General features: G+C 38.0%; 4 protein-coding genes and 1 pseudogene across 6 annotated transcripts in view; 3 read left to right on the forward strand and 2 right to left on the reverse strand.

Annotated features, from left to right (window-relative positions):
• The first annotated feature begins 581 nt into the window (after positions 1-581).
• Positions 582-20,694, forward strand: LOC139451066 (CD109 antigen-like; annotated as a pseudogene).
• Positions 20,695-27,620: 6,926 nt separating this feature from the next.
• LOC139450670 (CD109 antigen-like) lies at positions 27,621-62,336 on the forward strand. Of its 2 annotated transcripts, XM_071232468.1 has the most exons (37): positions 27,621-27,672; positions 28,066-28,143; positions 29,158-29,351; positions 29,976-30,001; positions 31,551-31,710; positions 33,193-33,263; positions 34,402-34,530; positions 34,972-35,011; positions 35,223-35,307; positions 35,623-35,734; positions 36,049-36,273; positions 37,096-37,329; positions 38,585-38,683; positions 38,834-38,896; positions 39,250-39,441; positions 40,781-40,930; positions 41,072-41,155; positions 41,529-41,604; positions 41,833-42,118; positions 42,490-42,607; positions 42,780-42,893; positions 43,150-43,254; positions 43,415-43,543; positions 43,776-43,914; positions 44,917-45,093; positions 45,976-46,057; positions 46,217-46,373; positions 46,485-46,559; positions 46,735-46,912; positions 47,252-47,457; positions 47,578-47,727; positions 47,859-47,921; positions 48,459-48,568; positions 48,847-48,994; positions 61,513-61,615; positions 61,790-61,881; positions 62,130-62,336. In XM_071232468.1, the coding sequence occupies exons 2-37, from the start codon at positions 28,094-28,096 to the stop codon at positions 62,136-62,138; spliced, it is 4,431 nt and encodes a 1,476-aa protein (XP_071088569.1). In that variant the 5' UTR covers positions 27,621-27,672; positions 28,066-28,093; the 3' UTR covers positions 62,139-62,336. The 2 variants fall into 2 exon arrangements, with proteins under 2 accessions (XP_071088569.1, XP_071088568.1); XM_071232467.1 differs by lacking the exons at positions 27,621-27,672; positions 28,066-28,143; positions 29,158-29,351; ... (3 more) ...; positions 61,790-61,881; positions 62,130-62,336 and adding exons at positions 49,339-49,441; positions 49,610-49,692; positions 50,029-50,119 and having other exon boundaries at positions 33,198-33,263.
• Positions 62,337-79,085: 16,749 nt separating this feature from the next.
• On the forward strand, positions 79,086-110,319 carry LOC139450669 (CD109 antigen-like). Of its 2 annotated transcripts, none has more exons than XM_071232465.1 (37): positions 79,086-79,127; positions 79,526-79,603; positions 80,586-80,779; positions 81,408-81,433; positions 83,829-83,988; positions 84,776-84,846; positions 85,722-85,850; positions 91,534-91,573; positions 91,794-91,878; positions 92,181-92,292; positions 92,608-92,832; positions 93,657-93,890; positions 95,217-95,315; positions 95,466-95,528; positions 95,916-96,107; positions 100,352-100,501; positions 100,643-100,726; positions 101,137-101,212; positions 101,441-101,741; positions 102,113-102,230; positions 102,403-102,516; positions 102,800-102,904; positions 103,065-103,193; positions 103,426-103,564; positions 104,563-104,739; positions 105,840-105,921; positions 106,081-106,237; positions 106,349-106,423; positions 106,599-106,776; positions 107,456-107,661; positions 107,782-107,931; positions 108,062-108,124; positions 108,662-108,771; positions 109,050-109,197; positions 109,540-109,642; positions 109,811-109,893; positions 110,229-110,319. In XM_071232465.1, exons 2-37 carry the CDS (start codon positions 79,554-79,556, stop codon positions 110,235-110,237), a joined length of 4,437 nt encoding a protein of 1,478 aa, XP_071088566.1. In that variant the 5' UTR covers positions 79,086-79,127; positions 79,526-79,553; the 3' UTR covers positions 110,238-110,319. The 2 variants fall into 2 exon arrangements, with proteins under 2 accessions (XP_071088566.1, XP_071088567.1); XM_071232466.1 differs by lacking the exon at positions 79,086-79,127 and adding an exon at positions 79,168-79,185.
• A 13,005-nt stretch (positions 110,320-123,324) lies between these two features.
• Positions 123,325-130,956, reverse strand: LOC139451067 (acid-sensing ion channel 1-like). The gene is made up of 5 exons (XM_071232865.1): positions 130,447-130,956; positions 129,858-129,959; positions 127,538-127,721; positions 127,113-127,175; positions 123,325-123,458 (listed from the first exon to the last, which is right to left on the reverse strand). Exons 1-5 carry the CDS (start codon positions 130,954-130,956, stop codon positions 123,325-123,327), a joined length of 993 nt encoding a protein of 330 aa, XP_071088966.1.
• An 8,987-nt stretch (positions 130,957-139,943) lies between these two features.
• Positions 139,944-144,179, reverse strand: part of LOC139451068 (acid-sensing ion channel 1-like) — a 7,486-nt gene continuing 3,250 nt past the window's right edge. The window contains exon 4 of the mRNA XM_071232867.1: positions 139,944-140,077. Within this exon, the coding sequence (XP_071088968.1) occupies positions 139,944-140,077 (134 nt within the window). The remainder of the gene's footprint in view (positions 140,078-144,179) is intronic.

The following is a 144,179-nucleotide window of genomic DNA, read 5'->3' on the forward strand; positions in this document are numbered from 1 at the left end:
GCATGACGATACACGTGAGCAGAAAGGGAATTCCCTCGACTTATATTGGGATTCCCACATATTGGGATTCCCCGACATTCCGCAGTAATAAAAGTAGTGCACCGCGGTGGGCGTGGCTTAATTTTTTACATTCATTGGGAGGTGAATGCAATAACACGTGACCAATTCAGCTAATCAGAATGCAGGAATTTCCATGAACACAACGAAAATTTAATTATAAATGATTGAAGCATATTTTATTGATAAAGAGGCAAAGACTATCAGCACCATGCAAACAGTGCCTGAATCTTTGACACATTAACTTGGATAATGCCTTGTGTCATTTTACACGTTAATGTAAGTTTGCAGTTTGTGAAGTCGGACACAACACATGTAAACTATATCCAATTTGCGCACTCCGTTACTATTTGAAACTTATGTGGAATAATTGTGTTAATTGCCATGGTCAGCTACTCTTTGTGGAATCCATCGTTTGGTTTTAACTTGTTTCTGTTATACTATTATACTATGTTGCATTAAGTGAACAATGACCGCAATGTTTCACTTGTTACAGAGAAGGGTCCGCTAACTGGAACTCAACCATGTGGAAACTACTGCTACTCACACTAATCAGTGTTGTGAACGCTAAAAAGTAAGTTCTTTGGTACAATTTACTGTATAGCAATGAGTTGTCTCGTAGCAGATTTTGCACAGCACAATTGGGGAAATTCTTCTAGGGTAACCATATAATACTAGTATCTAAGATACTTATATTGACAATTCTGACAATAAAATACCAAACAAAACGGATAATCAAATGCTTAACGTTTACCAGCTCGAGACGAATAATAATAGCTTGGTCATGAAGTGCAAATACTAGAACTAAGGCAATGTAAACTCTCTTGTTAAATCTGTCTTATGTACTGTAGAAATGATGTATTTATTTCATTATGGAAAGTGTTTCATAACCTTTGCTTAACCAGAATATACAACAGCGTTTTTTGTCGGGGTTAAGTTTCATATTGCTGAATCTGTTAGCCCAGAATCACCATGACTATTTCTTTTAAAACATCGTCAAAATATTACTTAAGCTGTAATACGTAGAGTACGGAATATGTAAAGTAGTACTTCATTTAATTGAAATGTGTTTTTCATTTTGTTATCAATCTCTTTTGCAGCACCTTTCTTATCCTTGCCCCTAAGACCATCAGCCCCTCTACAACCCTGCGTCTGGGGGTCAACTCCCTAAACGCCAGTCAGGACCTGACTGTAACAGCACGTGTACAGACACAGGAGTGGAGCAACTACCCCTATGAGCACTATGAACGTATCTACGTCGACCATGCCAACACCTCGGACACCATTATTGGAGGTAGGCCATGGGCAATATAGCATCAAAGCAGCTGACAGATATTTTATTTATCTGAACTGCCTTAAAGATTAGTTTTTTGTACGTATGTGGTGGGTCTTTAAAACTGTTAAATGTGATTTATTTCGAGATAAGTAGTTCTAACACAAATGCAGTATACATTAGCTTAGAACATGGATTTAGTTTTGAGATCTTGGGAGCAGCCCTGTGGAGAAAGGCGATTGTCTATGAAACTTTAATTGACATGTGTAACATACCTGGTCTCAGTTGATTAATTGAAATGTAATAATACTTGCACATTTGTTCTTCAGGAGACGCAGGCGTCGTGGAATTGACGGTAAGTTGTGATAAAAACGAAAATTTATTTCCGTAAGCATAACAGATATTTCCTAAAAGAAGTGTTCATTGTATGATTCCGACAATATAGGTATGTGTTCATGAATCATCAGGGTTTAGAACATGCAATGCCTCAGTGAGGCTTTCAAAACGTTTTATGGTAGACGTATGGATGACATTTACTAATTTGACGCACCAGTGGCCAAGATGATGTCCGATGCGACTCGTTCTATATTTTCCCGTGTTTATCAGGTGATATAATTACTTGCCGTTGCATGTGTTTGTGACGAGTGCCACCGTTGGTGCAGGATATGCTTTCCTTTTCGCGAAACCCTGGTGTCATCACTTTTTGATATTGATTCATAAACACATGCTTGTGTAAGGATAACTGGAGCATTACCGTATTCGACGTAATAAGCGCCCAGGGCGCTCTCAGAATTAGAAATAGGAGGCTCTTATTAGAATATAAGTTTGGTGAGAAAAGAAAAGAGAGTTGAAAAGATCGTAAATTTCGTGGTTTATGCTGGCAGCCTGAAATTATACAGAAGAAAAGTGTGTGCGTATTATACACGACAGATATATTTTCCAGAATAGAATTGCCTATAATTAAGTGTGCACATAACACACGAGTGCGTATTATACACGAATAAATAAGTTTTGTGTACAATGATCAATTGGAAGGGATGTTAATTGGGATTGTTCACTAGCCAATATATTAGCAAATATCGCCGTGGGCGCTTATTAGGACGGGGCGCTTATTACGTCGAATAAGGTATATGAATGTTTTACACAGCTTGTCATACAGTTTTGTGGGTAGATGTTTATCATTCTAAATAAGAAACTGATGAGGCAGTGTCATTATCTCTGTTATTTCTAGTTCAGGTGAGTAGATCAGTGGAAAGGAATTGGTTATTTGATCATTATTGAATCCTACCCGATTATCGATATATATGAGCTGAAGTTAAACGTCTTGACCAATTTCCCACTTGTTGATGTTGTCAATGCGAGAAGCATTTCCGATTTGTATGTAGAAAGAAAGTGATCAGTGTGGAGTGGAACAAAACCCGACACCTTGAAAAGAAAAACAAGATTTAATATCTTCAAATTTTATGAAGAAATACATCATAAAACACTAATTTCTGGTATCCCGTGACACTAAATCTCTTCAAAATTCAAATACTACAGTCACCACAAAAAGTCTCTTTCCATTCCATCAGGAAAGCATTTCTAATATACTAACGTCCACGCGGCATAATGAAACATACACTACTTTTCCATTATATTTTATGCATTGTTAACAAATTTTCTACTCGATAGCCTACAATCAAGCACCAGTGTCGCCATGCATCCATGCCATGTCTGTATCCCACAGATCCCACAGGACCTGAAGTCAGACAACTACATCCTAAAGGTCCAGGTAGAGACGAGCTCTGGAGAGGAGCACATCAACATGTACAACCTGCAGTACTACAGCAAATACCTGTCAACATTCATCCAGACAGACAAGGCCATATACAAACCTGGATCTCTGGGTGAGTTTGAAATATGCCATGTGCATTCTCATTTCTAACCTTGAGAATGTTTAAATTTTTAAAGCATTAATTGACAATTGTTGAAGACTCTTTACTCGATAGAAAATGAATTCTTTAGATACTACCATTGATACAACAAATTAAACCTATTTGATCTGTCTTGCAGTCAACTTCCGTGCATTTGCGTGTACTCTGACCTTCTTACCTATACCGGAAACATGACAATCGAGATGTTTGTAAGTTTGTTTTACTCTGCCTCAAACAGACACATATATTTAGTCTATATTTTCGTAATCATATTTTTATATCTCCCCAGAAGAGACCTATGAAGCAGATTAGTCTTCTTGACACTCTCTCATTATAATGGAGAGTGTTACCTTGGATACAAGGTGATTGACAAACGAATGTAACTGTGGTATCGCTGATACTCTTGTATCGATGCATAGAAGTTATAAGAGGAACTATATTTGGTGACCAGAACACCATATATTACATATGCGTGCATGACTTCCCCACAGGACCCCAGCAACAACAAGTTGATGCTGAAGAAGGATGTTATAGACCCAACTGGTGTCATCTCCATGTCCTTCAAACTCAGTGCAATGCCCATTCTCGGACATTGGAAGATCAGGGTCACCATACCCAATGTAAGGAACATGCAAAAACTTTCACACAATATGATTTCTCTTTTCAAGTTAAATATGGCCATTGCCTCTTATGTCAATGGATCCCTTGATCAAATCTCATTCTATTCTATTTCTTGTTATTGGGATTAATTGAAACAACACATCTATGATATAATACCTGAACATATCAATTATATATAATACGTCAACACAAGAGAATGTTCCTGTATTTTACCATAGCTAACCATATCACAAAAGGAAAATGTTCTAAACGTACTTTACCCTCACAGGGACCAACAGAAGAAAGAACGTTTGAGGTGTCAAACTACAGTAAGTAGGCCCGATAATATTGAATCTACATATTTAATAATATATAGATTTTGTTACTTTGAGAATACATTAACTGCTTTTAATAACATTATACATTTTAGAAATGAATTTGTGGTAAATGCTATCGGTGATAAATGTAGTGCATAGTCTCCACTTTTATTCGTAACCAGAACTGCCAAGATTCGAGGTAACTGTCGATGTTCCCAGTTTTGCTCTGGTAACAGATCGAGACATCAAGGGCAAAGTCAGTGCCAAGTAAGTGAATCGTAAAGTGTTTATTTCTTTTTATAAATGACACAAAACTGACTTCAGATGCCACATCGAGATTTACATCTCCAGTAAAACTAAAATATTCATGGTTTATTAAAATTTATCTTTGATATGCAAAGCTATATTCGTCATATCAATAATTTACTCATTCTTTATTCAATACATTGTGTCCATTTTAGAGAATATAGTCATATGTTCTTTCAAGGTATACGTTCGGCGAGGGAGTGAAAGGTGTTGCAGAAATTCATGCTAAAATTGTTGGATCTTATTCTGGATCTTGTTCATCTGAGCAACCAACCATTCTCATGTCCTTCCCGGTACGTACATTCATGTCTTACACAACAACTACTTTAATATTACCTGTATGAACTTCATATTTTTTCTGACACATACATATTGTCTGAAGTACAATACAGTTTTTTTTATGGAGAGATATAAAGTTTCATTGAATGTATTATCCTTTTCTTAAATCTTCAAAACACCTGCTGATTTAAACTCTAAACTAAAATTTAATCTATTAACCCTCACATGCATCAATATCGCTATCTTTTGTGAGCATCGTCATGTCAAGAGACAGTGTATTTATTTAGTGTCAGTGTATTTATTGTATACAGCTACAAAAACTCACTGTTACCTTACCCGTTAAGTATAATAAAATCTTAATTTTATAGGAAATAGCCGAAATAGAACTTCCTATTTATCTCTTGGGTTTATATTCCGCACAGCTTGATGGAGAAAGTAAGTTCACGATCCCAATGGTGGAGGTTCAGCACCTCAACTCCTACCTCAATGGTAAGCAGCTGGAGATCCAGGCCTTCGTGACGGAGACTCAGACGGGCAAGAAACTAAACGGTTCATCCATCGCCACCTTCTACACCAATGCCATCAAGATGACCTACCTCGAATACAGTGCTCGCGATTTCAAGCCTGGCCTCATCTACAGCGGCACGGTAAGAGCGTCGTGTGAATCTGTACGAATATATTACAGTTTGTGTGTTGGTTTATGAACATCTCCAGGAACCTAAGAACAGATGGTGTAAAGTATATGCCTGGTGCTGAACTTGGATAAACATTTCGTTTTGTGCATGAATTAAACATCTTTGTGCTGAACAAGTGCAGTACATATTGTGTCCATTTTCATAACATCTGCCTCCAATAATATCCGAAATAAAGTGTACGTATTTTCCATTTGACATTTACTGTATTTTTAGGTATATACTCTTAGTGTTTTATTGAAGAACAAAAAGCTCACGTAAAGAATAGAAACCGCAGTGTCATTCACAAAATAATCCGCTGAACCTTTTGCTTAAATTTCAGATGAAAATCTCCCTGCAAGACGATTTGCCACTGCCTACCCCTGGGAAGAATGTGACCATCTACCCATGTGTAACGTACCGTATCAGAGTCCCAAACCAGGACAAGTATCATAGCTGTGACTCGAACTTCCAGGGAACCTATGGTATTACCGAACAGACATTCCCAGTTCCAGCCGATGGGCTTGAGGACGTCAAACTTATGATACCAGAGGATGAGGAATATCAAATGGTCGTTCCCGTACAGCTACCTGTTAGCGATGTTACTTACACACTCATGCAAAAGGCCAAATCATATATCAACATCAAGGATCTGTTGTCGTTCGTTCTTTGGGTGTATGGCACAGAATAAATATTTTAACTTTAATATCACAATGGATATTCCCGAAATATATGGAACGTTATATAATGCAATGTTAAACGACAGAGCTGATTAATTCCAGGTTACACATTATTACATGTAAAGAAAATAAGCATTTGGGTTTGATGCTAACACTTTCTCTATTTGTTTTGCAGTCCTTCTATGGAGAAACATCGATTTAATGGACGATAAAGAAAGCCTACTCTCCGTCACATTCATTCCTACAGCTTTACCTCCACGACACCAATGTCACAGTAAATAATATTTATTTCGTTATTATTTACTTTGGAACACATACGTACTTCTTCGCGTTATCCGAGGTTTGATAAAGTGCTGAATATAGAAGAAATATGCAGACACCAAGATCTTGCTCCGAGACAACCGAGCGTCCGACACATCAAAGTTCGACACAACGGTGTTTGACTGTATTTTTAATTATCTGTGTATATTTGAAATATAACAACACCTGATTAATGTCGATTGTATCGTATCAAATAAGAATTCATACTGTTTTGAATTCCTATCTGAGTTTACCTATGTCTGTTGTATTTGCAGGCCGGAGAAAATGCCAATATCTTTATCAATTCCACCCAGCCGCTCGATACAGTCTGGTATGAGGTAAATAGATCCGATCCCCTAAGTGACTCACAAATAGTGTATGTGAAGAGTAATACAAATTTCCATGGTTGATGCCAGGCTATGGTGTTACTCTCATTAGTATTATTTTAAAATATGCCATTATATGGTAATCGAGACTGACCCCTATGATGGATATATGAATTGACATTAGGATATGAGGTCAGTAATATCAACATCGAGTCTTACTTTCTTATTGATTGAATTACCACCTCTGATATGTATTATGCTATTGTCAATGTAGAACATTTGAAAGGGTTCTTTTGATTGACTGACAGTTAGTATTCAATGAGGTCATCCCCTTGTTATAAATGGTATCAATCTGCTTTGTAAAGGTTATCTCCCGTGGGTCGTTTGTTGCTGCCGGACATCTAGACGGTGGTATAAAGAAGAGCCTCAACTTCACTCTTCCTGTCACACCCAAGATGGCGCCTCATGCTCGCGTTCTTGTCTACTCGATACTTGATGATGGCGAGGTTATTGCGGACAGCACAAACTTTGAAGTGAAAGGTCTTTATACCAACAAGGTAATGATACCAACTCAACGCTGATGGCATTAGTCATACAAGAACAATTTACATAATAACTTACGAGCAACAGTGAAGTATGGACTATCTGTTTCGAGTAAGTTAGATCTGCAAGTTCAGAGCCTTGTGTGACAGATAACTCGTAATATGGAGCTGATAGTAGGGAATTCTTTATATTGACCAGAGTTTTGTTGTGTGAGAAGACGTAGAAAGATGCGACTTTCTGGAAACATCAGCTCAGTTACTCTATTGTAGGAACGTCATATGATATCGTTTGTAGCATGTACAATAGATGATTTTATGTTCAAATATTTGCGACAAACCATAAAAATGACGTTACGTTGCTTTTGGCCCCTTCGTGAATAGTGAAAAAATGAAACAATGACATTGGAACAATGGTTGTAATTCTCAGAAAAAAATAATGAAATTAAGTTTACGTCTTGTTCTATACACTACTGCCTAAAAGTTCATTCCCCTAACACGCGTTGAGAACGCGTGTAACACGCATGTGACACGGGTGCTCAACGGGTTGCACACGGGGTGAGCACCCGTTGCACACGGGTGTGCAACGGGTGTGTATCGCGTGTGCAACCCGTTGCACACGCGTGTGCCACGCGTGTAACACGGGACCGGGTTCCAGTTGAAGTTGACAAATTTATCAAATGAATAGTGAGATAAAACAAAACAGTGAGATGTGAAATTTGAGTTAATGAGCGGCCATTGAGCTGTGTTCACCAGACCGTAAATACAAGGTCGGCCCGTCTTAATTAGTGTTCGGTTGTTATACTTTTATGGCATGAACCATTCCACTAGGGTCCCGTCATTGTGGCTAGCCGACAGTAGAACAGAAGTGAATTTAGATTCGAGTTTATTGCTAGGGGAACCACCGTGTTGACACGATTGTCGCGGGTTGGTAAATGTTCGCCATTACTAAAATGATTGTTTGTGGATTACGAACATATTCATTTGCCCACACGAGTCATTCCATTTGATTGCAAATATAACGTAGACAGTACAATTATGATATAGCCGTCACCACTACTAATGTCTCATTATTTCACGTAGGAATATGTCCCATTTCCCCACACCCCACTTTCTGTTTTGTATTTTGAAAGAATAAATAAAAGAAGGTTTTGTGTGGGACACCTTTATACTAATTATAAGAGGATGTTGTAAATGAATATGAACAGCCATGCTGTCTGACTGTTGATAGAATTTGAGATCTTCACAATCACCGGGTGTGACCATGTAGACAGAATCTCGTTAGGGTTTGTGATTTTTACATTTGCCCAGTGTCAAAACTGACCTCCCTGAATATGTTTTTTAGGTTTGACAGCAACTATGCTTGTGGATTTCAGAGATAGACATGATTTGTTAGCTAGATGTTATTACAATAAGCGAAAATGTCTTAAAAGTCCACAGTTTGCTTAATAGTACAAAAAGTGTGTTATAGATCTATCAACGTTTTCTTTTATTGAACATAATATTTGCACTATATTGCTGTTAGCTGTAAATAATCTAGCCTCCCCATGTACGTAACTTACATATATTTATGTATGACCAGAACAACAAATAAAGTTCTGGTAGATAAGTACCTCGGAGATTTAACGTGCGCTTTCCGACTTAAGCCTATCTGGCACACGGGGAAGCACTTATACTATTAGGGGAAAAAAACACCCCCCCACCCACCCCCCCAAAAAAAATATAAGTTTGCAGCCTATTCCATTAAAGTTAAGGGGGTTGGGGTTTGGCTGGGTGGGAGTGGGTGATAAAAGAATATTCAATAATATGGTAAAGGTAAAGTTTGGGCGGGGGGGGGGGGGGGGGGGCAAGCGTGGGAAGGCACGGCGTCGGCTGGCGAGCATGTGTGGCTAGAAGTCTAACGGCGGTATCCTTCTAGTAGTCTTAGTAGTCTCTTGGTCAGCTTCTCATCCTGGGGGTTGGGATTCTGGTAGAGACTCTTGGCAAGGAGGGCGGCGGTATTGGCGACGAAGTGGTTTGAGGTCGGTACGCCACTACTCTGGAAGAAGTGGTTCAAGTCTGTGTAGTTTGTGATGTCGTACTCGATGTCCTGTCCCCCCTTCTTGTGCACCATGACGAGAGGGACTCCTTGTTTGACGTAGAGATGTTCCTTTGGGGTGTTGATCTGGTCAACCTTGAGATCCGGCCGGGCCTTGTAGTGGTTGATCGGAATGTCTGACTTTTCCACTAGTAATTAAAGTTCTTTGGCATGACCTCTTTTATCCCTGCTGACGTTATCCTAATGTTCAATTTCAGTCTGCCTCACCAAGCGTAAGCATTGTACATGTTCTGATAAACCACACTGATGCAATTAAGCAAATGAATATTTGCTGTGGGCAAATATCTATTTTCTATATATATATTTATGGATATGAAGCATTCTAGTTAATTGTGGATACACTGGGCAGACAGAATTGTGTTTATTTCCAGGCCATCCTGATCGTCGTTTACTACTATAAGGTGTATGTTTTGAGGCAAGATCAAAGGCGCCGCACAGCATTTGTTAGATAACAGACGGGGTCGTCCGTTTCGCTTTCAACAACCACCCCACCCTGTCTGTAGGAGTTATATAATCGGTGCGCAAATAACTGTGTCAAGTCCACTGCCGGGCTGATGCGGTGTCAGTGTCAGCGATGAACATGAATGCTCAAATTATAGACCTGTAGCACTCACAAGTTGCTCAGCCAAAATATTTGAAAAGTGTATATTCAATTCTCTGATAACAGCAAATATAACCTTAGAAATAGATTCAACATACCAACAATCAAATGTAGAACACAGACCTATGCTTAATAATAATTTCTTCTGGAAATGATCAAACTGCGGAACCCTCTATCCGATGAAGTAACTAATGCTCGCTCATTAAAAGAAATCAAATCATTAATTAATCGTTCTGATGCAATTACTAATAAAAATTTTGACTTCAAATATTTTCATAGATCATGCCAAATTGTCCACTGTCGCCTTAGGCTCGGATGCAGTGACTTAAACGCTGATAAGTTTAGACGACATGTATCAGACATACCAGACTGCACTCGTGGATATCACCTTGAAGATGCAATTCACTTTTTCTATAACTGTCAAAAAATACGATAATATCAGAAACACTGTGTATTTCTACACACATGGGTATGGTCTAAAAATGATATTACGTGGCAGTAGTTAATCAGTTCTACAAACATGACTCTTCTTAAATCAGTTCACGACATCATTGTCAAAAGCAAAAGGTTTGAGTAGCTTAATTTTATGCATATAGTAAAGGAAAACTGCATTACCTTATTTCACAGACACCACTTGCTTCAGTGTATTGGCTTCGTGTATTTCATTTGTGCATTTTGTATGTTTATGTTCATCACTCTCTTATATATATCCAGCTGTTGTTAAGTTGTTACCTGGAGAGGTATTACATAAGCAAGTTTTGCTTGTTTACCGATCCAGATTTCTTTTGAAATAAAAATACGTTTAAGGCAACCCTAAAACACATGATTGTAAACTATTCAAAAAGAGGCACTAATCTCTGGCTTCTTCTCGGGTGTCGGACTCAAACTCAAACTCATTTATTCTTAGAATAACATGAAATACAATTATCTACAATTTTTATTATGTACAATTTAACAAAAATAATATAAAAATAGGATACGTGGATACTAATACAATTTACCAATTGTATTGTACCCATGTTAAGGAATTTAGATAGGCCTTTTAGATTTCTTACACTGTTAGTGGTCATAATTTTCTTAAATGTTTGGAAACTTAAGATATTGCTTATTTAAGATGTTCATATCGCCATTGGTGAAAAGCTTCACATTGAAATAAATAATGCAATTCATCTCCCACAGCGATAGATTCACAGAGTAGACACTGGCTGTCTTCCCTGGGAATGTTCAGGCACCGACCTGTTTCAACTGGTAATCCTTGGTTAGAAAGTTATGACTTTAATTTTGAGAGCAGTAGATATTTCGCAAATGAAGGTTGATTCTTCAGGTAATACGACCTTTGGATTTCCGCTTGGGCTTTCTAGCTGCCGTGAGTCAATTTGCTCGTTAACGCAACCGAGCGTGACAAGAGACTGGGCTACCAGTCTGCAAGGACAGCTAAATAAGCTTAAGCATTTTTGAAAACTGATTGGTTACCCATGATCTATGAAGATTTCAACAAAGGGCGCATGGTAATTAACTTCTTCAGCCTAAACAAACAGACAAATAACGGCGAAAGCTCATCGGGTGTCGTTATTTTGAAATACCCCTGATGGTTACAGTTTAATAATAAAAAAGTATCCATGAGTGAAAGCATTTGCGGATTTCGGATTGCGTGGATGATACAATTACTACTCCCTTGTTGTCATCCACATTTTCTGGTATAACCCTACACTTGTGTATTTGTCGTAATTCACTTGCTGCTCAGTTAATGAATTTATAACATGTATACTTAGTTGTAGCACCACTCAGATTATAAAGGTTCAAATTTGGTCTTTCTTGTACCTGGGGTAATTATTCAATCTAAATCAAGGTTTGAAGTGAGGTGGAATGTGAGTTATGTGATATGCACGCGGCAGCCCAGCAAGAGATGTATGGTCAGTTGCTTTACTTTTTGTGTAAATCAACTGATCATTCCCAGACATCAAAGGATCAACAGGAAATACGTTGATTGAATAATTACTGTTATCTTGCAGAGTGGATATGTCAAAAGTAAGTGTTTACATGTGAAGGTAAGTTTACTAAACCTAGGCAATACACTCATATCATGGCGTGAAGTACAGATGTAAAAACAACATACTTTGTTCAAAGGGTAACCGATAATACACTGACTGGTTGTTCATTGTTATCTAACTCAATGTATGTTTTAAAGAACCGTGGACATTATAAAAATAGTTGTCACGTGGGCTTTCTCAGCTAACTTGGCACCTATGTGAAACAATTGAAACAAACTAGGTGATCAGTTAAGAAACAAACACGGGTTATAATATTCTATACATTTAAATAACGCTTAAAAACGATATATTTTAATATTTTAATATACTTCATATATATTCCAAATATTGTTTCCAAATAATTATTATTAAAGTATTTGATTCTCACATAGACATTTGACATCGAATAAATATTTTTGTACAGCTGCAGACGCAATGGATATTGTTCCTTTATGTTGATATTCCCGGATACATTATAACTTTGTTAGGTTGTAATAATGATATTTGCATTTTGTTTTCATTCATTCGCTGCAGCTTTGAACAGAATCATTCTTGTTTCTTTCCGTTTGGTTGGGAAGTTTTTCGATGCGCGATAGACGTTGTTTTCGCAAGTGTTTTCTTTTTATAAGCGTGTATATGTTACAGTCAATGTGTAAAATATGATTCACTCAGGCAATTTATTAAATATCTAAATATTTCAGTCATTTTACAAATTGACTGAATAGTCCATTCATTTATTTAACCGACTGACTAAAAATGATAAAGACGAGCAAAAAGAGCTTATACATATCACAATATATTAATTATGCTAAGAAAAGAAGCCAAACAATACAGAACTCTACTTGGTGATGATATTAAACATAAACAAATATTTGGAATTCGTTATCATATTAATAAAGATGGACATATTTTTCAGTTAATTTGTAAAATGAACTGAATATTTAGGCGTTTAATAAATTTCCTTAGTGAAATCTGTTAACATTTTGAATGTAAACATATACACACGGTAAAATAAGCAATGTTCAGATGAAATATTTACTTTGTGTTGCAAGTCAAAATAGTGTACACAAAGATCGCACAATTACCATGCAAGTGACTTACAAAAACTGCATCACCATTACCGATGCTCCCCACAAATATACCTACATTTCCAAAACTGTATTTCATTTTTGTTGATCAATGTGACCATACGTCCTTCTACTTTCAATAAAAATGCGCTTACGAATGGCGAGAACACACGTCGCGAACAAGTCTAGATTTCTGCTCTATCATCCGGGTGCTCACTGGGAAAATACAGTAATGCACAGGTAACAACTACTCCCGCGGAATTGCTTTAGAACAGTGCTCTTTTGTACGTTGAAATACTATATATTGGATCAAGGATCAAGTAGAAGATACATTGACCGCAGCGCTGGGAGTTTATTCAACAGACCCGTGAAAATAACACTGCTGTATCTTATTATTTATTTTAGATGACGCAGTCAAAGCTCACTTCTCCTGGCGGCCATTATCGAACGGCCAGCTAAAACACAACCCTGCGCTTACGTATACAGGTCTCTTCCTGTAGTACGGTAATTAGTATTCTCTCCCTCAAGTGTATCCTCAATTATATAACCCACCCTCATTAATTACCTGCTTCTCTTTTCCAGCCTCACGGCTATGGAGCTGAGATAAAGAGTCCAAGTTATCATAAAGTAATTAGGGTCCAATAAAAACAATGCGCCGCCAAACCTCATACATATTATCACTGAAAGTCGTACTACAGACGGTTAATGTCAAATCACAATAAAATCATTTCAATTGCAATAACATGTTCCAGGACCATGTATTCTCTTAACACAATCGGATTTAGAAGCAATGGTCGTATAAAACAAGACAGATCTATTTAAACACAACAGTATTCATGTTATTCCCACAAAATCACATAAAGAAAGGAGACATTAGCAAATTCATGTGTATTATCATTTTTCGTCAGGAGAACAAATTTTTCTCTCCTTGTTACCACCTCCAGGTTCAGCTTAAGACGGGTCCTCCTTTGGTCAAAAGTTTGTTCCCCCTCTAATGAGTGTGTCACGCGTTGCACACGAGTGGCGGACGGGGTGCACACCCGTGTGCAACGCGTTGCACACGGGTATCACACGCGTGACCAACCCGATGCACACTGGTTGCGTAACGCGTTGCCCATGCGTGTAAGGGGAATGAGCTTCTAGGCAGTAGTGTACATACATAACATGCACCATTACGAAGCTTAATCTTGCATTTTTGTTAATAATAGCAGTGGTTTTTGAATCATGCATACAACATAGATATCTCGCTGCTTTTATGAAATAGTATATTATATAAACCAGTTTCGTGTCCTTTGTGTTATGAAACATATATCACGGATTTCATTGCATTTCCAGGTGGCACTTGAATTCAGCAAGAACGAATCTCAGCCCCATGAAAACATTGATGTCAAGGTTTCAGCTGACCCACAATCATTGGTAAACTTGCTCGTTGTTGACCAATCTGTGACTCACCTGGCCAGTGGAAATGACATCACAAGTGATATGGTTTGTATAAAAATACTGAAACTCTCCAGCTGTCATTAACCAAACTTAACCATAACATCATATCTTGGTTACATTTAAGGGAACTTAGTATCCATTTCATTCTTTAATTGATTGTAAGATTTTATAAACGATCTTATAAAATAATGTTGTGTGTGTGTTTAGGTGGAGACTGAACTGAAGTACTATGACAACCGCGGAGTAAGCAACAACTATGAGGGGGAGACAGACGCCAGTCAGGTGTTCAAGGTAGGTTTTCATTGTTCCATACTTGGTCTCAGCAGGCACATCTAATATGTTCAAATATGTTTCCTCATTTAGGAAAATAGTTCTCAACAATACATGTATATCAGAATTGTATTAAACATGTATTATGTACAAGGATAAGTTTTAAAAGAAATAATTTGTTCAAGTAACTGCTCGAACTGCAGATGTAACATAAGTGGTTGTTGGAGTATATATATTTACTATGGTTACAGGATGCCAGTGTTGAAATCTACACTGATGCAACCGTCCCAAACAATCCTAGTGGCATTGACTATGGCCATGGGTCAGGTATGGATAATATCAAAACGAAAAGTTCACATTTACTTACAATACATTTACATTCCAACATCTAACAGGAAGCTGTAAATGCTACATGTGCAATAAAACACTTAGTAAAATAGAAATAGAATAGTCTTGAAATAGAAGTACCAAATTGGTAGTTGAGGCTGATGTTATTCATTCTGGGATGATCTACATATCGAGGAAACTCTTGGCATCGTTTGCGTACAGCTGTATTTCGTGCACAGCTTTGTAAAGCATGAATCATCATTCAATAACAAGGATTTGCCCCCTAACAATCAATCTACAGTTCACATACTGTATGCAATATATTGTTTTTAGATCCAGTGTCCACCCTCTAACACAGCAATGTGAAAACCATCAGGTGCTTCCACAACATTAATGCCACAATTCTCATAGTGGAATCTTTCTATGTTTAGTGTCCACTCCTGGCTACCATGCCCCAACCATGTCTGCTATTGGCTTCACACTTTTTCCTGGAGCAACACCTTACGCTGGACCAACACCTTATCCGATTGGCGGCATAGCTCATTTTGCGCCAACAGCTCAGCCAGCGGTCGCTTTTCCTAATAAAAACCCACTCGGAGTTCAGCCACTGAAGGAGGTTGGACGAGTCAGGAGCTTCTTTCCCGAGACATGGTTATGGACCAACACTACCATTGGGTGAGATAAATTTCGAAATATTAACGTCTTATTCTTCGCTACACGCAAAACATACACCATAACGAGGGAAATATTTTAAGTGTCTGTGAAGAACAAAATATGAATTAGAAGGCACTATAAATGTATTTCATTTGTCAATCCATTGTATACACTTCAATCCTTTGTATTTTATCGCCGCTGCTTCATTGAATTGATGTTAGTTGATCCTGAAAGTCAGGCCTTCAGTTCCAATGCCACAACAATGTAGTTCAAGAATTCCTTCCTTATTGACATTACAATATCTTTCCCTCAGTTCCAATGGTATTGCAAGCATATCTGCAACTGTTCCTGACACCATAACGTCATGGTTGGCAACAGCATTCGCAGTTAACCCAGTGTCCGGGCTAGGAGTTACAGGATCAGCTTCTAAGGTAGATAAAGCAACAGTTAAAAGCTCCAAACTAATTTTAACATATTGTACTTCCTTTGTTTCAATTACATTTCATAGTAACTAATGTTATAGTTGGGAAAACACTTTCTTAGTAAAGTACAGATTCTCGTATTTTTTGGGTTGAAGTCTCGGTGGGTGAGCGGGTTAGATCGCTGACTTTGTGTGCTGGCGATTACGTGCCTCACTGTAACAGTGTGGGTTCGAATCACGGACGGGACGCAACCGAGAAAATACGAGAATCTGTACTTTACTAAGAAAACGTTATCCCAAACACAACATTAGTTCCATTTGACCACTTTCTAAATGACATTGTGTATTCATACATTTCATAGATTTTATAGATTCGCACAAATACATAGATATTATTACCTGTTCCACTAACATTATTTTTCCTACTTCGTTTATTTAGAGACAATTAGGACTAATTTAATGTTTTCTTGAAGGGAGCAAAAGCTAAAGCATCTTTGAATGGAAGTATTAATTATTTTCACATATATTTCAGATGAAGGTTTTCCGTCCATTTTTTGTGAGCGTTGATGTCCCAATGTCTGTCATCCGGGGTGAACAAGTTGTGGTTCAGGCCAGCGTCTTCAACTATCTGCAGACTGATCTCGATGTAAGTCTAATAATTTGGAATGTATAGAAAAGTAAATTCTTGGTCACCACTGTTTCGAAAATAATTACAATTTTTACAAAGATAATTACAACACCCTTTCAATAATCCTAAATAGTCTCTGATGAAAGCTAAGTGCATTGTCCGACCATATCACAAGCATTTGTTTTTATTTCACTATCATATAGTGATGATACCAGGTGTTTGCAAAAGGGTGACCGTATTCTGCCCCATCGATGACACTCATCACAAACACATGCAAAGGCAATTTTCGCCTGAAATAACAAGGGAACATGTTACAAGACAAAATCTGTTACCACTACCATAGAAGGTTTTGATGATGATGATGATGATGATGATGATGATGATGATGATGATGATGATGATGATGGGGATTTAACGAGCGCTTCCGGTGTTGCCGATTTCGCACTCGGTTTTGATGTTTTAATAAGACCTTGAATGTTGTAATCTTGATCAAACTTTTGAGCAAGGGTCATATTACACATATTGTCCAAAAAAAAGAATTCTCGAGTACATCCAAAAAGATGTCAAATGTGGACACCAAAGGTTTGAACTGTTGGAATTATAGCTCAACATGAAAGGAAAGTTGACTGTTGGGAAGTTAAAGTCATATCTCTTGCTTGTCACTCTTCTTTCTGCATCGAAATTTATAGATGAGACTGAAACACTGGTCTCTTTTGTTTCTTATTCAGGTGGGTAAATCAGTGGAAGGGAATTGGCTTTCAGATGGCTTTTGAGATATCTGAAGCTTACGTTTAGACTACACACTATAATGATTTTCTATTTTGAGAATATCGGTGACTATTTCGTGAAAATAAACTGCAACACTCGCTGTACCTGAGTTATCCATGCTAGGTGATGGTGACAAGGAAGAAGTCCAATGAATACGACAACATCCTGTATGATCCATCAACTGCCAGTCTCAAGGCCTTCTCTGCAGACCAAGTTAAAACAGTTCGCGTAAGTAAATTCTTACGTACTGGCTTTCCATATTCCATTTTATTACACTCATCTGTTTAAATGACAGTGTAGGTCGTTATATCATATAGGATTTAGTTAATACATTTGCATTGCTTTTGAGGATAATTAATGTTGCCGGACGCTTCTACTGCCTTAGTAAGACCTGAAATCCTTCAGGTCGCCTCTGGTGATGCAATGACCGTTGACTTTCCCATTGTCCCGACCACCCTGGGTCAACTTGACATCCAGGTGTCTGCACGCTCCACTGCAGCTGCTGACGCAGTAAAGAGAAAGACCACAGTTGAGGTGAGTGTCGTATGTCAGATGGGATTACTTGATGTGATTCGTCCTCCTTCTCTTTTGCCTTCTCTCGCGTCATTCTTATCTCAATCTTCCTGTCTCCCTAAATACCTACATGTTATTTTGTTCTAATCATTATTCGAGTGTGTTTAACGCCACAGTCAACTCTATTCCAGTCAGTCATATAACTGCGTCTGTTATTCGTCGTGCCTCAGCAGTGGTGAATGGAATCATAAGCAACGATACACGCAATCGTGGTGCAGTGGCATGCAACCAATTAAGTCACCCAACCTCACGGCTCATCAGTCGGCTCTTACGATCAAGACGGGACACTGGGATTCGAGTCTTCTCTGGAGTCCTCACGGGGGTCTATTCTTTATTGCAATTATCAACTGGAAACATTGGGCAATGTAAACATAAATGCCACACCATCATTTCTTTTATTCAAATCCAATTTTAGCCAGAGGGTATCAGAAAGGAGACTAACATCCCTGTCACCATCGATCTTCTGTCTGGAAACACCTACAACAATACTGTGTCCATCCCACTTCCAAACTACATCGTAAAAGACTCACAGAAAGCAAGAGTCAGGGCTTTTGGTAAGTAAGAATGGGTTTTCCTCTTAAAAAAATGTTCCCTGTAATTTTCTTAATGTATTCATGTAATGGTGTGAAGTTTAAAGGTGTGTTTGTTTGGAATGTTTGAATCATTGGACATGTGGTAGAGAATGATAGTTATCCCCTATTCGTTGGAAACACCAATGGAGGGACATGGAGAGACAAGAGGCATTGTCCGTTATCCCTGTCAAGTGATACAAACATTTATCACACTACTTTATACTAATTACTTTATTACCACTTTATATTACAGGGCACGTGGTGAGCCCCAGTCTCGACGGCCTGGACAGTCTTCTGAAGATGCCCACCGGCTGTGGAGAACAGAACATGATGGGCCTTGCCCAAGATGTCTACATCTTCAAATACCTTGCCAGTGCTAAGAAATCTGACGGGAAAATTGAACAGAAAGTCGTTCCATTCATGGAGGAAGGTAAATCATTTAATAATTGTAATTTTATAGTTGTGCAAAATTACAAGTATTCTTTGAAAGTAACTTAATTCAACAGTTTTGAATAAAAGTCTACTTCCAAATAATAACCTCTCAATATCATCCTTGTCTATTCATTGTCGAATTCGTCATCCTCAGGTTTCCAGCATGAGTTAAGCTACCAACACAGTGATGGTTCCTTCTCAATCTGGGGGAACAGCGACTACCATGGAAGCACCTGGCAAGTATAGTTTTGAAGAATTTAGGTTTACGTTTGATCTTAAAGGGCAAATTTCTTACAGAATCTATATTAAATAATAGCTAATTTGACATTTTGTTTATTTCTTTCAGGCTGACAGCATTTGTTGTGAAAACATTTGTCCAGGCTCGTCAATATGTCTTCATTGATGATCGCATCATTGCCCGTGCTGCTAACTGGCTTATGGGAAGGCAAAACACCAATGGAGACTTCTATGAGAACGGATATGTGCACAGCTCTAGCATACAGGTACGTTTTCAAATGTGATTACCCACACAATGAAGAAACATGTAATGCGATACTAGATGTGGTCGTATTGATGGGATAACAGTGACCTCGCTAAGTCAAATATAAAAGGCTTACTGGAACTGTTGTTTATTCATAAAAATGTCAGGAGACTTTTTTCGAGATTCCAACTTTATCATGCTTCAATTTCACTGTGCATTCGATATTAGTTATGGCTTAACATGGATCAGCTACACATATTATTCAGTTGAGCAATATCCATTTGCTGTCAGTAGATACACGTTGGTCGAGATACCTTGGTTGCGGTGCACCCAATTTGATTTAATGTTTAAAATCCAGCGTTGGAAAAAGAAAGAAGTCAAACTATTCGGAACGATGTGTAGACTTACGTCAGTGTCCCCACCGATACATTTTAAGTGGCACTGTTTCCAAAGGTGGTTGTGAATGAAAACAATTGCAGATCAGTCGAACTGAACATTTTAGATCCTAATCATACCACAATTCCGTGACTTTTCTTGTCTTCTGAAAAGGGTGGTACCTGCTTCCTCTATAGAACAGACTGTCTACATTATAGTTAAGTGAGAATAAGATAACGATGCTTGATAAATGTTCCTCGTCGCCACAAATGAAATATAGGCATCCTGTCTTTGATAATATTGCATACACATTACATTAAACTGAAGCCTTTTGTTTCATGGTTTGGCAGCATGTAGCACTGATAAGGCGGTATATCTGGGTGATGGCTGTCAATACTTGGGGAGTCTGGTAACCAAATCAAGTTTTAACGCCAATGCCAGCCAATAACAGGTCTCGTTTATCTCCCGACATAGATTCCATAAGGCCCAAAAGGGAAAATACCGTTGAAAATTATATGAATGGAACTATACAAATTAGAAGTAATGACACCAGGTGATGATGTTCGCAAAAAGGGTACACATGTCCTGTCCCACCAGGTAGTAACCGCAGCTCTCACACTTTGCATAAAAAGTAGGTGTTTTCTGTAGCCAGACAAACATGACAAACCAGACAACCAAGTGATGGACCCACAATAGCGCACTTCCCATCTTTGTAAGGAAACCAAAAATGAATTACGTCCATTGTGTTTTGTTTTAAACATATTTTATTGACATATATGGTCAACGGGATTTGGCAAAAGTTATCCAACTTAGGTGGCCCTTTCCCTACTCCATATTTACAGACATTGATTATACATATATATACACATATACATACGTATACAAGTGCAGAGTAAAGATAAACATAAAATAAATATGTTGGTTTACAATCTGCGTCATTAAAGTGATGTCTGTCAATCTTTAGTGAACGTGAAAATTTCGGAGGTCTAACTAATTAAAAAAACTGACGTCCAAAAGAAACTTTACCAGAGTTTGAAATCACTCTTGCTCAAAAACAACAAAACATACATGCATGAAGTAAAGTGTATTGAGAAGATCAATATATCAACATAATCAACACTGAAAATGACAATCATACCGCGACCGAGAATGACGTCAGAGCCCCCCAAAGTTGGGTGTTGTACAAAACTCGAGCTTTCAGAATCATGGACAATAGGCAGAGTACATAAACAATCCCTCACGTTCAATAACAAGTCATTAGTAGCGTGTGTGACCACCAAATGCCTCAATACACGCAAAAATTCTTCAACGCACAGAAAAAGTCAGTCGTCTGATGAGGTCACGTTGGATTTGAAGCCATTCTTCTTGGAGGGCCAAGATCAGTTTTGCCGGTTGGCTGGAGAGTGTGGTCGTTGTCGAACACGACGATCCATCAAGTCCCAGAGGTGTTCATGTCGGGTGAGCGTGCAGGCCACGGCAGGTCGTTGACGTTGTTGGCTGCAAGGAAGTTAGTGACAATTCTGGCTGTATGGGCTCTAGCGTTGTCATGCTGATAAATGACACCACGTGGCTGCTCTTGGAGAAGTGGTAGGACAACTGGACGAAGAATGTTATCCAATTAACTCTGAGCTGTCAAGTTCCCGTCAACGATGACCAGCGGTGTCCTCTCCTGCCCACATATCCTTCCCCACACCTTGACACTCCCTCCACCATATGGTACGACCTCCTGCACGCAACACGCCGCCGTCCGTTCACCCCTTCGGCGGTAAACACGTTGTCTTCCACTAGCCCTAAACATACAGAATCGACTTTCGTCAGTGAAGACAACCCTCTGCCAGTCAAGTCGTTGCCAACGTCGTACAGTCCGGGCCCATCTCAATCGCAGACGACGATGTTGCGCTGTCAATAGCTGTCCTCTGTATGGTCTAAAAGCCCTGATTCCATGAGCCCTGAGTCTCCTGGCCACTGTCTGTCGACTAACCCTGTGACCTAAGGCATTTGTTGCCGATGACGTCACTGTCAGGAAGCGATTGCGGAGGTGCAAGGTACGCAAGTACCGGTCATCATTGGCCGTGGTCACCCTGGGTCTGCCTGTTCTTGGCCTTTTAAGCGGTCCGCCCTGTCTGTCTGTAACGTAGCATCAAGTTGGTAACGGCAACACGGGAGCAACCGAAGGTTCGTGCAATATGGGCGTGGGTGGCTCCCATCTGTACCATACCCAAGGCTCGTTCACGTTGTTCGAATGTGAGTCCTGGCATTTCTTTTGTGTGTTTTTTATCACTGTGGATGTCTGACTTGCCGTTGCAATCGTTTTATACCCTTACCCGCACGTGCATTTGCAGTTGCCCGTAGTGCACGTGTTTTTCTCTTTTTCGCGTGTTATCTCGCAAACATGTAACAGACGATTAACATTTTCTGTGTACACTATTGTTGTATTTAGGTTATGTGTTTTAGATAGACTTTATGGAAAAAACAAAAACTTTGTCTGAAATAGATATTTTCAGTTGGTAAAGTTTCTTTTCGACGTCAGTTTATTTCAATGCCACCTTTTCGCACAGAAAATATCAAAATCCTACGAGGTTTGTAATCAATGACATCACCGACCCTAGATATGAAAATGTGAGGGAAAAGACAGAAAAGACATCAACTATCTCATTGTTGAAACATATGATGTCAGTTTTGCAATCCTCACGAACCCACGTTTTAAGACTTGACTAGTCTTTAAAAAGGTAAAGTTGGTGCACAATATATTTGTAGATGGGATCTCCTAGATAGTATACCGGAACAACGCTCCAACCTCTCCCTTCGCCGTCAACACCTCGATGGTCGCTTTAACATCAGTATGGCCGCAGTAAAATCCTATTATTTCGAAGAATTGTCTTCATGAAATAAGACCAGCTTTTCTGGATCCTTGATTCTTTGTTGATGGAATGGCTAAACATTCTCCTGATATGATTGAGATAGAGATCACATGTGGGATGACCTCGGACGAGGTATGCGCTGACGTCAACCATCACCCAATGACGTTCCGTGCTTGACCTTAGTCTTGCGGGAGGAGTAGAGGAACATTCCAGCTGCTCACACAGCCCGTCTTTGTGACCCAGTGCCTCACCATTTACACTTCGTAAAAAATGATGGGTTATATCAGCTTCTGACCTCTTGGTCTTTGGGTGGTAATATCTCATCTTCTGACTGTAACTGTCATATCATGTGTACTCATTTTGTCACACAGCCATCAGCTTTTGTCATGCGAGTATTTCCTTCCTGCTAAAATCGTTTCCTTGTCATTCATTTAGAGTTAAGGTTGATTTTCATCGTGTATCAATATAACGTATTAAAAGGTAATTTAGCACAATGTCTTTATATTATATCTCTAAAAGCCATGCATCTAAATGCATGATTTAATTCAGTGTTGTAATCATTATCTTCCTATAGAAATAGGAAGATGGAAAGTACACCATATAGTTATCATCTCTGTTATCTGTGTGAAAAAAATACACGTGATTCGTTAAAGAAACATCCCCAACCCATTTAATCCCGCCATAAATATGAATACTCCTTTATACATCCTATGTTTTTATACACACACATTTAGAGAATTCTCTGTCATTTTATTTATGATTTTTCAAGCACCTTTTGTAGAGCGTTTGCTCGACACGCCGAACACCCGCGTTCGATTCCCAACATTTCCAGTGTCCCCCGCCATGATATTGCTGGCATATTCCTAAGAGCGACGTAAAACCATACTCACTCACTCACTCACTCACTCACTCACTCACTCACTCACTCACTCACTCACTCACTCACTCAAAGTTAACAAACAAGCAAGTACAATATTTTTCCTGTACTATAAGCCCAACTCATATACCATACAGATGAGTTGTTTACCATATAAGGTTGTCCTGTTACAGTTTATTGAGGTAATGTCAATCAGCACTACTGGTAATTACTTTATGACCTTGACCCGTGAAGATCCAGGGTATAATTGGTCTTCAGCAACTCATGCTGGAGGCGACTAACGGGATCCAGAAGTCAGACTCGCTGACTTGGTTGATGCATGTCATCGTATCCAAATTGCGTGGATTGATGCTCATGATATCAATCACTGGATTGTCTGGTCCAGGCTCGATTATTTACAGACCGCTGTCATGTAGCTGGAATATTGCCGAGCGCGTCGTTAAACAACAAACGAAACTTTATTACCTTACTATTTCTTGCCACACCCACATCTTTTACTTGCTACGCATGCGATATCTGTAGCAGAAAGTATTGATTGTAATACAGGTTATGTCAACAGAAATCGAAATACAAAATTCGAGGTGGCTGAATAAAATAATTGATATCCTTAGTGAAATACGCCTGGAAGTTTGATTTTCATTTTAGAGCACTAAACATGCTGCTTGAAATATGAAAATGTCATGTTAAACTAATATATTTTAATATCAGACGATAACTGTTTTTGTTATATATCGACCAACCCACTGTTAAGTGTTATTGGAAAATCGATAAAAACAATATGGGTTCAGTTTAGTTTTTAAAAATTTACGAATATCCAAGTAGATATTCTGACAAAATCAAGAAACCGAAATAATTAAAATGCCCTGACTGCCTGGTATCTGTTATCATGCTCATGTGTTGTGGGGGTGATATTTACACATGAGGCCTGCACCTAACCTTCTGAAATGAGTTGAGTATTGATTCCTTTCTTATGTATATTTGTATCAAATTATAAGACGGAGAAACAACATTGATGTAAAATAATAAAATGCAAACGTGTGTTTCTGCATCAAGTGAACGTTTCCAAACTAAATAGTACTAGATAAAGCGAAAGATGTTTTATTTCTGTATTCAGCATTACACAGCATTTCATTGGTGTAAACTATTTATATCGGACGTAATTTCAACAAAACCTACTATCGATTGAACACATGTTTGCACCAGACACTTCGGTAGCCTTGTGGTTAACGCGTTCGCTTGTCATACCGAAGACCCGGGTTCGAGGTGATATCAACGGTATAACTCTAAATTTGTTTATGTCATCATTAAGAGAGGTCTGATAAATCAATGGCGACTCACAGTTTTAAGGTAATATGTAGTAGTTGATTTGTTCTTGTAATTGCAGCAGAACACTTTATTACACTTCAACATATCTTTTGATGATTGAATTAGAAACAGATTAAAAAATGATCTTACAATTCAAATCTATAGAAATAATTATACTTGGTACAATTTCAGAACAACAAGCAAATTGTACAAACTGCTGACAGTACAGGTACAATGTCGACAAGAATCTCTTGTTGATAAAATCGAGACATGGTTTCTTTGATTTCTTAATCAAATTTCCTAAATTACATCGCCAATACCGATATCGGGTGAAAATGCCATCGGTAGTATCAGCCATGCTTCACCTTGTCTGTTTGACAAACGTTGCACCACAATTAGTCAGTAGCAATCAGTCGGCCTTTTGATCTTCGCAGACACGCACAGTCACCGTTAATACAGAACTAAAAAAACCAAAGCCTACTTACAGGAGCACCAACCATATTAGTCCTTTAAATGCATGTTGTCCCACACCCACTTATAAACATCAAATCATATAAACTTTTCAATGAGAATATTATTTCAAGGAGCAATGTTTCTCTCAACAATATCTCAATAAGACATATTTGGACTGATGTTTACTTAAATTTAGGACAATATGATCATAAAAATATCATGCATGTTTTTTGCAATCGCGCATCAAAAACGGAGGCATCAGCAAATATTCGCGAAATATCAATTACACTCCTTGCCACTAACACCTATATCTATATCAGCTGAACACAGTTTCACCTGTTTTCAAAAGTTTGTTCCCTCCGATTTGGGTACATGTCACGGCGAACGGGCGGACGGGCTGCACATGAGTTGCAAATACGGCTAAGAAGAAGAAACGTCTAGGTAGTAGTGTAAACCTCAAACCATATTTCACTTACCATATACCATATACTGATAGCATACATAAATCTCTTGTCGATTCTGTGGGCTCTCAGTGTTTAAGACCTCCCCACCAGCAAATGTTGCTGGAGTCCTGAAGGAGAAACAACACGCTTTGGCTTTTCTTGTGACCATGGCCGGCCTATGTTCGTGCTATGGTAAGGAATATTTGATCATGGCTTTCCGAATGAACGTGGTATCCCTTGGAAGTGGAACTTGTTTAAATGGTCAATTTACGAGACATGTATTCAAGGTCAAGGTAAAAAAAAGAATGTACATCTTCAGATCGGATGATAAAAAGTGGCATGCTATTATGTTCTGGCGAGGACGTGTTTAGTCGTGCATATGGCGTTCTGAATACGTTAGCTGGGTACACGTACTGTACTTGTCCGAAACGGAAGTGCATTATCGGACGATGTTTCCATTTCCAGGGTCATTCCATCTAGTTGATGTGATTTGATGATGAAATGATCTCCTTCACATTGGAGGGGTTTACGGTTGAATATGAGTTGTGTTTTACCAATAGAAAATGCTTCCGATATGATTATGACGCCAGTGGGGCAGGATATGCTTACATTTTTCCAAACACCTGGAATCATCACTAGTTGTGAAGTTTACGATATAATCGGAATCGTACAACGGACTTTGCTTTCAGCAGATTTCTCTTATTGATATGGAAGTGATTTTGTCGCTTGTATTTTATTGACATCGACATGCAGTGACCAGAAGTCAATAATTGATGGATTTGCTTCATTACCTGTGTGACGTGTTTGAGTGTCCGGCTTTAGTGTATGAAGTTTGCATGTAGTGTTCTGAATTACTTGAACTGGTCCTGGTTGTTGGCGAAACTGCTTTGAGAGCAATCCATATCTATATTCATACGTGTAATCCTCTTTATAGATTTTTTTTATAGATTACCCCTGAAAGATGGAAATTTTGTATTTTTCGTGTTTCTCAAATGCCTTATTGAAATAAATCAGTCTCAAATTATTTATTTTTTAATACAGAAGATACAAATCTATACATTTTTACAGTTTAGCGTGGTCCCAATGCATGAACATTTGTGTGTTTGATGCCTATCTCTTCACATGGCACAGACAGATAACTATCGTGTAGATTAAGAAGAAGCTGATATAGATTCATATTTTGACATTTACCTAGTTGTTAAAAATGACTACTTAGGACTGTAGACTTGCAACTGAACCATATTTTCCCTTTAAGCAAGGGATCTTGGCTTACTGAATAACAATGCACATTTGATAGTCAAATCTGTTTAATCTGTGTCCCTTATTTGTTAAATGAGCAATTCCTCTCACACAGTTTATCCACCAGGGATATTGTCCAGTCAGTAATGAATATAGTTCCATCTTTGTGACGTAAATATTCCACAGAACACACATGGTTATTCACCACACACTCCATTGTCTCTCTGCGATACAAAAACACAATATTCCACAAACAGGTGGCTGGCATGATCCTGATTATCAGTGCCACATAAGTTGTATGTGGGCGAGCATGGCGTGTGTTTGCCTTTTTAAAAAAACGTCTTCGGCGTGAGAGTGTCCGCCTGGAATCGTAGGCAGTGGAGTACTGGGTGCGGACTGATAAGATAGGAGGTGTTCTTTATAAGCCAAGCACCAATACTTGACGCCAGTTCCAGGCATAGAGCCAAGCCAGCTGCACAAGACACGATAACAGCAGGTAAGCAGATAGCAGCATGGACAAGTAGAGAAATAGGACCAAATCCTTCAACAACTAGGTATTGTTGGCACAGTGGTACAAGTTGAATAAACATGCTAGCATAAAGACCATTTCATATAGTTGCCTCTGCAAACATAGGATTTTTGTTGACGATATGTATGTATTTAAACTTGGTGGTGATTATATTACACTATTGAGAAAATATCATATTTCGCTTTGATAAATGGTTTCATTTTGTACATAATGTTTTATCTCACCTTACATGTATGTCATGGGGTCTGGGTTCACTCCTGAAACCTAAACAACCCCGTTCTCATTTGTTTAGTTAAACTTAAATTTGTATCATACAGTGAAACATGACACGTCACAGTGGATTTTCTATACATGTTACAGAGAACCGGTCAGTGCGTGGAACTCCGACATGTGGAAGCTACTTCTTCTCATATCAATCAGCATTGCTAATGCTAAAAAGTAGGTTCTTTCATGATAACTCAATTCAGATTTATTTCCTAATTCGTGTCAGTGTAATCGCAGACTTATTTGTTGACGTGGCAAGAAAGCTACCAAGAATCATAAGATGTAAGACAGTGACGTTCTACCAGGAAGAACCCTCCCATTAATTTATCACGAGTTTAATATATGAATGGAAGACATTTCTTCATTGTCAGAAATCATTACATACCTTCCTGCCGTTATATGTCCTTACAAGATACACGTTTTGTTAACCGAGCTTTCACCTGCATCTGTAACAATATTTGAACTCTGAAGTTTCTAATAGAACAGTGTTCTCTGAGAAATGTTAAACATTTTGTTATGTTTTTATGGGGTTTTTTTATACTTTACACTCCATGTTTATGTTTGATGTCTTATTAACAAAAGTGGAACACATTGAGTATATCCAAAATGGAAATATAAGAATCTTTCAAATGATGCTACAAACGGTTTTTATATAAAGTATCCTAAAAAAGCCATAAAAAAACATATACCTACATGTATAGACCCTTTATCCCGAAACTGATTTTTTTTCATTTCTCTGTTAATCCTAGAGAAAATGTAGAATCAAAAACATCAATAAACAGTACATATATGATAGAGCTACGTTATAGTTTTGATCAACGCACTATGCACACAGTATTATTTATTCTAATAAAAGCAAATGTGAACAGGACATAATCAATCTGTGAAGTAAGTATGTTTCAAGTAATTGAAGAAAATACTTCACAAAAGTGAAACATTTGTGGCTGATAATGTTGCTCTGTTTTTGCGATAGTGATTTATAAACATCTGGACTGTTGTATGTGGGTCGCAATCAATGCGATCTGGCTGACTGAAGCCATACATCAATGTTCGTAATATCAGCCACTGATTTGGCTTGACGGATCTAATCAAACAAACAACTCACATGCATTCGTATTAAACTAAATAACACTGCAACATAATGTCATGGTTAATGTGTTGTTTCATTTTCTTTTATGCATCTTGCAGCACCTTTCTTATCCTTGCCCCTAAGACCATCAGCCCCTCTACAACCCTGCGTCTGGGGGTTAACTCCCTGAACGCCAGTCAGGACCTGACTGTGACAGCACGTATACAGACAAAGGAGTGGAACAATTACCCCTACGAGCACTATGAACGTATCTACGTCGACCATGCCAACAACACAAACACAATTCTCGGAGGTAGGCCACATAATGAGTCAGAATAATGTTGAACTTTTATACATAATAACTGAAGTATTACACTAATCATACAAAACATTTCACCCAAATGAAATCTAACATTATCACTATAAATCATGCAATATGTTATTTGTCATATCTTAATGGAAAGTAGATTTTGATTTTCTCAACAATTTGATAACATTGATTCTTCTTCGTAACATTTAGCTATGCAAGGTGTATATCAATCGGTGGGATAATTTCCAAGCACAGGTGGTGTGTTCTCGAGTCTAATGGAGAACAGAAGCACCTCACACAAATTAATGTATAGCTTTAATTGCATGTAAAATGGTCTGAAGCAAGTTCTCGTCACAAAATTATATTGACAGGTGAAAAGAGATGGCACATATGCTATTAGAATAAAAGGGTTATACATTATACAAATTCTTCAAAACTGTAGCTTATCAGTCGCAAAGTGTTTACAGGAACTAGTATGAGGTATTTTCTCGCGGATATGCCCAATGGTTATGCAGTTATAAAAGTTATTTGAGATCTATATCACATCTATATCAGTGTATGTTAAAACAGAATTGAATCTGTGGTCACTGTAATTAAGCATTTACTTTTACTTTGTCACATTTTCAGGTGACGCAGGTATCGTGAAAGTCAAGGTAAGTTACATAAATGTAATAGACAATGACCTATACGAGTGTGTATGGACGACAACGTCTTCACTGCATCAAATATCAAGATAGACTATACGTTCACATTGAAATAGTGGAAACAATACACTTGTATGAAACCAATAGTTGGAACATTTTGTCCAAAGTATTTTTTTAACATATTAGGAAAATGCTAGAGGGAATTCTTTAATTGTAATATGAATCTCAAAGGATGAACTTAATTTTAAGCAATCCCAGAAAAAGACTAAGTTCAATTATGTCAAAACATTTTATTTTTCAAATTCGTATACCGCTCTCCCACACGACAAAAAAGGAAAAGCTTATTTCCCTGACCCATGGCACATTAATAACTAAACATGGTGATTATAGATATAGTTACAACTCTATCGTATAAAAAAGCAAATATCATCCATGGTTTACTGGGAAAACAATATGTGAAATGCTTGACTTCCAAATAAGAAGTAGGCATCCCCATGGATACTAATTGAGCTCTCCTTCCTGCTTATGTTTCTTTCTGCATATGATCAGAAAGTTTTGCTTGGATTGGCAAAGTAAAAACAAGGGAATTTGTCAAAGAAGTTTATTTCAAACTACCGGTATATCGATGAGCAGATATCGTTTAATAGTGATCAAATACTATTAACCTACTCCTTTCCACTGATTTACCAACCTTATCTTAAATAAAAGAGACCAGTGAAACCGCCCGTACTGTTTCATATTTAGATTGATGCATACAGATTCAGAATTGAAAACCAAATTATAACCAGACTGTATCACAAGATAATGACTTCAACATTCCCTTTATGTAAAGCAATATCCCATCTACTCCAATTCATCTACATTCGTGTTCGAGGTACAATTGAGCAAACCTTTTGCAAAGAGCGCCATACGAGTCTTGCTACAAAAGATGTTTGATCATTGACAGATTTACAACATGCAAGGCCTAATTATGATATGTTTTAATGGAAGACATATTTCCAAATTTGACGAATCAATGACAAACATTACCGTTTTCAAGTATTTGACTTGTCTTTTGCGACGGGTGCTATCAATGGGGCAGGATGCACTCACTTTGCCCGAACATTTGATTTCATCACTATTGATGGTGATTCATAAACATATGCTTATGATGTAGTGGGAATCGTACACTGGACTGAATTCTTATGGTTATGTAATAGCATGATTGCAGCTCTCATTCACTGAGTGTAAACAATACTTATTAAATTCACACTGAGTTTGCTTTTTAAATTTCTATTTATGATAAAGATTCCCAAATGAAATTAGGAAGTAACTTTGCCCTGTGCGAAATCTCTAAAGATTAAGCCCAATACATTTGTTACAAAGAACAACATGAATGTTTTATATGTCTCACTTTCTCTCATTAGGTATATATCCTATATTGTTATACCTATGTTAAGAATTTTATAATTAAATTGATTAATCCGTGCCACGTAACGAAACAATACATTTCAATATATACCCCCAAATCACATGGCTGACACTGATCTTGACACTAACCTGATGCCTTTTACCACAGATTCCCCAGGATCTGAAATATGCCAACTACATCCTAAAGGTCCAGGTAGAGACGAGCTCTGGAGAGGAACACACCAACATGTACAACCTGCAGTACTACAGCAAGTACCTGTCAACCTTCATCCAGACAGACAAGGCCATATACAAACCTGGCTCTGTGGGTAAGTAGGTTCCACTATATCAGCCTGTTTTTAATCTTTTGGACACAGCGAAAGCTGTTCGTTCATCAAGCCAGTGTATGCTGAGGAGTACATTTATGCTCAATGCTTAAACATATATATTGATAGTATAAAAATTAGGACTGTTTGATGACATGATTGGTTGATTTATTCATAACATCATTACTTGATGAAGGCACTTCAAGTCCAAGTGTTGTGAAAACATTGATTGCAAGAGAAAGAGAGAGAGAGAAAGAGAGAGAGAGAGAGAGAGAGAGAGAGAGAGAGAGAGAGAGAGAGAGAGAGAGAGAGAGAGAGAGAGAGAGAGAGAGAGAGTATTAAAATATCCATGTAAAAGTGCTGAAATCACAAGCTTCATTAACATATTCCAAAACAAAACTATTTGGGACTGTTGCCGTAGGCTGCCGGCGCAACGGTGCAGCGATACATGACACTTATTTTCAATTGATATTAGAATGTACTCTTGATTGCAGCGTCTTTCCACTGTATAATCTTTTGATGCAAATGTAAGGAAGTGTTGCTATTTCTGTTATTCCTACAAAAAAAATAACATTGCACACATTTGGCAGTGTGTGAAACAACCTTTGATCATGATATTGTGAGTAATTAAAAGAACAATTAAAGTTTGTAAATATCTTTTTATGATTATTATCCGGCTTCGGTCCCATAAACGACCTTTTGCCCTCAACCCTATCCCCACAAGGAATGCCTGTCAGGGATTAATCCCCTGAGAAGACAACTGAGGCAATGCTGTTACCAGTAAGGCAGTCAATGTTGTTACCAGTAAGGCAGTCAATGTTGTTACCAATAAGGCAGCCAATGTTGTTACTAATAAGGCAGTCAATGTTGTTACCAATAAGGCAGCCAATGTTGTTACTAATAAGGCAGTCAATGTTGTTACCAGTAAGGCAGTCAATGTTGTTACCAGTAAGGCAGTCAATGTTGTTACCAATAAGGCAGCCAATGTAGTTACTAAAAAGGCAGTCAATGTTGTTACCAATAAGGCACAAGTTGACATAAGTAATCAAACAGATGTGCAGTCTGAAAAAGCCCCGCAATGCGATTCATAAATCCGATGCGGAAGCAGGCAGACCTGGCGCCGGTCTGATCGTTGAAATTGATCAGCGCATCAAACACGTGAATATGTAAAGTTGCTGTGCTGACTGTTACCGCAAACAGAGGGCGAGCTTGTTGTGCAATCAAGTATGCAATTGTGGAGAACATCTACAACAGTATCCATATAGGAAGCCTATATTACACAGTCTGCGCGTCTGCTGCATTTTCGTTTTTCGTCTTTGATTATTTGAGAGCAAGACTTTAGTGAATATAACCCTTATCTTCGTGCCGCTTTTGATGATTTGAATAAGATATGTTTCATTGACGATATTACGATCTATCTAATTCTACAACGTTGTACCTACCCATGAGACTTGCACTTTAAGTATATCCATTTCTATTTTGCAGTCAACTTCCGTACATTTGCTGTGTACCCTGACCTTCTCACCTATACTGGAAATATGACAATCGAGATATTTGTGAGTGTTCATCAAGCCCCATCGTACAGTCGTAAATTTTCATTTGTATTAACCATCTTTTGATAATAATGATCTAAGAGTGTACGCGTGTGCGTGCATTTCCCCTGCAAAAGGTCCAGGTGAGGATAGTGTTCCTTTCTGGGGTATGACTTATAAGCCACATAATTTTTACTGATCATAAATCATATATCAATTCAGCTATTGTTTATATTCAAATTTAGATTTTGGACATATTATGTTATGCCACATTAATATCAACCTCTCCTGGTTGAAATGAAATGTTATGTATAATTAACTACTCATTACTAATTCACAACCCCGTAAAGGTCCGAGTTAGAATTAATCTACAGCACCCAACGCTTGTCACAAGAGGCGGCTAACGGGATCGGTTGGTCAGGCTCGGTGACTTGGTTGATATGCATGTCATCGTATTCCAAATGCGCTGATGGATGTTCATGATGTCAACCACTCGATTATCTGATCCAGATTCGAGTATTTACAGACGTCCGTCATGTTGCTGAAATATAGCTGAGTGCGGCGTTACACATCAAAGACACCAATTTACATGCCTGGAAGGTATGGAAACGAAAGTAGTGAGTGAGTATGCTTTTACGCCGCTTTTAGCAATATTCCAGCAATATCACGGCGGGGGACACCAGAAATGGGCTTCACACATTGTACCCATGTCGGGAATCGAACCCGGGTCTTCTGCGTGACGAGCGAACGCTTTAACCACTAGGCTACCCGACCGCCCCGGAAACGAAAGTAAGAAATCATATACGAAATACATGTTATAAAAAAAGTTGATTTTGCTATGGCCCGTTGTCATGTCACTTGCACATGAGCGTTAGGACAGCACCCAATTTATTAATTTGCATATTTATGTGGTTGACTGTTGGCTTTGATAGTTTTCTTATAGAGAATTTTGTACCCAAAGATTAACAGTCAACAGCAGTAAAATATGATTTTAATTGGTTTTTCTCATAGTTCATATGCTGATTAGCATCTGTACTTTGGTGGTGTTACTAATTTCTTGAATTATAATTCCAAACTCCAATTATATGGAAATATATTTGATCACAAGAATACTGTAATAATATGTATGACATGATAACACGTATACATGCTATCCCTGCAGGATCCCGTCAACAACAAGCTGATGCTGAAAACGAATGTCACGGATCCAACTGGCGTTATCACTATGTCCTTTAAACTCAGTGCCATGCCCATCCTCGGAGATTGGAAGATCAGGGTTACAGTACCCAACGTAATCATAGCAAGAGGCTTGAATGTTCTTTAAGTTCAGAAAATTTGTTTCGGCAGATATTTTAAATATATAACATCTGATAAATAAGTACACACGTAGTTTCGTGCAATTGTTGCTGTGTCGTCAAGTTAGTGGCGTTTCACATGTTCTTCTGGAAAATATTTGTATGAATATCATATGTCGTTTGTGATTATGCTGAGTGGAAACTTATCATATACTTGTGTGAATATGTACTTTTAAACTTACGGAAACTTAAATTGTCTCTGATATGCATATCCAACTAGCAAATGTAATCAATATTATGTTGATACTGCATTCGTGAATGTAATCTATGTATCTAAGGCAGTGACGGTTTATGATATCGCCTTGTCACCTAGTGCAATGTTTTGCCTGCCACCCAAAACGTGAAAACTCACTGTTAAACGAATCTCACCCTTACAGAGCCCAGTTGAAGAAAAGAAATTCGAGGTATCCAACTATTGTGAGTATACTTTGGATTAAAACCTAACATAAATTGTAAAAGTGAAGTACTTTTGTTTTGTATCTTAAAAGTTGGGTATTGGAACAGATGTTTTAGTGCAAGCAATGGCCAAGTTCCCATCAACATCGTTTTATATATAAAGTAAGATAGGAAGGTTTAATCGTTTTGTTCACAGATGAATTATATTAACATTACATTGTTTCTTCACTAGTCCTTCCACGCTTTGAGGTAACAGTGGATGTTCCAAGTTTTGCTCTGGTAACAGATCGAGACATTAAGGGCAAAGTTTCTGCAAAGTATGTGAATTTATAAATATTTTCTTCAAAAGTAAAGCGACACAAAACATTTCCATAATCATAAAAAGATATGTACTAAAAGCAGAGTGCATGGTATGATTCCGATTACACCATAAGCATGTGTATATGAATCACTACTAAATAGTGATGACACCAGGTGTTCGCGAAAAGGTGAACGTACCCTGTCCCACCGGTGTCACAAATACAAACAAATACATGCTTAACTGCTACCATATTTTTAATAAGCTGAAAATGACAAAATCAAATGATTTATCAACCTTAGAACATGCATGTCTTTTATTTTGCTTCCTGCAGGTATACCTTCGGCGAGGGAGTGTCAGGCGTCGCCGAAATTCACGCTAAGATAGCCGGAGGTTATTCTGGATCCTGTGCCTCTGAGCAACCGAAGATCCTCATGACTTTCCCAGTATGTAGATTGATGCCGGTCTTTTCCCAACAAATACAATTGATTTCTCTCAAGTAAAAAAAATCATTTGCATTCAAATGTTTTGAAAGGTAGACGGCTTTGTCAAAGGCATTACTGAAGACAAAGAAATTATAATATCTTTACACTTAATTTAGAATATGGAACCCACAGTTTAAGGAAGAATATGCATCTTGTTTGTAAAAATATGGAAAAAAACCTACAGCATCTAGTACAAACGTTCTGTCTGTGACATACTTTCGTAAATATATACAAAGCCATATTCAGTTATTGTTGGTGTGTGATTACTTACCCAGCTTGACGGAGAAAGTAAGTTCACGATCCCAATGGTGGAAGTTGAGCACCTCAACTCTTACCTCAATGGTCAGACACTGGAGATACAGGTCACTGTCACAGAGACGCTGACCAGCAAGAAACTAAGTGGTTCCTCGACTGTGACCTTCTATACCAATGCGGTGAAGCTAACCTACCTCGACTACAGTGATCACAACTTTAAGCCTGGTCTCGAATACACTGGCACGGTAAGGACACGTCAATTCTTCAGGAAACACCTCCTGTCTAACATCTCAAAATATAACCTGGGAGTATTGCTTTGCCTTACACAAATCACATGTTAACATAAAAAGCGACGAAAACATTTCCATAATCATAACAAATATCTACTTAAAAGCAGAACCCATTGCACGATTACGACTATGCGTTAAGCATGAGGTTTTTAATCACTCTCAAATAGTGATGATGCCAGGTTTTCGCGAAATAATTCGCGCATCCTGTCCCACTGATGACACTCGTCACAAACACATGCAAAGTCAAGTCGATTGTGCAAGTCAAAATTGTGCCATGAAACTTTTGAAGCTTCACTGAGGCCTTAAATGTTGTAACCCTGAACAAATAACTTTTGAGCAAGGTCTGATGACGCTCTTTGCAATCTTTGAAGAAAGATCATGTTCGTTTGTACTTCAAGAGTTTTGAAACGTAGATACCAAAGGCTAGGCTAGAGACGCTGGGACATCGGTTGACATTTAGGGAAAGTTGACCTTTGGAAATCTGTGTGAATAGATCTAAATAAGAAATGAATAGGTGGTTTCACTAGTCTCTTATTTCATGTTCAGGTGGATAAATCTGAGGAAGGGGATTGGCTATTCGACCATTATTGAGCTATATCAGTTCATATTTTAAGTTAAACGTCTCAGCCAAATTCGCCTTTGCATAACCTCAAATGAAACTTGTAACCTGTTTCAGTCAGAAAATCTGAAATACAGAATTTTTGTCTGGTGTAGAGGACAGAAATTGACACTCTTCGTTTGATTTATATAATTGTTTAGAGGACTGGTTTCTTTCAGGTGAAAGTGTCCCTACAAAACGATCTGCCACTCCCAACCCCACGGAAAAATGTGACCATCTTCCCGTGTGTAACCTACCGTGTTAAAGTACCGAACCAGAGCCGCTACCACAGTTGCGACTCCAACTTCCAGGGGACTTATGGTCTTGATGAACAGACATTTCCAGTTCCAGCAGATGGTCTTGTGGACGTCACACTTACAATTCCAGAGGATGCTGTGTCGGTGACGATAACGGTGAAGGACACAATACATAATACTGTACATTATTTGTAGTGGTTCCGAAACTCGAATTCGTATATTGATCTTTCTTTCAATTTCATTAAAAGTCACAGAATAAAACAGTAATTGCTTTTGTACACGTGCTATCAATCAAGCACGAGTTTGGTTCATTTGATATCGTCAAGCATATTATGCAAGATTGCTAAGGATATAAACGTTTGTCAGTCTGTTCAAATCATTTGACTTCAATGCATACTTTGACAAGTGGCATATGTGTTTTATTTCCAGTTAAGAGGTGAAAACCATACCTTTATATCATCGAACATATTTTTTCTTACATGGATTATGAATCCGCAGAACGAAATTATGCAAAACACTCTTTTTGTCTTATTTCTTCTTTATATTCATTTTTGATATCCCTTTAAAATGTTTATGAACTGGTATTGTATTCTTACTTTGACTACAGATTCTACCGTTTTGGAAAAAATATAAATAAACTGATTTATTATACAGGCATTGGATAATGTTTTTCTCTATTGTGCCATTTTCTTTTACGTTAGAGAAATTCAGGATGGTCAAATGGTTGGGTTCAACTATTGCGCTGGTATTAATATTCTTGTTTGAAATATTTTATAATGAAACTTGCAGATATATCTTTGTTTCTGAGACGTCTTTTGACATTATCATAAAAGTAAAAGTAACACATACTCATCGGATTGTGATACGGTTTGTTTCTGGAATTTTAGTCAGCAGTGTCAACACTTTTTAGAATATTCACATATTTCACATACTAATAAATAAAAGCAGCAAGACTCTTTCCATAACCATAAGACATTTCTGATGAAAGAAGCATCCAATGTACAATAAGTGGTACATAAGTTGTATATTTTCTTGTGGCTACGGAAATGGTTTTGTGGTTTTTTTTATTTATATGTGATCTTACTTTTACAAAGTCAATAGCAGGAGATGCCAAATAAGGCACATCCAGGTCAACCAGCGATATTGTTATACTATATTAATGCAACACTAACTTACATACGGCACCGTATTGATGAGAACAGCATAAACGATGTGAGTTGGATTTGTCAATTGCATAATAGATTAGCAGGGGTTCTGAATTCGGTCCGGTATTGAGAGAAATAAGAATACGTCGGAATCAAAGTTTGGCAGATTAAACTGTATTCTTTCCTTTTTTATGGAAATAAGTAGTACCCCATGAAATGCATTCCAGTAATTGTTGGTCAATCGTCTCTTTCCTGTTCATCCACAGGCTTTTTATGAGGAGACATCAACGTCATGGACAATAAAGAAAGCCTACTCCCCCTCTGATTCCTTCCTACAGCTCTACCTCCACAACACAAAACTCACGGTTAAATAAAGCTGTTTTGTTAAAATATTTTACTTAAAAACTGTTACTTGGTAAAAGAAACTTCAAAAATGATCAGTAAATAACGATAATAATAATGGCCATTCATCAAATTGTGAAGTCAAGAATGACTGTGATTTTTTTTGCCTTCAGTCCGGAGAAAATGCCAACATCCTCATCAAGTCCACACAACCGCTCGATACAGTCTGGTACGAGGTAAATAGATCTTAAACTTTAAAGTCAAATATAATTATACAATAAAAGGGATTAATGTCATTTGAAGCCATATGAAGCAAAAAGGTTTCTTGAAAGGTACCAATGCAGAGATTCGAACCCGGTCATTTCACATTATATCATGAAGTATAATCATCTATCATCTTTGCTTCTAAATACATTGAAAAAATTAACATCATACATATACATATACATACATCATATCTCAAGAAATGTTAACCCAAACCAAGATAATTTTTGGATAATGTTCCACATGAATTAAGTCATGTTGTGGAGGGTGAGATTGGTGGTGATAGTGTACACATTCACGTACTTATGCCCGACTTCTCATGAAGGTTATCTCCCGTGGATCCTTTGTTACTGCCGGGTATCTGGATGGTGGTATGGAGAAGAGCTTCAACTTCACTCTACCTGTCACACCCAAGATGGCGCCTCATGCTCGCGTTCTTGTCTACTCCATTCTTGATGATGGTGAGGTCATTGCAGACAGTACAAATTTCGATGTGCAGGGACTCTTCACCAACAAGGTATTGCTACTTTAACCGTACACCGATCGGAAATATTATTCATACGCCCCCAAAATCGGTCAATAAATATATGCAATTGGATAACCACACATTTATTAAGGATTGACTTTCACTTTGTGTGAGTTCATTAGAGTATGAACCTTCATAGAGTGAGGGCCAAACGGTATGAACGTCGGAGCTTGAAAGTCAATTCTTATATTGTTTTATCACAATTTCTTTCCTCAGGGATGCAGGCCTAGATCTATACACAGTTATACGTGTGTACGTGTGACTTCATGTATACACTTACAGCCATACAACAGCCAACTGTATCGCGGAATAAACTAGTACTAGTTCCTCAAAGAGAGAGTTGACATAAGCGTATGTATGCAGAACTTGCTCAACATCTCACACAACACATGTCTGCAAATAATATCACCATTAAATGAGAAAGGTCGGTTAAGAACTACCCTAGTAAGTCAGTCACAATGACAGCGCGTCGTAAGACATTTACATCAAGTACAAGACTTCAAAATGGCCGACACGATTAACGTGACAGGAGAGATTTCGGAAGTTGTAAATGAACCTGTGGCGGTGACATGTTTTAGTCATTATTGATCAGTTGGCGGACCATTGAAAGATAATGAAATGTGTGTAAAATAGACACGAAGGTAAATTCATAGATTGCTGTTGACTGTCACTGTCAGCCTAGACACGGATCGAGTCGATACTACGATAGCTTGGGTGTGTATTTCTTCGTTTTGTTCACTGGGATGGGTGGTAGCGAGAATATTCGTGAACGATTATGCAGTCAAACTCTCTCGCGTTTCTCAATGTATACTAAAACGCTGAGTTCAAGATTAAAGGGTCTTAAATGAATAGAAAGAATGCTTATATATCTATTCGTGCTAGCGAATTCCCAGGGGTTTCCCCGGGAATGTGGAAGTAGTCCGTCAGTGTTTACGTCATTTCAAGAACACGGTCTGAAAAACGTATGAACGTCAAATTGTGTTCTGTCACTACCTTTGTCTGTCTATTTGTTGAGCGTTACAATATCCAAGGCCAAAGTAAAGTGAATGGTAAACACGTGGGGGACAATATCCAATTTGACACACCATGTCCAATGCAGATACCTATTTTGACTTGTACCATATACTCCCCTAATTTCAGGCGAACAGTTGACTTGCCTTTGTCTGTGTTTGTGAGGACAGCAACCGGTGAGGCACGATGCAAACCTTTTCGCAAACATCTGAAATCATCACTGTTTTGATAGTTATTTATAATCACATGCTTGTGTCGGTTTAAAGTACAAAACAATATTTAATTTATCAACACAAAACATGGACTTATTTATTTGAAGGTGACACTCGGCTTTAGCAGGAACGAATCGCAGCCCCATGAGACTGTTGATGTCAAAGTCTCAGCTGATCCACAGTCATTGGTCAGTTTACTCGTTGTTGACCAATCAGTGACCCTCCTGGCCAGTGGAAATGACATCACAAGTGATATGGTTTGTTCCAGTTAGTTTTGTTGCTAATCAATAACTTCCAACATCTTCAAGGATAAAATGAATTATGTTGTCATTTATTTTCCCCATGATATATGTTGCTGGTAAACACTAGGATCTTACAAGATGAAACTTTGGATTTAGGTGGAGACTCAGTTAAAATACTATGACAACCGTGGCACGACCAATACTTATGCGGGAGAGACAGACGCCAGTCAGGTCTTCAAGGTAGGATCCCCAGGGAGATAAGACTATGGACCTATCTTTTGATTATCTGGTGTGTGTGTGTGTGTGTGTGTGGTTGCGTCGGTGCGTGTGCGGAGGGGGAGGGTTGGGTGGGGGGTGGGGTGGGTGGGTGTTTATGTGTTGGTGGTGGTTGTGTATGAGGGTATGTGTATGGCATGTATGAAGGGGGGTGGGGTGGTTTATTAAAAATAATTTTTCTAGAAAATTCTTGACAAACAACAGACAACCTCAGTTGTTCTTTAAACACTCACTAATGAAAAGGCAGAAAAAGAGAAACAACTCTATACGGATTTGCAAGTTAAATCAATAAAGCTTTATTGTGTTGCCCTATATATTCTTTATTTCTGAATTCCAGGATGTCAGTGTTTATATCTTCACTGATGCAAATGTGCCAAAAAATCCTGGCGGAATTGCTTATGGCCATATAGCAGGTATGCATCTTAGGTCATTTATTTTACAGACATCGTGTATGAATTTACTTTGTTGTACTTGGAACTAATTCAGGATGACACTTGATAATAGTGTATACCTTAAATGAATACTTAAAAGACTTCCAATCCTATGCATGTGTTCATGGGTAACAGGTAAATCACACATAGCATGGCAAATACATACAATATATAACATCGTTTTATTAAAATAATGCTCTTGATTACTAGGTCTCACGTATCCGCCCTCTCTTGGACCGACACCCCCGACGTACACTTACGCAGCAGCAACATCTTATCTTGGCCCAACAGCTTGGCCAATAGCTTACACTCCTTATCCAGGAGCAACACCTTACTTTGGCGTAACACCTTACCCGATAGGCTACACTCCTTATCCAGGAGCAACACCTTCCCCTGGAGCAACACCTTACACTGGAACAGGTCAGCCCTTGAAGCAGGTAGAGCGAGTGAGGAAATTCTTCCCAGAGACGTGGCTCTGGACAAACACTACTATTGGGTGAGAAATAGTTCAAATATTCGTTCAAACACGTGGACACTGTCATACTATTATTTTACTGTAATGGTTCCCTTGTGTTTGAGTGAGTGCAAGAGTGAGGTGCGTTTATCACTTTGAATAACCACAAATATGGGTGTGATGATGACAATCAAATACTAATAATTAGGGTGAAACTGAACTTGATCCAACGATTGTAAGGTTCTGGCTAATGTCAATCTCACTGAAAGCATGTAGGTAGGAATTCATCACTCTGAATGAATCTAGTAAGCAACAGTGTTGTGGTTTCATTCACCTGTTCAAATGCTGCATATTAGCTCTTGGCATTCACAACTCATTGCCTATTCCTTTTGACACTACAATACCATTTTCAGTTCGAATGGCATTGCAACCATATCTGCAACTGTTCCTGACACTATAACGTCATGGTTGGCAACAGCATTCGCAGTTAATCCTGTGTCCGGTTTAGGAGTTACAGCATCATCATCGAAGGTAGGTAATGTCAACTGACTTTCATATTCGTACCAACTGTATAAATATCAGTTTCCTGAACCTGCGTTAGCCATGTATTACCATTCAAGCAAAGAATACACCAGTGGACTTTCTTTACATATGTATTATTTCAAACTGAAGTATGCTGTTCAGTTAACTCATTTCATTTCAGATGAAGGTTTTCCGTCCATTTTTTGTGAGTGTTGATGTCCCAATGTCTGTCATCCGCGGTGAGCAAGTTGTGGTTCAGGCCAGCGTCTTCAACTATCTGCAGACCGATCTCGATGTGAGCGACAGATCTGTAGAATAGTAAACAAATAACTTCAACAGTGTATGTATGTGCGTTTGGAATCGGTATAGCCCGAATCGTACAATCGAGATTTCTTATGAATATGGAAAGGGTTGTATCGCTTTTATTTCGTGTTCTGTATCCTTCAACCTTTACACACTTATGGCATTTTTAATCTATGGTGAACTATCCCCAATTAATGAATGATATTGACTATGTTTAACAATTATACAATATCAATAACTGCTATCAGGTGATGGTGACAATGAAGAAATCCAATGACTATGACAACATCCTCTTTGACTCCACAAGTGCTAGTCTCAAGGCTTTCTCTGCAGATCAAGTTAAGACAGTTCGAGTGAGTACGAACAAACAATAATTATATATTACGTTTGAAATTTTCAAACAATATTCACATATTACATGCAAGTTTAACAGAATCGGTTAATACTTATTCTGATTATGAATTGTAATGGCTTTCTTCCTGGCGTTGTTATAGTATCAGAGAATTTCTCCAGGTGGCTTCTGGTGTATCGATGACAGTAGACTTTCCCATTGTCCCAACCACCCTCGGACAACTTGACATTCAAGTATCTGCCCGATCAACTGCAGCAGCCGATGCAGTACAGAGACAAATCAAAGTTGAGGTGAGTAAGGGCAATATGGATTGGTTGCTTTCTCCCATATGTCTCCTCCATCCCCACCCAGACGCCTTTCTTCATTCCTCGTTCTCTCAATAAATCACGTTCGTTTCTGGTTGTCGGCACCGTTGTCGTTGGTTTCACCTAAGTGATAAATGTTATGTCTACCTCGGTTCGTCATGGGTCGACTGCAATTTGTAAAGCGCCCGCAATGCCATTTCATTTTTGCCTGTTTTAGCCCGAGGGTATCAGAAAGGAGACTAACTTCCCCGTCACCATTGATCTTCTGTCTGGAAACACCTACAACAAAACTTTATCCATCCCTCTGCCAAACTACATTGTTAAAGACTCACAGAAAGCCAGGGTCAGGGCTTTTGGTAAGTAGATATTTTTTCTTGGAGAAAATTACGATTTTGTGAATAAATATTGTTTGTTGCGAACATCATAAAATGCATTGTCATCCGTTTGTTGAAGAAGCAGTTAATCAAATATTGATTCCGTAAACCACACATCGTGGAGAGACACATTTGATCTCATTTCATTTTTTTTAATCCGGTCACAATACCGATCATAGTTTTCAGAAACAATCTTACCGTGAAGATCCGGTGTAGAATAGGTCTTCAGCAACCCATGCTTACCGTGAAAGGCGACTGCTTGTCGTAGGAGGCGACTAACGGGATCGGGTGGCCATGCTCGCTGACTTGGTTGATACACGTAATCGTATCCCAATTGCGTGCATTGAGGCTCATGATGTCAATCATGGGATTGTCTAGTCCATACTCGATTATTTACAAACCGCCGTCACATAGTTGGAATATAGCTGAGTGCGGCGTTAAACAACAAACAAACAAACTACAAAAACAATCATCTACACCTAATAAGAGTTCCGAGAGGAATTAGTGAGTACAAATACAAAATACAACGATCTGCACTCTATTTACCTTTAAAATATACACAATAAATCGTACTTATTTCCTAATGGGAGCTAGATGAGGGCATGTCTTTAACGTGTTATGCCCAGGCCATAATGTTAGTGTCCATATGGTATTGGTATCATGCACAAATGTATGGAATTAATTAAGCGTCTGAGGCGGGGACTGCGATTCACACATTTCCCGATAGCATTCTTGAACTCAGCCCATTACCAATCACTTGGTCAGAAGAGCCAGGATCACATACATACCTTGTGACATTGATATTATGGAAATTTAAATGTCCGTTTATCATAAGTGAAACAAGTTATCAAATTCAGCTACTTATCGCTTCTAATTGTCCTGATTTAAAATATCACAACAGGATACCTTTATGAACTTTATTTTGTAGATATTTTGTAGATATGTTCTCCTAAAGACCAACATCCAGAATACCGTATGTTACAGGGGACGTGGTGAGCCCCAGTCTCGACGGCCTGGACAGTCTTCTGAAGATGCCCACTGGCTGTGGAGAACAGAACATGATGGGCCTTGCCCCAGATGTCTACATCTCAAACTACCTTGTCAGTGCTAAGAAATTTGACGGGAAAATTGAACAGAAAGTCGTTCCATTCATGGAGGAAGGTAAATCACGATAATATTTTCAATATGTTTAATTCGGTGCTCAAAACGTTAAACATCATTCTGTTATGAAACGGTTTACGTTCTGATAGTTACCTGAAGATAATCATACTACCGACAATAATAAGGGAAGTAATTATTTGAATTAAGCAGTCGTTGAGGTGTACATTTACAATACAATGGTGTTACATCTGAAAGCAACATCTAATCACAATGAAATTGCACATGATGCATGAACAGCACGTGATGCTGGTGACCACAGACGCCAAAGTGCGTGCGCCTATAGGGGAACTCACAAGCACTAATGCAAAGTGAGCTAAGCACATGCTTTCCGGGACAGTATCTCAATGAAAGGACAAAATGTCGAATTGTGGATACGATAGATAAATTGCACTAAGCTATAGATTCAAATCTGCTCCTGTTATCAACAGAGAATTCCGTACAATAACAGGGAGGCGAATTTCAACATATACCATTTAAAACCGGCTATATGCAGCCCGTCTGAATGCAAGACGTCCTATGAAGAGTGTGACTCTAGCAGGCCGAAAAGATTGGGGCCAGCCAGGCAATAGGCCATGTTTACTGACGAATCAAGCTTTTGACTCCAGTTCAGAGATGGCAGAAAACGTTGTTGGCGACGTAGCGACGAGCAACAATCCTTGACCATGATCGGTGTGGTGGCAGTAACATACTAGTATATTTGAAGCATGAAGTATTACATAGCAATGTTATTCAGTTACATCATTCCATTCATATAGGAAATAAATCCTGAAATATTTATAAGTTCTATATAATGTGTAAGTAGGGGGTGACCTATGTTGACAGCTTGAATCATCGGTGTCTATTCATTATCTTGTCTATCATTATCATTATTAACTTGCTCAGGGTTCCAGCGTGAGTTAAGCTATCAACACAGTGACGGCTCCTACTCCATCTGGGGGAACAGCGACTCTTACGGGAGCACCTGGCAAGTACAAACTTCCACTTTTGGGATCAACACACACTTTGATTAGTTCACGAGTGTGTCTCGCTTCATCATTGTTATTTTAGAATAATTCACATGGGAGGATGTATGAGTGAGGATAGGGTACATATAATGGTTATTTCCGTTCATTATTCATTTCAGGCTGACAGCATTTGTCGTGAAAACGTTCATCCAGGCTCGTCAGTACATCTACATCGATAACCGAATCATTGCCCGTGCTGCCACATGGCTGATAAGCAAGCAAAACACCAATGGGGACTTCAGTGAGAATGGTTATGTGCACAGCTCCAGCATACAGGTACCTAATTATGTTGTACTTTAAAGATACTATTCGTGCAAGTGGTATATTTTTATTTAAGATGAATGAAAGCTGATGCTTATCACGTTCCTGTTCCGTTGTGTTTTCAAGGGAGGATCTGGACATGGATACGCTCTGACAGCATTTGTTCTGGATGCTCTGCTTGAAGTCCGAGGGCTGGAAGGGGTAAGTGTAATCATACTTCCATCTCAATGGTCACAGGCTGCTTTCATAGTCGAAAATATGTGGTCAAATTCAATCTTCTTTCAGACTTGGCCTACACGTAATTAAAGCATAAGGAGATAATCATACATTGCAAGGATGATCACTTTTATTTTTGCATAATACATTTTGCATACAGGTGAACGCTTACAACCTGAACGACTCTTTGCTCCGCGCCGGTGCCTTCCTTGAGTTCAACATTATGAGATTCGATGATGCCTACACTGTTGCAATCGCTACCCATGCCCTAACCAAAGCAGGCAGCATCTTTGCTGAAGATGCTTTCAAGAAACTTGAACATGTTTCTAAAACAAAAGGTATTTGGGAACAGTAGTAACATGATCATATAAATATGAGTATATAAATATTGTTTTTAAACAACCAGAACTCCTTACATATCTATGTATAACAATACAAAAGGAATAATATATATATATATATATATATATATATATATATATATATATATATATATATATATATATATATATATATATATATATATATATATATATATATATATATTGTCTTGCTTCACAAAAAAAACTGTTTCTGTTTGTTAAATGTGAAACCATAAATGACTAGAATATACAATCCATTGTTGTATGCTATAATGATAAAAAGTGTGCTCACAATCAATTCGGGTCCATTGCCAGATGACATGATGTTCTGGGAAAGATACAGTCACACTCGCTCCAGCTACTGGAGGCCATATCACCAATATGCTGACGCCATCGACATTGAGACTACAGGCTACGCTCTGAAGACATATGCGCTCAGGAAGGACTTTGTCAAAGGCCTGTCTATCATGAAATGGCTCATTTCCACCAGGAATCCCAATGGTGGCTTCGTATCCACTCAGGTATATATGATTAGATAAAACTGAACAGCGGAACTTGATAAAATTGATGTTAAATTGAGCATCTGATATGAACACAAGATGAGATTGACTAGCTCGGATTTCTTATTTCTCATTTCTAAGGATACTGTTGTTGCTCTCGACGCTCTGTCTGCGTTTGCCACCGTCATCAACTCGGATTCCTTCAAAATCAGCGCCGACATCAGTTCTGGAAAATTCAGCAAACATTTTGACATCAATGCCAAGAACGCCCTTGACCTCCAAGCTACTGATGTAAGTTCTTTCAGTAGTATACCATCAATACCTTGCAATATATTGTAAACATTTTTGGTAACATTGGTAGGTCACACAATCTCTTTGAGATAAAGTAAATTTGTTCACAGGGTACTAAACTTTTATATCAGGCCAATGAGTTCACCGGTACCTTCAACGTGAAAGCCCAAGGCCATGGAGTCGGATACCTTGAGGTTAGTCCTAGTGGGTACAGTAACAACACTGTAAACCAATATAACAACGCTTGCAGCTGCACAGTAACTTTTCTGACATTAAATCTGTTATATACATTAACGGGAAAAAGTAATTTTCGCTTCATATAAAGTTCAATAAATATATATTTATTATAAAATTATATAGTGCAACGTAGGTTTTGAATGTGTACAGTAGATACTGATTGTTAAGGTGCTCAGAAAGCAGTTCAGTTTAACCGTAAATTCGCAATGCCACGGCTTGCTGAAATCAACGTAATAATCAGTGTAATGGTATGGGATGGCATCACATCTCATTGGAGAACACATCTCTTCATTGTTAATGGTATTATTTTCAAAGCTATAATATTTACACCACTTTATATGAGACACAGTAACTCTTCCCATTGACTTAGACTCAAGCCATCATACTTGAGAACAAATATGTTGTGGTGATTTGGCATGCTGTATTGCAGCTGTTTTAACTACAGTGCACTTGTTATGACAATGTGTAGAACTGTGAAGCTGTTTGTCACACAGATTGCTTCGTTCTTCAACGTTGAGAAACCAGTAGAGGAGCAGTACTTTGATATCAGTCAGGACATCGAGATCGAGACACTGAACATGTACACACTCAGGACCTGTGTCAGGTAAGAGTACTTGTGCCTGTAGGTTGTCCTATGACTAGGGTTGGGGGAGTCTGTTGCTGTCAATGTATTGGCTAGTTGTCAGAAACAGAAATGGTAAACAAAACTCTTCTCTATTCTCTCACGTCAAATGTTGTTATTGATTACCTGGCCATATCAAAGGTTTTGTCGCTTATGTCTTATAAATCCTGATTATCATATACATATTGATTTACTAGGTTTTACTCCAAAGTACTATGTGTGTGACGTCTATTAATATACTCTTCCATAATATCCAACAGCTACAGCAAAGAGAGAACCAGTAACATGGCTGTGGTCGAGATCACAATCCCATCAGGCTTTGAACCGGATATGGAGTCAATCTATATCAGCCGCAAACTACAGAGATCCGAACTGCTGGGCAAAACTCTTGTCTTCTATTTCAACCAGGTGAGCAACCAAAGCAACTCGCCATTATGTAGACATGTGGACTGTGGTAGGTGTCATGCACTCACACAAGCTTCAGAAGTTTTATGGCATTAAATTGGCAATTCAACCAGAGAGAGACATGCTTTACGCAAACACCATACTTTGAAACTAAAATTGTATTCATGTTGATATTGTTACCATGTCATCAAAGATTGAAAATAATATATGTTTTATAATTACCATATATAATTGTACAATCACAACATATATCACTAGTATGAATAGGCATCCATGTATGTCTCTGGGCGGACATGAAGTACTACCGATGAATATACATTCAAAAGAATTATGTTATATTTTGAAAGATGGATGCCAGTGAAACATGCATCAGATTCACTGGAAGAAGGAATGGCCAGGTTGCTAAGATACAGGCGTCCCCTATCCATGCCTTTGACTACTACGAGCCAAGTAAGTTAAACATATTTCTGCCAAATAAAATCCTAAACATCTTATTAGTAATGATACATGGAAATAGGAATGTAGTAATGATGTCATAAGTCATAAGACGATTTGTCTTTCTTGAAAACCAAAAGTATTGAAAGTGATGATTCTGTGACTGGCGTTTCTGTCTTCTAGCACACCAGGGTGTTGCGTTCTACCGCTCCAAGACCCTGCATGGCGCAACTGTTTGTGACATTTGCGCCAAATGCTGCACACAGGTAGTAGAGTTATGTAGTATAGTTTGTAGCTGTTAATGATTTGGTTATATGGGGAAGGATAAAATTAATCGGTTTTTTTTTATTTATTTTTGAAAATAGAAATATAAGTGAACACATATGTTTCTAAAAGCCCCGTTTATACGCGTTTCTTGATAACAAAATAATTCAAGTAACAAGTCCAATGACCCTATTCTGAAACCATATGTTACTATGTTCACAATAAACCATCAATCCTTGATCAATTGTCATCATAATGATCTGTCATTCATGTCGATATTTTAAGTCACTTATACAATATCGTCTCAATGCTGCAAAGCTATCTCCATTGTCTTCCAGTCACACTAAACAACGTCACAACATCTGGAAACACCGACGGTGAAACAATTCTTTCAAACAAAGCAATTGTTGACAACAAATAAATATTCAAATGCCTCTTATCTTTCTGCTTATCTATTGGTTACACTGTTGTTTCAAAAGAAAGATCGTGAAAATATCTACTTATTAATAAAAACGTTATTTGACAAAATATAAATATTTGAGTGTGCACGCGTGCGTCTGTGTGAGTGTGCTCTCCTCGTGTGTTTGTGCCATTGTCGCGGCGGGATACGTTCACGTTTTCGAGAACGCCTGGTATCATCACTATTTTATAGTGATTCATAAAGACTTGTTCATCATATAGTTGGCAACGTACAATCGACTCTGCTCTTGGTAGAGATTTATTGTTGGTGTGGAAAAGCTTTTGCTCATGTGGTTTTCAAGAGGTTCATTCAAGAGGTCTTATACACTGCTTTAAACGTGATACGGGAAAAGAAAATGCAAATGCCGGTGACAATCTCACTGTAGTCGTAAAGCCTAGTACCGTGTGTGTTCACCACTGGCCTGAATGACTGCACTACGCATCATGCCCGTGGAAACAAGATACCTGCTTATGACTTTATGGAATGGCTGCACATTCATCCTGAAGAGCTTGGCGTAATTGATGCAGATTCTGTAGCCCTGGTTGACGTGAAAGAATACGTCTGTCTAGCTCATCCCACAAATAAATTATTTCGAGATATGGCGACCTTGACGGCCACGTCAGTTCGTTTGTGTTTGTGAGTCCAAAAATCGAGAAATTGTGCTGTGCGCAAAGTTGAAATGTCTTGGCACACATTTTTGTCATTCACCAACTTCAAGTCAGCTGGGCGGTCTGGTAGCCTAGTGGTCAAAGCGTTCGCTCGTCACGCTGAAGATCCGGGTTCGATTCCCGACATGGGTACAATGTGTGAAGCCAATTTCTGGTGTCACCCGCCGTTATATTGCTGGAATATTGCTAAAAGCGGCGTAAAACCATATTCACTCACTCAAGTCAGCTACTGCCATTATTTTTCGCATTATTATTGAATCTAGGCATGGCGATTTTCGAACTTCACTTAGTTAACTGAATGATTTTAAAAAACGACACACACTTGACCAAGAAAACCCCATGACTTGCTTCTATTTATTACATATTCATCCTTACAGAGGATCACCACATCAGGGAAATGAATGTTGTTGGCCCTCACACCACGTGTTTCTGGCTTGTCGTGTACACAGGTACACGATTTATCAACCAGCAATACCATACACATGTAGCCCATATATTCTGAAGAGAAATACATACACATCAATGCCACATCTCTATTTTAAGAATGGTATTATATTCCATAAAACGAGGGATATTAAAACTTTTCATCCACTATGCAGTCGATTGCAGAAGTCCCGGGAGCAAAGTTCAGCTTTCTCGAAACGTGGGCACTCTGGAACAACTGAAAACAGCAAATGAACAATTGGCCTCTGCTCTGATGCAATCAATACAAACATTTTGAAAGAAACAGAAATGTCCTGATCAAGAGTGTAACGCTGTTGGATGGATATGTCACTGAAATGTTTTATCTGGGCTGGTTATTCTCTTGCGTTGACAATTTATATTTACTACGTCAAATTGGGACCTACAGACAACATATGGCTTACAGTTTGAAACTTATCATTAATACATTGTTTGTATATGATAATCAAACTTCAGTGGAAGAAGATCTATCTGGGTTACCAGGGTCTGTTTTGTTCCTCAACTCTAAAGTTGTTACGTCTGGCCCACAGCGACGTCAGACTGGCAAGCACACATGCAGACAACAGTTCCAGCAGTTCTATGATGGTGAGGATACTGGCCCCAAGAAACAGCCCCATCTGTCCACCAACACTGGCTGAACGGGTACACAATATCAAGTCAGATTGACATAAGTATGCGTAGTGAGTATGTCTTTTATGTGGAGAAATATCAAGGATATACGACTTTGAACATATCTTCATCCTTGAATTACTTAAGAGAGAATTATGTCAGGCACGTAGATGTGCACGCTTGGGTTTATTGTGACAGACAATATTTACGCCGTTTTGAACAACCGTTATATACAGCATGTCAGTATGATGTCAGAGCAAAGTTGAAAGTGATCACTTCGGTAAAAGTAGAGCATTGTTTTGGTTGTAACAAACCAAGGATCATAAACGGGTCGGGTCATGGATTCAAACCCATGATCATTTTTATGTAATACATTCATGGGTATGGGACATAGTTTCTACACAGCGTGTTGCGGTGCTTTAATTTAGCCAACGTGGCCAACCTTTCCCAAATTAATGGATTGAAATGAGCCACATAAATATAGTTTGATACAGACCAAATACACCATTCAGCTCCAATTCTGGCTTGTGCTCAGTCTTGTCAACTACCATGCTGGCTAATTCGATCTGTAGACTCAGGTAATTGTGTCTGGAAGATAGAAATCGAACATAAATAAAGAATTGTTTCACAGTACCTGCTAACGTTTTGAATTAAATGTGAAAAGCTATGCCAAAAACGTAGGGGATAGTGGTAAGTATTAAGACATATCTTGTGATCTACATGGTATTGGAAAATGAAAATCATATGATCATATTTGCTTGGGAGTAGGTGATCAGATCTAATGGGTTCTAATAGTCGGTGCGATGAGATACCGGCGAACTTGGTTGTTCAAGAGGTCGGGGGTCGAATTCAAAATTTGCATTGCTAGCAAACATCACTAATATCGGGTGGCAACACATGCACCTTCGGGACACGCTTCTGATAGTCGACCAATGTCAGCAACACCAAGTTCATGGAGAGTGACGGGTGGATTTTGACGTTGAATTACACGTCTGCCAATGACGTTCTAGACGTGTTCAATGGGAGAAAGGACAGGACAGAGTACTGGCCATGGCATGACATGGATGTTTTGCTGTTGGAAGAATAAGGTCACAATGACTTTGCTAAGTCTATGGTAAATCTGGCATACCACCCCTTGCACGTGCTGCCCGAGGTCACGTGCTTCATGACAGTCACAATGTTGTGTTTGACATATAGTAAATCATAGACGTTTAGGTCAGTATAAAGGCCACAGGCCCAAGTACAATATTGAAACATGTATTATATACAAAGTGGTGGTACAAGTTTGCAGTAAAGTTCTGAGGGAGTACTTATTTTTAAGTTATTGTTGGGAAAATATGTGTGTCTTAAAATATCATAAGTTGGGCATACATGTACAAACAAAAATATAACTTATCTTCTATAATATTTTCACGAAAAGGACAAAATCTAAGGATTCTAGGTACACCCACCCGTCTACCTATATTTTTCATTATGTGTAATTGTCCAATTCTTAATAATGTTAACAATCTCCTTTGGTCTCTTTGGTTTATATGAAGCAAATATGGTTCAATTGTGAAAGTTGACTTTATAGTGGAATAAAAATCTAAATTCGAATGCTCATTGTCGAAATTCTAAAAGAAATAAATCAATATTGCAGACACTCTCATTATTCCATACATAATTTAAACCATATGAATAAAGTAATTTCTTAACATTTTAGGCCCATGTAATTCTGCCTTGCTCGTCCAATCTTAGTATCCGGCATACATAAGAGTTTGCACCATTATTTAATGCATCTGCTTTACTCGCTTTATTAATAAGTGTTTGTACTGATTTTGACCATGACACTCTGAAAATATGATATCGAGGTAACTTATAGTAGGTTGACGTTTTCAGTGCATTATCATTGTACATCCATTTTTCAGTATTCTTAACTATACCATCGTTGCGGAACACGAGGAATTCAGTTTTCAAGCCCCTCTTTGAACAAAATTTCCATAATATATGTATTTTCTTTTGCAAATCAATAATACTGTCAGAAAACAGACACAAATCAGCTGCATATAGTAACAAAAGCAAATCTAAAAAAACTGCACCAACAAAAATACCTCTCCCGTCATGCTGCTGTAATTCATCTTCAAGTTGGTTTAAAAACATACTTAATAGAAGTGGACTTAGAACATAACCTTGACGAATACCGCTTAAACAATCATAATGTTCGGAAATGCTAACTTTTTATGTTTTAACAGCTGCTGTTGTCTCAGAATACATATCACGAATTATATTCAGCATTTTGCCTTTAATATCTTGTTGAGCAAACGCATATACCATAAAAGATATCTATTGATAGAATCAAAAGCTTTGTGACAGTCTACGAATAAACAATAAAATCTACCCCTGGATTTGGATAAATATTTCTGAATTAGTGATTGTAGTGTAAAAATAATATCAGTTGTAGAGTAGCCAGTGCGAAATCCAGCTTGACACTCAGGGTTTTGTTACACAAATCTAAAGTTTTAAGTCTGTTATTTAAAACACATCGTGACTATTTTACCGCAAATGTTCATTAAGAAATTCCTCTGTATGTAGTTATTCACATCATTTGTATTGCCTTTCTTATGAAGTGATAAAATTATACTTTTAGGCCAATGCAGTGGGAAATCACCAGATTCAAAAATCCTATTAAAAAGAACATCTAAGTATGGTAGTAACACATCACCTCCATGTTTCTACATTTCAGGAGGAATTCCATCTGGCCCAGCGGCTTTACCACACTTTAAATAAGACAGTGTTTTAAGTATTCCTTCTCTTGATATCTCTCTAATTAGAGTATTATTAGTGTCATCATCAATATGAACAGGGATATCTTGGGAAAGGTAATGTCGAGTAAAGGAGACAAAGTCATCATCCAGTATAGTATCCTAAATATTCAAAATATTTATAAAATAGTCAATCCACCGAGAACTGCTTATACACGAAGCTAGGGAATAAGACTTGCCTAGAAAGGATTTTACACCAGACACATATTGTTTTGAATTTCCCTCGTTAACTGTATCGAGTAGATTTATGGCTAAAGACTAATGGCAATATTCACATTTCTTGCGACAAAGTTCTCTGTATTTATTGCGAGTGAAACTGACTCAAGTATCTGGTATCGCTTAAGTAAATCACTTACTTTCACTGCCAGACATTGGTGTATTTTTCTGTAGTTTCAAATAAAACAATATCCCCTACTTTTGTGCATAGTATAATATGATTGTTTGATAGGCATTACTTAGAAGTTGAGGGATGACAAAGTAGAAATCCTCTCCAACAACCTCCATGACTTCACTAAAAAAACTAACAGAAGCAGTCCACATTCGCCGACACAAGCCATCAATCAACAGAGATCAAGGCTATATAATCCCATCCACCTACTATGAACTCATTAAGCAATAATCCCTACACCTATGCAAAACTTATCCTGTTTAATTGGCTTCGGGTCTCATTGCCTTCCACCTATCGGATGATGTGTTCTCTGTCCATCATGCTGTGACAGTATTTTCCTTCTGTTGTCATTACCTACTCATGTTATCCCACTCATGTATGCAATTGTTGTTACTGTTAATCCTCAACCTACTATGTATAATCTGTACCATGTTCCTCATTCATTCATGTTCCACACACTACCTAACACATCGAACCGCATTACAAACCACCCTCAATCTAAACAAGGCTCTCACTCTAGAAGCAATACTAAACCCACAAAATAAACTAGAAAACTATTCTTGCTGTACAAAGAGAAAACGACAAATACCTTGTTGAGGTTCCCACTCAGCGGTACAGTTACAGGCATTCATGGCAGCCTTATTGGAGCACTCATGAAGACACCCGTCAAAGCTGTAGTGCTTGAACCAATCAAGGGAGTTGACAAAGTCCGAGGCTTTAGTGTCCAGACAATCCGTTCCGCGGGAATTATAGGGGGTCGGAAGGTACTTCATCTATGGGCATATAGCAGTGCTACCCGGAATTCTCAAACACTGTTATCACACACAACTTGTAATTTGATGGTAAACCTTAACAGACAATGCTTGACATGTAATGTTTTAATGAGGGATGGATGGCCCAATCATCGAAGGCTCCGTAATTCTCGGTGCAGAGTTGTGTCATCTAGGCATGCCAGAAACATATAATTGTAGGTTCGAATCCTGGTTCGCCTTGATTGTGCTTCCAGATGTTTTAGCTCCGTTTTTTAGTTATATTTTATAACTCCATACCCGTGCTCATGGTCCATTGACTTCTCGTCATTGTTTGCTTCATGTTGATGGATTATTAGAATATGATGTAACAAACAACTTAACTTCGTTGTTGTTATATCGTGTACGTTCATACGCCGACCATATATATTGACTTAGGACCCAGCAGAAGCACCTGAGTATGTGGAATTTCGATGTTAAGTCAAGTCTGCTTAGAACCACTCGATCTGGGAATGCTGATTGTTGTGGCACAAATGGAAGGGGACCCTTTTTAGCTTTTGATTTTTGTGATTCGACCCACTGGAGCCAAACGTCATTTCCAAAAGGTAACATCAATTATTTCCTAACGAGTGTTTGCATCACTGCTCTATCCTTGCGTTTGAAGAATATAATTGTACACTTACATAATGGAACTGTTTACTATTTGGATGACTGATCAAATTCAATCATATATATATATATATATATTGTTCTTTACACAAACGTACCTCCTTCTTTGTCAGCTGTATGCGTGTCAACGTCCCGACTGATACACCAGTCATTGCATGATTACTGTAGCTCGGAGATGTATCTGGTTCATCGATATATACCTAATTCAACAAAGCGGAGATTACATGTGGCAAAGGATTCCAAGTTTATGAGTCAGTGCATTCTTGAATATTTTAAACAACTTTTGTATTAGATTATGAACAGCCATGATATATTGTCGTTTGCTTGGAACCTCTTGACATCTTTTGTGCTATTATATTTACCTTTAGCTTCGTTTTTAGCCCTAGATTCGAATGGCACGATGCTCAATATTGACGTCTAGAACGATTATGTGCTGAGTTATTTAATTGTGTGTTGGTTGTTAACGCAGGAATATGTCAGTTATATGACGGCGGTCTGTAAAAAATAGAGTCTGGACCAGACAATCCAGTAATTGGTCCCATGGCCAACACTCCACACGGTCGAGGTACTTTGAGACGCTATCAACCAAGTCACCCAGTCTGACCATCTGATCCATTTAGTCAAGGTTCGAAAGATAAATTTATCTTATGTTAAGAAGTAATTGCTGAGTGCTGGACAGAGGGAGTGAGTGGGTGAGTTGGTGTCACGCCACTTTTAACAGTATTGCAGTTATATCACGGCATGTCAGCTTATTGTGGGAGGAAAGCCCGAAGTGATGCAGGTCTCAGACGTTTACCACGGTGAAACCAACGAGCACGGGTATGGTGCTGACAAACCTATAAACATAATCGGGGTGAACCGGGATTCGAACATACAATCATAGGTTCCTGGCGTGCCCAAGGGACGCAACTCTGCACAGCGAATCGCGGCGACTGGGCAACCCGTGCCCCCTGGTCAGAGGGAATGTCAGAAATAGTAATATTACATTATGAGCAGCTATAGTAGAATGTTGTTTGCTTTTGAACCTTTTGGAACTTTTCTGTGTCTGTCAGATTTACCTTTATCCCCGCCTCGTATACTACTCCCTCAAGATAGGTCTCTTGCATGATGTTAAGAATTATAAACAATACTGCATGTCCGGACTCTGTATCTATGTCAGCGTTAGCGTTGAAGGTGAAGCAACGTTGATCTTGTTTTTGGTTGTATTTCAGCCTTTCCGGGAGGACACGGTCGTGTTTGAAATATATGAACTCGAACATATTTTCCTCATTGTATGCTCCATCTTCCCAAAATTTGACATAATCCTCTTTATCTAGCTCTCTTCCTTCCTCCCCGTACCAGTCAATAGCCGGTGACATGTGTGCCAGATGGCCTTTACTGCGAAGATAGTTCAGCTCTGTCTCAGTAAGGTTTTGTTGGCTTATGTCAAACGTGTTCGGATTGCAAAACGTGATTGCAGGAAACCTGATCTGTTGTTTGCGCTCTCTTGTAATCTTAGTGATGAAGTTGTAGCTGTAGTACCTACTGTAAAGATCAGCCAACGTTTTCAGACATATTCCCGTCATTGTCAAAAGCAACACAGTCCATGCTACTCTGAAACAGGAATATGAATTGGTTTACTGTTTTGTTTCGGACACGTGTTCCAACAAGATCTGGAGCGTTATCGATCCTCATACATGAACAAAAAGGTATTAAAATCCTATCCCCGCCAAGCATGGTTTAAAGTGGGCCAGGTGAAGCAACTGGTCAAGGGTTTTGCTAACTGGGTTCCACATGGGTCCATCAAATATTACTCATGAGATGTCTAAAGTTGTCATGCAGGTGTGTTTTTCGGATGGAAAATATCATGTATTATGAATTAAAAAAAATATAAGCGAGTCTTGTGTCCTAATACAGGATATAACTTCTTCATCATATAATGTTATTATTAAATTCACAAACGGTTTCTAAACATTGCAAACATTCCTGGATTTTGCGCTTATCATATTGCGTCAAAAGGTCAGTGCTATGTCAGTCTGACAGTGACAACAGACAATGTAGTTCCAACTACCATGTTTGAAAAGACCAACACATAATGTCAATGATATAACCTTTAGCGGCAATCAATGTGCACATCGGCTGGAGTTATTTCCCTTTATCGAAGGGAAGCTGGTCCAGTCTTTGAACCATCTAAGCTTGTTCCAGCAGTCACTCGTCACGATGTCCAACCGGGCTAGCGCGGAAACCAGTGAGTGGGGCATATTGTCAATGATATCCCCTTTCCCGAAAATCAATCAGACCACACACAGGAGTAAATGCCCTTTATCAAAGAGAAGCTACTCCAGTCTCTGAGGCATATAAGTGGTGACTCATCCCTGTATCTAACCGCCGGAACCCAGTGAATGAGGCATCAAGTTTACCTGGTCATAACATTGTTATTTGGTTACAATATATAGTCAGATGCCCCACATACAAAGCAAGGTATGAATGGACACCTCCGGCCACATTGGACTCGTCTTGGAACGGGATGTGCACAAACTTCTCTTTCAGTGACGGTTTCTAACTTTTTCAGTCGCCCACTAAATCACGAAAACTGCATTACATTCGAGAAGAGACCCCAAGTCACAGAGATCTACAAGAAAAGGTATGGGAACTGATACACAGACCTAAGGTAAACGCAGTTTATAGTTCCATTTTGTCTGTACACATGCAAAACGCCTCAGTAAGGCCCTGACTTTCGGTATCTTTGACTATCTTTTGTTGACAATGATGACAATTGGCTGAGATAAAAGCTACAGTATCGTATGCATATTTATTTAATTACTTATTTATTTATTTATTTATTTATTTATTATTTATTTAGTGTTTTGTGTGTGTGTGTGTGTGTGTGTGTGTGTGTGCGTGCGTGTGTGTGTGTGTGCGCGCGCGCGTGCGTGTGTGTTCGTTGTAACATATTGACTATATTGTGAGCCACAAACCCTATTTATGTAGCATTGCTGGAGTAGAGATACACCACCATCTACACATTGTCTCCAGCTTTCTGTGGATGGACTGCCTTATACCTTCCATACTGAATCATGACCCACATGGAAACATTACATCAACATGATTACGTAAGTAATCAAATCAGGATCGCTTCCTCGCGACAATATAGGGCACTGCATTTTATACTTTATTTCATGGATTGGATGTTTGTGTTATTAGAGTGAACACGTACTGTGCATCTAATGCGCTCTACTCCGATCCGAGTTTGATCTAGGCGACCGATTGAGATCCATTAGCACTCATTTAGCACTCTATGGGATCCCATTGCGACCCGATAGCCGAAGTTTGAGTCCGATCCTATAAAAACTCGTAGCCTTCTGAGGCGCCAATCAGTTATACGCTTGTTAGCAGAGGGGTAGGTCCTTGTCTTTCGTGGCGATCGGCGGCGCTCTAAGGTGATACAATAGCGCTCTGATTAAGACCATGTCGATCAAATAGAGCCCTGATTATGACCTTGGCGATCAAATAGCGCTCTGATGGCCATCTCGGCGATCAAGTGGCGATCTAACAGCATTCTGGACAGAGCGCCACGGATCTTTGTGCAGGGAAGTCGACAGGTGGCTACTTTGACGATCATAGAGATCAGTTAGAGATCAGATAGCGATCCATTAACGCTTTTTGAGATCTTAGCCCTCTAAATGGCGCTCTATGGCAATTTGTAAGAGTGGAATGGGGGTATTAATGAAACGTTTTAGCAAATTCTTTTTTAAAGGAATGGATAAATATATATAGTTTATGAATAACAACTCATGGTTTATTGCATTAACGACGTTTTGATGTCGACTTTTACACTGTTCCAAAACTAGTACAAGCAAGTGATGAGAGAAACATATGCATGATAAGTTGTGCAAAGCAACAACATCAACAACAACAACAACAACAACAACAACAGGTGACTGATAACAAATAGCACACAGTTGAATGAAGCCAGATAACAGAATGGATTAAGGATTAAGATGTTAAGGTGTTACAAGCTTGACTGGATGAGTCTTTTGATTGATCAGATCTTCAAAGGATGTAATACCCTTGATCTCTGTTTATCAAAGGTTTGTGACGGCGGATTTCCATAGCTTCTGAGAGTTTTCTTTGTCGTTTCCTGATATTGGGTTGAGAGGCTTTGGACTTTGTTAACTTGTTATACTCATTCCTGATTGAGAACAGTGTAAGAATCTTTATCGGAACATCGCTAATGCAATAAACCATAAGTTGTTATCATAAAGTCATTAGTTTTCTTAACTAATGATTAGTTTCTGTATTTAGACATACTTCACATAACTCATTAAATAAAGTTATAACCAGTGAGTATAAACATGTCTAAAATTGTGAGAGGAATTTCTGGTTTATTTCACAGATTGCAACTTTCTTCAACGTTGAGAAGCCAGTAGAAGAGCAGTACTTTGATATCAGTCAGGACATTGAGATCGAAACACTGAACATGTACACACTCAGGACCTGTGTCAGGTATTACCTTCAGGTTTATTTCAGACGGTGGCTCGGTCTATACTGGTTTGGCAAATGCTAGTATAGCACACTGGTTGATTCCTAAAGAAGTTATTTTGTTCAGTTTATTCGTGTTGGCCCCTCGCTGTCATACCGCAGCAGGATTGTCGCAAATGTCCCCTTCCTGTCACGTTTTGCTGATTGATTTCCCAAGGGACCATCTTCTTCTGATAGGTTATCTACTATTTACTGTTCCAAACATAATATGTTTGTTGGATTCATATCGTTCTATTCGTGAGACGAATTATTAACTTTACATGTACAATTTATTGCTGATGTTAAACAATGTGTTGCACGTCCAAGTTTCACGACTAACATTCAACCTTCAAGTTGATTCAGATTTTGTGTTAACGTTTTTACATACCTTATTATAGGATTCCTCCAGTCGACTGTTTGTAAGAATCGAATAAAACAATGTATTAAAATTCATGATAAGTGATATTTGTGTTTTAAGGAATTACGCTAGTTCAAGAATTATGTGATATTTGACAGCTTGACAGCAGCGAAACATGCGTCAGATTCACCGGCAGAAGGAATGGCCAGGTTGCTAAGCTGCAGGCGTCTCCCATCCATGTATTTGACTACAATGAGCCAAGTATGTAAATCATAGTTCTGCCTAATATACTTTTGATTCTAATCGTTGATGGAACGATTAATTGGAACCGTCTTTGCGATTTTGTCAAACGTCCCAACATTACTACTTGGATTAAAATATTTCCACTGATATGATGACTGATGATAATGATGGTGGTGGTACTCTCTCCTCTAGCACACAAGGCAGTGGCGTTCTACCAACCGAAGACCCTGCATGATGCAACTGTTTGTGACATTTGCGCCAACTGCTGTCAGAAGGTAGTACAGGTACATGTATGTAGCTGGTAGTATATCATATGGCAGGCAGGAAATAACACGTTTTATTCCTTGAGTTTCAAAGTTGTAATATAATAAATAAATAACACAGATATTTCTAACATATTTTTTGATGATAATTTTGCCAAATAAAATATCAAGTATTGCTTTCAACTGTGGTTAATGTCCATTTTAGATATGTTTAGAATAATTGTAGGATAAATAACAACAATAACAATACTTTCTATATATTTTTTCAGTCACACTAAGCAGCATCACATCATCTTGACTGACAAGCCTCGAAAGCCTTGAAAGACTAACCTTATTTATAAGCAAAACACTGTGCAGTTGTTCACCAAAAACAATCGAATAAACAATTATCAATTATTTCTTATCCATCTGAGTGGTGTGTAACGACTTACATGATCATGAGATCCTGACAAGACATAGGCGCATCTTGTGTCACCGGTGGGCAATGAAATATGTGTAAATATTGAGATAACTTATGAATCTGTTCTGAAGAACCAGACTGTGAAGTTGTATCTGAGATCATGTAAGATTTGTTTAAAGAACTGAAAGCTTCTCATAGCAGTGACAAACTCATATTGAGATATAAACGTCCACGTCAGAGAATAATCAGATTCCATTGCACGTGTGGGGCAATTATGAATAAATAACTGAAAGTCAGTGATGACACCTGTGTTTGAAATTTTTTTAAGCATATCCTGCTCAACTGCTTGCACCCACCACTCACTGTTACACTCAATCGCATAGAACAACATTGAATATATAGTAAATTGTCCCCGAAAATTCTTGAAACAAATAATTATACTTCACACTCTTGACAAAAACCGAAATTGCCTGCCACAAAATGGCATTGTTGCAAGGTGTTTTCTTTTCTTTCATCTGATATGATACGTGAGAGACAGGAGATTATTGTCATTATTGAAAAATATATGTCAGTGCTGTGATCCGTACATTTCATTCACTTCATTTTCAAGGCAAGCACGGACTTTAAAAGGCAGGCCTGGTGTACATCCAGAGTGTGTAGATGAGATGTGTGTTATGTCACACACTTCTTTCATATATTATGCAGGTCCAGTCACCTGTTTACATGTACATTCAGAAGATACAGACACATTGTTGATGTTTTACATTATACATATAGATATCTCATTTACACTTCTACCTAAACAATCAGACGTACATGCAGTTATATGAAATACCATTATAATCTCCAATGGCGATTGATGCTTTAACCTTCAGTAACATACTCAGAAACAAATTCAGAAAATGTCCCACAATTTCAAATTAGTTTCTGCCAAGACTCACCGTACTGCTGCCAACCTGTTGATGATATAATCACAGGTGACTCCTCCATTGTTAGCAATAACAACCTTTTTTCAAATCAAAATACTGTGAACAGTTTGTCACCAATTGTGAAGTTGGTATAATACACAAACTGAAACAGAGGAAACAGAATTGGAATACGTAAACATAAACAGTTTGAAGCAGTTCCAACTGACAATGCTTTAAATATTATTACCATTATATGTAAGCATCACTACATTGATTGTTTGATTAAAGTACATGGTATAAGTGACAACAAATAATGCCACATATAGACAACTAAAAGCTGGCAAAACCAAGCATCAGTACAATCAGCATTTTGCTTGACTTTCTCATAGATAACCTCATTGTGAAATTTGGGGATTGGACATTTAGGCAAGAAGTACATATGTAAGCACCGCACAGGGGCATAAATTGTCCAACCCTGTTTAGCTGTTCTGTTTCTTTGCGCATATGCATAGAAAATGGAAAGTTTTGAGTAGTCCCGAAGGATGGTCGACAAAGTCCCATCATTTCGCAATGAGCGTTTCTCATTCCCTGGTTTTGGGCAATTAACTAATCTCTGTTATCCCCTTAAGTGTGCAATCAAAGCTCACGTGTTTCGACAGGGATTTACTTGAGTAGTTCACTTTCGTTTCATAATAGCCCCGCTGTAGAAGATAAAATAAAATTTGAGAATCTATTGAAGAAGTGCAAATGTCTTCTTCATGCCATGCGAGGCTCATTATGCGATGTCGAATGCACGACCCAATGACACCGTTCATCAAAGAAGTCGGGGTGATCTAGAACCCCCATCGTCTATACTACCACCGTAGGTTTACATCAGTTCGTTCTATGGGATTTCGAAATGAAGCGTGCACTATTCGCTGATATGGCATCGGTACTGGTATATCAGGAAATACTATACCTAATAATGTTTATAGTTATAACGGAGCATTGATCGACGTGAATGTCTATTCAAATTGACCAGTTTACCTTTACACTAATCAAACAGCATGGGTACATGGACAGTTACAAATAACGTATGTTCAATGTCACGACTGCAATCTGGTAAAGCAGATACAAGGCTCCCGCCATAGAATATGTTGTATGTACTGAGGCCTGCGAATACAAAACACCAGGGTTACTAACATATCAAAACACTTGTTCTGTAACATTTTGATAAAATGTAGACCGACTTTCGATTCACATGATCCGACTTTTGAGTACATGTGTATACAATAACAGTTCCTTATAGACATTACTTGTGTTATAAAAAAAAAGAATGCTCCACAAACAAGAATGCTCCACAGGTTATCAATATCACCTTTAGTGTATGGCATTGTGTACTCCTTCTTAAAACCTGAGAGTGTCCGCCTGCAATCGTAGGCTGTGTAGTACTGAGGGCGGACAGATAAGATAGGATGTGGTATATATAAGCCAAGCGCCAATACTGGACGCATGATCCAGGCACAGCGCCAAGCCGACTGCATAAGACATGACAACAACGAAGCAGATAACGGAAGGGTCAAGTAGAAAAAAAAACGGATCAAGTCCTTCAACATCTGAGCAACTGAACCGATTGTATAGCTCATTATCACAAGCCCTAAACTCATTCTACACGTAAAATTGCGCGATTGTAATATGTGGCTTAGGACACATATAAGGGATCAATGTCCATTCTGCGTTCTCTGTTAACATCTAACCCCTAAACTAATGTATGTGATAATTGTACTTATTTTCTAATATGAAATCTATCGTTTGGTTTTGACTTGTTTACATGAACATGATGCTATGTATCAATCAGTGGTAAACAATGGTCGCAATGTGTTCAAAAGAAGTGTCTACTACCTGGAACTCAACCATGTGGAAACTACTGCTGCTTATGTGAATCAGCGTTAAAATGTAAGTACTGATGGCAGGATTCTTTAAAACACAATTTATTTCGGAAAAAGAAAAAGGACCATATTCAAGTTTTAGGATAGCAGCATAATATCTACGATCCTTTCAATTCTAACAATTACGACTACCAGTATCAGGGAGCCAATTGCTGGATGTTTATCATTTGAAAACAAATAATGAAATGCATATACTAGACCTAAAGCACTGTATACATGATACACACTAAAAAGTTTAATCTTTCTTATGTAACGCCGAAAGTATTTCATCCAATTTTTCATTGATTCAAAAGCGTTATTGCAGGTCTACGTTAATATTACTGAATCTATGAGCCTCCGCTCAACATAATATTCATTTAAATACGTCCTACTAAATCTGAACTGTAATAGTGGAGGGTAAAGAATAAATAAATTAATGCTTCATTCGTTATTTTGTAAGCAACTGCTTTTGCAGCACCTTTCTGGTCGTTACCCCTAAGACCATCAACACCTCTACAACCCTGTGTCTGGGGGTCAACTCCCTGAACGCCAGTCAGGACCTGACTGTAACAGCACGTGTTCAGACATACGAGTTGAGCAACTCCCCTACTACCACTATCAACGTCGATCATGCCAACACTTCGCATATCATTAGTTGAGGTAGGCCACGGGCAATATGGCATTAACGTAGCTGACAGAAAATATTAACCTGAACTGACGTTATAATCTTAGGTATACATGTGTGTGGTGGGACTTTTTTGTTTAACTACAAAAAGTGGTTTAATGACAGAGACCAATTTTGTACAAGGATTTAGTTTCGAGCGCTAGGGAGCTACACTGTTAAGAACGGAGATTGTCTTTGAAATTATATTTTGAGATGTATGACACACCACATTGAATTGATTGATTGAAATGTAATAATTCTTATCGTCTACATAATATAACTTCAGAAGATGGAATTGGCGGTAAATCAAGGTGATAATGTTCCATGTGCATTGTCTTAATGGAAATTTTGCTCTTCTTTGAAATCTTTGAAAGTGTAACTCAAGAAATGTGAAATAGCAGACAGCAAAGGCCGGAGCTGCTGGAATATTGCTCAACATAAAGAGAAGTTGGCTAATGGAAAGTTGAAGTCATCCCTCTTGTAATACAGTCTTGTGGATAGAGTTTTGTAACTCAAGATTTGTATGCATATATCTTAACATGAGATAAGGCTGTTTCACTGGTCCCCATTATTTCTGATTCAGTTGGGTAAATCATTGGAAGAGAATTTGATAGTTATTGAATGATATCAGATCATCGATATACCAGAATCTAAAGTTAAACGGACCAAATTCCCGTGTTTTGATTTAGCCAATTAGAGCGGCAATTCCTATTCATATGCATAGGAAACAGACCAACATACTCATTTTAACACCTTTAAAAACAAAACAAAATTCGGAAAAAAATCATTCAAAAGCAACCTTCTTGTGACACTTGACAATAAATGTTTTCCAAATTCGCAATAATACACTCACTGCATCATATGACCCACAAGATCGGGAAAACATCACAAATATACTACAGTTCACGCGGCTATCATGAAACACACAGATTTATACACAGACACAATATTCTTCAATCAAGCACAAGGGTCGTCATGCACCCGTGACATTTCTGTATCCCACAGATCCCCCAGGACCTGAAGTCAGACAAGAACATCCTAAAGTTCCAGGTAGAGACGAGCTCTGGAGAGGAACACACCAACATGTACAACCTGCAGTACTACTGCAAGTACCTGTCAACATTCATCCAGACAAACAAGGCCATGTACAAAGTTTTAAGATTCCGGCACTTCAACATTACTCCCCACCTAACAAAATGTTGATTTTCTCAAGACACGAAGACTATGTGTTTCAAGCCCCACCCTGACCATAAATAGCCTGCAAGGTGGCGGTGTTTCAGTTTCGAACAATGACTGACAATGTAAACACTACCGAGTGTCGGGAGAAGCTTTTTGAAAACCATACGGGAATAAGATCACCATTGACCGTCAAACTTCGTATCAACTTGAATGACAAACCATGGATACAACAAATGGCTCCATATCTAGATATAAGTCAATACATTTTCTGTAGTTTTATCATAAAAAATCGAATCGATCGTGTTTGGCGTCTGCATCAATCACAGTGGGCGGAGCTTATTTACGGTTGTGCTATAAATAGCAAAGCACATGGTCATGTGTACATGTGACACATTCAATGTATTTGTGGTCAAAGTGCATTGTGTTGTATATTTTTACGGCAGAACAGCAGTAGAACATCGGTTTCGGTTAATGTAACAGTAACGATACTTACATACGAAATTGACGACACGATTCTTTGAGTTCAATCCGAAAATTACAGATATTTGTTTAGTTTTGGTCATTTGCATTCAACAGTTAGATCTGTGCCATACAATAATCAGAATATATTTATAAAACTTAAATTATGACACAGATTATTCAACTTGTGTTTAGGAAGAGGCCTAATTTGAAGCGCCAGAAGTGGCGCCAATATTTCTCAGCTTGACTACAATAGATGAATATGTCACGTGTATCAACATAACAATGCACATAAGCAACTGGTAAATAAGTAACGAAATATACTTGATGTTTTGACCTACATAAGGCGTATCCAGATAACATTGTACTTACGATAAACGAAAACTCCAATACACATATTCCAAGACAACTTTAATTATGAATTTCCTTTTCCTTCACAGAATTTTCATACACAAAATTGAACTTGATCAAGTTCAATTTTGTGTATGGCACAGATCTAACTGTTAAATGCAAATGACCAAAACTAAACAAATATCTGTAATTTTCGGATTGAACTCAAAGAATCGTGTCGTCAATTTCGTATGTAAGTATCGTTACTGTTACATTAACCGAAACCGATGTTCTACTGCTGTTCTGCCGTAAAAATATACAACACAATGCACTTTGACCACAAATACATTGAATGTGTCACATGTACACATGACCATGTGCTTTGCTATTTATAGCACAACCGTAAATAAGCTCCGCCCACTGTGATTGATGCAGACGCCAAGATCCACACTTGTCCCATGTAGCCTATTTATTGTTCGGGGTATTTGGATACACTTTGTTCACAAGTTTTAAAATACAATCTAGGACCCCTTTCCCGTTTTGTCCACACCAATCCTTCATCTGCTGCAACGTTGAATATCCGTTTCTTCAAGTCTAAGTATCTGCGATCTCTCCAAACACTTCGTTTATTTAGCTCAGTCCAGAAGCAATGTGTTCGAATCGACGAATTTCTGCAACATGGTGGCTGCGCCATTCCCTAACTGCGATTGCCTGTGCCGTGTCACGCATGGTTGACAAAAGAAGTGTGAACATACATATTCGGCTTCATCTGGTTCCACAATCAAATCTCGCTGTGACACTGATTCACTACTCCCAAGAATCGGCACTGAATTTGTAAAAGTTTCTGTTGTTCTTGCAAGGGCGGGAAGAGAGGCGCCATTTCTCCACAATAAAGTCACCAATGTCATAATCTAAATGACCAAAGGCTCCTTGATTATCGCGAGCAACTCTTCGTCAATTTAGGATTTACATGAAAATATTTTTTTGCTCATATTGAAGACAAGCGAAATTGCAAAGTTCTTGACAGTTGTAAGCAGCAACTCGATGCGCTCATGGGGCGTGGTTGCTAGGAGATCGCGTGGTCAGAAAGGGGAAAACAAAAAGTTTTAGAAAGTAATAAAAGACATCCGCAGTGCAATCCAAAAGTACCATGTACAGGATATTTTTTAATAATAACTATTCACGAAAAAAAATCTTTCTAAAAGTGCAAATTAATTTATTAATTCATCCCAAGGTCGTAACCCTGATCACGTGGTGGGTATTTGGAAGGAATCTTGTGTTACACAGCATTTCATTGGTGTAAACTATCTATAACGGACGTAATATCAACAAAACCTACTGTCGATTGAACACCTGTTTGCACCAGACACTTCAAACTATTTTTACAACTGGGTCGGTGTGGTAGCCTTGTGGTTAACGCGTTCGTTTGTCATACCAAAGACCCGGATTCGAGTCCCCACATAAGTGCAATGTGTTAAGCCCATTTCCTGGGGAACCCGCCGTGATATTGCTGAAATATTGCTAAAAGCGGCGTTTAACCTCACACAGTCAATCACTCTTTTTTAACTATTGTTTCGGTTTTTTTCTTTTATTGTTTTTAGAAAGACGCACCTGTTACATAAATTTGCTTCCGCCCAGGGTAGCAGAAAGCCCATGACATAAAGCACAACTTATCAGTACATCTTACTTTGTTTTGTTTTTTACAGAAAATAACTTACTTCTCACTCACACATTCACTCTTGTTTATATATCATATTGCAGTTTAGGAAAGTACATGTTCTCAAAAATTAAATTCTTAAGTACAAAACTAAAATTAAATTGAAAGCTGCTCTTCATTTTCGAAAAGTTGATGATACAGCATCCAAGCACCATAGAATTTCTATTGATTACCTGTCTTGAAAGCAATATCTTTTTCAATGTTGTAACCCTCGAAAAAGCTTACTTTTTATAAACATGAAAAAAAGGTTTTGTATTTTGGAATTTGCATCTATAAATATAGTATTTTGCAATTAGTAAAAGTAAATCAAACACTTTATCTGTTTTTATGTTCTCTTTAACTCCAAAAAGTATCAATTCTGCACAAAATGTCATATTATAAACATGAAAGCACTGGTCGATCCACAATGACACTTCATCCCAAAATTGTTTTAATACATCACATTCCCAAAACAAGTGAGTAATTGTTTCCTTTTCATTGTGACAGAAGGAGCACAAATCATTCTGAGCATAATTGAGTAAATACAGAAAAGTATTAGTGGTGAGAATTCTGTGGGTAATTTTGTATTGAAACCATCGCAGTTTGACATCCTATGTTGTACTGAAAATTTTATTATAAATATTGTTCCAATTCAAGTTTTCAAATTGTAATTCCCACTTTTCCTGCCCTTTAGTTTTTACTTCTGTAGAAACCAATGAAAAATAAATATGTTTTGAACCGGACTTGGAACTACAAATAGTTTTTACCACACAGCGCTGATCCTCCACAGAATTTGTTGGAACTCTAACTAAATTTAGAGCTCCAAGGTATTGTTTAACGCTGCTAACAACACCATAAAACTCCAAATAGGATGAACAAATACCATACATATCATTAAATTCCTCATATGACAGAAACTCCTTATTGGCCTTGACCAAGTCTATAATTTGGGAGACGCCCTTCTCAAATCAGCATTTCAAGAAAAATGATTTCCTATTAATTTTAATATAAGGGTTATAAAAAATGGTTCATTTAAAAAACTACTGAAAGATTCTGGCTTGATTTTCTGATCTGTCACTATAAAGGACTGAAAACAACTTTTCCAAAACTCATTACTTATCAAAGATAATTTTCTTTCAAAAAACGTCACACCAAACTCACCAAGTTTACACAAATAAGGATATGTAGATTTAAATAGATGCTTCCATTTTTGATCACCTGAGGACACAAGTCTCCTTATCCATGTGGCCTTAAGAGATGTTACATATGAAAAGATATTTACCATACCTAAGCCCCCTTGCTTAACAGGTTGACAAACTTTAATCCTCTTTACTTTGTCTCGTTTATCACTCCAAAGAAATTTAAAAAGCATAGCATTTAAAGTAACAAGAAAATCATTTGGGGGATCAGGCAGTGATAACAATAGATAATTGAGTTTTGAAATCAACAAGGATTTAATGATTGCCACCCTACCAATTGGTGTAACTATCCGTTTCATCCACCTATTCATAATCTGTTTTAACTCAAATAATTTGTCTTTAAAGTTCAACTGAACCATTTTTTTTCAGATTTGTGCAAAATTTGACTCCTACAATTCTAAACTCTTCTGGATTCCAACCAATAGGCAAATCATCTTTGAACTTTTCCTTACAACCTCTCTTGGAGCCACGCCAGATAACTTGAGTTTTATTATAGTTAATCTTAAGACCAGATATTTTGGCAAAACAATCAAGAGAGTTAATACATGATACAAAGGAGGACTGACTACCATCAAGTAATATTTCCATATCATCAGAATACTGACTAAGAAGATACTCACTACCGTCCACAAGGATACCTTTGACATCTCTATTAGAGCGGATCATACTGGCTTGTATTTCTGCACAGAGAATAAATATATACGGTGACAATGTGTCTCCCTGTCGGCAACTGCGTCTGATATTAAACCAAGATGACAACTGACCATTGATAGACATACAGCTTTTTATATCATTGTAAAATACCGATATATATTTTCTTAAATTTTCACCAAATCCCCAAAAGGATAAAGATTTGTCTATAAATGACCAAGCAATGGAATCAAATTCCTTCTCAAAGTCTATAAGAAGAAGCATACCAGGAATGTTTGTTTTTTCTGTACATGAGATGGCATCATAAATTAAGCGAATATTGTCACCAATGTAGCGACCTGTCATAAAGCCAGTCTGATCTTCATTAATGATAAATGGCAATCTTGATTTGATTCTATTTGCTATGCATGAAGATGCCAGCTTATATGAAACATTCAATAGTGATATGGGCCTCCAGTAAGTTATGAAGCGTTTAGGCTTGTCCCCCTTTTGAATACAGACAATAACCCCTTGTTTCTGGGTAACAGAGAGTTCACCAGATATTAAACCACAATTCAATGATCGCAATAAAAATTTTCCAATATCTTTCCAAAAGAATTTATAAAATTCAGTGGGAAAGCCATCTGAGCCTGGGCTTTTGTTATTTTGCATATTTTTCAAAGCTTTTGCCAGCTCATCAAGAGTTAATAGATCTTCCATCTCGTCCACATCACTTTTATTTAAAAAGGGGAGAGAATCTCTGTCCAACAGGGTATTCAAATCACAATCTTGCACCATGTGTTTTTTTTATACTGTATAAATTCTCATAGAAATTGGCAGCTTCAGCAATAATGTCACTTGGATTTAGCAATGTGGTGCCATCGTTTAACTCCAAATGAGTCATAGACTTGCTGACAAAATTCCTGTTCTCAAGGTTACAGAAATAGCTGCTAACTCTTTCACCATCCATAATCCACTTAGTTCTAGATCTTATGGCAATTCCAGCCATCTTGTGTTTCCTAATTTCCTCCAATTCTTTTCTTTTATCTTCCAAGTCATCAAAATTAATAACACTAGAAGTTTCAAGAATTTCGATCTGTTGAATCAGGTTTTGTCCTTTTTCAATATTTCTTTTTCTTGAAGGAAGAATAAGAAACTGTTTTTCCTCTGATTTCCAGAAGCAGGACTTCAAAGAATAATTGATCATTTATATCAAACTGAATTTCATGATTTGGTATATCATTAATATTTCGAGCATCGCCATACATTTTAATATACTGCGATTTAACCTTTAAAATAGTTTCTTTTACTAGATCTATGTAGTACTTATCTTTCAACAAAGAAGTATTAAATTTCCAGTATGTATTACGCTTTGGACAAGTTTGAAATGAAATACTCAGATCAATGATTGAATGATCAGTTCTATAACCTGCAGTGATTTTTGCCTGTGTGGCAAAAGAATAGAGTCTTTCTGAGATGAAGAAGAAATCTAATCTTGCTTGTTTTAAAGGTGACTTTTTACGCCAAGTAAACCTTTTGATTTCTGGATTGAAATCTCTCCACACATCTACCAAATCAAAATCACCAATTAATTTTAATATTTTTTCACAAGCACAAGGGTTATTGATATTCTGGTAATTATGAACATCTAGTGACTCATTCAAAACAAGATTCCAATCTGCAGCTAAAATATAATCCTCATTTCACATGACACGAGCTTGCTCTTTAACCTGCTCATAGAATTCTGGTGAGTCTAAATTGGGACCATAAATATTCACAAGTGTTACCCGTTGATGACTTATAGTTATATCTAATATAAGTAAGTTACGATTGTCATCCATGTAAGTCCTATGAATCTTATAGTCCACATTTTTGTTAAACAAAATCGCAACACCCCTGGACTGGCTGTTTTTGGCATTGAAGATGCAATCAAATCCCCACTGTGATCTTATAATTGGTTCTTGTTCTTTTATAAAATGTGTATCCTGTAGTAGATAAAATGAGTATGCTTTAGATCGTAAAAAGTTAAAAACATACTTTCTCTTGGCATTATCTTGCAGTCCTCTACAGTTCAAAGAGCAACAGGTAAAACCTAAGTTAGCCATTGTCAATAAAAGATTTGTTCACATACACAGAGGCCATATGAAAGATTGAATTTACACACTTTCTACACATACATACACTTTCACAACTATCTGAAGAAAAAGCTTTAAAACCATAAATAACTGAAATCAAACTCACACTTGCTTATAAAAACTTCAAGTAAAGCATCGTATGATACAAACTGGCACCATAAGGCTACCACCAGAAAAAAGGGGTAAAATCTTCACCCAAAAGTATCAGTGGCATATAACAGAAAAGACCAGGAACAAAAATAGCTGTCATAATGATAAGTAAGAAGCACACAAGTGTCAAACCAGTACACACCTAAATACACAACATCCCACATTCACAGTTACTAGTGATTCGGTTGAATATTTCCTCATGCAATATTCAATTGACCCATTACACTATAAACTAAATTAGGCTGTGGCATACAGCGAGTAGGCACTAACATAGTAATTAAGAGAAAAGTAGAAACTAACCAAACCAACACACTGTCCGATGTGTAATTTACGAGTTTTACACACTTACAAGTTCTCTATTGATCAAAAGTTTAACTGATGAACTAATGATGCAATGCACATAAGACTTATATCTGATATTATGCAAATAAGTTTTATCATTATTATCTCATACAGTAATTCTACAGTATACTAGTTTGTTTTTTAATTGATATCTCCAGTTTTTTGTGTTGGTTTTTTTGTGTGTTTCTTTCATAACGAAACAACGTGACAATGGATCTTCACATGTCCAAGAGCGCGATCAACAAACCCGAACATGATGATGTGCACTTAAATAAAGTTAACACTACATTTGTGATTTATAACAAACAAAATAAAAATTGACAGAGAGAATGGGTCACTCATCATCATTAATTCTACAGTGTATTCGTTATTTTAAGCTCACCTCCCAAAAAGCGGCTATCTTATTTTATTTTTCACACCTTATCCATGTAAGAAATATTATAAGAATATCGTCCTCTCCACGAGTCCTGTGGGCCGCCATTTTGAATGGTCACGTGACAGACGTACACACCTTGGTCATGTGATATGCGAAATACCAATGTAAAAAATTCAAGAAGCGTCTCCGGTAACACTGTGAAACAACATGACAGTGGATCTTCACATGTCCGAGAGCGAGATCAAGAAACCCTAACATGTTGATCTGCACTCAAATAAAGTTTACACTAGATTTGTGTTTAAAAGAAACAAATAAAACATTGATCGAGAAAATGGGTCATTCATCATCACATACATTGACTTTAGCTAGGTTAGATTCTTGGTCCCGCGTCCTCTTTGAGAGTTTTCCATGCGCTCCTGGCATCCTTTCTGTAATACAGGGTAACAACGATCCCCTTTTCGCGAACCTTCGCATGTAGTTGTTGTTTACGTATTCAGCGGCTTTTCGTACCAGGCGGCCACGAAGTTTTTTTAAGTCGACAGGCAGGTCTGTACGAACACTGAGCCGGTCTTTCGCCAGTTCCCTCCCCACGGAATAGGTAGTCTTCAAAATGACACCTCTGTCCTCCATGCGCACGAATTTAATGATGATAGGATTAGGTTCTTCGTTCGGTGTGAATCGAGGGAGTCTGTGATTATTCACAAACAACATGTTGTCCACCGCATGTGAATCCAGGTGTAATTTATCCTTGAAAATGTTTCTACAGGCCTTGTCAACATCTGTGACTGTATTAGGTAGACCGTAGTTAAGTAAGTTGGATTTACGGGAATACATCTCTGAGATCAGTAGCTTTTCTCTTAGCTTGTCGATTTCGTCACGGAGGCGTTGTTCTGACGACGCCATTTTGTCACCAAGGTCGTCAAGAGTTTTCGACATAAATTCCACCGACGACTCCACTGAAGATACCCGTTTGAACAAGTCAGCCACTTCTTCTTTAACAGAGTCGATCTTGGAACATATCTGACTGGTCTGTTTGTCCAATTCCCCGCGAAGGAACGTTTTCAAGTCGCTGGGTGCAACGTCAGCAGGCGGGGAGGACGAAGGTGAATGTAAGGGCAGAATAACGTCAGAGCTTCCTCCTCATCTGTCAGCTCCGGGCGTACATACGAGCTGATTTCATGTGTAGCAGTACTGCTGGTGGTAGATTTGTTGTTCTGTTTGTTTGTATGTCGTCTCCCCGCCATGCTTGTGTAAAGATTGAAGTGGATTAACCACGAGAGCGCCAGTCTTTACGATTCGAGCGCCATACCGGAAGTCCATTTTCAACTATTGTTGATATCAACGGTATGACTCTAAATTTGTTTATGTCATCATTAAGAGAGGTCTGATAAATCAATGGCACAGTTTTAAGGTCATATGTAGTAGTCGATTTGTGCTTGCAATTGCAGCAGAAAATACTGTCAGAGAATACCCCACACAACATTTATGAAGTATCGGTCTTATATATATAGAATACTAAACGAGCTCCCGTGTAATACCAATTTTATGAAACGAGTGAATAGTTCTGGTATCTGACGAGCGAAAGCGAGTCAGATACCACAACTATTCACGAGTTTCATAAAATTGGTTTTACACGGGAGCGAGTTTAGTATTTTATTTATTACTTGCCATTTACAACGTTTTTAGAATTATACTGTCGAGTATCCACGATCCACGGCAAAGTCCAACCGAGTTTAACAGAATAATACTTCAAACACGTCAAAAGTTGAAAGGTATGAATTTAATACCATACAACGGTCCATCTTTAGAATTCACAAAATTATCGTAGGGCTAAGACATTCGCAACTCACATACTTTAACTTAGACTAATGACTGTCGTTGCGCTACAATACGATCGCCTTGTGGAACGGGCCTTGTACCTCAAACCTTACAATAATGTCACAATACCCGATGACGTAATTTGTGGAATTTTGTTGCAAGACCCATCGGCGAAACAATGCCTAGTGACGTCACCCTAGCAACAAGGTTGCTGGGGTCATCGCGTGTGCTTAAGCTCCTCTCTGTGATCTATCAACTCCTCACGCAATGTCTTTGAATAAGCCAAGTGATGTCGAGAGCTTTCAATATTTGTTCGTGAAACGTGTTCCGAGAGTACACAAGCACGCGTTTTGGTATTACACAATGTGTAATACAGCTGTATGTTTATTAAACAGGTGATCTCTTCACGGGCAAGTAATAAAACATCTTTTGTGGTTTGTTTTGACACAAACTACATGCATATTACACTTTAACATATCTTTTGATGATTGAATTGCAAGTTGTTTGAAAAACGATCTTAGAATTCAAATCTATAGAAATAATTATACTTGGTACAATTTCGGAAAAACAAGCAAATCGTACAAACTGTTGACAGTACAGGTACAATGTCGAACAAGAATCTCTTGTTGATAAAATGGAGATATAGTATCTTTGAATTTTCTTAATCAATTTCCTAAATTACATCGCCAATACCGATATCGGGGGAAAATGCCATCAGTAGTATTATCCATGCTTCACCTTGTCTGTTTGACAAAGGTTGCTCCACAATTAGTCAGTAGCAATCAGTCAGTTAAACGAATCGCCAGTCAACATACTTGAGTCAGCCTTTTGATCTTCGCAGACACGCAAAGCCACCGTTAATAAAGAACTTATAAAACAAAGCCTACTTACAGGAGCGCCAACCATATTAGTCCTGTAAATGCATGTTGTCCGACACCCGCGTATAAAAAGCAAATCATATCAACTTTTCAATGAGAATATTATTTCAAGGAGCAATGTTTCTCTCAACAATATCTCAATAAAACATATTTGGACTGATATTTACTTAAATTTAGGACAATATGATGATAAAAATATCATGCATGCTTTTTGCAATCGCACATCTAAAACGGAGGCATCAGTATATATACGCGAAATATCAATTACACTCCTTGCCACTAACACCTATATCTATATCAGCTGAAAACAGTTTCAAAAGTTTGTTCCCTCCGATATGCGTACATGTCACGGAGGACGGGCGGACGGACGGGCGGGCGGGCGGGCTGCACATGCGTTGCCAATACGACTACGAAGAAGAAACGTCTAGGTAGTAGTGTAAACCTCAAACCATATTCCACTTACCATATACTGATAGCTATAGCTTATCAAATGACACAATGATACATTCAAAAATGGCCGTGCAACGGGTACATTTGCTCCAATGCATGCACAAAGACTCTTAGTTCGGGTAAAACCCACACGGGTAAAAGACAAATACTCTCTTGTCGATTCTGTGGGCTCTCAGTGTTTAAGACCTCCGCACCAGCAAATGTTGCTAGAGTCCTGAAGGAGATAGAACATGCTTTGGCTTTTCTTGTGACCATGGCTGGCCTATGTTCGTGCTATGGTAAAGAATATTTGCTCATGGCTTTCCGAATAAACGTGGTTTCCCTTGGAAGTGAATTAACGAGACATGTATTTAAGGTCAAGGTAAATAGAGAATGTACATCTTCAGATCGGATGATAAAAAGAGGCATGCTATTATGTACTGGCGAAGGCGTGTTCAGTCCCAAAGGATGTCATCATACCAAAAGTGCATATGGCGTTTTGAATACGTAAGCTGGATCCACGTACTGTACTTGTCCAAAACGGAAGTGCATTATCGGACGATGTTTCCATTTCAAAAGTCATTCCACATAGTTGATGTGATTTGATGAACTTATCTCCTTTACATGGGAGGGGTTTAAGGTTGAATATGAGTTGTAGTTTACCAATAAAAAATGCTTCCAGTGGGGCAGGGTATGCTTGCATTTTCCTAGACACATGGAATCTTCAGAAGTTGTGAAATTTATGATATAATCGGAATCGTACAACGGACTTTCCTTTCAGCAGATTTCTCTTATTGTTATGGAAATGGTTTTGTCGCTTGTATTTTATTGACATCCACATGCAGTGACCTGAGGTCAATAATTGATGGATTTGCTTCATTACCTGTGTGACGTGTTTGAGTGTCCGGCTTTAGCGTATGAAGTTTGCCTGTAGTGTTCTGAATAACTTGAACTGGTCCTGGTTTTTGGCGAAACTACTGTGAGAGCATATCTATATTTATAAGTGTAATCCTCATTGTTATATTGAGAACATCTCATAGATTTCCTCTGAAACATGGAAATTTCGTATTTTTCGTGTTTCTCAAATGCCTTATTGAAAAAAAACCAGAATACAGAAGATACAAATCTATACATTTTTACAGTTTAGTGTTCATATATGCTCCCAAGGTATGAACATTTGTGTGTTTGATTCCTATCTCTTCACCTGCGACAGACAGGATAATTATCGTGTAGACTAAGAAGAAGCTGATATATGACAACATAGGACTGTAGACTTGCAATTGAATCATATTTTCCCTTTAGGCAGGGGATCTTGGCTTACTGAATAACAATGCACTTTTGATAGTCAAATATGTTTAATCTGTATCCCTTGTTTTTTAAATGAGCAATTCCTCTCACACAAAATATCTACCAGGGATATTGTCCAGTCGGTAACGAATATAGTCCCATCTTTGTGACGCAAATATTCCACAGAACACACATGGTTATTCACCACACACTCCATTGTCTCTCTGCGATTAAAAAAACTGTATTCCACAAACAGGTGGTTGGTATGATCCTGATTATCAGTGCCACAATTAATTGTATGTGGGCGAGCATGGTGTGTGTTCCCCTTTTGCGTGAGAGTGTCCGCCTGCAATCGTAGGCAGTGGAGTACTGGGTGCGGACTGATTAGATAGGAGGTGTTCTTTATAGGCCAAGCACCAATACTTGACGCCAGTTCCAGGCATAGAGCCAAGCCAGCTGCACAAGACACGATAACAGCAGGTAAGCCGATAACAGCAGGGACAAGTAGAGAAATAGGACCAAGTCCTTCAACAACTGGGTATTGTTGGCACAGTGGTACAAGTTGAATATACATGCTAGCATAAAGACCATTTCATATAGTTGCCTCTGCAAACATAGGATTTTTGTTGACGATATGTATGTATTTAAACTTGGTTGTGATTATATTACACAATTTAGAAAATATCATATTTCGCTTTGATAAATGGTTTCATTTTGTACATAACGTTTTATCTCACCTTACATTACATGTATGTCATGGGGTCTGGGTTCACTCCTGAAACCCAAACAACCCCGTTATCATTTGTTTAGTTAAACTTAAATTTGTATCATACAGTGAGTCATGACACGTTACGATGGATTTTCTATACATGTTACAGAGAACCGGTCAGTGCGTGGAACTCCGACATGTGGAAGCTACTTCCTCTCATATCAATCAGCATTGCTTATGCTAAAAAGTAGGTTCTTTCATAATAACTCAATTCAGATTTATTTCCTCATTCGTGTCAGTGTAATCGCAGACTTATTTGTTGACGTGGCAAGAAAGCTACCAAGAATCATAAGATGTAAGACAGTGACGTTGTAGCAAGAAGAACCCTCCCATTAATTTATCACGAGTTCAATATATGAATGGAAGACGTTTCTTCATTGTCAGAAATCATTACATACCTTCCTGCCGTTATATGTCCTTACAAGATACACCTTTTGTTAACCTTTCACCTGCATTTGTAACAATATTTGAACTGTGAAGTTTCTAAGAGAACAGTGTTCTCTAAGAAATGTGAAAACATTTTGTTATGTTTTTATGGGTTTTTTATACTTCACATTCCATGTTTATGTTTGATGTCTTATTAACAAAAGTGGAACACATTGAGTATATCCAAAATGGAAATATATGTATCTTTGAAATGATGTTACAAAAGGTTTCATATAAAGTATCCTAAAAAAGCCATAAAAACATATACCTATAGACAATTTTTTCATTTCTCCCTTAATCCTAGAGAAAATGTAGAATCAAAACCATCAATAAACAGTACATATGATAGAGCTACGTTATATAGTTTTGATCAACGCACTATGCACACAGTATTATTTATTGTAATAAGAGCAAACGTAAACAGAACATAATCAATCTGTGAAGTAAGTATGTTTCAAGTAATTGAAGAAAATACTTCACAAAAGTGAAACATTTGTGGCTGATAATGTTGCTCTGTTTTTGCGATAGTGATTTATAAACATCTGGGCTGTTGTATGTGGGTCGCAATCAATGCGATCTGGCTGACTGAAGCCATACATCGATGTTCGTAATATCAGCCATCGATTTGGCTTGACGGATCTAATCAAACAAACAACTCACATGCATTCGTTTTAAACTAAATAACACTGCAACATAATCTCATGGTTAATGTGTTGTTTCATTTTCTTTTATGCATCTTGCAGCACCTTTCTTATCCTTGCCCCTCAGACCATCAGCCCCTCTACAACCCTGCGTCTGGGGGTTAACTCCCTGAACGCCAGTCAGGACCTGACTGTGACAGCACGTGTACAGACAAAGGAGTGGAACAATTACCCCTACGAGCACTATGAACGTATCTACGTCGACCATGCCAACAACACAAACACAGTTCTCGGAGGTAGGCCACATAATGAGTCAGAATAATGTTGAACTTTTATACATAATAACTTATGAAGTATTACACTAATCATACAAAACATTTCACCCAAATGAAATCTAACATTATCACTACAAATCATGCAATATGTTATCTGTCATATCTTTATGGAAAGTAGATTTTGAGTTTCTCAACAATTTGATAACATTGATTCTTCTTCGAAACATTTAGCTATGCAAAGTGTATATCTAAAAATGGGATAATTTCCAAGCAGAGGTGGTGTGTTCTTGAGTCTAATGGAGAACAAAAGCACCTCACACAAATTAATGTATAGCTTTAATTGCATGTAAAATGGTCTGAAGCAAGTTCTCGTCACAAAATTACATTGACAGGTTAAAAGAGATGGCACATATGCTATTAGAATAAAAGGGTTATACGTTATACAAATTCTTCAAAACTATAGCTTATCAGTCCCAAAGTGTTTACAGGAACTAGTATGAGGTATTTTTCTCGCTAATATGCCCTATGGTTATGCAGTTATAAAAGTTATTTGAGATCTATATCACATCTATATCAGTGTATGGGAAAACAGAATTGAGTCTGTGGTCACTGTAATTAAGCATTTACTTTTACTTTGTCACATTTTCAGGTGACGCAGGTATCGTGAAAGTCAAGGTAAGTTACATGAACGTAATAGACAATGACCTATACGAGTGTGTATGGACGACAACGTCTTCACTGCATCAAATATCAAGATAGACTATACGTTCACATTGAAATAGTGGAAACAATACACTTGTATGAAACCAGTAGTTGGAACAGATTTGTCCAAAGTTTTTTTTAACATATTAGGAAAAGGCTAGAGGTAATTCTTTTATTGTAATATGAATCTCAAAGGATTTACTTGATTTTAAGAAAAATACTAAGTTCAATTATGTCAAAACATTCTATTTTTCAAATTCGTATACCGCTCTTCCACACGACAAAAAAGAAAAAGCTTATTTCCCTGAGCCATGGCACATTAGTAACTGAACGTGGTGATAATAGATATAGTTACATCTCTATCGTAAAAAAAAATATCATCCATGGCTTACTGGGAAAACAATATGTGAAATGCTTGACTTCCAAATAAGAAGTAGGCATCCCCATGGATACCACCAATTGTGCTCTCCTTCCTGCTTATATGTTTCTTTCTGCATATGATCAGAAAGTTTTGCTTGGATTGGCAAAGTAAAAACACAGGAATTTGTCCAAGAAGTTTATTTTAGGCTTCTGGTATATCGATGAGCAGATATCTTTTAATAGTGATCAAATACAAGTAACCTACCCCCTTCCACTGATTTACCAACCTTATCTTAAATAAAAGAGACCAGTGAAACCGTCTGGTCTGTTTCATATTTAGATTGATGCATACAGATTCAGAATTGAAAACCAAATTATAACCAGATTGTATCACAAGATAATGACTTCAACTTTCCCTTTATGTAGAGCAATATCCCAACTACTCCATTTCATCTACATACATGTTCGAGGTACAATCGAGCAAACGTTTTGCAAAGAGCGCCATACGAGTCTTGCTACAAAAGATGTTTGATCACTGACAGATTTACAACATGCAAGGCCTTATTATATTATTTTTTTATGGTAGAAATATTTCCAAATTTGACGAATCAATGACTAACATTACCGTTTTCAAGTATTTGACTTGTCTTTTGCGACGGGTGCTATCGATGGGGCAGGATGCACTCACTTTGCCCGAACATTTGGTGTCATCACTATTGATGGTGATTCATAACCACATGCTTATGATGTAGTGGGAATCGTGCACTGGACTGAATTCTTATGGTTATGTAATAGCATGATTGCAGTTCTCAATCACTGAATGTAAACAATACTTTTTAAATTCACACTGGTCATTTTTTAATATCTATTTATGATAAAGATTCCCAAATGAAATTAGGAAGTTACTTTGCCCTGTGTGAAATCTCTAAAGATTAGGTCCAATACATTTGTTACAAAGAACAACATGTATGTTTTATATTTCTCACTTTCTCACATCAGGTATATATCCTATGTTTTACCTATGTTAAGAATTTTTATAATTAAATTGGTTAATCTGTGCCACGTAATGAAACAATACATTTCAATAAACCCCCAAATCACATGGCTGACTGACACTCATTTTGAATATTGACTCTTCACGTAATCTGTTTTGACCCGTCACGTGATGAATACAACCTCTCCTTTGCTAGGAAACATGATGGTATATGGTAGGAACTTGTCACGGTTCGCAGGTTACTGTAATGAAAATAAAAAACTGTAATAAAGGATAGTTTATAGGTTTTAAAAAAGTAACTCAAAGGGGTAAAGTGAATGCTGATGTTACACAACGAATGATTACTCATTAGTTATTATAGAGGCAAACATATCAATAACGTCCTCCGAGAAGAACATAATATAACTGTCTTGTTTTACCCCTACAAAGACTTATGACACATGTTTTGACAATTTTAAAATACTAATTTTCCCATTACTGTTGACAATATACCGTTGGTATCAGTACTTGTTGTATGATTGTTCGTTTATAATTATTAGGGTTTTAGAGGGTTATTATAGAGCAACTTCTTCATATACATGATCAACAATCACGCTTGATAAGACAGAACTGAATAAAACGGTCCAAACCGTAGCTGGTAGAAACGCAAAACTGTATTTTGACGGGTCTGTGACAAACATGACATAACCCTTCGAATTTTCATGGTCGTGGCGACTTTCTAAACAAATAACCTTTTCACAGTTTTCTCAAAAGATATTTTCTTTGGAAGTTTCATCCGTGACACAAGCAACTTAGATTGAACATCTACTCTTGTTGGTATTTGTAGAGATGTTGCCTGTATGTGTATCTTCAGTGTGCCAATGGCATTTACGGCATCTCCTTGTTGTTCAGAACAAAATTCTAACAAGTACACTGTAGTAACGTAATAGTTCACAACCCAAGAACATATAATTATACATTCTACAGATTCAACACCAGCCTCCGCTGACACTAACTTGATGCATTTTACCACAGATTCCCCAGGATCTGAAGTATGCCAACTACATCCTAAAGGTCCAGGTAGAGACAAGCTCTGGAGAGGAACACAGCAACATGTACAACCTGCAGTACTACAGCAAGTACCTGTCAACCTTCATCCAGACAGACAAGGCCATTTACAAACCTGGATCTATGGGTAAGTAGGTTACACTATATCTGCCTGTTTTAACCTTGTGGTCACAGCAAAAGCTGTTCGTTTATCAAGCCAGTGTGTGCTGAGGAGTAATCTTTATGCTCAATGCTTAAACATATATATTGATAGTATAAACATTAGGACTGTTTGATGCCATGATTGAGTTATTCCTACAAAAAATATAATTGCACACATTTTGCAGTGTGTGAAACGACCTTTGATCATGACATTGTAAGTAATTAAAAGAACATGAGAAGACAACTGATCATGAGGCAATGTTGTTACCAATAAGGCAGTCAATGTTGTTACTAAAAAGGCAGTCAATGTCGTTACCAATAAGGCACAAGTTGACATATGTAATTAAACAGATGTGCAATCTGAAAAAGCCCCGCAATGCGATTCATAAATCCGATATGGAAGCAGGCAGACTGGGCGCCGGTCTGATCGTTGAAATTGATCAGCGCATTAAACACGTGAATATGTAAAGTTGCTGTGCTGACTGTTACCGCAAACAGAGGGCGAGCTTGTTGTGCAATCAAGCATGCACTTGTGGAGAACATCTCTATCAGTATCCATATAGGAAGCCTATATTACATAGTCTCCGCCTCCGCTGCATTTTCGTTTTTTGTCTTTGATTATTTGAGAGCAAGACTTAAGTGAATATTTCGTGCCGCTTTTGATGATTTGAATAAGATATGTTTCATTGACGATATTACGATCTATCTAATTCTGCAACGTTGTACCTACCCATGAGACTTGCACTTTAAGTATATCCATTTCTATTTTGCAGTCAACTTCCGTACATTTGCTGTGTACCCTGACCTTCTCACCTATACTGGAAATATGACAATCGAGATATTTGTGAGTGTTCATCCTGCCCCATCGTACAGTCGTAGATTTTCTTTTGTATTAACCATCTTTTGATAATAATGATCTAAGAGTGCACGCGTGTGCGTGCATTTCCCTTGCAAAAGGTCCAGGTGAGGATAGTGTTCCTTTCTGGGGCATGACTTATAAGCCACATAATTTTTACTGATCATAAATCATGTATCAATTCAGCTATTGTTTTTATTCAAATTTAGAGTTTGGGCATATTATGTTATGTCACATTCATATCAATTGATCTACAGCACCCAAAGCTTGTCTTAAGAGGCGGCTAACGGGATCAGGCTCGGTGACTTGGTTCATATGCATGTCATCGTATTCCAAATACGCTGATGGATGTTCATGATGTCAATCACTCGATTGTCTGATCCAGATTCGAGTATTTACAGACGTCCGTCATATTGCTGAAATATAGCTGAGTGCGGCGTTACACACCAAACAAACCAATTTACATGACTGGAAGGTATGGAAACGAAAGTAGGAAATCATATACGAAATACATGTTATAAAAAATAGTTGATTTTGCAATGGCCCGTTGTCATGTCACTTGCACATGAGCGTTAGGAAAGCACGCAATTTATTAAATTGCATATTTATGTGGTTGACTGTTGGCTTTGATAGTTTTCTTATAGAGAATTTTGTACCCAAAGATTAACAGTAAACAACAGTACAATATGATTTTAATTTGTTTTTCTCATTGTTCATATGCTGATTAGCATCTGTACTTTGGTGGTGTTACTAATTTCTTGAATTCTAATTCCAAACTCCAATAATATGGAAATATACTTGATCACAAGAATACTGTAATAATGTTTATGACATGATAACACGTATACATGCTATACCTGCAGGATCCCGTCAACAACAAACTGATGCTGAAAACGAATGTCGCGGATCCAACTGGCGTTATCACTATGTCCTTTAAACTCAGTGTCATGCCCATCCTTGGAGATTGGAAGATCAGGGTTACAGTACCCAACGTAATCATAGCAAGAAGCTTCAATATTCTTCATGTTTAGAAAATTTGTTTCGGCAGATATTTTATATATATAACATCTGATAAATAAGTTTATCATATGAGTCATTTTCAAAAGATGTCACTTTTTGAGTTTCCAATTACAAAATCCAATAGTTGATATAATATCTTTTTTTGGTTTAAATGGAGTAACAAATATCTGAAGCTGCCAGTAACATCAAATGGAAGTCTTAATGATGCTTTTAAGAAAGAGGAATAACCAGTTACCATGGCAACTGAAACTTAGCTTGTCTTTCCCATAACAATGTTTGTATGAATTATTTTGGTTTAAAATTCATGAAAATGCAAAAAGCACATACGAAACATATTTATTTCTTCATATTTTTGTATATTAAACTTGAAGTGAGGATGAAGGGCATTTATTTAGTCCCTTAATGACCAATATGTACTCAGTGTCAATTCTTTGAAATATTGTTTCCCCTTCAACATAAATATTATGATTTCTAAATTTTCAAGATTTCTTGGAGGTTTTTTATTTGATAAACAAAGATAAACTGTGATCAACTTATGTCTCATTGCGGAAACTAAAGACATATTAAGATATATATTTTCTAAAGAGTGCGTTATAGGAAAGACATGCATGTTACAGGATTGACTATATTTGTTACAGAAAAGACATTGCAAATTCATATCATCAGTATGAAAAGGGTGGTAAAGATTATCTTAAATGTTTCTAATGTATATACTAATGCTTGCAAAAGTAATACCAGTCATTATCTTTTTCAGTGATATTGATACATTTATTCCAACTTTTTAAAGGATAAATTCTAAAATCTGTTACAGTAAGGACAAAAGTTTGTTACATCACAGAACAAATTACCATACAATGACATTTTAGATCACAAAGCAGTTTCCGCATTGTAACTGTAATAGAAAATGTGTTACTTTGAATAACAATGCACATGTTTGTGATATTTATAGTTTTAAATGATTAATATGAAGAGTGTTACCTATGACCTACATTATAACTGTTACAGGAAAGACCTAAGACGTTACAATACTGACAATGTAAAACGAAGTTTTGGTCAGCCTAGTTAGTTCACTTTCATAAGTAAACAAAGGTTTACCAAACAGGGGTACCACTAGATGTAGTTATAGTTATATTTCCATCTCATTGTGAAATCTACAGATTGATGTGATAGAAGACAGTTATGGTGAAGACAACATTTTGTTACATGAAAGACATTCAGAGAAGAGTTTTCATCTCTTTTTTATGGTTTCTATGATCAACAATCAAATCCAAAGTTTTTGAGGTTGAGTATTAATTTTACTAATATTGTGAAACACTGAAAGTATTTGGTAAATGAATCGTGGTATACTTGAGACAATAAAGACTTGGTCAACTTGTAGAATGAACAATTCAGAAAATGTCAGAAAACACATGACCTACAATTAGAACACAACTTTCAACTGCAAGTAAGAATCTAAACTACCACCTGGAATGCAACACTTGAAACATCAAGCCATCTAAGAAGAAAGTTGAAAGATTATAGCTGTTTTCCCCAACACATTATACTCTTTCATAGTGGCTTTTAACTGTAGACCAAATGTTATTGTCAACCTCACAATGAGATGATTCTGGAGTCTTCTGTAACTTTGAGATGATTGTCTCCATCACTAGCCTCCTCATCTTCAGCATACACTTTCTCTCCATCACTAGCCTCTCATCTTCAGCCTTCACCTTCTTTCCATCACTAGCCTCTCATCTTCAGTCTTCACCTTCTTTCCATCACTAGCCCCCTCATCTTCAGCCTTCACCTTCTTTCCATCACTAGCCTCTCATCTTCAGCCTTCACCTTCTTTCCGTCACTAGCCTCTCATCTTCAGTCTTCACCTTCTTTCTATCACTAGCCTCCTCATCTTCAGCCTTCACCTTCTTTCCATCACTAGCCTCATCTTCAACCTACAATTTCTCTCCATCACTAGCCTCCTCATCTTCAGCCTTCCCCTTCTCTCCATCACTAGCCTCCTCATCTTCAGCCTTCACCTTTTCTCCATCACTAGCCTCTTCATCTTCACTCTTCACTTTCTCTCTATCTCTAACAGTATCTTCAGCCTTCACCTTCTCTCCTTCACAAACCACATTTGGGATAGATTGTGTATAGTGGTCTGTTCAAAACATTGGCCAAAGTGTGAATTTTCCAGATTCCCATAAGACTTGTCCCTCTTCACTTTGAGAGTTTTGAGTCGAAATATGCTTTGGATTATGTTGTCTGTGAGACAAGTTTCTGGAACATATATGTCAGAATACTGAGCATAATGACGTGGCAAGTTATGTCTCTTTACACTGACATCCTTTCTTTATGCCTTGAGACAGGAAATTTCCATCAAGATCTTTGGCTTCATTGGCAACAAGTTCAGAGACTACTCTCACTGTCATTTCTGCTGCTCTGTCAATTGTCCCAAAAGCAAGTACACTGCCACATGAGCAGTTACCATTTGATAACATAGCACAAGGATACAGCTCACCATTTGTCATTGCCATGGTTAATTTAGTTGTGCAATTCAACTCTGAAATTCCACTTTGGAGTTGCTTTGTATTCCAGTCAAGCACACATTGCTATTCAGTAAACCTTCATGAAATCAGCATTAGTGAATTTCAAATTATTTTGATGATGTAATGAAATCTATACATTATCATACTTGAGTGTTTGTCTTTGCCAACAAAGACCTTTTCAGAAAATAAAGAAGCGTGTACAGTTGCATTTAAGTGCAGTGAAGAAATGTTTTTCTCCAAAACTCGTATTCTAAAACTTGTTTGACCTTTCAAAATAGAAAATACCCATAAGCTATTAGGTACTTCATGATCACTGCCATGATTCTATGTTAAATGTAAAGTTTGTCTTTTCTATAACCATGGTACCATATTAACTCCGAAATCATAAACACTTATTTTAGCAAGCTTAGGAACAAGTAACTAAAATCTCATTGATCCCTTTAGTACAATATATCATCAAACATAACAGAGAGTAGTTACTTTGATTCTGATTGTCTGATGGAAAGGTAGAATGTCATTACTGAAGCAAAACTATCTTTGCCGTAACACAATTCTTATAACAATTAGGTGTTTTAATAATTTTGCATAAAATGATAAAGTGCAAGTTTATCCTACAAACTGCTTGATTGAAATAATTAATTAGAATATTGAATTATTTTAGCAAGCTTAGGAACAAGTAACTAAAATCTCATTGATCCCTTTAGTACAATATATCATCAAACATAACAGAGAGTAATTTACTTTGTTTCTTTATAACTTTTCAATTGCAAAATGTCATTACAATAACAAAATATGTCTTTACTGTAACACATTTCTTATAAAAACCATATGTTCTGACAATGTTGCTCAAAATAATAAAATACAACTTTGTCTTTCAAACTGCTGAATTAAAATATTCAGTTGGAATATTGAAAAAGAACAGAAAGTAATAGTTTTCTTACTTTATAGCTTATTAAGTGAAGAAAGTCATTACCATTACAAAATCTGTCTTAGCTGTAACAAAATTTAGTGTTACAGGAAAGACTGTTACAGGAAAGACAAATCATTAGATAAAAAGTTATATTGACTAATTAATGGTCCCTTCATGAAGCTGAATGTTCACACAATTTTCTGTTCATGAATTGGCACATAAACTTGGAACTTGAAATAACTATTTTTCATCTGTTCCATTGAATCATAGCGTTATGGGAAAGACATGAAATGAAAGTACTCATCAGTTCCTTACCTTTTTGGTTAACTTTTGGTGCTTATTTGTCTCCTGGTGCACATGGCACATCACACTCCTATTGTATAGGAAATGGTACTAGGCATGACAGAAAGTACTGACATCCTTGCATTGGGGATCATTGATTATTCCAAAGTTTTATTAAGTGTTACAGGAAAGACACAAAATCTAAGGACGGTGTTATATATAATTATTATTCAGGAATTATATCAGTTAGATTGAAATTACACACTGAAATTCCTAAATGAATCTAGTTTTTATATGATAACCACAGTAATAGTATATATATGCCAATATTTATAAAATGACAGTTTCTCAAATTTGAAGCTTAATGCACTGGGACAGCCAAAAATGCACTTTCTACCCATTCAAAACGCATCAAAAACACATAATATGACACAATGATTGAAAATAACCATTTTACTAGATGCATTACTTTGCAGGTGATAATCTGTACAAATTGCAATGTCAATATATATTTTTTTAAATTTTGTAATGGGTTCGAACAGAAATAGTGACATCTTTTGAAATTGACTCATATAATGGGTAGGTTTCTCGGCAGGATAAAGCCAACGGAAAAAACGATATCCGTTGGGGTCATATGCGGATAGAGATGCAAATATCAAAGGTCAAGGAGGGACTTCTTTCACTGTTTACATAAACAAACATGGCGTCGCCCTCGTCATTCGGCGATCGAGTCAGAGTTAACCATCGGGAATCGGGATAAACTACAGGGATAATTGCTATCATTATCAAAAGAACAGTCTAATATACTGAAAATCAGTGTCTAACTGTGACGTAGATAAGGCATTTTATAAGTTTTGGCAACTTTGGAGATATATAAATTTCGAAACAATTTTGCGAGGGCACGAGGCCTAGCCAAGCGGGATCAGTAGCCATATCTGTGCTTGTAGACCTCTGCGGCTTGAAACCTTCTCCACAAATTAAAATAGTTGGATTTAGCCGAAATATATTTGAATTGTTACCTTGTTTCGTTTTGTCGCTGTGTGTACATCTGACTACACTTCTTAACGTTATGACAGGATAGACCGACTGTCAACAACGTCTGACCGTGGCCGTGACGTCTCATAGACTAGGGTTAGAGTAGCTTCCCTTTGACAAATGGCAGTTACTCTAGCGGACAGACCGATGGATTGCCGCGAAAGGCAATTTAAAACAATAGTTGTTTTGCGTTTATGTTGCTTCGCCACTGTATAAGAAATAGATTTCAGTTGGAACTATATTCGCTACTGTCACTGTCTGACTGACACATCACTCACCCTCTGACGTAATAAATATTAATGCGCGCATTCCAGGAAAACTCGCAATGTTTCGGTAATGTTTGTGAGAGAGGGAAAGCGATTTTGAAGTACAGAATTAAAGAATGACATTATATGATAAAGAGGTTATCACGCTTATGTGTTTGGGGATGGTAAATATCCTGTATTAGGAATAAACACTATGTATTTAGCTCGCCAAGGCTCGCTAAATACAATGTTTATTCCTAATGCAGGAAATTTACCATCCCCAAACACACTAGCGTGATAACCTCTATACACACTTAGTTTCGTGCAATTGTTGCTGTGTCGTCAAGTTAGTTGCGTTTAACATGTTCTTCTGGAAAATACTTGTATGCATGTCATATGTCATTTGTGACTATGCTGAGTGGAAACTTATCATATACTTGTGTGAATATGTACTAAAACTTACGAAAACTTAAATTGTCTCTGATATGCATATCCAACCAGCAAATGTAATCAATATTATGTTGATACTGCATTCCTAAATGTAATCTATGTATCTAAGGCAGTGACATTTTATGATATCGCCTTATCACCAAGTCCAATGTTATGCCTGCCCGTAAAAACGTGAAAACTCACTGTTAAACGAATCTCACCCTAACAGAGCCCAATGGAAGAAAAGAAATTCGAGGTATCCAACTATTGTGAGTATACTTTGGATTAAAACCTGACATACTTTGTAAAAGTGAAGTACTTTTGTTTTGTATCTTAAAAGTGGGTAATTAGACGGGTTGGAACAGATGTTTCAGTGCAAGTAATGGTCAAGTTCCCATCAACATCGTTATATACATATAGTAAGATAGTAAGGTTTAATCGTTTTGCTCACAGATGAATCATATTAACATTACGTTGTTTCTTCACTAGTCCTTCCACGCTTTGAGGTAACAGTGGATGTTCCAAGTTTTGCTCTGGTAACAGATCGAGACATTAAGGGCAAAGTTTTTGCAAAGTATGTGAATTTATAAAAAAAAATCTTTCAAAATGAAAGCAACACAAAACATTTCCATAATCATAAAAAATATGTCCATGGTACGATTCCGATTACACCATAAGCATATGTATATGAATCACTACTAAATAGTAATGACACCAGGTGTTCGCGAAAAGGTGAACGTATCCTGCCCCACCGGTGTCACAAATACAAACAAATACATGCTTAACTGCTACCACATTTTTAATAAGCTGAAAATGACAAAATCAAATGATGTATCAACCTTAGAACATGCATGTCTTTTATTTTGCTTCCTACAGGTATACCTTCGGCGAGGGAGTGTCAGGCGTCGCCGAAATTCACGCTAAGATGGCCGGAGGTTATTCTGGATCCTGTGCCTCTGAGCAACCGAAGATCATCATGACTTTCCCAGTATGTAGATTGATGCCGGTCTTTTCCCAACAAATACAATTGATTACTGTTAAGTTAAAAAAATCATTTGCATTCAAATGTTTTGAAAGGTAGACGGCTTTGTCAAAGGCATTACTGAAGACCAAGAAATTATAATATCTTTACACTTAATTTAGAATATGGAACCCACAGTTTAAGGAAGAATGCATCTTGTTTGTAAAAATATTTTAAAAAACTACATCGTCTGGTACAAACGTTCTGTCTGTGACATACTTTCGTCAATATATATATACAAAGCCATATTCAGTTATTGTTGGTGTGTGATTATTTACCCAGCTTGACGGAGAAAGTAAGTTCACGATCCCAATGGTGGAAGTTGAGCACCTCAACTCTTACCTCAATGGTCAGACACTGGAGATACAGGTCACTGTCACAGAGACGTTGACCAGCAAGAAACTAAGTGGTTCCTCGACTGTGACCTTCTATACCAACGCGGTGAAGCTAACCTACCTCGACTACAGTGATCACAACTTTAATCCTGGTCTCGAATACACTGGCACGGTAAGGACACGTCAATTCTTCAGGAAACACCTCCTGTCTAACATCTCAAAGTATAACCTGGGAGTATTGCTTTGCCTTACACAAATCACATGTTATAATAAAACGCGACGAAAACATTTCCATAATCATAACAAATAGCTACTTAAAAGCAGAACCCATTGCACGATTACGACTATGCGTTAAGCATGAGGTTTTTAATCACTCTCAAATAGTGATGATGCCAGGTTTTCGCGAAATAGTTCGCGCATTCTGTCCCACTGGTGACACTCGTCACAAACACATGCAAAGTCAAGTCGATTGTGCAAGTCAAAATTGTGCCATGAAACTTTTGAAGCTTCACTGAGGCCTTAAATGTTGTAACCCTGAACAAATAACTTTTGAGCAAGGTCTGATGACGCTCTTTGCAATCTTTGAAGAAAGATAACGTTCGTTTGTACTTCAAGAGTTTTGAAACGTAGATACCAAAGGCTAGGCTAGAGACGCTGGGACATCGGTTGAAAGTTGGGAAAGTTGACCTTTGGAAATCTATGTGAATAGATCTAAATAAGAAACGAATAGGTGGTTTCACTAGTCTCTTATTTCATGTTCAGGTGGATAAATCTGAGGAAGGGGATTGGCTATTCGACCATTATTGAGCTATATCAGTTCATCAGTATACCTGAAGCTTAAGTTAAACATCTTAGCCAAATTCGCCTTTGCATAACCTCAAATGAAACTTGTAACCTGTTTCAGTCAGGAAATCTGAAATACAGATGGTGTAAAGGACAGAAATTGACACTCTTCATTTAGTTTATATAATTGGTTAGAGGACTGGTTACTTTCAGGTGAAAGTCTCCCTACAAAACGATCTGCCACTCCCAACCCCACGGAAGAATGTGACCATCTTCCCGTGTGTAACCTACCGTGTTAAAGTCCCGAACCAGAGCCGCTACCACAGTTGCGACTCCAACTTCCAGGGGACTTATGGTCTTGATGAACAGACATTTCCAGTTCCAGCAGATGGTCTTGTGGACGTCACACTTACAATTCCAGAGGATGCTGTGTCGGTGACGATAACGGTGAAGGACACAATACATAATACTGTACATTATTTGTAGTGGTTCCGAAACTCGAATTCGTATATTGATCTTTCTTTCAATTTCATTAAAAGTCACAGAATAATACAGTAATTACTTTTGTACACGTGCTATCAATCAAGCACGAGTTTGGTTCATTTGATATCATCAAGTATATTATGCAAGATTGCTAAGGATATAAACGTTGGTCAGTCTGTTCAAATCATTTGACTTCAATGCATACTTTGACAAGTGGCATATGTGGGGGTTTTCCAGTTAAGACGTGAAAACCATACCTTTAACTCTTCAAACATATTTTTTATTACTTGGATTATGAATCCGCAGAACGAAATTATTCAAAACACTCTTTTTGTCTTATTTCTTCTTTATATTCATTTTTGATATCCCTTTAAAATGTTTATGAACTGGTATTGTATTCTTACTTTGACTACAGATTCTACCATTTCGGAAAATAAATAAATAAACCGATTTATTATACAGGCATTGGATAATGTTTTTTCTCTATTTTGCCATTTTTTTACGTTAGAGAAATTCAGGATGGTCAAATGGTTGGGTTCAACTATTGCGCTGGTATAAATATTCTTGTTTGTAATATTTTATCATGAAACTTGCAGATATATTTTTGTTCTGAGACGTCTATTGACATTATCATAAAAGTAAAAGTAACATATACTCAACGGATTGTGATTCTGGAAATTTAGTCAACAGTGTTTACTTTTTAGAATATTCACATATTAATAAATGAAAGCAGCAATACTCTTTCCATAACCATAAGACATTTCTGATGAAAGAAGCATCCAATGTACAATAAGTGGTACATAAGTTGTATAGTTTCTTGTGGCTACGGAAATGGTTTTGTGGGTTTTTATTTATATGTGATCTTACTTTTACAAAGTCAATAGCCGGACATGCCAAATAAGGTACATTCAGCTCAACCAGCGAAGATTTAAAGGTTCCAAACATTGTTATACTATTTTTGCAACACTAACTTACATACGGCACCGTATTGATGAGAACAGCATAAACGATGTGAGTTGGATTTGTCAATTACATAATAGATTAGTCCTTTGTCCCACAGTATCAGTCCTAAATCCGGAGTAAAAGAAGTTCGGACTGGACAGATTTTACTTTATACGATAAATAAGGGGTTCTGAATTCGGTCCGGTATTGAGAGAAATAAGAATACGTCGGAATCAAAGTTTGGCAGATTAAACTGGGTTCTTTCCTTTTTTTATGGAAATAAGTAGTACCCCATGAAATGCATTCCAGTAATTGTTGGTCAATCGTCTCTTTCCTGTTCATCCACAGGCTTTTTATGAGGAGACATCAACGTCATGGACAATAAAGAAAGCCTACTCCCCCTCTGATTCCTTCCTACAGCTCTACCTCCACAACACAAAACTCACGGTTAAATAAAGCTGTTTTGTTAAAATATTTTACTTAAAAACTGTTAGTTGGTAAAAGAAACTTCAAAAATGATCAGTAAATAACGATAACAATAATGGCCATTCATCAAATTGTGAAGTCAAGAATGACTGTGATTTTCTTTGCCTTCAGTCCGGAGAAAATGCCAACATCCTCATCAAGTCCACACAACCGCTCGATACAGTCTGGTACGAGGTAAATAGATCTTAAACTTTAAAGTCAAATATAATAATACAATCAAAGCAAAAAGGTTTCTTGAAAGGTACCAATGCAGAGATTCGAACCCGGTCATTTCACATTATATCATGAAGTATAATCATCTATCATCTTTGCTTCTAAATACATTTTTTTTAAATGTCTTTTACTTACATTTACGTATCCAATAAGACACTTGAATACAACACAATTATTTGTTATTTACATCATACATATACATATACATATATCATATCTCAAGAAATGTTAACCCAAACCAAGATACTTTTTGGATAATGTTCCACATGAATTTAGTCATGTTGTGAAGGGTGAGATTGGTGGTGATAGTGTACACATTCACGTACTTATGCCCAACTTCTCATGAAGGTTATCTCCCGTGGATCCTTTGTTACTGCCGGGTATCTAGATGGTGGTATGGAGAAGAGCTTCAACTTCACTCTACCTGTCACACCCAAGATGGCGCCTCATGCTCGCGTTCTTGTCTACTCCATTCTTGATGATGGTGAGGTCATTGCAGACAGTACAAATTTCGATGTGCAGGGACTCTTCACCAACAAGGTATTGCTACTTTAAGCGTACACCGATCGGAAATATTATTCATACGCCCCCCAAATCGGTCAATAAATATATGCAATTGGATAACCACACATTTATTAAGGATTGACTTTCACGTTGTGTGAGTTCATTAGAGTATGAACCTTCATAGAGTGAGGGCCAAACGGTATGAACGTCGGAGCTTGAAAGTCAATTCTTATATTGTTTTATCACAATTTCTTTCCTCAGGGATGCAGGCCTAGATCTATACACAATTATACGTGTGTACGTGTGACTTCATGTATACACTTACAGCCATACAACAGCCAACTGTATCGCGGAATAAACTAGTACTAGTTCCTCAAAGAGAGAGGTGACATAAGCGTATGTATGCAGAACTTGCTCAACATCTCACACAACACATGTCTTCAAATAATATCACCATTAAATGAGAAAGGTCGGTTAAGAACTACCCTAGTAAGACAGTCACAATGACAGCGCGTCGTAAGACATTTACACCAAGTACAAGACTGAAAATTGGCCGACACGATTAACATGACGGGAGAGATTTCGGAAGTTGTAAATGAACCTGTGGCGGTGACATGTTTTAGTCAGTATTGATCGGACCATTGAACGGTAATGAAAGGTCTGTCAAATAATCCATGACTATGGGAAGGGGAGTACATTCATCTTATGTGTTGATTTCAATGCTAGAACAGGAAGTGAAGAGGATTTATCATGAATGATGAGACTGACTATTTACATATAAATAAAGACTATAAATCTGATAATTTCTCTTTACACCGTGCGTCATGTTATACCCAAATTAATAATTTTGGTAGATCATTGCTAGACCTATGTAAAATATTAGGTATCCATATTGTAAATGGAAGATCTACATCTGATAGAAATGGAGATTTTACTTTTGTTTCCCATACTGGGTGTAGTACTGTTGACTACTTTATTGTATCATCTGAGCTTTTCTCTTGGGTTATTGATTTGGTGGTTCTTAACAGAACCGAGTCCGACCACTTGCCGGTTCTATGTAGTATGGAACATGTCTTCACGTCAGAGTTACAGAGTAAGCAAGCTACAGATAACACTGCTGGTATTACCCTCACTCCTGTTCCTAAATATAGGCTTCCTATAGACAGAATACCAGCATATCAAGAATATGTTTTTAGCAGAGAAAGTAGTCGAATGTTTGACGATTTTATTTCTGTTTTGCAAACTGACAAAAAGTGTAAAACTAAACAAAATGAGTATAAAATACATATGAGTAAAAAATTAACCGAGGCTGCAAATATGAGTGATTGTAAAGAGTTCTGGAATACTCTAAAGCACTATTTGAGAAGAAACGCACGACAAGGTGATATAACCCCTGACACTTGGTTTAGATATTTTAAGAACTTATTAAATCCAGATTTTAACAGAGATGTAAATGAATTTGATAAATCAGTTCAGGATTTTTTAGATTCCCATTCATGTCAACATTGTAATTATATGCCTTTTACTGACCAGCTCTTATCAGGTGAAATTACTGAAAATGAAATTAAACAAGCTTTAAATGGGTTAAAAGTGGGTAAAGCAGCCGGTGAGGATGGTATACCCCCTGAATATATGAAAAGTATAACAAATTTCATAAACCCGTATCTTAGGCAGCTTTTTAATAAAATTCTAGATACTGGTGTTTTTCCAGATTCCTGGAATATAGGAATGATTATTTCTCTACATAAATCTGGAAACATATCTGATCCAGGTAACTACCGAGGTATTTCTCTCTTAAATGTGACTGGCAAATTGTTTTCTGTTGTAATTGAAAAACGTATTAGAACATGGTTAGATGTGAATGACCTGTTATCAGAATCCCAAGCTGGATTTAGACCCAAGTATTCTCCATCAGACAATTTATTTATTCTTCAATCTTTGTGTACAAAATATCTTATCAAACCCAAGGGCCGTTTTTATTGTGCCTTTATCGATTTCAAAAAGGCTTTTGACTATGTGGATAGAAAGAAAATGATGTTTTTATTAATTACTAAAGGATTAACAGGCAAATTGTCAAACGTTCTACAGAGCATGTACTCATCAGTTAAGGCATGTATCAAGACAGATAAAGGAATCACTGAATGTTTCAGAACTTCGGCTGGTGTAAGACAGGGCTGTGTACTCAGCCCTGTCCTATTCATATTTTTCATAAATGAACTTGTAACTGAAATGTATCATGAATTTGATTACGGAGTTTTTGTGTCACAAGATATAATTGATATAATGCTGTTACTATTTGCTGATGAAAACAGTTAAATGTTCTCCAGCTATATTGTGAGAAATGGGGCCTTGAAGTAAATTTGAAAAAGACAAATGTTATTGTTTTCAGAAAAGGTGGTATTCTAAATAAATTTGAAAAATGGACGCATTGTAATAAGACAGTCAATATTGTTTCATATTATAAATATTTAGGATTGACTGTATCTTCTCGATTAGCATGGTCAACAGCTTGTAAGCAGTTGGCTCTGCAAGCATATAAAGCCTTAATTCCTGTCTATACAGTTTTTAAAGAAAACAAATTTTTATCTTTCCGAGTTGTTTCGGACATTTTTGACAGAAAAATAGCACCAATTCTGCTGTATGGTTCAGAAATATGGGGATGTCATTATAATGATTCCATAGAAAAAAATCATGCCATGTACTTTAAACGTTTTTTAGGTGTCGGTAAATATGCCTCTAACAAAGCCATTCTGGGAGAAACTGGTCGTACCAGTCATTTTGTTTCATCCCAGCTACAGGCAGTTAAATATTGGATAAAGCTACTTCGTGTGAATTCAAATAGATTTCCTCTTCATTGTTATAATATGTTAAAAGCCTTGGATGAAAAGGGTAAATATTGTTTATGGGTGTCTGATATCAGAAATATTCTTTGTATTCTGTTTTTTCTCTTGCATGAATATCTCAAGATGTTGGAAATGATAAACTATTTATCTTCATGCTTAAGGAAAGATTAGTTGATATATTTTCACAAGATTGGCACTGTCAAATATCATCCTCAAGGTTTTTATGCCATTATACGAATATAAAATCTTTACTTGTTCCTGAAAAATATGTATCTGTACTTCAGGATAGAACTTTGAGAAGATCTTTGTGTGAATTACGTATAACATTACATAATTTTAATGTTAACAATCTCAGAAAGAAAAATGTACAAGATAAAGAAAGTAGTTTATGGCGTTATTGTAATGAAGGCTATGTTGAGGATGAGTTTCATGTACTTCTCATTTGTAAATATTATCAGTTACTTAGAAATAGATACCTCCCTATGATTTCAACTATGTACAAAGATGAACAACTGATGAGAAATTTGTTGAACTCCTGCAATGCAAATACAATATCATCTCTGTCAATATTCCTGAAGAAGATTTTTGAAATTAGACGTTAATATTTTATGTAAACTTATTATTACCTACACGTGACTGTACAATGTTGATACAAAAAAACAACAACATTACTGTACTATAGGTCATATGGCCTAAAATATTGAATAAAGTTCTGTCTGTCTGAAAGGTGTGTAAAATAGACACGAAGGTAAATTCATAGATTGCTGTTGACTGTCACTGTCAGCCTAGACACGGATCGAGTCGATACTACGATAGCTTGGATGTGTATTTCTTCGTTTTGTTCACTGGGATGGGTGGTAGCGAGAATATTCGTGAACGATTATGCAGTCAAACTCTCTCGCGTTTCTCAATGTATACTAAAACGCTGAGTTCAAGATTAAAGGGTCTTAAATGAATAGAAAGAATGCTTATATATCTATTCGTGCTAGGGAATTCCCAGGAGATTCCCTGGGAATGTGGAAGTAGTCCGTCAGTGTTTACGTCATTTCAAGAACACGGTCTGAAAAGCGTATGAACGTCAAATTGTGTTCTGTCACTACCTTTGTCTGTCTATTTATTGAGCGTTACAATATCCAAAGCCAAAGTAAAGTGAATCGTAAACACGTGGGGGACAATATCCAATTTGACACACCATGTCCAATGCAGATACCTATTTTGACTTGTACCATATACTCCCCCAATTTCAGGCGAACAGTTGACTTGCCTTTGTCTGTGTTTGTGAGGACAGCAACCGGTGAGGCACGATGCAAACCTTTTCGCAAACATCTGAAATCATCACTGTTTCGATAGTTATTCATAATCACATGCTTGTGTCGGTTTAAAGTACAAAACAATATTTAATTGATCAACACAAAACATGGAATTATTTATTTGAAGGTGACACTCGGCTTTAGCAGGAACGAATCGCAGCCCCATGAGAGTGTTGATGTCAAAGTCTCAGCTGATCCACAGTCATTGGTCAGTTTACTCGTTGTTGACCAATCAGTGACTCTCCTGGCCAGTGGAAATGACATCACAAGTGATATGGTTTGTTCCAGTTGGTTTTGTTGCTAATCAATAACTTCCAACATCTTCAAGAATAAAATGAATTATGTTGTCATTTATTTTTCCCTTGATATATGTTGCTGATAAAGACTAAGATCTTACAAGATGAAACTTTGGATTTAGGTGGAGACACAATTAAAATACTATGACAACCGTGGCACGACCAATACTTATGCGGGAGAGACAGACGCCAGTCAGGTCTTCAAGGTAGGATCCCCAGGGAGATAAGACTATGGACCTATCTTTTGATTATCTGGTGTGCGTGTGTGTGTGGGGGGGGGAGTGGTGGGGGGGGGGTGGGGTGGGGGGGGGGGGGGTGGGGGGGGGGGTTGCGTCGGTGCGTGTGCGGAGGGGGAGGGTTGGGTGGGGTGGGTGTTTATGTGTTGGTGGTGGTTGTGTATGAGGGTATGTGTATGGGGTGTATGAAGGGGGTGGGGTGGTTTATTAAAAATAATTTTTCTAGAAAATTCTGGACAAACAACAGACAACATCAGTTGTTCCTTAAACACTCACTAATGAAAAGGCACAAAAAAAGAAATAACACTATACTGATTTGCAAGTTAAATCAATTAAGCTTTATTGTGTTGACCTTTATATTCTTTATTTCTGAATTCCAGGATGTCAGTGTTTATATCTTCACTGATGCAAATGTGCCAAAAAATCCTGGCGGAATTGCTTATGGCCATATAGCAGGTATGCATCATAGGTCATTTTTTTTACAGACATCGTGTATGAATTTACTTTGTTGTACTTGGAACTAATTCAGGATGACACTTGATAATAGTGTATACCTTAAATGAATACTTAAAAGACTTCCAATCCTATGCATGTGTTCATGGGTAACAGGTAAATCACACATAGCATGGCAAAAACATACAGTATATAACATCGTTTTATGAAAATAATGCTCTTGATTACTAGGTCTCACGTATCCGCCCTCTCTTGGACCGACATCCCCCACGTACACTTACGCAGCAGCAACATCTTATCTTGGCCCAACAGCTTGGCCAATGGCCTACACTCCTTATCCAGGAGCAACACCTTACCCTGGCCCAACAGCTTACCCGCTTGGTGGCTACACTGGTTATCCAACAGCTTCACCTTTCCTAGGAATATCGAATTATCCAACACCTTACACTGGAACAGGTCAGCCCTTAAAGCAGGTAGAGCGAGTGAGGAAATTCTTCCCAGAGACGTGGCTCTGGACAAACACTACTATTGGGTGAGAAATAGTTCAAATATTCGTTCATACACGTGAACATTGTCATACTATTATTTTACTGTAATGGTTCCCTTGTGTTTGAGTGAGTGCAAGAGTGAGCTGGGTTTATCACTTTGAATAACCACAAATATGGGTGTGATGATGACAATCAAATACTAATAATTAGGGTGAAACTGAACTTGATCCAACGATTGTAAGGTTCTGGCTAATGTCAATCTCACTGAAAGCATGTAGGTAGGAATTCATCACTCTGAATGAATCTAGTAAGCAACAGTGTTGTGGTTTCATTCACCTGTTCAAATGCTGCATATTAGCTCTTGGCATTCACAACTCATTGCCTATTCCTTTTGACACTACAATACCATTTTCAGTTCGAATGGCATTGCAACCATATCTGCAACTGTTCCTGACACTATAACGTCATGGTTGGCAACAGCATTCGCAGTTAATCCTGTGTCCGGTTTAGGAGTTACAGCATCATCATCGAAGGTAGGTAATGTCAACTGACTTTCATATTCGTACCAACTGTATAAATATCAGTTTCCTGAACCTGCGTTAGCCATGTATTACCATTCAAGCAAAGAATACACCAGTGGACTTTCTTTACATATGTATTATTTCAAACTGAAGTATGCTGTTCAGTTAACTCATTTCATTTCAGATGAAGGTTTTCCGTCCATTTTTTGTGAGTGTTGATGTCCCAATGTCTGTCATCCGCGGTGAGCAAGTTGTGGTTCAGGCCAGCGTCTTCAACTATCTGCAGACCGATCTCGATGTGAGCGACAGATCTGTAGAATAGTAAACAAATAACTTCAACAGTGTATGTATGTGCGTTTGGAATCGGTATAGCCCGAATCGTACAATCGAGATTTCTTATGAATATGGAAAGGGTTGTATCGCTTTTATTTCGTGTTCTGTATCCTTCAACATTTACACACTTATGGCATTAATCTATGGTGAACTATCCCCAATTAATTAATGATATTGACCAGTTGAAACATAGCGAGAGATGTTATGACTATGTTTAACAATTATACAATATCAATAACTGCTATCAGGTGATGGTGACAATGAAGAAATCCAATGACTATGACAACATCCTCTTTGACTCCACAAGTGCTAGTCTCAAGGCTTTCTCTGCAGATCAAGTTAAGACAGTTCGAGTGAGTACGAACAAACAATAATTATATATTACGTTTGAAATTTTCATACAATATTCACATATTACATGCAAGTTTGACGGAATCGGTTAATACTTATTCTGATTATGAATTGTAATGGCTTTCTTCCTGGCGTTGTTATAGTATCAGAGAATTTCTCCAGGTGGCTTCTGGTGTATCGGTGACAGTAGACTTTCCCATTGTCCCAACCACCCTGGGACAACTTGACATTCAAGTATCTGCCCGATCAACTGCAGCAGCCGATGCAGTACAGAGACAAATCAAAGTTGAGGTAAGTAAGGGCAATATGGATTGGTTGCTTTCTCCCATATGTCTCCTCCATCCCCACCCAGACGCCTTTCTTCATTCCTCGTTCTCTCAATAAATCACGTTCGTTTCTGTTTGTCGGCACCGTTGTCGTTGGTTTCACCTAAGTGATAAATGTTATGTCTACCTCGGTTCGTCATGGGTCGACTGCAATTTGTAAAGCGCCCGCAATGCCATTTCATTTTTGCCTGTTTTAGCCCGAGGGTATCAGAAAGGAGACTAACTTCCCCGTCACCATTGATCTTCTGTCTGGAAACACCTACAACAAAACTTTATCCATCCCTCTGCCAAACTACATTGTTAAAGACTCACAGAAAGCCAGGGTCAGGGCTTTTGGTGAGTAGATATTTTTTCTTGGAGAAAATTACGATTTTGTGAATAAATATTGTTCGTTGCGAACATCATAAAATGCATTGTCATCCGTTTGTTGAAGAGGCAGTTAATCAAATATTGATTCCGTAAACCACACATCGTGGAGAGACACATTTGATCTCATTTCATTTTTTATAATCCGGTCACAATACCGATCATAGTTTACAGAAACAATCTTACCGTGAAGATCCGGTGTAGAATAGGTCTTCAGCAACCCATGCTTACCATGAAAGGCGACTGCTTGTCGTAGGAGGCGACTAACGGGATCGGGTGGCCATGCTCGCTGACTTGGTTGATACATGTAATCGTATCCCAATTGCGTGCATTGAGGCTCATGATGTCTATCATGGGATTGTCTAGTCCATACTCGATTATTTACAAACCGCCGTCACATAGTTGGAATATAGCTGAGTGCGGCGTTAAACAACAAACAAACTACAAAAACAATCATCTACACCTAATAAGAGTTCCGAGAGGAATTAGTGAGTACAAATACAAAATACAACGATCTGCACTCTATTTACCTTTAAAATATACACAATAAATCGTACTTATTTCCTAATGGGAGCTAGATGAGGGCATGTCTTTAACGTGTTATGCCCAGGCCATAATGTTAGTGTCCATTTGGTATTGGTATCATGCACAAATATATGGAATTAATTAAGCGTCTGAGGCGGGGACTGCGATTCACACATTTCCCGATAGCATTCTTGAACTCAGCCCATTACAAATCACTTGGTCAGAAGAGCCAGGATCACATACATACCTTGTGACATTGATATTATGGAAATTTAAATGTCCGTTTATCATAAGTGAAAGAAGTTATCAAATTCAGCTACTTATCGCTTCTAATTGTCCTGATTTAAAATATCACAACAGGATAACTTTATGAACTTTATTTTGTAGATATTTTGTAGATATGTTCTCCTAAAGACCAACATCCAGAATACCGTATGTTACAGGGGACGTGGTGAGCCCCAGTCTCGACGGCCTGGACAGTCTTCTGAAGATGCCCACTGGCTGTGGAGAACAGAACATGATGGGCCTTGCCCCAGATGTCTACATCTCAAACTACCTTGTCAGTGCTAAGAAATTTGACGGGAAAATTGAACAGAAAGTCGTTCCATTCATGGAGGAAGGTAAATCACGATAATATTTTCAATATGTTTAATTCGGTGCTCAAAACGTTAAACACCATTCTGTTATACGTTTACGTTCTGATAGTTACCTGAAGATAATCATACTACCGACAATAATAAGGGAAGTAATTATTTGAATTAAGCAGTCGTTGAGGTGTACATTTACAACACAATGGTGTTACATCTGAAAGCAACATCTAATCACAATGAAATTGCACATGATGCATGAACAGCACGTGATGCTGGTGACCACAGACGCCAAAGTGCGTGCGCCTATAGGGGAACTCACAATCAAAAGTGAGCAAAGTGAGCTAAGCACATGCTTAAAATGTTTCCGGGACAGTATCTCAAAGAAAGGACAAAATGTCGAATTGTGGATACGATAGATAAATTGCACTAAGCTATAGATTCAAATCTGCTCCTGTTATCAACAGAGAATTCCGTACAATAACAGGGAGGCGAATTTCAACATATACCGTTTAAAACCGGCTATATGCAGCCCGTCTGAATGCAAGACGTGCTATGAAGAGTGTGACTCTAACAGGCCAAAAAGATTGGGGCCAGCCAGGCAATAGGCCATGTTTACTGACGAATCAAGCTTTTGACTCCAATTCAGAGATGGCAGAAAACGTTGTTGGCGACGTAGCGACGAGCAACAATCCTTGACCATGATCGGTGTGGTGGCAGTAGTTTCATGGTGTGGGGCCGTATCAACACAGGACAGGCGAAATCATTTGGTTTTAGTGAATGGACATTTGACTGGCGAGCGATATGTTGACGAAAGTTTACGTCCTCTCGTTGTTCGATTTGCTAGAATTGTCCGGATAAGTGAGACAATTTTGAGTGCATTTCAGTGTTTTGTGTATGAAAATGACCGTCCGGTTCCGGAAACTGAATTTCCGGATATACGGGTAAATTTGTATAGTAATTATTTCGTTTTGAATGAAAATCGTCGGGGAACCGAGGTTTCCGGATATCTGAAGTCCGTATAAGCGGGGCACGACTGTAATGTGTAAGTAGGGGGTGACCTATGTTGACAGCTTGAATCATCGGTGTCTATTCATTATCTTGTCTATCATTATCATTATTAACTTGCTCAGGGTTCCAGCGTGAGTTAAGCTATCAACACAGTGACGGCTCCTTCTCCATCTGGGGGAACAGCGACTCTTACGGGAGCACCTGGCAAGTACAAACTTCCACTTTTGGGATCAACACACACTTTGATTAGTTCACGAGTGTGTCTCGCTTCAACATTGTTATTTTAGAATAATTCACATGGGAGGATGTGTGAGTGAGGATAGGGTACATATAATGGTTATTTCCGTTCATTATTCATTTCAGGCTGACAGCATTTGTCGTGAAAACGTTCATCCAGGCTCGTCAGTACATCTACATCGATAACCGAATCATTGCCCGTGCTGCCACATGGCTGATAAGCAAGCAAAACACCAATGGGGACTTCAGTGAGAATGGTTATGTGCACAGCTCTAGCATACAGGTACCTAATTATGTTGTACTTTAAAGATACTATTCGTGCAAGTGGTATATTTTTATTTAAGATGAATGAAAGCTGATGCTTATCATGTTCCTGTTCCGTTGTGTTTTCAAGGGAGGATCTGGACATGGATACGCTCTGACAGCATTTGTTCTGGATGCTCTGCTTGAAGTCCGAGGGCTGGAAGGGGTAAGTGTAATCATACTTCCATCTCAATGGTCACAGGCTGCTTTCATAGTCGAAAATATGTGGTCAAATTCAATCTTCTTGCAGACTTGGCCTATACGTAATTAAAGCATACGGAGATAATCATACATTGCAAGGATGATCACTTTTATTTTTGCATAATACATTTTGCATACAGGTGAACGCTTACAACCTGAACGACTCTTTGCTCCGCGCCGGTGCCTTCCTTGAGTTCAACATTATGAGATTCGATGATGCCTACACTGTTGCAATCGCTACCCATGCCCTAACCAAAGCAGGCAGCATCTTTGCTGAAGATGCTTTCAAGAAACTTGAACATGTTTCTAAAACAAAAGGTATTTGGGAACAGTAGTAACATGATCATATAATGTATGTTAATATTGTTTTTAAACAACCAGAACTCCTTACATATCTATGTATAACAATACAAAAGGAATAATATATATATATAGAGAGAGAATCTCACCCAAGTGTCTTTTGATATCAAATATATCAACACGAGTTGATAAAAGTGGAAAAATTCCGAGGCTTGCCGAGGATTTTTGCCACTTTTATCAACGAGTGTTGATATATTTGATATCAAAAGACACGAGGGTGAGATTTTATTTATCATCCAACATCATTCTTACAACTTTTTCAATTTGTAGACAGTAATTAGCAGTGTCTTTAGTGAAAAAAGTACTGCTAACAGCTTCAGTAGCAGAGCCATTAGTGATGTCATTTGATTGTGACGTCATGGTAACCTGTGACGTCACAATGGTCTGCAAAGCATTGTGATGTAATTTCATTGCAGCGATATCTACAGTGTAGATATCGCTTGATCTCATCCAAGCAATATCTCCTGTGGGAGCCAGTTTTGGATGGTATATATATATATATATATTGTCTTGCTTCACAAAAAAACCTGTTTCTGTTTGTTAAGTGTGAAACCATAAATGACTAGAATATACAATCCATTGTTGTATGCTATAATGATAAAAAGTGTGCTCACAATCAATCCGGGTCCATTGCCAGATGACATGATGTTCTGGGAAAGATACAGTCACACTCGCTCCAGCTACTGGAGGCCATATCACCAATATGCTGACGCCATCGACATTGAGACTACAGGCTACGCTCTGAAGACATATGCGCTCAGGAAGGACTTTGTCAAAGGCCTGTCTATCATGAAATGGCTCATTTCCACCAGGAATCCCAATGGTGGCTTCGTATCCACTCAGGTATATATGATTAGATAAAACTGAAGAGCGGAACTTGATAAAAATGATGTTAAATTGAGCATCTGATATGAACACAAGATGAGATTGACTAGCTCGGATTTCTTATTTCTCATTTCTAAGGATACTGTTGTTGCTCTGGACGCTCTGTCTGCGTTTGCCACCGTCATCAACTCGGATTCCTTCAAAATCAGCGCCGACATCAGTTCTGGAAAATTCAGCAAACATTTTGACATCAATGCCAAGAACGCCCTTGACCTCCAAGCTACTGATGTAAGTTCTTTCAGTAGTATACCATCAATACCTTGCAATATATTGTAAACAATTTGGTAACATTGGTAGGTCACACAATCTCTTTGAGATAAAGTAAATTTGTTCACAGGGTACTAAGCTTTTATTTCAGGCCAATGAGTTCACCGGTACCTTCAACGTGAAAGCCCAAGGCCATGGAGTCGGATACCTTGAGGTTAGTCCTAGTGGGTACAGTAACAACACTGTAAACCAATATAACAACGCTTGCAGCTGCACAGTTACTTTTCTTTAATTTAATCCGTTATGTATACTAACTGGAAAAAGTAATTTTCGCTTCATATAAAGTTCAATAAATATATATTTATTATGAAATTTTATAGTGCAACGTAGGTTTTGAATGTGTACAGTAGATACTGATTGTTAAGGTGCTCAGAAAAAAGTTCAGTTTAACCGTAATTTCGCAATGCCACGGCTTGCTGAAATCAACGTAATAATCAGTGTAATGGTATGGGATGGCATCACATCTCATTGGAGAACACAACTCTTCATTGTTAATGGTACTATTTTCAAAGCTATAATATTTACACCACTTTATATGAGGCACAGTAACTCTTCCCATTGACTTAGACTCAAGCCATCATACTTCAGAACAAATATGTTGTGCTGATTTGGCATGCTGTATTGCAGCTGTTTTAACTACAGTGCACTTGGTATGACAATGTGTAGAACTGTGAAGCTGTTTGCCACACAGATTGCTTCGTTCTTCAACGTTGAGAAACCAGTAGAGGAGCAGTACTTTGATATCAGTCAGGACATCGAGATCGAGACACTGAACATGTACACACTCAGGACATGTGTCAGGTAAGAGTACTTGTGCCTGTAGGTTGTCCTATGACTAGGGTTGGGGGAGTCTGTTGCTGTCAATGTATTGGCTAGTTGTCAGAAACAGAAATGGTAAACAAAACTCTTCTCTATTCTCTCACGTCAAATGTTATTATTGATTACCTGGCCATATCAAAGGTTTTGTCGCTTATGTCTTATAAATCCTGTTTATCATATACATATTGATTTACAGGGTTTTACTCCGACGTATTATGTGTGTGACGTCTATTAATATACTCTTCCATAATATCCAACAGCTACAGCAAAGAGAGAACCAGTAACATGGCTGTGGTCGAGATCACAATCCCATCAGGCTTTGAACCGGATATGGAGTCAATCTATATCAGCCGCAAACTACAGAGATCCGAACTGCTGGGCAAAACTCTTGTCTTCTATTTCAACCAGGTGAGCAACCAAAGCACCTCGCCATTATGTGGACATATGGACTGTGGTAGGTGTCATGCACTCACACAAGCTTCAGATGTTATACGGCATTAAATTGCCAATTCAACAAGAGAGAGACATGCTTTACGCAAACAACATACATTGAAACTAAAATTGTATTCATGTTAATATTGTTACCATGTCATCAAAGATTGAAAATAATATATGTTTTAAAATTACCATATATAATTGTACAATCACAACATATATCACTAGTATGAATAGCCATTCATGTATGTCTCTGGGAGGACATGGAGTACTACCGATATATACATTCAAAAGAATTATGTTATATTTTGAAAGATTGATGCCAGTGAAACATGCATCAGATTCACTGGAAGAAGGAATGGCCCGGTTGCTAAGATACAGGCGTCCCCTATCCATGCCTTTGACTACTACGAGCCAAGTAAGTTAAACATATTTCTGCCAAATAAAATCCTAAACATCTTATTAGTAATGATACATGGAAATAGGAATGTAGTAATGATGTATGAAGTCATAAGACGATTTGTCTTTCTTGAAAACCAAAAGTATTGAAAGTGATGATTCTGTGACTGGCGTTTCTGTCTTCTAGCACACCAGGGTGTTGCGTTCTACCGCTCCAAGACCCTGCATGACGCAACTGTTTGTGACATTTGCGCCAAATGCTGCACACAGGTAGTAGAGTTATGTAGTATAGTTTGTAGCTGTTAATGATTTGGTTATATGACCAGGATAAATTTAATCGTTTTTTTTAATTTATTTTTGAAAATTAGAAATATAAGTGAACACATATGTTTCTAAAAGCCCCGTTTATACGCGTTTCTAGATAACAAAATAAATCAAGTAACAAGTCCAATGACCCTATTTTGAAACCATATGTTACTATGTTCACAATAAACCATCAATCCTTGATCAATTGTCATCATAATGATTTGTCATTCATGTCAATATTTTAAGTCACTTATACAATATCGTCTCAGTGCTGCAAAATTTTCTCGATTGTCTTCCAGTCACACTAAACAACGTCACAACATCTGGAAACACCGACGGTGAAACAATTCTTTCAAACAAAGCAATTGTTGACAACAAATAAATATTCAAATGCCTCTTATCTTTCTGCTTATCTATTGGTTACACTGTTGTTTCAAAAGAAAGATCGTGAAAATATCTACTTATTAATAAAAACGTTATTTGACAAAATATAAATATTTGAGTGTGCACGCGTGCGTGGGTGTGAGTGTGCTCTGCTCGTGTGTTTGTGCCATCGCCGCGGCGGGATACGTTCACGTTTTCGAGAACGCCTGGTATCATCACTATTTCATAGTGATTCATAAAGACTTGTTCATCATATAGTTGGCAACGTACAATCGACTCTGCTCTTGGTAGAGATTTATTGTTGGTGTGGAAAAGCTTTTGCTCATGTGGTTTTCAAGAGGTTCATTCAAGAGGTCTTATACACTGCTTTAAACGTGATACGGGAAAAGAAAATGCAAATGCCGGTCACAATCTCACTGTAGTCGTAAAGCCTAGCACCGTGTGTGTTCACCACTGGCCTGAATGACGGCACGAACATCATGCCCGTGGAACCAAGATACCTGCTTATGACATTATGGAATGGCTGCACATTCATCCTGAAGAGCTTGGCGTAATTGATGCAGATTCTGTAGCCCTGGTTGACGTGAAAGAATACGTCTGTCTAGCTCATCCCACAAATCAATTATTTTGAGATATGGCGACCTTGACTGCCACGTCAGTTCGTTTGTGTTTGTGTCAAGTCAGCTGGGCGGTCGGGTAGCCTAGTGGTTCAAGCGTTCGCTCGTCACGCTGAAAACCCGGGTTCGATTCCCGACATGGGTACAATGTGTGAAGCCCATTTCTGGTGTCACCCGCCGTGATATTGCTGGAATATTGCTAAAAGCGGTGTAAAACCATATTCACTCACTCAAGTCAGCTACTGCCATTATTTTTCGCATTATTTTTGAATCTAGGCATGGCGATTTTCGAACTTCACTTAGTTAACTGAATGATTTTAAAAAACGACACACACTTGACCAAGAAAACCCCATGACTTGCTTCTATTTATTACATATTCATCCTTACAGAGGATCACCACATCAGGGAAATGAATGTTGTTGGCCCTCACACCACGTGTTTCTGGCTTGTCGTGTACACAGGTACACGATTTAACAACCAGCAATACCATACACATGTAGCCCATATATTCTGAAGAGAAATACATACACATCAATGCCACATCTCTATTTTAAGAATGGTATTATATTCCACGAAACGAGGGATATTAAAACTTTTCATCCACTATGCAGTCGATTAGCCCTAGATTCGAATGGCACGATGCTCAATATTGACGTTTAGAACGATTATGTGCTGAGTTATTTAATTGTGTGTTGGTTGTTAACGCAGGAATATGTCAGCTATATGACGGCGGTCTGTAAAAAATGGAGTCTGGACCAGACAATCCAGTAATTGGTCCCATGGCCAACACTCCACACGGTCGAGGTACTTTGAGACGCTATCAACCAAGTCACCCAGTCTGACCATCTGATCCATTTAGTCAAGGTTCGAAAGATAAAATTATCTTATGTTAAGAAGTAATTGCTGAGTACTGGTCAGAGGGAGTGGGTGGGTGAGTTGGTGTCACGCCGCTTTTAACAGTATTGCAGTTATATCACGGCATGTCAGCTTAATGTGGGAGGAAAGCCCGAAGTGATGCAGGTCTCAGACGTTTAACACTTCGGTGAAACCCACGAGCACGGGTATGGTGCTGACAAACCTATAAACATAATCGGGGTGAACCGGGATTCGAACATACAATCATAGGTTCCTGGTGTGCCCAAGGGACGCAACTCTGCACAGCGAATCGTGGCGACTGGGCAACCCGTGCTCCCTGGTCAGAGGGAATGTCAGATATTGTAATACTACATTATGAGCAGCTATAGTAGAATGTTGTTTGCTTTTGAACCTTTTGAAAATTTTCTGTGTCTGTCAGATTTACCTTTATCCCCGCCTCGTATACTACTCCCTCAAGATAGGTCTCTTGCATGATTTTAAGAGTTATAAACAATACTGCATGTCCGGACTGTGTATCTATATCAGCGTTAGCGTTGAAGGTGAAGCACCGTTGATCTTGTTTTTGGTTGTATTTCAGCCTTTCCGGGAGGACACGGTCGTGTTTGAAATATATGAACTCGAACATATTTTGCTCATTGTATGCTCCATCTTCCCAAAACTTGACATAATCCACTTTATCTAGCTCTCTTCCTTCCTCCCCGTACCAGTCAATAGTCGGTGACACGTGTGCCAGAGGGCCTTTACTGTGAAGATAGTTCAGCTCTGTCTCAGTAAGGTTTTGTTGTCAAACGTGTTCGGATTGCAAAACGTGATTGCAGGAAACCGGATCTGTTGTTTGCGCTCTCTTGTAATCTTAGTGATGAAGTTGTAGCTGTAGTACCTACTGTAAAGATCAGCCAACGTTTTCAGACATATTCCCGTCATTGTCAAAAGCAACACAGTCCATGCTACTCTGAAACAGGAATATGAATTGGTTTACTGTTTTGTTTCGGACACGTGTTCCAACAAGATCTGGAGCGTTATCGATCCTCATACATGAACAAAAAGGTATTAAAATCCTATCCCCGCCAAGCATGGTTTAAAGTGGGCCAGGTGAAGCAACTGGTCAAGGGTTTTGCTAACTGGGTTCCACATGGGTCCATCAAATATTACTCATGAGATGTCTAAAGTTGTCATGCGGGTGTGTTTTTCGGATGGAAAATATCATGTATTATGAATAAAAAAAATTATAAGCGAGTCTTTTGTCCTAATACAGGATATAACTTCTTCATCATATAATGTTATTTTTAAATTCACAAACGGTTTCTAAACATTGCAAACATTCCTGGATTTTGCGCTTATCATATTGCGTCAAAAGGTCAGTGCTAAGTCAGTCTGACAGTGACAACAGACAATGTAGTTCCAACTACCATGTTTTAAAAGACAATTGCCAACACATAATGTCAATGATATAACCTTTAGCGGCAATCAATGTGCCCATCGGCTGGAGTTATTTCCCTTTATCGAAAGGAAGCTGGTCCAGTCTTTGAACCATCTAAGCTTGTTCCAGCAGTCACTCGTCACGATGTCTAACCGGGCTAGCGCGGAAACCAGTGAGTGGGGCATATTGTCAATGATATCCCCTTTCCCGACAATCAATCAGACCACACACAGGAGTAAATGCCCTTTATCAAAGGGAAGCTACTCCAGTCTCTGAGGCATATAAGTGGTAACTCCCTGTATCTAACCGCCGGAACCCAGTGAATGAGGCATCAAGTTTACCTGGTCATCACATTGTTATTTGGTTACAATATATAGTCAGATACCGACACAGTGATACAAAGCAAGGTATGAATGGACACCTCCGGCCACATTGGACTCGTCTTGGAACGGGATGTGCACAAACTTCTCTTTCAGTGACGGTTTCTAACTTTTTTAGTTGCCCACTAAATCACGAAAACTGCATTACATTCGAGAAGAGACCCCAAGTCACAGAGATCTACAAGAAAAAGTTTCGGAACTGATACACAGACCTAAGGTAAACGCAGTTTATAGTTCCATTTTGTCCGTACACATGCAAAACGCCTCAGTAAGGCCCTGACTTTCGGTATCTTTGACTATCTTTTGTTGACAATGATGACAATTGGCTGAGATAAAAGCTACAGTACTAGTATCGTATGTATATTTGTTGAGTATATTTTTTTAATTACCTATTTATTTATTTAGTGTTTTTTTGTTTGTTTGTGTGTGTGTGTGTGTGTGTGTGTGTGTGTGTGTGTGTGTGTGTGTGTGTGTGTGTGTGGAGATACACCACCATCTACACATTGTCTCCAGCTTTCTGTGGATGGACTGCCTTATACCTTCCATACTGAATCATGACCCACATGGAAACATTACATCAACATGATTACGTAAGTAATCAAATCAGGATCGCTTCCTCGCGACAATATAGGGCACTGCACTTTATCTTTTATTTCATGGATTGGATGTTTGTGTTATTAGAGTGAACACGTACTGTGTTTGTAACATTATTTTGACCAATAAATACTCTTTAAATAAGTAGATAATAACTTAAAATGTCAAAAAATTGGAAGAGATATTAGTTTCTAGTTATTGCATGATAATGGTGAACGTATTAGGAACACATTACAACTGGTAGTTAAGTATGACAGGAGATCTTGAAGGACGATAAGGGTAAGATGGGAATTTTCAAAGTTGACGTTATGGGATCAGTGGTGTGTAATACCGCCACGGCGACTTGAGGGAGTCTGCACCTTTCCTCTTGCAGTGAATGGCCAAGTTCAACCAACGTGGTTGACGGCCTATGGCGTTGATGCAAACTTCTCCCTATCATCTCCCAGACATATTCTATGGGGAAAAGCTCTTGTCTCATTCCTGGCCTCAATATGGAGTGGGGTTCGCTCAATCACAGTGATTTCAGCACACACCATAACCGATCCACAGCCAGATCTGCCCTGAGGCCTCAGGTTGACATTTCGATGTCGCCAGACACAACAATGTCTATCATTGTAGCGCAAAGTGAATCGGGGCTCATCTGAAAATATGACACGTGCGCAGTTTCTACGTTTTGTATACCTTTGACGTCTGTAGGACGATTTGTAAGGGGCGGCTCAACACATGGCTGTCTAGCGTGGAGATACACTGCATGTGGACGATTTCTAATCGTCTGACCCTTGACTCGTGATGAAAGGTTTGCAACAATTTGATTCGCTGTTTTCATAGTGTCTGGTTTCGTATCGATTGATCCTGTACTCTTGTTGGTAACCTGGACGGACACCCTAAACCCATTTTGGGTTCGTAGGTACCTGTGGTGTAATTAGCAAACTGTGAAACATTGAACGTATTTTCCACTGCACGCTGACCTCTGTCAGTTTCCAGCATGCCAAGGGCTGGGAGACGGGCGTTGCAGAAACAATGAATGAAATCACAACAATGGAATTTCGCAATTGTATGATAAGCAGAATCAATAAGATCGACAGAAATAATGGTCCACAGAGATTAATCGACCTTCCTTGATCAAAATCAGGAATGACACCTAACGCACGCGTGTGACATAAGCGTGCGGCAGGTGCAAACTACAAGATGTGCTTTGGTGTTACGTTTTACAGACATAAACGTTCTTGCATAGGATGTTTTTCGTCAACACTTATCTAATTCTTAGTATAAATATTTATATTTCAATATCCCCTATTTTTTTAAGAGTATACATTGATAAATTCACAATAAATCTTCTCATTTTGTTTAAAATACGGTGAAGTGTATTCGTTTTGTTCCTGTGCACAACTTAGGTATAAATTGTTTGATAAGACAACACAAACTATAACTCAGTATTGTCATGTTTGAATCATAATGATTTCTCGAAAAAGAGTTACACATTATATTTAATTTAAAAAGTGACCCGTGCAGTAAGTATAGGATTGGTTCGATCCTAATTCTTAATTTCGTATATACATGAAACATAGAATAATATATACCTAAAATAGTATATACATGTGAATATATGACGTAGTGGTGTCACAAAAGGGTTACATATCGTATGAATGCAGGGACAAAACACATAAACACCTTCAAAGACACAATCCATCCCGTTTGGGCTACACATATATGTCCACGCAGAGCCCTATTGATACCTTTGGACAAAGCCTAATGGGACACCGTAGTGCTCCCATTTAGGACAATTTGCAGGCTGCAGGCTGGAATCCTATCATGAGCCTTAAGAATAATATGTCACATCAAACACTGTTCAAACACTGTTTTAAGTATGCAGGTCGTAAACTTTTACCCATGTTCACGTACATGAATATGGTGCTGACAAACATAATCAGGGTGAACTGGATTAGAACTGGTGTTCAGAAGTTTCTGGCATGCCTAAAGGATGCTACTCTACACAGCGAATTCTGGCACTTTCCAATACTGAAACACCCCACCCCCTCCCAACCCATTTTCCAATTAGTCTGTCGTAGCGGCCATACTGGAAATCGTATTCGAACCTACAGAACAAATGTAGGTGTAATCATTGGTGGGAACACGCATGTAAGATTTTCAATTTACTGATCCGGTGGTTTCTGAGTAGCATCACGTTGACAGAGCTGAAACCACGCTTTCAAAGAATTAAGAACATGGCCAAAGTGCAAAAGTCAAATATAATCTAAAATTTTAAGTTTTACAAACAAAACTAAAAAGTACTGGATTCGAGCCTCACTACAAGTTGAGTAATAGCCGTAAATAGTTTTAATATGGCTCCTGTACTAATTCAGCTTCATTTGTCCAGTGCTTCTTGACGCCGACGTAACCAACAAGAAGGCCATGACATATGCCCACTTGACTTTCAGATGAGCTAAAATGTATGTATGTGTTTTGAACAATTAACACCAAACCCCAAAATGACTCGTCTTACCTTATTACTTTATGATGCTTCTTACAGCCATGGAGACTGGTATCTCGCAGGAAGTCCCTCCATAAATCCTTCCACTGAGACAGGATTTCTTCTCGCAATGTCATACCATCCTTCAGAGTGACTACCGGCTCCACCTTCATCCTGCCAGACTATACAGAGCGCCGCTTGTGGAAGATATAATTATGGCTTGCTGTCTGGTCCCAGAACTGAAGTGTTCAATACACCCGACAGTTTAACATGTGATAATGAATGCTGTTGTTTGCGGAAGTAATGCAGACTTCCAGTATCATGATTGTTCAGTCGTTAACAATGCCAGGGCCATAATGGATAGCCTGGTACTTAACAATTGCATTTAAAACAGTTTGTAACCATTAGTTTCCTCTCTGTGTGATATGCAATCTTGTCAAACAGATTAGTGTAAACGCTGACACGTAACTTTGTTGATTTTGTTCCATCTCTCAGAAATGTTTTATTTCATGTGATTTTACAATTATCATCAGACATTTTACACTAAATTTTATCGGAACTTGTCTGAGTGTGCATTAAAGTTGCGCAATAGATAGATGTTTGTACAGTTGTCAGGTAATGGTGCGTGTTGTTGCAAATTAGGTCTCTATTATCAACGGTATTTCATATGCTACAGACCCGTGCATTTTAGTATAGATATGTACAGATATCACACACTGTATTGTAGGCTGAACCAAGAAATGTAATGTAAATGCATCATGATACTTAGTATATATGTCGTAACATATACATAAACTACTAAAAAAAGTTAAGGAACACACGATCTTTTTCATATAACTATAATCAATCTTGCATGTTATGGCAGATTAACTGTAAGCATATGTGCCTTGACTCTTTTGAGTAGTATAGATAAAACGGCACATGCGATGCACAATGAGGATCGATAGAACGTATAGGAAATAAGGATTAGTATCACATTTTATCTGCACCCACAAACACCAATGAGGTTATACATATACATGGAAATAAGTTAAGCAACACCCGTATATTCTCAGACTGAGCAACTTAAATGAACTATTGCATGAAATCTGTAAAAGAGTTCCATACCAATTAAATTATTTACTGAAAAGAAAGGGTTGAGGATGAACATTACCATAAAATAAAGTGTTGTTTTTTGGGAGATGTTACAGATTTGGAAAATGACCTAATTTCATCCAAAAAATTACGAATGTCACTTTTGTTGCACAGACTGTCAGTACAATGCACATTTCTGGTTCACGGAATTGAAGAATAATGTCCTCCAAGTCCAAACATTGACTTTACTTCAGTATCTTGTATAACCTCCCTGAACCCGAACAACTGCTTCAAGACGCCTCCTCATTTTTGGGATCAATCTTTAGATTTGATTCTGAGGAATTCCCATTTGAATAATTTAGTATATTTATCTTTCATCCACACGCTTCATCATTGTCATGAAACTTACACATTAATGTATTAACATTAACAAGATCATAGAAAACGTACTAAAAAAATATGCCCACAATATGCTAAACCATTTCAAAATGACTTCTACATAGAGTACGATTCCATTTGTATATCTCTTACTGCGACTCTACAATCAGACACTATAGCACATGCATAAATAATTCTGTGATGTATCTTTATGAACATGAAAAGCCAGCTAATCGATTCGGGTCCATTGTCAGATGATAGTTCTGGTAGAGATTCAGCCACTCACCATATCACCAATATGAGGCAACACTGAAGACATATACAGAGCGGAAAACCGTTTTCAAAAGCATGTCTGTCATGAAATGGCTCATATTTATGAGGAATCCGAACGCTAGTTTCGTTTCCACTCAAATACACAATTTTTTTATAGTAGAAGAATGAATTAATTGAGAGCATTATTTAAGCTACATCTGATGAGAGCTGAAGTATTAAATACAAAATTGATTCCATTTCATTCAATTTCCATAATATAACTGTGGCTTTTGATGCTGCATTTGCCACTGTAATCAATTGACATCCCATCAAATACACAAAATAGATGTCAGTTGTGAAAATTTGACATCAACCCCAAGAATGACCTTGATGTTCATGCTAATGATGCAAGGGGCATCTATATCAGATTCTATGTTACAAAACAAAAACAAAACACCCATTCTTGTTTCAAGCCATTGGGATCACTGGTGCTTCAAAAGTGGCCTGATGCTTTTGAGGCTAATAGCAGATACATGATATATACAAATATGAGCAACAATTAAAATAAATCTATATTTATATTAAGTGCACAACCGCGCACGACTGTTAACAGGTAGAACAATGTTTGCCACTTCATTTCTGACTTTAACCCCCTTTACATAAAATATGCTATGTTTATTCCCATCGACTCTGATTTTGGAAGATTTACTGATTGCTGGTTTCTATGATATTGGAATGTGTACAGGGCAGCATATGTGCTCACTTTATTGAAGGTGATATTCCAAACAATTATATCTGTTTGTGTATACCGTAATATTCTCTTTGTACTCATGTACCACCGATTGTTCCTTCGGGTGAACACTTGACTTGCCTTTGCATGTGTTTGTGACGGGTGCCAACGGTGGGGCAGGATGCGCTCAGTGTTTTGTGAACATCTGTTATCATTACTATTACGTGGAAATTTGATTTTCTTGAAAACATAACAGACTTAGTCTTACTAGAAAACGTTACCAAGACAACAATTGCTGCAGTTGGAAGTGATCATTCCGTGATATATCTGTTTCAGATTGCAGGATAGTAGCGTTTGTATCATATGAGCAGGGTGCAATGACCTTGACGATACATTGAATAAGTGATACAATTATATAGTTTTAATCATCACTTTATTGAAGGTCATATTCCAAACAATTAAATCCGTTTTTGTTTACCGTAATATTCTCTTTGTACTCATGTACCACCGATATTATATGAAAATATCACTTTCAGAAAGGCAAAGAACAACAGCAGCATGGCCGTGGTCAAGAAGATCATAATCCCATCAGGCAATGAACTGGGCAATCCGAAACAGCCACAAACCACAGCACTCTGAAATCATCGTCATGACACTTGTCTTCTATTTCAGGTGAACAAACACAGCACCTCGCCACAAGTTGGGCATGTATACAACATTCCTTAAAATTTAAAGCTAATGGAATAAAACTTTAATGTATACATTGAAACTAAAATCGTAGCTGGTTTATTTTCAATGCGAGTATTGTATGTCATGTCAGCAAAGACTTCAAAGAATGTATGTATTGTAATTGCGATTGATAAATTTTGTATGTTAACACATTATTCTAACAACTGGGTACCAGTGAATATGCATCAGATTCACTGGAAGAAGCCATTGAATTGAAAACTTTACTTAGGTCTTAAATGTTGTAACCCTGATGAAACAACTTTTTAGCAAGTGTAGTAAGATGCTCTTTGATATCTTCATAGAAAGAACATGATTAATTGTACATCGGAAGTTGTGAAATGCAGACACCAACGGTTGTGGCAGCTGGAATATTGCTCGACCTAAACGAGAAAGTTGACTACTGGAAAGTTGAAGTCATTCTATTGTTATATAGTCTTGTGGATAGTTTCCTGTATCAATATGCATAGATGGAGATTAAATAGAGGTGGTTGTTTCACGTGTCTCAGTAAAGCTTTCAAAACGTTTTACGGTTGACATTTCCAAATTGACGCATCAGTGGCGCGAAAGCTGCAGTTGGAAGTGATCATTCTATGATGTATGTGTTTCAGGTTGCAGGATGGTAGTGTTTGTATCATATGAGCAGGATAAAATCATTCGTTCAACACTTTGACATATTGTTGAAAATAGAAATAAATCGTATTTTCTCATTTCATATTAATGATGTGTTTAAGGCTTTTCGCTGACAACACTTATCAAGAAATATGTCCGATGACCGTGTTTGGAATGTTTAGAATATGATCACAATAAAACCTTGGTTCAACCATTATTTATACCGATATTTCAAATCACTTAGTTATGACATTTTGACACATTCACTCTCTCCATTCTCTTCCAGAGACACTAAACACCCTCAGAATATCAGTTTGAGTAGGGGTTTTATTACAACTGATATGGTGAACTATCATGGACCTGTTTCAAACAATACATTAAACAACTGTTGACAGCAAAAAACACGTAATGTGTCTCATCACTCTGACTGATCTCTTTCTTACGACGTCATCATATATAGAGAGGTTATCACGCGAGTGTGTTTGGGGATGGTAAATATCCTGCATTAGGAATACACATTGTATTTTAGCGAGCCTTGGCGAACAAAATACACAGTGTTTATTCCTAATTCAGGATATTTACCATTCCCAAACACATAAGCGTGATTACCTCTTTATCATATAAATGTCATTCTTTAATTCTGTGCTTCAAAATCGCTTTCCCTCTCTCACAAACATTACCGAAACATTGCGTATTTTCCTGGAATGCGCGCATTAATATTTATTACGTCAAAGGGTAAGTGATGTGTCAGTCGGACACTGACAGTAGCCAATATAGTTCAAACTGAAATCTGTTTCCTATACATTGGCAAAGCAACATATACGCAAAACAACAATAGTTTCTAATTGCCTTTCGCGGCAATTCATCGGTCTGTCCGCTAGAATAACTGCCCTTTGTCAAAGGGAAGCTACTCTAACCCTAGTCTATGAGACATCACGGCCACGGTCAGACGTTGTTGACAGTTGGTCTGTCATGTCATAACGTTAAGAAGTGTAGTCAGATGTACACACAGCGACAAAACGAAACAAGGTAACAATTCAAACATATTTCGGCCAAATCCAACTATTTTAATTTGTGGAGAAGGTTTCAAGCCACAGAGGTCTACAAACACAGATATGGCTACTGATCCCGCTTGGCTAGGCCTCTTGCCCTCGCAAAATTGTTTCGAAATGTATATCTCCAAAGTTGCCAAAACTTTTAAAATGCCTTAGCTAAGTCACAGTTAGACTCTGATTTTCAGTATATCAGACTGTTCTTTTGATAATGATAGCAATTATCCCTGTAGTATATCCATATTACCGATGGTTAACTCTGACTCGATCGGCGAATGACGCGGACGACGCCATGTTTGTTTATAAACAGTGAAAGAAGTCCCTCCTTGACCTTTGATATTTGCATCTCTATCCGCATATGACCCCAACGGATATCGTTTTTACCCGTTGGCTTTATCCTGCCGAGAAACCTACCCATTATATGATAAAATGTATTACTCCAAAAAATATGAAATCAAAATCAACTCGAGGGAACAAACACATTTTGTCGGAACTACTTTGACTGTATTCTTTTAAGAGAAAGATATCAGATTTGTCAGGTCACTGGAATAGATGTTATGGGACAAATACCTCCTCACTATTAAATATCCTCATTATTCCAGCTATGTCAAAATGAACCAGGTCACACATATCATACTTGGATACTGTGCGTTAAACTGTGTGTTAAACGGTATCTTGATACCTATCCTTCCTGGCATCCTAATGTACCCACATGTAAATATAGACCGATAACATTAAGGCGAATTTACAAAGATTGAAAGTCGCTATAGTCGCTATAGTCGCTATAGCTGCTATACAAAGTCGCTATATAAGTGCAATAATCTTGGACGCGACGTTAAACCCCATTTCACCTCACCTACAAAGATTGAAGTTTAAGGATTTAATAACATCAGGCAATAAACCAGGCTGAAGCACTGATATTTTAATTATGCTGACACATGGTGAACGATCTAACGGGTGAATAGGCAGAAGTTACAAACGCTGATAGTAAGCTAGTCAGTACTAAAATACGAACGCCCTGATCACAGAGGGCATTAAATCTAACAGGTATACAATATCATCAAACTTAATAGGTTTCACAGACATCAGCTGAAGCCACCTGGTGTGTCACCAGCTTCAGCAGCTTGACATCAACTCAAGCCTTTTATCAAACGTCGGGGACCGACAATAGGACAAGCCGATCTTCAACTTGGGAGTGACTCCCAGTGTATCTTTAGCAGTAAGCTTTTATAGGTAGGCGCGGATGTCATAGTATGCAACCTCCAATCGGGAATCTTCCACCCCAAGCAGGAAGCCAATGCTATTAAGTGTGTTTGTTAACAGACTTTGTACAGCATGTACAGCAGTTCGAAACATATTTTACCACCCTTGTGTGTCTCTTATACCTTATAGTCCATATTTATTATTCTTATTGAAGACACAGTAACCACAAAACAATGCCTTGTCGCTTTTTTATGAATGGCATATTTAATCAATGAAACCAGGGTTATAACCACTTTTCATCCACTATTCAGTTGACTACAGAATTTCCGAGAACAAACATCAGCCTTCTCGATACGTGAGCAATCTGAAACAAAGACAAGCAGCAAAAAATATTGTATCACTGCTTATAACACTCATAACTGTCAATCATTTTGAAGGAAATGGAAATGTCATGATCTAGAGAGTGATATGACCCTGGAATGTTTCACGATTGTTGTCAAATGAGGGAGTGGAGAACACGTATGAAACAATTACAGTTGAGAACATTTGATTGATACATTATTTGGAATAGGATTATCAAAATTCGGTGGGAGAAGTATTTTGATTACCGAAGTTCATTGTATTCCTCAACCCTGAAGTTTATGTCTGGCCCACAGCGACTTCAGGCTTGCAAGCACACATGTTATCAACAGTTCCAGTAGTTCTGTGATGGTGAGGATACTGGCCCCAAGAAACAGTCCAATCTGGCCACCAATACTGGCTGCACAGGTACACAATATTAAGTCAGGTTGACATAAAGTGTGCATATTGAGTATGCTTAGTGTATTTTAATTGCTGCATTGTCTTAAATTTTCACTCTCAACTTCCACATATAGAACTACCACCTATAATGGGAACTTTGGTAGTGATTATAAATATTCTAAGTTAACTAAATTTATTATGCCTACAGTGTATCAATCACATTCCATTTCTCAAGGATATACGACTTATATACCATATATTGATCCTCAAACTAGAGAGAGAATTGTTTCAAGCATGTGAAGGTATACATTTCGACTTTTTGTCACAGACAGAATATTTATTATGACAGTGCTTCAAGACATTCAATTTTCTTCTCCGAAAGGAAGAGAAAGTAAATGCAATTGTCTGCAACACATTTTGTCAGTATGTCCAGTGAACTATTCTTGTATTTTGGAAAACATGAGACCAGTTTCTTTTCTAACATAATTTCTTGGAAGTATCTATGGTCCCTTGTCATACATGATCATACAATATTTTGGTTAATGCAAGGAGATATCCATGCTTGAATAGCTTTTTCTAACATATACTGAGTCAGTGAATGAGTTGGCGTTTACGCCGTTTTGAACAGTTATTATACAGCATGTTAGCGTGATGTCAGAGCAAAGATGAAAGTGATTAGTTTTGGTAAGTAAAGAGCATGATTCTAACCCCTATGCTATACTCATAGCTGGGTTACGCCGTTTCTACACTGCGAATTGTGGCACCTCAGCGATCTTGGCCACCCCATCGCCATGTTATGTATTGAAATAAGCAACCTAAAGAAAGTTTGATACAGACCAAATATATCATTCAGCTCCAATTCTGGCGTGTGCTCTGTCCTTTCAACTACCATGCTGGCAACTTTGATCTGTAGAATCAGGTAATTATGTCTGGAGGATAAAAAAATCGAACATAAGTAAGGAATCGTTCCATATTACCTGCTCAAATTTTGAATGTACTGTGCAAATCTATACAGTCGAGTTATATTCTGTTTCAATGAATGCAGTCGTAATTGTTGAAGCTAATGATAAAACATGACTCCGAAATTTTGTTTGAAAATGTGAAACCGCGAGCGAGGGACAATTCCGAGGGTCAAACTTCAATGTAAAAATGTCAAACCTAGGTCTTACAGTTTAAATGTAAAACCTCTGAGGTCTCACATGAAAGTACTACCTCTCACAGGGTTACAATGAGATAAACAGAGTTATACCCTATTTTGACTTGTACTACATGTTCTCATGTTTTTTTCAGGCGAACAATTGACTGGCATTTACATGTGTTTGTGATGTTGCCATCAGTGGGGCAGGATACGCTAACCTTTTCGCGAACGCCTGGTATCATTACTATTTGATGGTGATCATTTTCCATGATGCCCCCTTTATATTCCGGGTCGTACCATGGATGGACCTCTGTGTCAAAACCACAAGCATGGCGACGTAATAGAATGACCGAGCCACTCCACCATGTCGCTTATGATATCGTGTTTATGCCAAAGCTGGGCATCAACTAACAATGTGTTGGACAGTCTCATTAGATTCATTACATAATCTACATTTCATATTTACATTTTGATGCAAAATCACGAATTGATTGAGTGGTATTATTATTATTATTATTATTATTATTATTATAAAACGTTTTTATGCTAATTTTCTGTACTATCAATTATGTATGTACATCGTGATAAGTACTTTCAAAGGAATATCAAATAGCTCCAGATCCGTTCTAACCTTAACATATCAGTTGTAGAGTTCATAAAAGAAGCGATGGATGTGGTGTTTTGCGGCATTGTCATGGATGACGCTTGTATATCATACGATGTCTCCTCACATGGGTACCGGCATAAGCAACTCTTCCCGCTTCTGGCTTCCGATTGTACTTGATCTAAACATAGAGAAGGAGCAAAAAAATATGGTCTTTAGTAGTGTTGTCTAAGTAAGCTATATCTAACCTTCATTATGTAAGTTTACATTGCCTTCAGTGGTCACCACGTGTTACACATTAGACAAGGGCAGATCATGACACAGGTAAGCTTGCTCTTGGCACGTGGTCGCCAGTTCATGTTCTATTTCCATTCATCAGCTAGCCTTCATTTTAGCATACTGGAATCTACATACAAAAACAGACTGCACTATTTACAAGGACACTTTGATGTACCAACACCTTTTGTACCCAAAAACGTTTTAAGAGTGAGTTTCAGAATGTTTTTGTTGAAAGTAGGAGCCTTTGCATCTGTTCAGGATGTACCTGTGCCATGAGCATTTCAACACAATACAAAGTAGACACAATTTATGGATAACAACTTCTATAATGCAGTAAAGATGACGTTTCTGTATAGATCTTTATACCGTTGTCAAGCAAGCTTGCATTGTCATCGGTGCCACTGGTAATTCAGGATCTCTTTACCTATTTGCGAACACCTTGTATCACCACTATGTTACAGTGATTCATGGACACAAGTTTATGATATAGTCAAGTTGTACAAGCAGAGATCTTTTATGATTATGGAAAGGATTTTGTGGCTTTCATTAAGAAACGAAAACATACAATATACCTGTGCAATGAGCATTTCAACACAATACAAAGTAAACACAAGTTATGGATAACAACTTCTATAATACTGTAAAGATGACGTTTCTGTATAGATCCTTATACCGTTGTCAAGCAAGCTTGCATTGTCATCTGTCAACTTCTAAGTAATGCCTGTCAAACAATACAAAGGAACTTAATTTTTTAATGTGAAGTTTAGCCAATATACGACTTTTCCATTGGACAATAGGCAGGATACGTGACCGCGAAGCTGACGTTCATAAGCGTATGGACGACATAGTTCGACATTCAAACGTTTTTCATGAGACTTTATTGAATTTCTGGAAATGACATAATCACTGATGGACTACTTCCACATTCAATGAGAAACCCCTTGGACCCAAAGCACAAATAAATACAAAACAGTTGTTTCTGCACTTATAATCTGAACTCGCGATCGGCGTTTTATGTATAGCAATGTCGGACAGTTTGACTGTGTGATCGTTCACGAATATCCTGGCTACGACCCATCTCACTGAACAAAACGAAGAAATGCACACACCATCGTAGTATCAACTCGACTAGTGTCCAGACTTACATTGACAGCGATTTAGGAATTTACCTTAGTATCCATTTGACACATTTTTATAATCACCTTTCAATGATCGGCCTATTGATCAGTGATAGCTAATACTTGTAACTGCCACAGGTTCATTAAAAACTTCGGAAATATCTCCCATAACAGTTAACGTGTCTGCCATTTTGATGTCTTATACATGATGTCAATGTGTAACGACGTACTGTCATTGTGATTGTGGCTGAGTTACTGAGGTAGTTTTGAATAGACCATTCCCATCGAAAAAGATCATATTATTTTAATTAGTTGTAAACAAACTACAAAAGATGTCACTGTACTACAGAGTGAGCATATATATGATCATTTCACCGCTTATTAGAAGCACTACTTCATTCAGGGATACAGCGTTGTGTTCCTCATTATAAAGAAGTTGACATCCATAAATTTCGAGATAAAATCAGGTGATATATTAATTCTCCCCCTAAGGTCAATTCTTAAGTAATGTCAGTGCAATGGAAATGATCTTACTGCTTTTGGGACGGTAACATGTCTGCAACTCCTTCACAGAGCAGTGCCGCAGACTGACCCTCGCTGGAAAATATATCAGTCAGTAAACACTTGTTCTACTATGAATAAGCCGAAATTCAGTACTTCAAATGTGTTCAAATGCCACAGTTTCAAAAATATCTGAAAATGACAGAGACTATGGTATCTGTATTGTATGATGTTATAAATCTATTGCCATTGTTAAAAACAGAACAACAAATGTACATTAATAGCTTGAAATAAATCCCATCAAACAATCAAGCAATTTGAAAAATGCCCCAATGAACAGAAACTGTGTTGTTTATATCATATGATACAAGAGGGGCATTCCAAAATACAGAAAAAGTGTATTTGGTATCGCTGGATGTAATGTGTTCATTGCTGTTAAAAGAGAAAAGAACAAATACCTTGTAGAGGTTCCCATCCAGCTGTGCAGTTACAGGCATTCATGGCAGCCTTATTGGAGCACTCATGAAGACACCCATCAAAGCTATAAAGCTTGAACCAATCAAGAGAGTTGACAAAGTCCGAGGCTTTAGTGTCCAGACAATCCGTTCCACGGGAATTATAGGGGGTCGGAAGGTACTTCATCTATGGACATATAGCAGTGTTATCGGGTATTCTCCCACGTTGGCATCACATACAAAATGTCAGTTGATGGATAAGCGTAACTGATAATGTTTGACGTGTTGTTTGTCTGCGGCACATGTGGCCCATTCGTCTAAAGCGCCTCAAGTCGCTTGAGTTGTGTCGCTGAGGCGTACCAGAAACATAATCGTAGGTTCAATTGTCTCGTCTTGGTTTCAAAGATTTTTCAGCTCAATACACTTTTTGGGAATTTTCACCAAATGCCCGTCATTGAATGCTTTATAAGAATGAAATTGAGAATATAATGTGGTGAACAAATTAAAAGTGTTTGCTGTTATATCGTGTTTGTTCAAAAGCCGACCATATATATATACCTCAGGATCCAGCTCATGTATCTGATTATGTGGAAGATATCGTTTGCGGAGCAGATCTTGAACACCGTTCAATCCAACGTCACCCTTGACGATGCCTCATACCAACTCGATTGGATTCAGGTCGCAGTGATAAGGTGGCAGTCGTAAGACAGCGTGACCCTGACCCTTGATGTAACTGTCAACTTTATACACGGGGTCAGGTTTCATAGTTTTGATGATTTCATAGAGCTGTGGTTTCGTCGCTCGAGAAGGAAAGGTAATGTTCCTCCGTTGCAGCCAAGTAACCATGTCTCCTTTACGGTTATTAGAGGTTGGGGTCTTGCTTTTTCTGGATCCTGCACACTATGATACGGTGCATTGTCCATGACAATGAGAGACTTGGTAGGCAAAGCAGGGACTAATTTATCTTTCACCCACTCCAGAAATACATTGTCGTTCATTTCTGTGTGGTAGTCCCTGTTGTCTTTGGCCTTGGCTCTAAAGACGAGGTCACAGTCTGGGAGAAAACCCAGACTAGCAGAACCAGCATGGAGAACTATGAGTTTTTCACCCTTTCCCATTGGTAACTTTCTACCAGACTCCTTACAGTCACCACTGGGTACCCACTGACTGCTGGCTGTGTGATGCATTTACTTATGTCTCATCTAAGAAGACGGGCTCATATCCTTCTTCACGTTTCTGCTTGATGGTCGGAAGGTAATGATTTCGGAGACGAACAATGTCAGACCGTTCACACAACATAGCCCTATTTTCTCCAGTTATCTTTTTGTGTTTGTAACCAAATGTATGCAACATCTGCCATAGTTTGTACTTTGTAACACGTAAATCATGGTCAGTTTCAAGGTGTTTCTTCAACATTCTTAGGGACAGGTACTTATTTTCTGAGTGCAGTTTAACAATTCCACGTCTGACTTGATCCCTCTGAAAACTGTGTAATTTATCAACCTTGCGTGGTTTTGACATGTTCCCTACCTCCTTGTCCTGACTATTTGTATCTCGTCGACTAAAAACATTTTAAAGTTTCTGAGGGGACATACCAAGAGCTTTTGAAGCTCGTTTCAAGAATGTATTAATTGCATAAAAAGGATTTGCTCTTTCTGCTTCACCTCTAAAGAAATCATACACATTCAACATCAACTGTTTAACATCTGCTGAGTAGCGCATCTTGTCGTTGAATGAACACGGTCACTGTGTAGCACGTGCAGACCGTGCTTGCGCTGTTCCTTCCACGGTTTGTTCCCCTAAGTCATGTACACTTCTTTATACAAAATTACATGATAGTTTCTTAAAGAACTTCATCCGTCATGGGTCTTAAAATAAACAACATTCAGATTTTGTTGAGTACAGGGTATTCATGGACAAGTACCGTATTGATGTTTCATACACTTTTCTGGATTTCGAGTTATATTGCAATTCATCGTTCTCATTTGGAGTCAAACATACTGTAGAACTGGTGCCTTCTGATAGTTTGGAATTTTTTTAAAGAACTTTTTTCGAATGTCCATGGCACCAAGTTTCGTATATTTATTCACAACAAGTATTAACACTTAACATTGAGGGGCATATCGGTGACTTTGTCTTCTTGTTCAAAGTTTGGTTCAGGGATTCCTGGAGCCAAAGGTCTTTATCAAAAAGTGAAATATACTTATTACTTGAACCTTTTTGCATTTGCTTTATCCTTGGAACTATAAAAATATACATTAATAAAACGTAACTGATTGATCAAATCCTTTCGGTATATATTTTGTTCTTGACACAAACGTACCTCCTTCTTGGTCAGCTTCATGCGTGTCGTCGTCCCGACTTGTACACCCATCATTGCATCATCACTGTAGCTCGGAGCTGTATCTGGTTCATCAATATATACCTGATTTAACAAAACGGAGATTACATGTGGCAAAGGATTCCAAGTTAATGAGTCGGTGCTTCCACTATGTATTTTATTCCTATATGCTTCCATAGCTTCGTATTTTAACAAAATAGCCGTCTAGAAAGATTCTGTGCTGAGTTAGAAGTTTGTTTGGTTAGTTGTTTTATGCAACACTCAGCAATATGACAGTTATATGACCTGTAAATAATCGGGTCTGGACCAGTCAAACCAGTGATTTGTACAATGAGCAACGATCCACGACGTCTAGGTACGTTGAGATGCTATCAACTAAGTCACCCAGTCTGATCACATTCAGAAAGGTAAAAGTATCTGGTGTTATATATGGAATAATCCTTAAATGCTGGTTGGGGAAATGTCAGAGATTGTTATACTACACTACACGTATTATATTATGTACAGCTATAATATATTGTCATTTGCTTTGGAACTTCTCCACACTTTTTTGTGCTTTTATCATTATTACCTTGACCCCCGCCTCGTATACTGTTCCCTCTAGATAGGTGTCTTGCATGATGTTAACAACGACATTCAATTGTGTATCTTCAGACTCTAACGTATCTTTATCGGCGTTAGCGCTGAAGGTGAAGCAGCGTTGATCTTGTTTTTGGTTGTATTTCAGGTCTTCTGGGGGGACATTGATGTTTTTGAAAAAAATGTACTTGAACATTTCTTCTTCTTTGTATGCTCCACCTTCCCAAAATTTGACATTATCTATCTTCTCTAGTTCTCTCCCTTCCTCCCCTTCCCAGTCAACAGACTGAAAAAAGTTACGTATGTCTCCACTGCAGCGAAGGTACTTCAGCTCTGTGTCAGTAAGGTTCTGTTGGCTTATGTCAAACCTGTTCAGGTTGCATATAGTGATTGCAGGAAACCCGATCTGCTGTTTGCGCTCTCTTGTAATCTTAGTGATAAAGTTGTAGCTGTAGTACGTACTGTAAAGATCAGCCAACGTTTTCAGACATATCCCTGTCATTGTCAAAAGCAACACAGTCCATGCTACTCTGAAACAGGAATATGAATTGGTTTACTGTTTTGTTTCGGACACGCGTTCCAACAGGATTTGGAGCGATCTCACTTTGGGATTAGAATGGAACAGTTTTAGCAACTGCTCAATGGTTTTGCCGGCTGGATTACCATATTACCCATAATGTATAGAGGTACAGTGGGGTTTTTTCCGAATAGAATGTATCATGTATTATGAACAAACATCGTAATAAAGGAGCCTTGGTGAGCTAAATATATAGAGCGTGTTTATGCCTAGTCAGGATCTAGCCTCTTTATCATATAAATTTTATTCTTAAATTTTATTGTCTTAACCAGTTGCTAAACATTGCAAGTTTTCCTGGAATGACTAAGTCAGTCAGATACTAACAACAGAATATATAGAGTTCCAACTGCTATGTATGAAAGAAGACAATTGCAAACACAATGTCAATAATTTCACCTTTCGCGGCATTCAATAGGACCATGGGAGTCCGCAAGTTTGTTTAGAGCCTGCCTTGTCATTACATTTGTAGAGTTATATTCTGACCATATGTTCTTGTGGCCTATATATTATGTCATTACGGAGTTATCTCCCTTTGTGTTCCACACAATATTAATTCCGGTTTCTTTTGATGCTCGAGGTTTTCAGGTATCTTTGCATTAGTTACATTCTATGTTGCGTATGTACATTGTATGTACAGATTGTGATGCAATCGTTTGACGTAGTGGGGCAGTTAGTTTTGTGTAACGGCTGGCATAGGGAGAGATGACCTCTTAGTAGGGTTGAGCTGAGAGTGTCTGTGTGTGTAGCTTTTGTCAGTTGGACCAGTTAATTGTCGCATTAATGTACAGATTTCATTATGATGTACCACACAACGATACAGTGGTTCAAAGCAAGGTATGAATGGTAGTTTACCAGACACCTTCCGCCATCGTGTGGCTGACATTACCAGAGACAATTTACAGCTATCATCAAATTCAAAAAAGATATTCGTAACAGTGATGAAACATGCGGCTACCTATTTGATAAACTGTTAATCAATTGAATGGCACCATTCCACTTCTTCGACAACAGAGAAGTTCAAGTCTTCATGATCAGTGATGAAAGAATAGCCACTGTATTCTGGGACACAAAGGGTGTGATCCTTGTTAATTACTTAGAAAGTTAAAAGACAATTGTCGGAGCCTACTATGCCGATTTGATTCATCGCTTGAGAGATTTTATCAAAGAAAAGCGGCGAGGATTTCTGTCTCTGGAGTACTACTACTTCATGACAATGCCTTTTCTCACACTTCTTGACTTGGAAAGGCTGTTGTTCGACAGTGTGGATTCAAAGAGCTTCATCACGCTCCTCACACGCTAGACCTGGCACAAAGTGATTCCCACATTTTCCTCAACTGAAAAAGCGGTATGACGACAACGATGACCTTAAAGCTGCCGGGAATTTTTTTTTAGTGTGGCTTCAGGAAATTTCTAACTGACTGGAATTGAAAAGCTTCACTATCGATATGATAGTGAATTGAAAAACAGGGAGATTATGTTGAAAAATAAAACAGAAAACACTTCACAGTTGTTGGTTTTGTTTGATAGGCTCAGAACTGTTTCACCAACCCTCGTATCTGGGGGTGGGGGTGGGGGTGGGGGTGGGGTGGGGTTGGGGGTGGGGTGGGGGGCAGAAGTGATGCAGGTCGTAAACTGTCACGGGTATGGTGCTGTTAAACCTCGAAACATAATAAGTGCGAAATGGATTCGAACTGGCGTTTATAAGTTTCCGGCATGACTAAAGGAAGCATCTTTGCACAAATGATTTTAGCACCTTCGAGAACGGGACCACATCACCCCTTCCCCCTTATAAATATAAGTGACAAATGTCCCAAAATTTCATAATTGATATCTGCTAGTTAATTGTACGAGTCCGACCATATCATGAGCATGTGTTTATCAATCAATATCAAATAGTGATGATAACTAGGTGTTTGCGAAAAGGTGAGCATATGTATGTTGATCGCTACTACTAATTACACACCAAACCGCAACAAACTGCACATTTTTTAAAAGATGAACGTTCAGTGACGATGCATTAGGTTTTCAATTAGTCTGCCGTAGCGGCCATATTGGAAATCGCATTCGAACCTACTGAACAAACGTAGGCGCAATCATTGGTGGGAACAAGCACGTGAATTTTCAACTTTACTGATCTGGTGGTTTCTTAGGAAATGACCTTCACAGACCTGAAGTACGCTCTCAGAGAATTAAGAACATGGTCAAAGTGCATAAGTTAAATAAAAGGTTACATTTCAAGTATTGTCAACAAAACATAAAAATACACGTTTTGAGCCTCACTACTAGCTGAGTAATAGCCATTCAATATTTCATTCAATATTGCTGCAGTGCAGGACTATTGCAGCGTGGTTTTTCCAGTGGTATTTGAGAATGGATGTATTAGTTTTGAACAATTAATACCAAACCAAGGAGTGGCTCGCCTTACCTGACTATTTTATGACGCTTTTGACAAGGAATATTCTTACAGCCATGGAGACTGGTATCTCGCAGGAAGTCACGCCATATATCCCGCCACTGAGATAGGATTTCTTCTCGCAATGTCATACCATCCTTTAGAGTGACTACCGGCTCCACCTTCATCCTGCCAGTCTACAAAACGCCGCTTGTGGAGGGTTCAATCATTGCTTGCTGTTTGGACCCAGAATAGGCTGACATGATAATTACAACTGAAGTGATCAATACACCCGAGATTTTAACATGTGATAATGAATGCTGTTGTTTGATGAAGTAATGCAGACTTCCAGTGTCATGATTGTTCAGTCATTAACAATGCCAGGGCCATAATGGATAGCCTGGTACTTAACGATTGCATTTAAAACAGTGCGTGACCATGTGTTTGCTCTCTGTGTAAGCAGTCAGACAAGTCAAACATATTGGAAAACGTACATTTGTTTGCTTTGTTCCATCACTCATTATATGGTTTATGTCATGTGATTTCTCTATCATCATGATCTATTTTAAATGTATTTTTCGGTGAACTTGACTGAGTGAGTATGAAGTTGTCTAATAGATAGGTGAATGTTTGTAGAGTTGATAGGCAAAGGTACATTTAGTTGAAACTTTGGCCTCTATAACTAATGGTATTTCATTGGAGGCATATCAATTGGGTAATTACTATGATGAAACTAGTGAACGTGATGTCAGTATTCAATCACAGATATATATTACGACATGTACAGGGGGCACGGGTCGCCCAGTCGTCTGAGGCGCCGCCATTCGCTGTACAGAGTTTCGTCCATTGGAAACACCAGAAACCTATGATCGTGGGTTCGAGTAACAGTACTAGTTGGCCACCATTCTCGTGGGTTTCACAAAAGTGGTAAACATCTAAGACCTACATTATTTCTGGTTATTCTCCCACATCAAGCTGACACGCCGTGAGATGACTGCAACACTGTTGAAAGCGGCGTTAAACCCAATTAATTCACTCACTGCAACATGTACATAGATATAACGACAAACCCAAAGTAAGGTAAAGGACAGATTCAATATGAAACACACAGAATTTATATATATTGAACATCACATCCATTATACAGACATACAATATTCTGCCCAGTGAAACCCACTAATTGAAACTATAATGTCAAAAATATAATTTGTAGGATTAAACAAAGGATTGAAGTTATTGTTAACAACAAATGATAACACACAACGTCATACATGGAACGTAACGAAGATCATCAAAGTAACGAAAAACGACTCGACTCTAGAATCTTAACAGATTGAATGGTATGACACATCAACCGCAAACAACTTGGTACCAGAATGTTAATTGAACGTCTTATTCCTAACTGCCTTTGTTGTATACTGCGCTTATTCCGGGCGGTGGGATAGCCTAGTGGTTAAAGCATTCCCTCGTCACACTGAAGGTCCGGGTTCGACTTTCCAATTGGGTGCATTTCTGGGGAAACCCGCTGTGATATTGCTTGAATATTGCTAAAAGCGGCGTAAAACTATACTCACTCACTGTTTTTCTACAGGGGACACATTCAGAATAGCCCGAGCACCGAACAATGTTGATGATTGTGAAAGGGAAGCTTCCCCCTGTTAAGGTATCACATTTTATAAAACATACACAGTAAACTACGGTTATAACGAACTCAAAGGGACCTCTAATTTTAGTTCGTATTAACCGTAGTTCGACATAAGCATACATACAGCATATATACAACAAATGTCCGGAACTAAGAAATAAGTTCTAATATTTCTGTCAGTTCGTTATGAGCGTGTTCGTTATAAACGTAGTTTACTGTAAACGCAATTCAGAATTGGTCCCAAGCAGTCCCAGCTTGCCGTCAGAGCTGACGAAGATGATGGTCAGGTTGGTGAAGTGTGGGACCTAGTTGATAAGGTAGCAACACACCCGACGACGTGGATCGTTCCTCGTGTTGTCCACTGGATTACCTGGCCTAAACTTGATTGTCCACATGCCTCAGTGATTTATCTTGAATATTGCTGATTACGTAAACCAACATATCCTCACGCCATTGTAAAGCTGAAATACCCGATTTGGATATGCCCTGTATCTGACTTATAAATGATTATTATTGTACCTGGTGCAGTGCCGTTTAACAGCTTCACGAAAGGAAATATCAACTCTACGAAATATGTGGGTTTGGTGGAGAACCTATTACTTCCTAGGTCCGAGGTTTACGTCTTGCCCACAGCGACGTGAAACCTGCTTGCGCACATGCAGTCACTAGCTCCTTTAGTTGAACAAGGGTGAGAATTCCGACCCCAAGGAACAGCCCTATCTCCCCTCCAACTCTGGCTGCAAGGAGACAAATGGTGCAATGAATAAAATCCCAAATGAACAATAATCAAATATATTCTACTATCAGGTATTAAATATTGGGATTGCAAATAATTTAAAAGTTCAAGGGATCATTATCTATATAAACGGTTTAGTTCACATGATGTCCAGAAATATAAAGAAAATGTATGATTAATTACCCTTTTTCTTTCTATATTTTTTTCTGTAAATAATCGGGTCTGGACCCGTAAACCAGTGATATTTAATGAGCAACGACACACGCCGTCGGAATACGATGATGCGCAAGTCAATCACATCACCGTACGTGATCCATTAGGTGTCCTCTTACGATCACTTTAGCCAACCGGGGACCTGTTCTATTTAGGAACCAGCAGGGGAGTATCGAGGAAAGAGCGACGCAATAGGTTAGGTCCACATTTTTCAGTTATAATGTGTTTAATAGTTTGGAATTTACACTTCAGCTTAAGACTTCAGCTTCAGGAAAATATCAATGTGACCTTGGGATGGAACAATATTTCTAAATTTAGATGTTTTCCACACTGGGGGAAACCTCTGACCACAGATATATTGCGACAAAGAAGGGGAATCTGCATCTACGCATGATACCTCCCCCAACCCCCACCCAACCCAACCCCAACCCCCACCCTACCTCCTACACACACACCCCACACACCCCTAGACAGATTAATTATAGTTATGCTTACCCTTTTCGCGAACACCCGGTGTCATCGCTGATTTTCAGTGATTCATTGATATAATTGTCACCGCTATTTGCGTTTTACACGCTATCGAATCGGTTTCGGCGGATAATCGAGATTTGTTATTCCAGATTTAATTTTTTTATACATATTTAGACATGCAGCTGTTATAACAAACAAGTTAGGGTGGAGTAGAGGATGTCTAGACTGGGCACAGATTGCACCGGGTTGAGAAGCCGGTAGATGAGCTGTACTTTGACATTCATCAGAACCTCGAGGCGATTGAGACGATGAGCATGTACATCAGGACCTGTGTCAGGTGAGGGTGCTGCTCGTGCTTGCGTTGGAAGGAGTTGTAATTGCAGCTCTTCTATTGAACCATTGTTAGGCAAAATTTTGTGTTTGATACCTTATTTCGGTATTATTCACTGTCATCAAATGTTACTCACAATTGATTCCAAAAGCAAACTTGCATGTTTTATATGTGTCTGTCATACTGACCTTGACGATACACTGAAAATATGAAAATATCAGTTTCAGAAAGGCAAAGAACAACAACAGCAACATGGCCGTGGTTCAAGAAGATCATACTCCCATCAGACTATGAACTGGACAATCCGAAACAGCCACAAACCACAGCACTCTGAAATCTTCGTCATGACACTTGTCTTCTATTTCAGGTGAACAAACACAGCACCTCGACATAATTCGGGCATATATACAACATTCCTTAAAATTTAAAGCTAATGGAATAATGCTTTAAGGTATACATTGAAACTAAAATCGTAGCTGGTTTATTATCAATGCGAGTATATAATGCTATGTCAGCAAAGACTTCAAAGAATGTATGCATTGTAATTACGATTGATAAATTTTGTATGTTAACACATTATTCTAACAACTGGGTACCAGTGAATATGCATCAGATTCACTGGAAGAAGCCATTGAATTGAAAACTGTACTTCGGTCTTAAATGTTGTAACCCTGATGAAACAACTTTTGAGCAAGTGTAGTAAGATGCTTTTTGATATCTTCGGTGAACGAACATGATTAATTGTAAATAGGAAGTTGTGAAATGCAGACACCAAAGGTTGTGGCTGCTGGAATATTGCTCGACTTAAACGAGAAAGTTGACTACTGGAAGGTTGAAGTCATTTCTATTGTTATATAGTCTTGTGGATAGTTTCCTGTATCTATATGCATAGATGGAGATTAAATAGAGGTGGTTGTTTCACTTGTCTCAGTAAAGCTTTCAAAACGTTTTACGGTTGACATTTCCAAATTGACGCATCAGTGGCGCGAAAGCTGTCTGATGCGATTCCCTAATTTGACTTGTACGAAATGTACCCGTGCCTTTGCATATGTTTGTGACAGGTGCCAACAGTGGGGCGCTCAGTGTTTTGTGAACATCTGTTATCATCACTATTACCTAGAAATTTGATTCTGTAAAAACATAAGACACTTACTCTTTCTTGAACACGTTACCAAGAGAAAAAATTGCTGCAGTTGGATGGTCATTCTGTGATGTATGTGTTTCAGGTTGCAGGGTGGTAGTGTTTGTATCATCTGAGCAGGATAAAATCATTCGTTCAACTCTTTGACATATATTGTTGAAAATATAAATAAATCGTATTTTCTCATTTCATATTAGTGATATGTTTAAGACTTTTCACTGACAACACTTATCAAGAAATATGTCCGATGACCGTGTTTACAATGTTTAGAATATGATAACAATAAAACTTTGGTTCCACTATTATTTATACCGATATTTCAAATCACTTAGTCATGTCATTTTGACCCATTCACTCTCTCCATTCTCTTCCAGAGACACTAAACACCCTCAGAATATCAGTTTGAGTAGGGGTTTTATTACAACTGATATGGTAAACTATCATGGAACTGTTTCAAACAATACATTAAACAATTGTTGACAGCCAAAATCATGTAATGTGTCTTATTGACTCATCTCTTTCTTACGACGTCATCATATATAATGTATTACTCGGAAAAATATGAATCAACTCGAGAGAAAAAAAAATATTTTGGCGGAACTACTTTTACAGTATTCTTTCAAGAGAAAGATATCAGATTTGTCAGGGCACTGGAATAGGTGTTATGGGACAAATAACTCCTCACTATTAAATATCCGCATTATTCCAGCTATGTCAAAATGAACCAGGTCACACATGTATAACCAGCTGATATCATACTTGGATACTGTGTGTTAAACTGTATCATGATACCTATCCTTCTTGGCATTCCAATGTACCCACATGTAGATATAGACCCATAACATTAAGGCGAATTTACAAAGATTGAAGTTTAAGGATTTAATAACATCAGGCAATAAACCAGGCTGAAGCACTGATATCTTAATTATGCAGACACTTGGTGAACGATCTAACAGGTGAATAAGCAGAAGTTACAAACGCTGATAGTAAGCTAGTCAGTACTAAAATACGAACGCCCTGATCACAGAGGGTATTAAATCTAACAGGTATACAATATCATCAAACTTAATAGGTTTCACAGACATCAGCTGAAGCCACCTGGTGTGTCACCAGCTTCAGCAGCTTGACATCAACTCAAGCCTTTTATCAAGCGTCGGGGACCGACAATAGGACAAGCCGATCTTCAACTTGGGAGTGACTCCCAGTGTATCTTTAGCAGTAAGCTTTTATAGGTAGGCGCGGATGTCATAGTATGCAACCTCCAATCGGGAATCTTCCACCCCAAGCAGGAAGCAAATGCTATTAAGTGTGTTTGTTAACAGACTTTAATTCGTCGTTACGGATTGGCATTTCAACTAACAAGCGTACTTATAGCACCATGGTGTGGTTCAGAGTTTGCACTTGAAGAATGTATGTTAAATACAATAAGAACACGAGTGGTTGTTTATTCTAAAAGCCCAACGGTACATTAGTTTGGTAACTGATGCATAAGGTATGTACAGCAGTTTGAAATATATTTTACCACCCTTGTGTGTCTCTTATACCATATAGTCCATATTTATTGTACTTATTGAAGACACAGTAACCACAAAGCAATGCCTTGTCGCTTTTTTATGAATGGCATATTAAATCAATGGAACCTGGGTTATAACCACTTTTCATCCACTATTCAGTTGACTGCAGAATTTCCGAGAACAAACGTCATCTTTCTCGATACGTGAGCAATCTGGAACAAAGACAAGCATAAAAAAATATTGTATCACTGCTTATAACACTCATAATTGTCAATCATTTTGAAGGAAATGGAAATGTCATGATCTAGAGCGTGATATGTCCCTGGAATGTTTTACGATTATCAAATGAGGGAGTGGAGAACACGTATGAAATAATTACAGTTGAGAACATTTCCTTCACGCATTATTTGGAATAGGATTATCAAAATTGGATTGAAGAAGTATTTTATACCGAGGTTCATTGTATTCCTCAACCCTGAAGTTTATGTCTGGCCCACAGCGACTTCAGGCTTGCAAGCACACATGTTGTCAACAGTTCCAGTAGTTCCGTGATGGTGAGGATACTGGCCCCAAGAAACAGTCCAATCTGTCCACCAATACTGGCTGCAAAGGTACACAATATTAAGTCAGGTTGACATAAAGTGTGCGTATTGAGTATGCTTAGTGTCTTTTAATTGCTGCATTGTCTTCAATTTTCACCCTCAACTTTTACATATAGAACTACCACCTATAATGAGAACTTTGGTAGTGATTATAAATATTTCTAAGTTAACTAAGTTACAATCACATTCCATTTCTAAAGGATATACGACTCATATACCATATATTGATCCTCAAACTAGAGAGAGAATTGTTTCAAGCATGTGAAGGTATACATTTCGACTTTTTGTCACAGACAGAATATTTATTATGACAGTGCTTCAAGACATTCAATTTTCTTCTCCGAAAGGAAGAGAAAGTAAATGCAATTGTCCACAACACATTTTGTCAGTATGTCCAGTGAACTATTCTTGTATTTTGGAAAACATGAGACCAGTTTCTTTTCTAAAATAATCATACATGATCATGCAATATTTTGGTTAATGCAAGGAGATAACCATGCTTGAATAGCTTTTTCTAACATATACTGAGCCAGTGATTGAGCTGGCTTTTACGCCGTTTTAAATAGTTATTATACAACATGTTAGTGTGATGTCAAAGCAATGATTAAAGTAATTAGTTTGGTAAAAGTAAAGAGCATGATTCTAACTCCTATGCTATACTCATAGCTAGGGAACGTCGTTTCTACACAGCGAATTGCGGCACCTCAGCGGTCTTGGCCACCTTTTCCCCATGTGATGTATTGAAATAAGCAACATAAAGAAAGTTTGATACAGACCAAATATATCATTCAGCTCCAATTCTGGCGTGTGCTCTGTCCTTTCAACTACCATGCTGGCAACTTTGATCTGTAGGACCAGGTAATTATGTCTGGAGGATAAAAAAAATCGAACATAAGTAAAGAATTGTTCCATAATACCTGCTCAAATTTTGAATGTACTGTGAAAATCTATACAGTCGAGTTATGTTCTGTTTCAATGAATGCAGTCGTAATTGTTGAAGCTAATGATAAAACAAGACTCCGAGATTTTGTTTGAAAATGTGAAACCGCGAGCGAGGGAAAATTCCGAGGGTCATTTCAAAAGGCCAGTTGATAAAACTTCAATTTAAAAATGTAAAACCTAGGTCTTACAGTTTAAATGTAAAACCTCTGAGAAGGTCTCACATGAAAGTACTACCTCTCAGAGGGTTACAATGAGATAAAAAGAGTTATTCCCTATTTTGACTTGGGGAAGGATACGCTAACCTTTTCGCAAACGACCAGTATCATTACTATTTGATGGTGATTCATAAACTAATGCTCATGATATAGTCGGAATTGTACAACCGAGTCTGCTTTATGCAGATATTTCTATTGGACATGGAAAGGGCTTTGTCGCTTATTATTATTATTATTATTAGTAGTAGTAGTAGTAGTAGTAGTAGTAGTAGTAGTATTATGTACAGATTAAAAAAAATTAAAATGCAGCAAAGAGGGTTTGGGTGATCCAGTCAGGCATGTTTGGCTCATCATCAGCCCAAGGCCCTTGCCCCCTCTACACACAGCCCAGACAGCGAATTGGACTTCTCCCAGGAAGCGCTGCCTAGTCAAACCCACCCAGAAAATTTCGGAGAATGTGATGACTCCCCAACACTGCAGCCTTCTGCATTACCCAGATTATCTAAAGGGCTGTATTCCTGGTAGCAAACCCGGGTACTCTCCCAATGTCAGTCTACAGATTGGGAGGTACCAAACCTAAGGCACCGAGAACAATGGGAGTCGGACAACTCGGTTCTTGGAATGCAAGCGTAACATTTCGAAAGCGAGGTCCGCATATTTACCATGTTTTTCCTGAATCACATTAATGTCAAAAGGGACAGAAAATTCAATGATATAACTTATTTCATTGGATTTATCAAAAAGGACAAGATCAGGTTTGTTGGCCTGGATACGTCTGAGGCTGTACGCGGGTCTATTCCAAAGAATTTTGTATTCATCATTTTCAATGACTCCCCCCTTCATATTCCGGGTCGTACCATGAATGGACCTCTGTGTCAAAACCACAAACAAGGCGACGACAGTAATAAAATGATCGAGCCACTCCACCATTTCGCTTATGATTTTGTATTTAGGCCAAAGCTGGGCATCCACTGACAATGTGTTGGACAGTCTCATTTAATTCATTACATAATCTACATTTCATATTTACATTTTGATACAAAATCACACATTAACGGTTTCGAGTGGTATTATTATTATTATTATTATTATTATGATTATTATTATTATTATTATTATTATTATTATTATAAAACGTTTTAATGCTTATTTTCTGTACTACGAATTATGTATGTGCATTGTGATAAGTACTTTCAAGGGAATATCAAATAGCTCCAGATCCGTTCTAACCTTAACATATCAGTTGTAGAATCCACATAAGAAGCGATGGTTGTGGCGTTTTTCGGCATTGTCATGGATGACACTTGTATATCATACGATGTCTCCTCACATGGGTACCGGCATGAACAACTCTTCCCACTTCTGGCTTCCGACTGTGCTTGATCTAAACATAGAGAACTTTGCAGAAACAAAAAATATGGTCTTTAGTAATGTGGTCCAAGTAAGCTATATCTTACCTTCATTATGTAAGTGTACATTGACTTCAGTGGTCACCACGTGTTACACATTAGACAAGGGCAGATCATGACACAGGCAAGCTTGCTCTTGGCACGTGGTCGCCAGTTCATGTTCTATTTACATCATCAGCTAGCCTTCATTTTAGCATACTGGAATCTACATACAAAAACAGACTGCACTATTTACAAGGACACTTTGCTGTACCAACACTTTTTTGTACCCAAAAACGTTTTAAGAGTAAGTTTCAGAATGTTTTTGTTGAAAGTAGGAGCCTTTGCATCTGTTTGTGTCGGTGCCATCGGTAATTCGGGATCTCTTTGCCTATTTGCGAACACCTTGTATCATCACTACGAGTGTGACAGTGATTCATGGACACAAGCTTATGATATAGTCAGAGTCGTACAAGCAGAGATTTTTTTATGATTATGGAAAGGATTTTGTGGCTTTCATTAAGAAACAAAACATACAATGTACCTGTGCCATGAGCATTTCAACACAATACAAAGTAGACACAATTTATGGATAACAACTTCTATAATACTGTAAAGATGACGTTTCTGTATAGATCCTTATACCGTTGTTAAGCAAGCTTGCATTGTCATCCGTCAACTTCTAAGTAATGCCTGTCAAACAATACAAAGGAACTTAATTTTTTAATGTGAAGTTTAGACGATATACGACTTTTCCATTGGACGATAGGCAAGTCACATGACGCGAAGCTGACGTTCATAAGCGTATGGACGACATAGTTTGACGTTCAAACGTTTTTCATGAGACTTTTTTTGAATTTCTGGAAATGACATAAACACTGATGGACTACTTCCACATTCCCTGGGAAACCCCTTGGAATTCCAAAGCACAAATAAATAAAAAACAGTTGTTTCTGTACTTATAATCCGAACTCGCAATCGGCTTTTTGTGAATAGCAATGTCGGAGAGTTTGACTGTGTGATCGTTCACGAATATCCTGGCTACGACCCATCCTACCGAACAAAACAAAGAAATGCACACACCATCGTAGTATCAACTCGACTAGAGTCCAGACTAACTTTAACAGCAATTAATGAATTTACCTTCGTATCCATTTGACACATTTTTATAATCACCTTTCAATGATCGGCCTATTGATCAATGATAGCTAATACTTGTAACTGCCACAGGTTCATTAAAAACTTCGGAAATATCTCCCATAACAGTTAACGTGTCTGCCATATTGATGTCTTATACATGATGTCAATGTGTAACGACGTACTGTCATTGTGATTGTGGCTGAGTTACTGAGGTAGTCTTGAATAGACCATTCCTATCGAAAAAGATCATATTATTTTAATTAGTTGTAAACAAACTACAAAAGATGTCACTGTACTACAGAGTGAGCATATATATGATCATTTCACCGCTCTATTAGAAGCACTACTTCATTCCGCGATACAGCGTTGTGTTCCTCATTATAAAGAAGTTGACATCCATAAATTCTCTTCCTTACAA

Source organism: Haliotis cracherodii, unplaced genomic scaffold (assembly GCF_022045235.1).
Source record: "Haliotis cracherodii isolate W230 unplaced genomic scaffold, xgHalCrac1.p SCAF_8, whole genome shotgun sequence".
NCBI classification, from domain to species: Eukaryota; Metazoa; Mollusca; class Gastropoda; order Lepetellida; family Haliotidae; genus Haliotis; species Haliotis cracherodii.

Bases quoted from the DNA above. Each gene is read 5' to 3' on its own strand.
- LOC139450670 (XM_071232468.1), top strand. From the start codon at position 28,094: ATGTGGAAGCTACTTCTTCTCATATCAATCAGCATTGCTAATGCTAAA. The intron at 43,544-43,775 runs GTGAGTAAGGGC...TGCCTGTTTTAG, and splicing joins AGAGACAAATCAAAGTTGAG to CCCGAGGGTATCAGAAAGGA. The intron at 48,569-48,846 runs GTAAGAGTACTT...AATATCCAACAG, and splicing joins ACACTCAGGACCTGTGTCAG to CTACAGCAAAGAGAGAACCA.
- LOC139450669 (XM_071232465.1), top strand. From the start codon at position 79,554: ATGTGGAAGCTACTTCCTCTCATATCAATCAGCATTGCTTATGCTAAA. The intron at 80,780-81,407 runs GTAGGCCACATA...TCACATTTTCAG, and splicing joins CACAAACACAGTTCTCGGAG to GTGACGCAGGTATCGTGAAA. The intron at 100,727-101,136 runs GTAGGATCCCCA...TCTGAATTCCAG, and splicing joins ACGCCAGTCAGGTCTTCAAG to GATGTCAGTGTTTATATCTT.
- LOC139451067 (XM_071232865.1), bottom strand. From the start codon at position 130,956: ATGACAGGGATATGTCTGAAAACGTTGGCTGATCTTTACAGTACGTAC. The intron at 127,722-129,857 runs GTACGTTTGTGT...ATATGTCCATAG, and splicing joins TGAAGCTGACCAAGAAGGAG to ATGAAGTACCTTCCGACCCC. The intron at 127,176-127,537 runs GTATTTGTTCTT...TATATTTTCCAG, and splicing joins TGGATGGGAACCTCTACAAG to CGAGGGTCAGTCTGCGGCAC.